General features: G+C 45.9%; 5 protein-coding genes and 1 long non-coding RNA gene across 16 annotated transcripts in view; 2 read left to right on the forward strand and 4 right to left on the reverse strand.

Annotated features, from left to right (window-relative positions):
• Nucleotides 1–15,701: 15,701 nt before the first annotated feature.
• LOC122733728 (speedy protein E4A-like) lies at nt 15,702–45,409 on the reverse strand. Of its 5 annotated transcripts, XM_043974395.1 has the most exons (7): nt 45,252–45,320; nt 26,016–26,085; nt 21,887–21,958; nt 17,955–18,134; nt 17,460–17,518; nt 16,976–17,061; nt 15,708–16,087 (listed from the first exon to the last, which is right to left on the reverse strand). In XM_043974395.1, the coding sequence occupies exons 3-7, from the start codon at nt 21,909–21,911 to the stop codon at nt 15,865–15,867; spliced, it is 573 nt and encodes a 190-aa protein (XP_043830330.1). In that variant the 5' UTR covers nt 21,912–21,958; nt 26,016–26,085; nt 45,252–45,320; the 3' UTR covers nt 15,708–15,864. The 5 variants fall into 5 exon arrangements, with proteins under 5 accessions (XP_043830328.1, XP_043830329.1, XP_043830327.1 ...); XM_043974392.1 differs by lacking the exon at nt 26,016–26,085 and having other exon boundaries at nt 15,705–16,087; nt 45,252–45,409; XM_043974396.1 differs by lacking the exons at nt 26,016–26,085; nt 45,252–45,320 and adding an exon at nt 22,195–22,265.
• A 7,034-nt stretch (nt 45,410–52,443) lies between these two features.
• Nucleotides 52,444–66,238, forward strand: APEX2 (apurinic/apyrimidinic endodeoxyribonuclease 2). The gene is made up of 6 exons (XM_043974855.1): nt 52,444–52,617; nt 53,664–53,747; nt 56,844–57,024; nt 62,489–62,635; nt 63,791–63,860; nt 65,149–66,238. Exons 1-6 carry the CDS (start codon nt 52,503–52,505, stop codon nt 66,001–66,003), a joined length of 1,452 nt encoding a protein of 483 aa, XP_043830790.1. The 5' UTR covers nt 52,444–52,502; the 3' UTR covers nt 66,004–66,238.
• Nucleotides 66,239–69,802: 3,564 nt separating this feature from the next.
• On the reverse strand, nt 69,803–86,159 carry ALAS2 (5'-aminolevulinate synthase 2). Its single transcript, XM_043974854.1, has 11 exons — nt 86,124–86,159; nt 82,673–82,848; nt 82,233–82,355; nt 80,529–80,651; nt 79,515–79,740; nt 77,816–78,000; nt 77,042–77,221; nt 75,512–75,676; nt 73,754–74,022; nt 72,649–72,811; nt 69,803–70,210 (listed from the first exon to the last, which is right to left on the reverse strand). Exons 2-11 carry the CDS (start codon nt 82,839–82,841, stop codon nt 70,047–70,049), a joined length of 1,767 nt encoding a protein of 588 aa, XP_043830789.1. The 5' UTR covers nt 82,842–82,848; nt 86,124–86,159; the 3' UTR covers nt 69,803–70,046.
• Nucleotides 86,160–94,259: 8,100 nt separating this feature from the next.
• On the forward strand, nt 94,260–117,130 carry LOC122733420 (zinc finger protein 34-like). Of its 7 annotated transcripts, none has more exons than XM_043973799.1 (9): nt 97,595–98,159; nt 99,771–99,865; nt 102,365–102,607; nt 104,540–104,620; nt 105,217–105,485; nt 110,506–110,567; nt 111,809–111,938; nt 114,108–114,221; nt 115,704–117,130. In XM_043973799.1, the coding sequence occupies exons 5-9, from the start codon at nt 105,407–105,409 to the stop codon at nt 116,474–116,476; spliced, it is 1,158 nt and encodes a 385-aa protein (XP_043829734.1). In that variant the 5' UTR covers nt 97,595–98,159; nt 99,771–99,865; nt 102,365–102,607; nt 104,540–104,620; nt 105,217–105,406; the 3' UTR covers nt 116,477–117,130. The 7 variants fall into 7 exon arrangements, with proteins under 7 accessions (XP_043829735.1, XP_043829732.1, XP_043829734.1 ...); XM_043973795.1 differs by lacking the exon at nt 97,595–98,159 and adding an exon at nt 100,450–100,539 and having other exon boundaries at nt 99,603–99,865; nt 101,390–102,607; XM_043973800.1 differs by lacking the exons at nt 97,595–98,159; nt 99,771–99,865 and adding an exon at nt 94,260–94,320.
• A 6,138-nt stretch (nt 117,131–123,268) lies between these two features.
• Nucleotides 123,269–135,123, reverse strand: LOC122733421. The gene is made up of 3 exons (XR_006353841.1): nt 134,598–135,123; nt 128,057–128,176; nt 123,269–124,745 (listed from the first exon to the last, which is right to left on the reverse strand). It is a non-coding gene; the product is annotated as an uncharacterized LOC122733421 (long non-coding RNA).
• Nucleotides 135,124–140,512: 5,389 nt separating this feature from the next.
• The window catches only part of LOC122733418 (zinc finger protein 501-like), a 17,056-nt gene continuing 16,210 nt past the window's right edge, over nt 140,513–141,358 (reverse strand). Inside the window, exon 3 of the mRNA XM_043973791.1 lies at nt 140,513–141,358. This exon is cut by the window's right edge and continues 1,690 nt beyond it. The gene's annotated coding sequence lies outside the window, so the exon portion shown is untranslated.

Genomic DNA, 141,358 nt, shown 5'->3' on the forward strand with positions numbered 1-141,358 from the left:
AGTGTCGGAACAAAATAATACTAGGTTTCCTCCGATTGGGCAGCCCCTGAGGTGGGATATGGGAAAGGACTGCCCGGCCCTCGGTCCTTTCTGAGCCACTCCGCGGCCTGTAGGGGCCGGAATAGGAAGCCCCCGCCTTCTGTAGCGAATGACAGGACCTGCACAAACCACTGCGGCTAGAGAAGCCAAAGCCTTCAGTTGATCTGGCGCTAGGGCAACTGCCACGCCCTTGTTACGTGCCATCATGCCTTTATTCCCCAAGTACTACGCAAGGGGGCGGGGCCGGCTCCTCCCCAAGCTGAATTCTGGCCTAGAGGGTTTTTTTGTTTTTGTTTTTGTTTTTGTTTTTGTTTTTTGCGGGGCAATGGGGGTTAAGTGGCTTGCCCGGGGTCACACCGCTAGTAAGTGTCAAGTGTCTGAGGCTGGATTTGAACTCAGGTCCTCCTGAATCCAGGGCCGGTGCTCTATCCACTGTGCCACCTAGCTGCCCCCCTAGCATCGAGTTCTAAGTAAAAGAGGTGCCCATGCAGACTCTTTCTACTTCCTCTACCCATCCCTGGTCACATTTAACGCTCAGATATATTTATATAAATACATCCATATATCCATATCCATATATCTGCATATATGTGTGTATCTCTGGAATATGCTACCTTTTCTCCTCTGACAGTAGCCGCACCCTTGTGCACCCAGCTGAGGGGCTGTGGGACAAATTAGCCTATGGGAAGATATACAAGCTATGTATGTTGGACATTAGCTACCGACAAGCATCTGCCTATATGTAGGAAAATAGCCTGTCTGCAAATGGGCTGCATAATCTACAAAATGGCAGATGGTGACTCTATCCAAGGCTACAAGTTTAATTCTGCACCAAAAACCATGATAGTCCAACAAAAATGATTTATGAAGTGTAACATGCCTCATTTGAAAATATATTAGCTATAAATTGTGCAAACCCTTTGACCCAGTAATACCACTACTAGGTCTGTATCCCAAAGAGATCAAAAAAAAAAAAAGGGAAAAGCACCCACATGTACAAAAATATATCTAGCAGCTCTCTTTGTGGTGGCAAAGAATTGGAAATTGAAGGGCTGCCCATCAATTGGGCAATGCTGAACAAGTTGTGGTATGTGAATGCAATGGAATACTTTTAAGTGCTTTAAGAAAGGATGAGCAGGCAGATTTCAGAAAAACCTGGAAAGACTTACATGAACTGATGCTGAGTGAAGTGAGCAGAACCAGGAGAACATTGTTGTAACAGCAACAATGTGTGATGATCAGCTGTGATAGACTTAGCTCTTCTCAGCAATACGATGATCCAAGACAATTACAAAAGAACTCATGATGGAAAATGCTCGCCACATCCAGGAAAAGAAGTGTTGGGGTCTGAATGCAGATCAAAGCATACTATTTTTAATTTTTTTTACTTTTTTTTTTGTTTTTTCGTGTTTTTAAAATTTTGTTATGTTTCTTTCACAACATGATTTATGTGTAAATATGTTTTAAATTATTTCACATGTATAACCTGTATACATGTGCTTGCCATCTTGGGGAAGAGAGAGGGGAGGGAAGGTTTGAGAAAAATTTGGAACTCAAAATCTTTCAAAAATTAAATGTTGAAAATTATCTTTACATGTATTGGAAAAAATAAAATACTATTAACTTTTTTGTTTTTTGGTGGTTTTTTTGCTGGGCAATGGGGGTTAAGTGACTTGCCCAGGGTCACACAGCTAGTAAGTGTCAAGTGTCTGAGGCCGGATTTGAACTCAGGTACTCCTGAATTCAGGGCCGGTGCTTTACCACTGCGCCATCTAGCTGCCCCACTATTAACTTTTTTAAATAGGGAAACCTAAAAAAAAAAGAAAATATATTAGCCAGTGAGTTATAGAAAGATGAAATTCATGAAAAATGTAAGTTAGTTCAAGCAAAGCAAGGCCGAATCAGGAATGCGATTGATGGACAAATCCATGTTTTTTAAACTTGGAGAGAGACAGAAAGGGATGAGCAGAGAGTTGGCCCTATAGAGTTGGGGCAGACAGAGACATAAAGAAGACAGAGACTGAGGGTGAGACATTGAGCAAAAGAAGATGGTGGAGGGGCAACTAGGTGGCACAGTGGATAGAGCACCGGCCCTGGAGTCAGGAGTACCTGAGTTCAAATCCGGCCTCAGACACTTAACACTTACTAGCTGTGTGACGCTGGGCAAGTCACTTAACCCCAATTGCCTCACTAAAAACAAAACAAAACAAAAAAAACCCAAAAAAACAACAACAAAAAAGAAGATGGTGGGAAAGAGTGGGGAGAGATCAGGGAGGAGGAACACAGGGGTAAGGAATACAAGAGGAGGAAGGCAGACAGAGGACAGGCACAAAGAAAGAGGGGAGACTGAGGGAAGGAGGCCAAAGGGGAATGGAGAGAAAATAAAAAGAAAAGGAAGTGTGTGGGACAATTATGGATTTGAGTCAGATTAAACTCTGAGGATGGAGTCTGAAAGATACCTAGCTCCCCCCCCCCCACCGAATAGCTAGCCTCTCGTTTTGCCTAAAAGTTAATTGCTTGTCAAATTCTCACTGTCTCCTTTAAGTTTTATTGTTGAGATAATGGACTTGGGACAGTTCTGTAAACTTTGGGGATGGGGTCTGGGAGATATCCAGTCCCCCAGTAAGTTTTATTACTGGTCACAGTTCTACCAATTAGCACTATTTACTTTACTTCTGCTTAGTTCCCACATGCCAGCTACACCTTGGTTTACAGCCTGTAATAAAAATCGTGTCTCCGAATAGTCGGCTTACCCCCCTCACATGTCAGAATCCCAGTCCCTGTCATGGATTAATTGCAGTCAGGTAAGGAAATGATTTCTGCCTCCCTCTTTCTTTGACATTCCTCAGACTTATACCCCTTCCCCTTCTCCCCTTTGTTCTTGGACATGTCTCCATACATGGATCACGAGCTGGGCACGCACCTTGGGTGAGACAGGATTGGATGTTAGATTGTGAGCTCATCCACCCTAGGTGTACATGGGGACAGTCCTTTTCAAGATTACTATAAAAACCTAGAGGATTGGGCCTATCTTTGCAAGACTTCAAGGTGTAATTGGGTTTTTCCCGTCCTCATGAGGATGTAATAAATCTGTCTCTGCTTGACTTGGTGGTCTCCTCGAGTTATCTGGGTAAACTGAGTCAGTTTGTCCCAAACAGAAGGAACAAGGAGAACAACGAAGCCTGGGTTTACAGCAATGCTTATAGGCAGAAGGAGACAACTGGTGGCTTAGTGGATAGAGTACTGGGCCTGGAGGCAGGAAGACCCAAGTTTGAATCTGGCCTCAGACACTTCCTAGCTGTGTGACCCTGGGCAAGTCACTTCACCTCTTATTGCCTAACAAAATGTATCCACTGGAGACAGAAATGGCAAACTACTCCAGTATCTTTACCAAGAAAACCCCATGCACAGCTGGTCATGAAGAGTCAGATGGCACTGATCAACTGAAGAACAACAAAAAAATATATAGGCAGAAATCCTTGCAGAAAAGTTAGAGTCATAATGAGCTAGACAGGTTTGGAGGGAGGCAGTGCAGAAGGCTGGAGGTCAGAGGAAGATGATGGTAGAGCCTTGCAGCAGCTGGAGGAGACAGGAAAGAGAGAGGGAATGCTAGGAAGGGCAGAGGATGGGAGGAGAGAACTCCATGAGAAGGGGAAAGGAATGATTAGGAAGAGCAAGAGAGGAAGCCATTTGGGGAATGAAGGCCAAAGATGAGGAAAGAAAGCTGGGAAGAAGTGTATCTAGGTTGTGAGCTACAGAGAGAAAGGAGGGCATCGGACAGTGACAACTGGGTGGCAGGAAGATGGGGGCAGTAGCACAGACATGGAAGGACCTGCTAGAAATGGGAGAAGGCAATGAGCTCTGGGTGCTCGACCTGAAGAGGGGAGAAATAGTGAGTTAGAGCAGAGGGGGAATCTAATGGAGGAGGGAAAGGAGCTAGAGCAGGAGAGGGGTGGGAGCATTGGGCAAGAAAACAGAAGTGAGAGGGGGCAGGAAATGACCTGGAGAAAGGAGGGGAGCAGGAACGGGGTAGGCAGTGAGTTGGAAGGGGACAAACAGGCATTGGGAGTAAGAAAGGAAAGGGTGGGCATAGCAGTGGGAAAGAGCAGCCCTAAGAGCTCAGGTGGCACAGTGGATAGAGCACCGGCCCTGGAGTCAAGAGGTCCTGAGTTCAAATCCAGCCTCAGACACTTAACACTTACTAGCTGTATGACCCTGGGCAAGTCACTTAACCCCAATTGCCTCAAAAAAAGAGCTCAGAGCAGTCCCAGAGCCAAGTGTTACAAGTTCAGTGAGGGGGCAGCTAGGTGGTGCAGTGGATGAAGCACTGGCCCTGCATTCAGGAAGACCTGAGTTCAAATCCAACCTCACTTGACACTTACTAGCTGTGTGACCCTGGAAAAGTCACTTAACCCCAATTGCCTCACACACACACACACACACACACACACACACATACATACACATAGAATGGGATAGAGAGGAGAGGAGGTGAGAATGGGATAAAAGGGGGAGGAAGAGTGGAAAGTGAGCTTGAGAGGGGACCTGAGAGGACCAGTGGAGCAGGGGTCCTAGAACTTTAAAATCTTCATCCATTTTGACAAGTGTATTTCAATAGAATAGGTTTCCATGGTAATCCTCTGTATTTTCTGGAATGCATTTAACTGCACTCTTCTCAGTAGGGGTTCCAGAGTTCAGCCAGAATGCCCAAAGGCTCCTGGTCTCAAAACAAGAACTAGAGAGAGGGGGAAAGCTAAAGCTTGGGGGGAGGGGGCAGAGGAGGGGCTCCAGGAACTCGAAAAAGATGAATGGGGAGGATGGGCAAGCAGGGAGTAGGGGGGGGGTGACCAAGAGAGAGGAGAAAGAGGAGGAGGAAGAGGAATGTAAGGAGGTAGAGAAGGCTTGCAGGGAGAGGATATTGAGCAACAAAGGGGAGGTATGAGATGGAGAGACTCAGGGAGCCTGAAGTGGGAAGAACTGGGACTTGAGCAGGAAAGGGAAGGTGGCAGGGGGCTGAGTCAGAGAAGCTAGGAGGGAGGGGGAAGGAGGGAGGGAGAAGGAAGAGTGAGCTAAGATGGCAAAGGGGGGGGGGATTAGATAAATCACCATTTATTAAGCACCTATTGTTTACCAGGCACTGTTAACTGCCAAAATACAAAATGGTGAAGACAGTGCCTACCCTCAAGGGGCTTACAATCAAATATATGCATATATTTACAAAGCAAGCTATAGACAGGACATGTAGGAAACAATTAACAGAGGGAAGACCCTGAAATTAGGAAGGGATGGGGAAGTCTTCCTGGAGAAGGTGGGATTTTAGTAGAGACTTAAATGAAGCCAAGGAGGTCAGTAATAAGTGCAGAGGAGGTGGAACATTCTGGACAGCCAGAGAGAATGCTCAGAAGAGAGAAATGGAGGGTCATGTGCTTGGAACAGTCAAGAGCTAAGTGTTACTGGCTCAGAGTGATGTAGGAGGCAAAAAAGGGGTTAACAGAAAAACCTAAGACCCAAGCTCTCATTTAGATCTGAGCTCCAGGAGGGGCTATAACTTACAGGCCCCAGTTCTGAAAGGGATTCAGACCCCAGTTAATGGATAACTTAAGACTTGGGTCTTCATTAATACAAGCCAGGGCCTAGGTTCTCATTACCCACATTAATCAGCACCCAGAACAAGAACATAAAGAGGCAGGTCAGAGAGATCTTAACTATAACAATGATACACAGACAGGGCATAGAAATCTAACTGGAGACAAATGATTAATGAAGATATTTTGAAACTAAGCATGGGAATCAAAAAGAGACATGCACAGAAAAGGCCAAATTTGTCCCCAGATTCACCTTATAACATGTAAACCCTAAAAACACACCTCCACAGAAAAAAGTACCCACCTTGGGGGTTGGCTTAGGACCCCAGGAATTCCAAATTAGGATAGACCCTCCCCTGTACCTCCCTAAGGTGGGGATTATTATAATGAGACTGCTAATCAATTAATCCATACTATAAATATAACTATCTTTTCTTTCCCTATTTGATTCCCACTTTTCTGGGTCTCTCCCTGTGTTCACTCACAGTATTGCAATAAATCTTGGGAAACTGAGTCTTGTAATTCTTTTGGGATGACTAATGACCCTAATTGCATCCCACATCATTTGGTGCCCAACATGGGGCTTCAAGTCCCAGACTCAAACTTTTTCCTTGTTTTTGTGAAAGCAGTGGGGTGAGATCTTGCTGATGTAAATTGTTCTCCTTTGGGAGACTAGCTGGCTCACCAAACAGAGCAGGGAGTGGGGTATTTTCTCATTGGTCCCAGATCAAGAGATTCGCCCCAAGGGATTTCCCTTTGATCAAGCAGTTGGTTAAGGGATCTCCCAGCAAAACTCAGAAATAGCAGTTTTTGCTGTTAATTAATTCACACCCATGTGGACGGACTCAGGTGTGGTGTCAGTAATCTCCAGGAGGTTATGAATGGGTCAGGAAGTTAGCGTAGTTTGGGGTAAATTTTGACAAATTGGGACAAGTCCGATTGTACTGACCTTAAAAAGAAAATGGGTGGTGTTTTATTGCAATACTGTCTAGCCACAGCAACCTCCTCATTCGGCTCTTGGGTTCCCCGGGAGAGAGTATACATTGTGGTTTTCGACTCCGTTGCCTCAGAAACCTCATTCACATTGGGTCTGAAGTAGGATTTTTCTTGGTGTGGTCTTAGCCTAACCCACTTTAAAGGGACAAGGACAGAAAGCGTTCTGCATGACCCCTCGGGGGTTATCCTTACAAATTTGGAAAAGGAGAAAAAATTGGATGCAGCCAAAAAGAAACAAATGACTGCAAGAGAAAGGAGAATTAAGGGAATAGACCTCGTGATTAGCCCCTACCATATCTTAGAGTGGGCTGGTCAGGAAGAAGTAATATCTTATGGCTTTTTGTTTGCTTGTCATACACAGCTGCTTGTTGTCTTGTGCATTTATGTCTGTCAAATATTGTAACTGTGTTGTAAAATCTGTGGGGAATTTTTGGTTGTACCTCTATAGCTTTTCAGAGAGATGGTCAGGCTCTGAAAGTAGGGGGAAGGGAAGTCTCTGACTTTTGGATATCTTTACAGGTGTGTGTCTACTTAAAAGTTTGATTTTGGAAATGGGATATAACTTCTTTGCTAGGCATTCATAGTCTTAGATGAACATTGTAAAAGCTGGTTTGAAAATGCTGCTACTTTGAAATCTTTTGTAGTGGAATGGTTAAAAATCAGGAACTAGGGGCAGCTAGGTGGCGCAGTGGATAAAGCACCGGCCCTGGAATCAGGAGGACCTGAATTCAAATCCGACCTCAGATACTTGACACTTACTAGCTGTGTGACCCTTGGCAAGTCACTTAACCCTCCTTGCCTGCAAAAAATAAATCAGGAACTATTTGTAATGTGTAAAGGTTTCAAAGAAAAATGAACTCTAGCGAAGCGTGACTTGTGGCTATACTGCTTCTCTTTCTCTCCCTCCCTCCCTTTCAGGTGCTGGCTGTGCAGCAATGGAGCTGTAGGTGGGTGGGAAATGTTTAGAAAAAATTTTAGAAAGTGTCCAGAGTATTTTAAATAATTGGTAAAAGCAAATAGAAAGTCGTGCCATGTTAAAGCTGAAGGGAAAAAGGGGCGGGGGGGGGCGGGGAATGTACTGGCAGTTTAAGAGCTTGTCACAATTTAGGTGTGGGTTACTTTAAGTGCTCACCTGCAATTTCAAGGTCTGTGAATTCTGGAAGAAACCAAAGAGTAATTGAGTTTGATTGGAAAACTAAAATGCTGTTGGAATACTGCTAAGTTTTAAAATTACTTTTAAATTCGTGCAAGTATGCGTGTTAAAATTGGAGGAAACAAGGCAATTGATGGTCTTAACAAAAAAAAAAAAACAGATACAGTTGTTGTTTCCTCTAAGAGACAGAGGAAAGCACTGGTATTAAGCTGGTAAATGATTACACAGAAAAAGGCCTTCTAGACCTCTTTTGATTTGTAAACTTGCCAGAAAAGAGCTTGTTACGAGAAATGGTTTCACTGAGGATTTATAAGGTTGCTTATTGTATAGAAGTAATTTCTAATGATTGATCTTTACACCAGGATAAAGCTTAAACCTGAGAAGAAGGAAGGAAAAGCTAAGCAACATATGTGTATGTCCTGGTAAATCTTTTTTGCTCATTGAAACTTCATGAGAGTAGAGGTTTGCTATTTAAGATAAAATATTTTGGGGCAGCTAGGTGGCGCAGTGGATAAAGCACCGACCCTGGATTCAGGAGGACCTGAGTTCAAATATGGCCTCAGACACTTGACACTTACTAGCTGTGTGACCCTGGGTAAGTCACTTAACCCCAACTGCCTCACCCCCCAAAAAACAAAACAAAACAAAAAATATTTTGGGACAGTAATTTGTAATATTGTTTTGAGTTTTGAATTCAGGTATAATTTTTGGATGGATAAGCCAGTAATCCAAGTACTGGAGAGAATGCCAAAAATAAATGCCACAAGAGGGAATGTGCTGCTTACAAGTGGAGGTATCTGGGAAAAAGCCAAGATGATTTCAGATTCAATCTGAGGTAGGCTCCTTCTGGCTCATTGTGTTCCTGCTGAACAGGAAAAGTTTCACCATCTGGTTATCCCTGAATCTAGTTAGTACTGCATGACTGGTGGTCACTTGTAACTTTTACCTGAAATCAAACAGAGCTAAGGATGTCTTATCATGCCCCTTCTTTTTCTTTTATAGCAAATTTCTATAATCAGAGAGAGTAGTCAGTAGAAGAAATGAGCACAATGCAAATATGTAAGATCTTATTGTTTTCAGTTTAAATGTATGGTCATTTGATATGCCAAACAAATAGGTATATTAATACTCAGGTTTGCCATCTGCTTGCTAATGTTTATATGGTATTATGATAAGGTAGAAGGATGGGGGGCAGAAGAAGGGAGATGGCAAGATGCAGCTGCAGCTGCAGGAGGAAATTAGAAAAAGGAGGAAGCAGGAGGCAGTGTACTAGGAAAGGGAGGAGAGGGGGCAGAAGGGAGATGGGCCAGGCAGGGAACTCGAGAGGAGTACAGTGAGCTGCTAGGAAGGGAAGAAAGGCTTGGAAGAGGAGAGAGAGAAAAAGGAATGGTGGGACAGGATGGAAGAAGGAGCCAGACAGGAAGAGATATGAGGGGGAGAACAGCAGCGACAACTGGTAGGAGATGGGAAAGGGAATAGCAGGAGGGAGATAAGACAGGCAGGTATAAAAAAGGGAAGCAAGGAGAAACTGAGGAGAATAGCAGGAGGGAAGGGGAGATAGCATGAGCTGGTTGGAAGGGAGGAGAAGAGGAGTCAGAAGCTGAGGGGGGGGCAACAGGAGGAGGATGGAAGGGGAATAGCAAGATGGAGGTAGATGGGAAGGGTAGATACCAGGAGCACAGAGATCAAAGGCAGAGGGTACAGGAGCTAAATGGCAGGGGGAAAAAGGGAGTCAGAAGGTGGAGGAGGCAGCAGGAGGGGATGGGAGAGCAGACATGGGAAGGAAAAAAGGAGAAAGAAGGGAGGGGGGATGCAGCAGGAGGGAGATGGGAGGGGGAATGCAGTAAGAGGGAGATGGGAGGGGGAATGCAGTAAGAGGGAGATGGGAGGGGGAATGCAGTAAGAGGGAGATGGGAGGGGGATGCAGCAGGAGGGAAATGGGAGGGGGATGAAGCAGGAAGAAGATGGGAGGGGGAATGCAGTAAGAGGGAGATGGGAGGGGGGATGCAGCAGGAGGGAGATGGGAGGGGGATGAAGCAGGAGGAAGATGGGAGGGGGAATGCAGTAAGAGGGAGATGGGAGGGGGGATGCAGTAAGAGGGAGATGGGAGGGGGGATGCAGCAGGAGGGAGATGGGAGGGGGATGAAGCAGGAGGAAGATGGGAGGGGGAATGCAGTAAGAGGGAGATGGGAGGGGGATGCAGCAGGAGGGAGATGGGAGGGGGAATGCAGTAAGAGGGAGATGGGAGGGGGGATGTAGCAGGAGGGAGATGGGAGGGGGATGAAGCAGGAAGGAGATGGGAGACTGCATACCAAGAGAGGGGAGATCAGAGGGGGAGGTCACTGGAGATGGATGGGAGAGGGAGAAAAGGGGGCACGGGCTGGGGGGGGGGGAAGGTGGGTATCAGGAGAGCATAGATGGAAGAAGGGAAAAGGCAACAAAAGGGAGGAGATAGCTGGGAGATGAGAGGGATAGAGGAGAGATGGGAAGGGGAGGAGTGAGCTCCCTCCAGGAGGGCCTATGACCGAGAGAAGGGAAGACGGAGGGGGCAAAGGGGGAGGGAGCAGGCACATGCAGAGAAAGGCCACTGGTGAGGCAGAAGAAGCTAGGTGGGGAGAGGGAGATGGGAAAGGGGGAGGAGGGTATTTAGTTGTGGTGAAGAAGTGAATGAGAGAGACTGGGAGAGGCCTGAGCCCAAGGTGGAAAGAGACTGAATGAGAAAGAGGGAAAGAGACAGAGAGAGGGCAGAACTCAGGATCCCGGAGGGCAGGACATGGGGGCCTGTTGTCACCTCTCTATTCAAGCTTTGGCAGAACAGAACTCGTCCCGCCCCCTCACTGACAGGTAGACGTCCATGCTGGTGTGGCCATGCATGCCACGCATTCACCTGCAGAGGGCCAGGAGATTTGGAGGCCTGGACCAACCTGTTCAATGGCTTCTGCCAAGGTCTTCCCAAGGTTGGCCCTCACAACTGGCCCCTAGTCAGCTGGCTTTTCCATTAACCCTCTGTGCTCCATTTCCCCCTGACTCTGAGACATTCACATACTGGGGTAAGACAGTGGCTCCATTCCTGGGGAATCTTGTGGCTGAGGCCTCTTATTTCTTTGCAATTCCCCTCCTGGCAAACAGACCATCTCCTCCACTGACCTCTTCTGGGTCCTGGGCCTGGATTGGGGGGAATCTCTTCTTGGGGTAGACTTAGATGATAAATAAAAAACTAGGGAGGTCCGCAATGTCTGGATGAGGCGAAGTGGAAACCATAACCCCTCTTTTCTTATAAATCAGGACAAGAGGGGAAGCTAGATGGCGCAGTGGATAAAGCACCAGCCCTGGAGTCAGAAGGACCTGAGTTCAAATCCGACCTCAGACACTTGACACACACTAGCTGTGTGACCCTGGGCAAGTCACTTAACCCCAATTGCCCTAAAAAAAGGAAATAAATCAGGACAAGAACCCCTCCTGGCTCTCCTCTTTGTGATCCCAGGCACTTTGCTAAGCTCTAGGCATACAAAGAAAGGCCCAAGTGCAGAAAGGCTCTCTTCCAGATCACTAGAAGCTCCTTCACACATCTCCTGGCTCCCTCCTCACCTTCTCAGAGCTCTCCTTCCTCCCCCAGGACCCCACACCTTCCAGTTTCTGCCTCATTTTGTTCTCTTAGCCCCTGCATTTTTATACCCAACCAGGAATTCTTCTACAACCTCCTCTTCTCTAGGCTGAAGAATCTTTTCCCCAGGATCTCTGCTTGGTTACTTTCCCTATAAAGGTTAAAAGGATGAGAAGGAAAGTTCCTGCTGATTTCCTTCATCCACAGGAGAGAAGCTGTTACAGGAAGCATCGTAACAGAAAGAGCAGATGATGTCCTTTGCTGTTTTTACAGTCTGACCTTCACCAAGTGAAGTGAAATTCCTGGCATCATCATCACATTTTGAAGTCCTGATAGACCTATGATTTCACTAGTACGAGTAGTCACTCCCCTAATACAGATAGCAATTTCTGGCCAGTGCCTTTTCTTTTCTTGCACTTTCCCTCCTTGTTTTTCTGTAATTCTTCCATAGGGAATCTGTTCCACCTCCCTTGACTTCAGGTCTCCCATCTCCAACTGCTTACTAAACATCTTAATTTAGATGTCTTGTAGAAGTCTTGAACTCAACACGTCCAAAACCTAATTCATCTTTCCTCCAAAGCATCCTAACTTCGCTATTACTATCTAGGATACCACCATCCTCCCAGTCTCCCAGGCTCTCAATCTAAGATTCATCATTCTCTCGCACTCCCTATAGCAAATCAATTGCCAAGTCCTGTTGATTCTGCCTCGGCAATGCCTCTTTATTTCCCCTGATAAAACCACCAACCTGCTACAGCTTCTCTTCTCCCCATCCTTAGACTACTGCAATGGTTCATCTTGCCAAGTCCAGTCCCCATTCTAATCCATCCTCCCCTCACCTATCATAGTGATCTTCCTAAAACCCAGTTCTGACCATGGTACTCCCCTATTCAGTCAACTCCAGGGGCTCTTTATAGCCTCCAGTGGCAAATATAAAATCTCATTTTGGCTTTTTATTTGATAGGGCAATGAGGGTTAAGTGACTTGCCCAGGGTCACACAGCTAATAAGTGTCAAGTGTCTGAGGCCACATTTGAACTCAGGTCCTCCTAAAACCAAGGCTAGTGCTTTTATCCACTGAGCTACCTAGCTGCCCCCTCACTTTGGCTTTTAAAGCCCTTCATGATCAGGTCTCTACCTACCTTTATAGTGTCCTTGCCTTTTTTTACTCCTCTCCACATACTTTGCCATCCAATAGCCCTGGCCTTCTGGCCGCCCATCTCCCTACTGCAAACCTTTTCACTGGCTGTTCCCCATACCTGGAGTGGCCTTCTCATTTCTGCTTCCTGCCTTCCCTGGCTTCCTTCAAATTTCAGTTAAAATCTCAACCACTAAAATAACCCTTTTGTGGTACTTAAATGTTAGTGGCTTCTCTGCAATTTAGCCTGTATAGATCTTATATGTACAAGGTTGTTTCCAAGTTTTCTCTCCCCATTAGACTATGAGCTCCTTGAAAGCAGAGACTATTTTTTATTCTTTGTATCCCTGACACTTAGCACAGTGCCTGATACATAGCATTTAATCAATGCTCATCGACCTGACTTGCTGGGCAGGGACCACTTTTTAGTTTCTTTCTTGTATATGTAGTGCAAAGTGTAATGCTGAGTTCAGAGTTGGTACTTGATAAGTGATAGAATAATGTGAAAGGAATCTCCACTGATTATACCAAGGGAGGGCTCAAATTGCTCTCTCTCATATGGAGAGACATGAATGACCTGGCAATCATTAAAATACCTTCACTAAATGGTTTTTTACAGAACTCGTGGTAATTAAACAAACAAGACCAGGGCCCTCCTTCCTGGGGGCTCACAAACTACCTTAGGAGAAAAGAGCAAGGACACAAAAAACAAGTGAAAAGTCATGCAAGGTAGCCATGAGAAGCCAGATAGTTGCCTGTCATGGGCATTGGAGAGGGAGTAGATGGGGTGGGCTGGAGAGATCTGGGGAGGCCATCAGGAGACTAAGGGGAGTGAGGCCCCCATCTGCCCAGTCAAGCAGGGCAGCCGATATGGGGGGGGGGCAGTGATGAGACAGGAGTCTGTTCCATTTTGACAGCTGTACGGGCTAATTTTCAGTCCCTGACATTGTCCTGCTCATTTCCTTTTCGCTAACCAATCCCTTTGGGAAGGCAGGCGATAATCCCAGGGCTGTTTTCTCCCCAGATTTCTCACCCTTGAGGCCCTGGAAAATTGTGCATGTGTTGACATGGCTGATTGCTACATATATCCTTCTTTCCAAAAAGGATTGAGTTGATGACTTCTTGCAAAGAGGGATGACTCCAGATTCCAGATTGGGTGAGTGGGGTCAGGGACCTGGAACTTGATTTCAAAACAGAGGAAGAAAAACTAATGAAGACCAGATCTATCAGATACAATATGAACTTGGGCAAATCCATTTTCTCACTCCAGGTTTCTCTGCCTAAAAAGCTTGAATTTCAGATATTTCTCTACCATCCTGTCTTCTTCCTTCCATTTCAACCTATCACACCCACTTTATCTTATCTCACACTCTCTTACATGTGCTGTCTGTGTAAAAAGCTTAATAACGCCATAAAAAGAGGGCAATAAAACAAAAAAATTGATGGAATCAAGCATTGTTTTAAAACATTGTATTAGGAAATGACTTCTGAAAAGAATGAATTTCATGATAAAACATAATAAAATTTAAACAAAAGGAAGCCTTATCAGAAATTTGACTGAAAGAATCAAGCAAACTTGTAGAAACAGAAAAAAGAATGGGTGATAGAGGCAAAAAGGGAAACTGAAAAGAAGAAAAAGGGGGTCATTAGATAAGGGGAGAGAGAGGTGAAAGGAAGGGCAGAGGAAGCCTGCTCAAAGGAGGCAGAAGCTGAAGATAGAAGGAAGCCAAGAGAAGAGAAAGAGGAAGAAAGAGGAGAGAAGCTGGAGAGTGAAAGCAGTAGGAGAGGCAAAGGGTGCGACAGCAGACTCATTTTGTATCAAGAGGATGGTGCAGCTCAGGGTAGACGTGTTGAGTGAGTTTCCCTTTTTAAAAAAATTCCCTTTTTTTGTTTTGGTGAGGCAATTGGGGTTAAGTGACTTGCCCAGGGTCACACAGTGAGTGTTAAGTGTCTGAGGCCAGATTTGAACTCAGGTCCTCCTGAATCCAGGGCTGGTATTTTATCCACTGTGCCACCTAGCTGCCCCCAGAGTGACTTTCCCATCATGAGTGCTGTAAGTCCTCCAGCCTCAGCATGTAACTGTGGAGAGCAGACATGCTACCTGAGACATGCTTGGGAGAGGCTGATGAGAGAGACCTCAGAGGTTGAAGTTGAAAGCCAGGGCAAGAGAGGCAAGTCCAAGATTTCAGGCGCCAATGGGAGATTTCCTAGAGGTGCGGGCATATGGAGAAGCCAGCACCCAACAGGATCTTTGACTTCCAGAGCCAGCAACCTTCGAGAGTGCTAAGAGTGCATTTCCCTGGTGAGCTCGGCTGCCCCTTTGTTGAGCTGTGATTTTTCTCTCCTAGCCAGTTGAAAAGCTCTTCTTCTCTAGTGTATCTTTCCTCTAATCTGGATCACTTTGAGATTTCTGTTTGTTTGCTTAGATAAATAAATGTGTTTGCTTGTTGTCCAGGACCATTTGTTATGTTACAAGTATTTGGTGGGAGGAAGCTATTACCTCCCCTTATTCTCTCCTGTTACAAAGGGCTCCGAGGTGACCAGGGAAAGTGGTACTGGGGCTGACCCCTAAAAGAGTAGTAATCCTAGACTGCCAATACTTGATGTGTGATAGATATAATTCTAGTGCAACACTGGCTGTAGATGGGAGAGTTACAGGGGTGAAAGCCCATTCATTCCTAGGTCTCCTGGATCCTGGCTGATCTTCACTTAACTATAATCTCCCTTTGGAGACATGGAATGATGGAATGCAATTTCCAAGATGAGGTCAGGGGTCTATTTATGGCAAAGGAAGGCCTGCCAATTTAGAGTAAATGGACCATCCATTTATTCAATCTGGAAATGATACTGCTTAGGCTTTTGTTACTTATCTATATGAAGAACTGGCCCTGGGGGCAGCTAGGTGGCACACTGGATAGAACACGGGCCCTGGAGTCAGGAGGACCTGAGTTCAAATCTAGCCTCAGACACATTACACTTACTAGCTGTGTGACCCTGGGCAAGTCGCTTAACCTCAATTGCCTCACCAAAAAAAAAAAGAACTGGCCCCCAAAAAGCAATTCTTTGGGGCAATGTATGTCAACACTGACATCACCTCAGGTTTATTGGCAGATATGTTCCACACCCCATTCCTGAAATGAACTTTATCTCTAGGTCGAAATGAGCTGATGCACTATTTGGACTTAAGAAATGTTTATTGATTCAAAGATGAAACATCTTTATGGGCTGGCAACATGCTCAAGCTCACATGGATCAATGAAAATTACTTTTTAGACAGTGTAAGTCCCTTGGTCTTGTATGAGTGCAGACTTTCTGAACAGGGAGCTTCTGGATGGCCTGTTGTCATCTCTTTATTCAACCTTTGGCAGGACAGAGTTTGTCCTGTCCTCATCACTGACCTCTTCACTGAGCTCCTGGCTCATCCAACCTTCCCAATCAATGGCCTTAAGAAATTCCATCTGCAACGGCCAGAATTTCTTGACACCTTCTTGGCACCAATTAGTTCCCAAAAGAGCAGGAAGGATGTACCATCTGTAGGATGGGTCCCCCGTGTCCAGCTGACAGGCACCATACCTGTCCAAGCAAAAGAAACGTGGAAAGAAAGGTCAGGCTCCAGGTTCTAACCCTGTCCTTCCCTCCCTCCCTCCACCATGTTCGCCCTTTATCATGGCCCCAAGTGCCCAGCTCAAAGCTGAACACCTCTGAGCCCTTGGTGACAGGAGAGAATGCCTTTCAGCCCTGAAGACCCAGGGTAGTGGGGCAGAGAGTCACAGAGAGAAGGTATCTTCTCTCTGTAACACCATCTCTCTTCCTCCCCACTGTGCAGACCAAATAAGGCTGGTGATGATAAGCTAAAGCCTTTCTAGTCTTTCCTGGGGAGAGAGCAGTTCTCTTCTGGGCTCTTTAAAAGGACCAGGCAGTGGAGCCTAGTGGAAAGAGTGCCAGCCTTGGAGTCAGCAATTCCTGCCTTGGACACACACTAGCTGAGGGCCCGTGATCAAATCAATGGAAACCCTTTATTGCCATGTCTAAGTGTGGGGCTGGGAAGGGCAGAGGAAGGTTGCCAGTCTGCACGGGGAGAGAGAATTCCCAAACTAGGAATGCCATACTCCCATGAAATCACAGGTCCACCCTCGAATGAAAAGGGGCAGCATGGGGTCTGGACAAACTAAGGTGGGCCCAAAGACCTGTATGCGAAAGGTCTCCAGACACAGGGCTGAGATATATCTCTACAGTTTGCTAAGTTCTGGGGGCACTAGACACAACAAATGCCACAAGCTCGAGGATCCAACGGGAAATGTGATGGTTTCACCCCAAGAGTACCTATCTTGGGCCCCTGGGATGTCAACTGGCTTTTGACATTGGAAGAATAAATATTAATCTTCCTCCCCCACTCCACCCTAAACACCACAATATAAAACCCCAAACCCCAAGCACCTAAATTCCATTAGAGGTACTCACAGTGCCAGTAAGAAATGAACCATGCTGTAAGACTGCTGAGGGAATCCCAGGCGGTCAAAGTATTCTACCAGCATATTCAAGAGAGTCTGCCCAAAGCAGAGGAAAAGAGGGTCAGGAGCATGGAAGACGTCCCCCAAAATGACAATTCCATGTGCCAGGATGATCAGGGAGGTCTACTGGGGGCACCAGGTAGGGGGAGGGAACACAAGAAGTTTGGGGAGAGTGATGGGAACGATTTCTAACCCCACACCAACAAAAATTCTCCAGTCCCTCCTCACCCCTCTGGGGGCCTCATGGAGCCCAGCCTTCTCTTGGCCACAGTGAACTTCAACTTGCCTTGAGACCTCCCTGACTCCATGTACATGCTCTAGCAGTGACTCTCCTTAGGAAGAGAGATGTCTGAAGGATGGCTCCAAGGGGCATCGATTTTCTTCCCTGCCTTCCATTTCCCCTACACTGGTTCAACCCTGGGAACTGCACTTACCTCATTGTTGGCATAGGATTTCACATCAGTCTTGAGGAATTCTTGAACGACTGGATCCTCTATGGAGGCAAAGGACAAGTTTCCCTTATGTCACTGGTGCTGAGAGATCTGTTTCCTGGCAGGTTGAACCCTAGACTCCTCCCCTCCACCTCACATTGGGGACAATCAAGGACCCTGGGGTCACCTCCTTTGATCCTCCTTGAAGGATCTGAAAAAGGAGCAGCCCAAGGGGTCCCCAGGGTCGTGTGGGCACTCCAGGGCAATTCTATCAGTAGAGAAGAAGAGGCCCTCTTCCAGGGGGGCACTGAGTAACCAGTAAGACATCCTTAGCCCTTTCACCTCTACAGCTGACTCCAGCCCTCTCCAGCACCGGGCACTCTACCCCTCCCTATTTCCATGGGACTATGAATCAGTTACCCAATAAACAGGGCTTCATTTGGTGACCTCTGGAGGTAAAACCCCACCCTAGGGGTCCCTGTTCCTCAAGCCACTCACCCAGAAGTTGAGAGAAGACTGCAAGGTCTTTGAAGCAGAAGGAAGCCACTCTTCTCCTCTTCATCTTAATCCGAGTATCCCCCACTTCAGTCACTGTCCATTCATATCTCCTTCTTTTCTTTCCCCGTCTTCCTTTGGAGTCAGACTCCTTCCTGTTCTCTTCGGCAGCATTACTGCTGTCTGGAGGAAGAGGTATTAGAAACCACAGGGTAAAACTCCGAGGACAGTATGCCTCCTCTACTGTGCCACAGGAGCCACAATCCAGGCTACCCCAGCCTACCCCCACCAACAGAGGGTCAGGGATCTCCCTGAATTCTCCTCTGCTGGGTAGAGATGTCCTGACCGTGAGGAGGCTCCAGGCTAAAGCAGGACTTCTCAACCCTGTTCCCGTCATGTAAACCCCCGGACAGACATGGGAAGCCACAGGAATGGTTCACAACTGAAGGAAAGGCTTGGCATCAACTAGAACTTAGGGAAAATAAAAGATACATTGCTTTTTCCACATGGACCCCCTAAATTCTATCCATGGACCCCAGGTTAAGAAGCTCTGGACTAAAGGAAATTCGGGGATAATTAATTCAGAGTCAAACATACTCCATTTTTGCCAGAACTGAAGTAAAAAAATATTTTATGAATCTCATCCTAAAGGCTAATGTTAGCCAATCAGGAGACTAAGGGGAGTGAGGCCCCCATCTGCCCAGTCAAACAGAGCAGCCAATCAGGACTCCATTTAAAACTCCCCCATAAAGGCTATAAAGAAATGGAATTAAGGACAGCATTTTACATTATTGACTCAAGTTTTCTTAATGCCTTTTGTATTTTAGAGCACAACCCTTTCCCCATATATCTGCTTTCTCCCTTTCCCCCTCATGAGGAATAAAAGTTTGGCAAAACTGACAAAACAACTATCTTTGACAGCAAATATAACACTGTACCCATAGCCTCCCCCCCCTCCCCGGCTCTTTATCCAGTGGAGGGATACTTGTTTCAACTGTTTGTTATCATTAATCTGAGCTCTGTTGCCATTTAATTTTTTAAAAATTTATAATTTATGGTCACCGTGGCAAATATTGTCCTCCTGGTTCTTATCTCTTATCTTGGAATCAGTTGGTTCAAGTTCATCTGAATTCTTCGTTGTCATCATTTCTTATCTGGATTTGTGATTTCTTTTGTGCTAGAAACTTTTGATAAGGATGCTTCTTTGAGCAATGCAGATCTTGTGTGTAAGCTCCGGTCTTAGAGAGTCGCCCAGGGTGGGGGAGCACTGAAGAGGTCGAATGCCTTGCCCAGTGTTCCACAGCCTGGTTCAGAGGAAGGTTTTGGCCCTTGGCCTTCCTGACTCTTTCTCTCCTGCCTTTCAAGAATCTTCTTACATTCACATCAAGCACATAAACGCCTACTGTGTCCCAGGCACTGCGCCAAGGTTCCTACACCACAATGTGTTCAGCCATTACCCAATTGATGGGGGCTCATCTTGCCTCTAGTTTTTTTTTTTTTTGCTCCCACATAAAACTATTGCTTTGGGTTTTTTTTTACTGGTCCTGTGATTTAACCAGTATGACCAGAAAAATGGTGATCTATGGATATTATTGTACTTCATGAAATTTGGCCATGTGAAGTAGAACCAGGAAAACAATGCACAGACCCACCCTGAAGAACTGCAATGCCCAAGCATGCAGAACAGATGATGGAAGCCACTCCCAGTCAAGGGCTATGCTTGGTCACTGTTTAACCACTGAACCAGAGATGTGTGTCTCCCTAAGCACACCATACGCACACACTAGACCAGTGTGGGTAAACTCAGCAGCCTGAACCAAATTCAGGTGTCAGTGGGAAATGTCTAACAAAACAAAATCATATAGAAAATATTCATTTGTGGTTTCCTAAGTTACCATGTACCTATTTGACACCACTAGTCTAGACGATCACCCAAATGAGAAATCAGGCCTTGATTGGGAGAGATTTCTGTGGTGTTAACTGCTCTCACTGAAACTTGAACGATCCTTGCCAGTTAGAGCCAGCTCAGGTTGGCCACTTCCAAGGCGGTCGACCAGTAGGAGCATCCACTCATTTTTTGTTTTGGTTTTGGGTTTTCTTTGAGAGAAACAGGGTCAACCAACAGTCCCGTTCTTGCCCTCCTTCCAGTCCCTTGGACTGATGGGACACTGGCTTTGGAATGTTACCAGAGGTTGTTAGATGTGGTCATTGTGTCAGCTGGGTTGGGTTTAACTTTGTCTTATTTATAAGAGAGCACTCAATGGGCAAGATACCTGCAAGTGTTTGTGGGATAAGAACCAAGAAAAGGCATCAAGAAAACTTGTTTTTAAAGTGGCCACAGCCTTAGTCTCTTTTCCTGAAAAAATGATAGTCTTCTGTCACTGGGCTCTAGGATCCATATTCCTTCCACACTCCTTGAATATGCTCTCTAGGGTCACTGTGTCTCAACTCCCTCAGAGACCAATTCTCTCCCCCAGTCTATCCCAAACAGTTTGGGATCCATTTATTCTACTCCCAACAGCTACTTTCACTACGCTCACAGACAACTTCTCTAGAATTCTGAGTGGGAACAGAAATCTGAAGCTGGAAGGACCCTCAAAGGCTGTGATGTCACAGCTAAGGGAACTGAGGCCTACATAGGGGAAGTGACTTGCTCAAGGTCACAGACAGTAATCATCAGAAGTAGGATTTATACCCAGGTCCTCCAACTCCAGAGCCAGAGTTCCATTCACCATATCAAACCCTTATTGAATGAAAACATTGAGAGACTGAATACTTCTCCTTCCCATAGTCATCCAGGGGGAATGGAAGCCAACTCAGAGATAAATGGGAAGGCCTAATGACTTGAGTCAGGGCAAAGGGGACACAAACTTAAAAATCAACAGCCACATGAAGCTGGATGTGATGGCCCATGCTCAGAGGCCCTGATGCTGCTGCTGCTGTGAAGGTTCACTGAGTTCAGGAGTTCTGAGCCATGGAAGGACTAAAGCCGAGCAGGGGCCTTCACATCAGCAAGGCCTGGGATGGGAGGGCCACCGGGCTGCCTAAATCAGAGGAGTGAAGCAACAGTGGCTGGAAAAGCTGAGCAGGTTAACATTGATCAGTATTCAGACCAGCCTGGGCGAGATGGAGAAACAAAGTCTCTTTCAAAAACCCCAAAATGAGAACCAATAGGAACCACCAGAGATGTGCTTGTAAGGTACACGGAGAAAGGCTTTTCCTCTAGTCTTTTGTAAATGAGACCTGGTTCCAGAAGCCACAGTGTTAGTGGAAACAGAGACACACAAGGCTGTATGGGAGCTTCAGAGCTGCATGTAATACAGGATGGCAGATCACGAAAATGATAATGGAATCATGATAATGACTCCAATACTGTACCACAAATTGATCTCTATTAGTGGAGGAGAGCGACTGTCCAACAATGACAACCTTCATGATATCAAGGGCAGAATCAGGTGAATAAGCTAAAGCCCAGGGTTTCACACCATCTCTTATGCTATCACTAGATCTCCAGTGTCTTTCAGTCCCTCTTCAGCATCCCCAAAATATCCCTGAAAAGGTCCATCCCTCTAAAGGACACACATTCAATCACACCCATGTGCTATCAAGAGGTTCCACTCAACCTCCGTTCAAGGGTTTGGACTATTCATGTGAAAGTTGTGTGGGTATCAGGCGCTCTCAGGTAGCCACCGAGAGGAAGCCTTGTAGAAACTGTTCATGGGTGGGCTACAGTCATTTCCCCCAAGTTCTTAAGGAAAAGGACCTCTTCCCTTCCCCAGCCTCCTTTTCTCTTAAGCTCCCTCACCCCTTCCTTTTTCTCTCCCCTTCCACCCACAACCCACCACCAGGGGCTACATTTTCACTCTTTTGAATCTCTCCCCAGTTAGGGGCTTTCCCAGGAGTCCCCTTGGCTCCTCTCACCTCTTTACCCTCACCTGATTTCCTTGGACCAGCTTCCATCTCTCTGGTCCTGGTGGTGTCTGGTAGGGAGAGCTGATTGATTCCCCCTGGGTGAGGGAATGAAATGAGGGTAACTCGTCAACTCTCCTGAGACCGCTGAGATCAGTGACTGCACCAACTAGGTGGTCATTGGGCTCTAACAAGCAAATCTTGTTCTTTGCCAAATCCCCCTCTCTAGCTCAACATTCCAAGCAACTGGCATAGCCAAGTGTCTGTGCTCCAATGACTCTAAAGATTCCAGAGCAGAAAACCCAAAGCTCCTGGAGACATCAGATACTTCTACCTGGAAAAGGGGGCCACAGTTAAAATATACCACGGGACTTCACAGGCCAGCCTTCTCCTGACCAGCAGAGGAAGACCCCTTCATGTTCAAATGCAGACAGAGTGTGCTGAAGAGGAGGAAGGGAAAAGAGAAGGAAAATGAACAGGAGGGCCTGGGGCTCATGATGCCCTCTCTCTTAACAGGAAGCCTTCGGCCCTCAACACCCAGACACACACACCCTATAGACACCACACTTCTATTAACGTGGCCTGAGATCACACCAGAGGTTCTGAGCTGCCAGCCCATACCATGGATACATTCTGAGCTTGCAACAGTCGTAAGAAAACCCTCAAATCTTTGACACAACCTGCAAGTGAGGCAGTTGGTTTCTCTTTTTAAACCCTAGTACAACACTTGACATGCAGTGCTATTGGGTTGCATCCAATTGGGTTTGGCTCATCACCCAGGCCTGTTGAGGTCTCTCTGTGTTCTCATTCGGTCACTTAATTTCTGCCTAGCCATCCCTCTCCGCTTTATTTACCACCTGCCAATCGCACAGCATGCCTTTCATGCCTTCCTGCATTGATTGAAAATGTCCAGCAGAGAAGGGCTGAGGACAGAGCCCTATAGCACAAGACTCAAAGCTAGCAGTTACACTACTGATCGACACCAGTCACTCAACCAGCTACCAAGCCAGCTGAAGTCTCCAGCACACATCTCTCTCTCCATCTTTTCTACAGGGCTGTCACAAGAGCCCCTGTTGAATGCCTCGTTGGAATCCAGATATGCTATGGCTACAGAGAGATAGTCTAGGTCACCCTGTTGGGGGAGAAAACAAGGAAAGGAAGTTAGTTGGGCATGAAAACAAAGGGGCTGAATTAGTTGACCTCTAGGACTCCTGGTAACTCCAGATTCTATGATTTCTGACTTATTCTTTTTTGTTGTTGTTTGTTTATTTTTTCGGGGCAATGAGGGTTAAGTGACTTGCCCAGGGTCACACAGCTAGTAATTGTCAAGTGTCTGAGGTCGGATTTGAACTCAGGTCCTCCTGAATCCAAGGCTGGTGCTTTATCCACTGTGCCACCTAGCTGCCCCCAATTTCTGACTTATTCTTAGTGAAACCATATGGGCTGGCTCTGAGTGTTAAACTCTCAGAAAACATACTTAAATTCTAGAATGTAAAAAAATTTATTATTTTTTTTGGTGAGGCAGTTGGGGTTAAGTGACTTGCCCAGGGTCACACGGCTAGTGTCAAGTGTCTGAGGCTGAATTTGAACTTAGGTCCTCCTGACTCCAGGGCCGGTGCTTTAGCCACTGCACCACCTAGCTGCCCCTAAATTCTAGAATTTTGCAGAAGATGGAAATGAAACTAACCCTATTACAGTCTGTGGAATCTTTTTCCCTTCTTGGGAAGTCGGTATTGCATTTTCTTGTTTCCAGTCCTTGAAGGGCTCTTTCTTACAGTGGTTCAGTGACTGGACACAGTGGGATGCTGCTTATGGACACTGTATGCCAAGATGCTGAACTCTCTCACACTACCCCACCAGACTGAGTAAGTTCTACTCAAGTTTTTAGCTCTTTGCCTTCAAGGGCTTAGGGCTAGTCAGTCATTGCCACATTTCCAATCTCCCTGGAGTGGCATGTCACAGTTGGCAAGATTCTGAAAAGGTTCATGGATCAGGCCTAATAGCCTCATTTGCCTGGGCTAATGTCCAAAGCCACCTACACCCCAAATGTGGTGGGCTCCCTTACCCACGGGACTACCTTTCGTCCTGTTTGAGATGAAGCATTACCTCAGCAGAAGCAAGTGGAGAATGTTGAGCTCCTGAAATGACACTAGGGAGGTTCATGGCTTTTCTCTCAGCCTCCCTCATTCTGAGAGGGAATTGTTTTAGTTTGTGCCCTAGCATGATGACCATGCCCAGTGTCTATTGTTTATAATGAGAAGCTGATACCCGTAGCAGTTGAGGAAATGACAATTGACAAGCAAAGCACTATACTGAAGAGATGCCACCCAATGGGCTACACTGCAGCACTAAGGTGCCCAAGGTTACCAGGAAATAGCGTCTGAGGGGGCTGAATAGCGTTTGAATCTGCCGACTCAAGTTTCTCCTCATCAACTTCAAGTTTGTGTCCAATTGGATTTAGAGGTGCTGAAAGTCTAACTCCCATGAATACTCCCTGGAACAGACATATTTCCTCCCCTGGAGCAAGTAAAGAGCTTCAGAGCACCTGCCAGTCACCCTCGAGGCTTGTTCATCGCAGACACTGGCAGAGACTACTTGCTATTCTTCTGAAAGTCGCCTAACCCTAGTGATAACTTCCAATGAGGAGCAGTTTTGGCTGAGGGAGCTGGATGCAGGGAGCCATGGCTCCCTGTCCTTTACAGTGTCCTTTTAGAAGGCTAAGTGCTTAAAAAGTCTACCTGGCTGCAAACACAGATGTTACTGAATACCTCTAACAGGGGTCTGAGCACATTACTGCAATACTCAAGAAGAGAGGCTTGCACTATTGTCTCTGGGTTAACATCCTAACTCGGATGTCTGCTTGGCTTTGGAAGCCCGATTAGCTCTGGCCTACCCCTTTCAAGCTTTCTTCCTTGTTTCTCTCCTTTGTTCACTCTGTGTTCAAGCCTGTCCTACTTGCTGCTTTCTCCACAGGACACTTCACCTCCTGTCTTTGGATTTTCAAAATGTTAGAAAACCAGGCCACAGGAATCCTAGAGCCGACGCCCAGGTTGTTTTTGTTTTACTCTAAAAGCCTTTTCACTTAATGGGATCAGAATTACCCGTTAACTTGAATGATCGTCTCCAAGAATTTTTCACCAGAGATCTGAAAAGTACACCCTACTTTTCTCATGTAGTTTTTGTGCTAACCACTTTTAGGTGGCACATCAATCACCAAGCATTTCTTAGATGCCAATGTGCCCCGGCACAGCAGTAAGTGCTAGGGGTCCAAATGCAAATGCCTTCAAGGAGTTTAAGCTCCAGGGAATCCTTAAACTGGGAGACAGATTTCAGGGGCCTGTGACGTTTTTTAAATTTTTGATAAAAGATGTCCTGGAGGAAGAGAGTTCTAGAAAGGGTTTTGAAAAAGGTAAGGAATATAAATTGTCTTTGGCCAAGAGGAGTTAGATTCAGGTGAACTACCATAGCCAGAGGAGCCCTCAAGAGGTCCTATTTGGTTCCTGGTCACCTCCTATATCCAGAAAAAACCAAGGTGCTGCTGGAGCTGTCTCAGGAATACTTTAGGTATATACATGTATCTGTGAAGCTTTTTTGTATATTCCTTTTTTTTTCTCGGGGCAATGAGGGTTAAGTGACTTGCCCAGGGTCACACAGCTAGTAAGTGTCAAGTGTCTGAGGCCACATTTGAACTCTGGTCCTCCTGAATCCAGGGCTGGTGCTTTATCCACTGTGCCACCTAGCTGCCCCCTCAGGAATACTTTAGGGTAAAAATGTTTACCTGCAGACAAACAGCAGTTCTGAGCTGAGCTAGAGCCCCAACCCATTCTTCAGCTCACCATAACACTTGTTTAATCTCACAGATAGCCACTCTTCTTGATCCGGCTCTAATATGCCAAGAACTAAACTATTTCTAGACTGGTCCATTAAATTTTATATATATATATATATATATATATATATATATTTTTTTTTTTTTAAAGCAAGAAAATCTATACTAGAGATTCCTGATTTCACAGATCATCCTTGACTTCTGGCCTAAAAAGAAAATCCTGTAGTGGAATGAAGCCAGTGATTGGTGATACGCATTCACTTCAGTGTCCAATATCTAATGAAGACCATGACTTCTCATAAAGTACACCATATCAGAAACTATACCTGAAAGAAACTTTGTCCTTGGGATCTGTGTTCCAACAGGTATTCTTCTCCAACCGATTAGATCCTTCACCTATTAATGAGAAGAGCCATTTCCTGCGAGATAAGTCACTTGGACTAAAGCAACGATACTACTCCTTTTTTTTTTTTTTTTTTTGCGGGGCAATGTGGGTTAAATGACTTGCCCAGGGTCACACAGCTAGTAAGTGTCAAGTGTCTGAGGCTGGATTTGAACTCAGGTCCTCCTGAATCCAGGGCTGGTGCTTTATCCACTGCGCCACCTAGCTGCCCCGATACTACTTTTAATTCTGTTTTTAAGCAAAGCTTAGATAACTAACCTGGGAAAGTATTATAGGAAGGGGAAAAAGAGGAAGGGTGTATAGAGCAGGAAGAAAGATCTGCAGTTCCCAAGTATTACCGAAAAAACCTGAAAGCACACATTCTGCCACTGACCCACAGGGAACCAGAAAGGCTGAGGAAATGGGGGGTGGGGGAAGGGAAGGCGGAAAGCGGTGGGGGGGGGGGGAGCCATGGCAAGGAGGAAAAGAAAAAGAGAATGGGGAAAGAGGAGGAAGAAGGGGAGGGGTGGGAGAGGAATGAGGAGGGAGAGGCAAGGAGAGGAGGGGGGAGGGGCAAAGGGGAGGGATGAGGTAGGAGAGGGGAGGGGGAAGAGTGAGAAGTAGGAATGGGAGGGGCGTTATGGAAAGGGAGGAGCAGAGGGGAGGGGAAGGGCAGAGGGAGGAGCGATGAGGTAGGGGAGGGGGAGGGAAGAGGAGCAGAGAGGGAGGGGGAGGCACAGAAATGGAGGGAGGGGGGCAGCTAGGTGGCGCAGTGGATAAAGCACGAGGACCTAAGTTCAAATGCGGTCTCAGACACTTGACACTTACTTGACCCTGGGCAAGTCACTTGACCTTCATTGCCCCACCAAAAAAAGAAAAAGAAAAGAAAAGTAAAAAGAAAAAAAAAGAAATAGGGGGAAGAGGAACAAGCACGGAGTGAAGAGGGGGAAGCCCTTTACAAGACTTCAGGAAACAAGCATACATCAAGGGGAGTGGGCTGCAGGTCGTCAGGCCGAGTGCCTCAGACTCCAGCTCAAGTACTAGGGAACCATTAACAAGAAAGGGAACTGGCCTTTCTCCAGAGCCAAGTGTGTGCCACGCACTGTGCTAAGCATTTTTTCCAAGTATCGTCCCATTATTATTCATTATACTCACTACCATGAGGATGAAGATAAGATTCTTACCCCCATTTTAAGTAAAGGAAGCTCAAGCAAATCAAATAGAGCTGAGGGGCCTTGCTTAAGGTCACCCAGCTAGGAAGCATCTGAAGCTGGATTTTAATTTGGAGCCTGCCGGTGCTCTGTGTACTACGGTATCACCTAATTTCCTCTCACAGCCTCAGATTCCCTTCTGCAAGATTGGCTAAGCCTTGCATTTGTGGCTTGGGAGTGGCCTGGTGGTGCAGTGGGTAGCACACCAAAGCCTAAACCCGGACTCCAAACCCAACCTCACAGCCTCACTCGGAGCCCCTGCCATTCCCGGTCTGGAAAACGAGGATAACGCCAGCCCCCACCCACCCCACCCCGGGCAGCTGCACAATGGAAATGAGATGCTCGTAGAGCGCCTCCAAACCGCAAAGCCACACGAGCGCTCCCAAGGGAGATGGCGGGGGCTGAGCAAAAACACTTAAAAATTTCGGAGGGCAACGCTAGGGACCCAGGCCCCACCCGCTATCCACCTCCCCGCCCAGGCCCCTGCCTGGTACCCAGCCAATGCCCATAAGCAGTTGCTTTCTTGGGCCGACTCCAGCGCCACCTCCCTCCCTCTCGGCCCATTTACCAGGATCTCGATGCCTCCTCTGTCTGAGGTGCTGAGTCCGATGAAGGCCCACAGGTGACCTTCGGTCAGCTGCAGCTGGGCTGAAGCTGAGGCGGAGGGCCTTTGGAAAAGGCAATTGCCCGAAAGGATGCCTGGGTACCAAATTAGGCGAGGGCCCGACTCGAAGCAGGAGAGCGCGAGGCACGCTACCACAAGGTGCAGCTCCTTGTGCGAGTGCTAAAGGAGCAGCACTGAGACTGCGCACTGAGTCACAGGGGGCGGAGCCTCGTGTTCCCGCTCAAACAGGAGCATGTGACACGATCCAGGGAGGTGGGGGATGGGCCAGAGCCTGGCGCTGCTACCAGCCTCACAAGCAAATGGGACTTAGGGAAAAAGGGAAGGGAGGAGGCAGGGCGCCTGGCTGTGGTGCCCTGGCCCGAAATAAGCCACGCTACCGACACTTTATTAGTCTCTAGTGAAGAAATCAGGAGAAGGAGTCGCCTCCCTTCCCCTCCCCCCCTCCCCACCCAGCCACCTTTCCCGCTCAAAGTCAGTAGGCATGCTCAGTAGTGTGCTGAATGGGCTTGCTGGGGACAGCTTTCCCCTGGTAAAGAAGCAAGGCTCTCATGCCCTTCTTTTGAGCAGGAGTGGAAGCGTGGAAGGGGGGAGGCATCTCCAGGTTCTTCCTGCCCAAAGTGAGGCATGCATGAATGCATGCATGCACGTAAGTTTGCATTCATGCAAACAAGTATGCATTCATGCAAGCAAGCAAGCAACTACTGGAGAGAGCCTGCCTGCCATGGGGCGGATGGGAAAAAGATGTGCCCCCTCCCCCCTCCATTCTGGGAAAAGTGTTAGGGGTTGTGGTGGGGGAGGGGCAGGACAAGGCAGGCAAGTGCAGTGGTGGGGGCAGGGTCCAGATTTGGGAAAAATATTACCACTGAGATCTTTGTGATAGGTAATTACTGCCAAATAACCATCAAAAATGGGGGCAGCTAGGTGGCGCAGTGGATAAAGCAACGGACCTGGATTCATGAGGATCTGAGTTCAAATTCACCCTCAAATACTTGACATTTATTAGCAGTGTGATCCTGGACAAGTCAATTAACCCTAACTTCCCCGCCAAAAAAAAAAAAATACAAACAAAAAACCCAAATAACTGTCAAAATGCAGGGTTCCCAGAGTTTAACATCTAAGTTTTCTGAGGCATAAGCACAGGCTCAGAGGCCAGAAATGTAACTTTGAACCCCAACTGGGACCCTAACCAAGCTTCTGGAGTTTCCCTTTAGAAAGACAAAGTCATGCTTTTTGGATCATGGGCTTCCCAAGGGAGAAAGGACCTCTCACACATTAAGCAAGGGAAGGAGCCACAGTTGTAAGGAGACATCTCCCTGGAGATCATGACTAAGGTTCCTCCCAGCAGATCCACTTCCCTGGTTTCAAGTCAATGGCCAAGGTTCCCTAATAAATGCTGCTAAAACCTGCTAGTGCTAAGACTTGATCCACATTTGTAAAGCCAAGAACTTATTTTCTTAGCAGCTTAGGGATGGAAGTTGAAACAAATAGTGACCACAAATCCAGAATGTAAAATAAAAATAAAAAGGTCTTTCATACTTCCATCCTACTATATTAACTAAGAGATATTTGAGTATTGCAACAACATGATTTTATACATATATATGTGTATACATATGGGTATGTAAATGTGCATATATATACATGTACACACATACACATATGCATGCATGTATAGTATATGAATAAGATAATTATGAGACACCAAAATTCTGGGTATATTAAATCAATTTTATCAATCACAATCAATAAGAGATTGACCAAAATGGCTCCTTAACCCCTCTACACCCAAGGAGGCTGCATGGCTACTCCTTTAGGTTTTTATGCCTTTCAGACAAAAGACAGTCCATTAAACAGCAATGAGATCTAATTGGTTAACTAACTGGAGGTGTGTTTTATTAAAATAAAGGAGTAGGGGCAGCTAGGTGGTGCAGTGGATAAAGCACGGGCTCTGGATTCAGGAGGATCTGAGTTCAAATCCGGCCTCAGACACTTGACACTTACTAGCTGTGTGACCCTGGGCAAGTCATTTAACCCCAATTGCCTCACAAAAAAACAAACAAAAAAAACCCAAAATAAAATAAAGGAGTGAGTATCATTTGGATTCAAAGAATGTAAACACCACCCAAACTGATCAGAGCACGGTAGATTCCACCTGTGTGGGGTCTTGAACAAGAGAGTCCAAATCTCATCATTAAAGAAGGTAAAGGCTAAAGTAAGGCATCAGTAAGAAGGGGGAAGATTTTAATCTCCCCAAGCTATTGGCCATCGATAATCATTTTTCACATATAAGAGCATTACAGTTTGCCTCCCACAGTTATAGAAACATGCTATTAAAGGAAGAAGGAGGAACATGGTTATAACAATATCAAGGCTGTCCCTTCTAGGACACAGGCTGGCCTAAATTTATCAGAATAAAGCTTCCTTAACTCTGTTTGAGTTCAGGTAAGAGTCATAGTTAACTTTATTTTGGAACAGCCAATCATGCCAGAAAAGTACACATGACAGCCAGACTCAGGATTGACAAGGTGGGAAATTTTCCTGTTCAGAAAGGAAATAGTACAAAGGGGAAAGTGAGTCAAGGGGATACTGCAACGTCCTTTATAAGCCTATCTTCTCATCCTTTAAAGATACAGACATTCACCTGTAGCAGTCTCAGACAGAACTCCCTTTGAGCAGCTCATAACATTGCCTTTCAATGAAGGTTATTATTGACTTAATAAGAATTCAGACAATTATCAAAACTTGGAACAATACCAAATTATAGTTCCAAGAAACATAACCTAAAATAGCAAGTTTCACTAATGACAGCTAGGTACAGTTCTTGTTATAATCTATTATCATTATTATTCTACTAAAGTTAACAATAAAAGTAATCATGTAATAAGCAGATCTTGTCTTACACTTCCTTTCAAGTTCAAAGACATCCTGAAGCAAAAATCTATCATTAGAATTTAAGAAAATAACAACATTCATACAGTGAAGTCAACATGATAATTCACTCAAAACTCAGAAAACCACTGACCACTGTCACTTTCCAGGCTAACAGATATCTATATCTGAAGGTATTGCATATTAACTGCTAGGCATAAATCAAATCTTTAAATCTGGGTCCAGTTAAGACTAAGTTGGCTTAAAGGTGTAACTTCAGCACATACTATTAAAGGAGAAATTTTATAACTTTTATAATCAGTAGCCAACAATTCATTATATATTTTTTTAAATCACTTCATATAAAACAAACTTGCAAGCTCCCTAACTTTGGCTCTGAAACATCCTAGTTTCTCATTAAAACACTGCATTATTTAATAATTCCACAATCATCTTTCACCAACTACTTTTCCAGGCTTATAAGATTTTATGACCTTACCCAAACAGAAGGTCCTGAGAAACATGATAAATCCTCAAAGAATTTCACAAATAAAGAGAAATTACAAGGTCTCTTGTAACTTTCCTAAGTTGTTACTATTCTTTATTTTAAAGCAAAATATATCCAATTGGTGCAAACAAGTTCAAATGTTATGGAGCTAATAACAACAGAGCTATAAGAAGATCAAATTAGAAACCCATAATTCATCTGAAAGTTTGAAGATTTTTCAGTTTTTACATACCACTTGCTCCATTTTTATCTGAACTCTGTGCCTAATACGGATAAGGTTATCTATAAGCTGAAGAAAGAATCCATGAAAGCCTGACTTGTAAAATGAGTCCTTCTGTTTCAATATTATCAGATAGAGATTTCAAAATTGGGGGAAAACAAGATTAAAAACTTTCTTTACAGTTATTAATGCAATTTTATATGTAAAATCCTTAATCCAAGTTTGAGAATTTATTACTTAAAACATAACCAAAGTGGGGCAGCTATGTGGTGCAGTGGATAGAGCACCGGCCCTGGAGTCAGGAGGACCTGAGTTCAAATCTGGCCTCAGACACTTGACACTAGCTTTGTGACCCTGGGCAAGTCACTTAACCCGAATTGCCTCACTAAAAAAATTTAAAAAAAAAAGAAAGGAGTAAACTCACCACCAATGAGGAGGAAATTAAGACAACTATTAGGAACTTTTTTGCCCAATTATATGCCAATAAATTTGACAATCTAAATGAAATAGATGAATATATATACAAAAATATAAATCATCCAGATTAGCAGGAGAAATAAACTATTTAAATAACTCGATTTTAGAAAAAGAAGTTGAATAAGTCATCAATGAACTTCCTAAATAAAAGTCCCCAGGACCAGATGGATTCACAAGTGAATTATACTGGAAGCAGCTAGGTGGCACAGTGGCTAAAGCACTGACCCTGGATTCAGGAGGACCCAAGTTCAAAACCGGCCTCAGACACTTGACACTTACTAGCTGTGTGACCCTAGGCAAGTCACTTAACCCTAATTGCCTTGCAAAAAAAATTTTTTAAGTGAATTCTACCAAACATTTAAAGAACAATTAACCCCAATACTATATAAATTATTTGAAAAAATAAGTGGAGTCCTACCAAATTCCTTTTATGAGACAAATATGGTGCTGATACCCAAACCAGGAAGAGCCAAAACAGAGAAAGAATTATAGACCAATCTTGCTAATGAATATTGATGCAAAAATGTTAAATAAAATACTAGCAAAAAGATTACAGAAATATATCACAAGGATCATACAATATGACTAGGTGGGATTTATACCAGGAATGCAGGGCTGGTTCAATATTAGGAAAACTATCAGCATAATTTATCACATCAATAACAAAAGCAGCAGAAATCATATGATTATCTCAATAGATGCAGAAAAGGCCTTTGACAAAATACAGCACACATTCCTATTAAAAAACACTAGAGAGAATAGGAATAAAAGGAGCTTACCTTAAAATGCTATGCACTATTTATCTAAAACCATCAGCAAGTATTATCTGTAATGGGGATAAGCTAGAAGCCTTCCCAATACAATCAGGGGTGAAGCAAGGATGCCCATTATCACCTCTATTATTTCATATTGTACTAGAAATGTTAGCTATAGCAATAAGAGAAGAAAAATAAATTAAAAGAATTAGAATAGGTAATGAGGAAACAAAACTATCATTCTTTGCAGATGATATGATGTTATACTTAGAAAATCCTAGAGAATCAACTAAAAAGCTAGCTGAAATTATTAACAACTTTAGCAAAGTTGAAGGATACAAAACAAACCCACATAAATCATCAGCATTTCTATATATTACCAACAAAATAACTGTGGCCAATATAAAATACTTGGGAGTCTACCTCCCAAGACAAATGCAGGAACTATGTAACCAGAACTACAGAACACTTTTCACATTAAAAAATCTAAATAATTGGAAAAATATTAATTGCTCATGGTTGGCTGAGCCAATATAACAAAAATGACAATCCGACCTAAGTTCATTTATTTATTTACTTGCTCATTTATTGATTTGTTTGTTTATTTATTTAGTGCTATACCAATCAAACAATCAAAAAATATTTTATAGATCTAGAAAAATAATAACAAAATTCATATGGAAAAACAAAATTTCAAGGATATCATGGGAATCAATAAAAAAATACAAAAGAAGGTGATCTAACAATACCAGATCTCAAACTGTATTATAAAGCAGTAATTGTCAAAACAATTTGGTAATGGCTAAAAAATAGAGAGGTGGATCAGTGAAACAGAATAGGTACAAATTACACTATAGTAAATGACTATAGTGATCTAGTATATGATAAACCCAAAGATCCAAGCTTTTCGAACAAAAACTCATTATTTCACAAAAACTACTGGGAAAACTGGAAAACAGTATGGCAGAAACTAGGTATATATCAACATTTCACACCATATACTAAAATAAGGTCAAAATGGATGTAAGATTTACACATAAAGGATGATACCATAAGCAAATTAAGAGAGTATGGAATTGTTTATCTGTCAGATTTATGGGCAGAGGAAGAATTTAGGACCAAAGAAGATATAGAAAGTAAAACAAAATGTAAAAGAGATCATTTTGGTTGTATAAAATTTAAAAGTTTTTGCACAAACAAAACTCATGTAACCAAGATTACAAGGGAAGCAGAAAACTGGGAAAGAATTTTTGAAACAAAAATCTCTTATAAAGGCTTCATTTCTCAAATATAGAGAGAACTGAGTCGAATTTATAAAAATACAAGTCATTCCCCAACTGATAAATGGTCAAAGGATATGAACAGGCAGTTTTAAGACAAAGAAATCAAAGCTATCTAAAATCATAGGAAAAAATGCTCTAGATCACTATTGATCAGAGAAATGCAAATTAAAACAACTCTGAGGTATCACCTCACACCTATCACACTGGCAAATATAACAAAAGGGAAAAATATTGGAGGTTGGAGGGGATGTGGGAAAGCGGGGATGCTAAGCCACTGTTGGTGGAGTTGTGAAAAGATCCAACCATTCTAGAGAGCAATTTGGAACTATGCCCAAAGGTCTATAGAACTGTGCTTACTGTTTGATCCAGCAATACCATTGCTAGGGTTTATATCCCAAAGACATCCCAAAAAAGAGAAAAAGACCTATTTGTACAAAAATATTTCTAGCAGCAATTTTTGTGGTGGTTAAGAATTGAAAATCAAAGGAATGCCCATCAATTGGGGAATGGCTAAACAAGCTGTGGTATATGATGGTGATGGAATATTATTATGCTATAAGAAATGACAAGCAGGGAAACTAGGTGGTACAGTGGACAAAGCACCAGTTACCTGGATTCAGGAGGACCTGAGTTCAAATATGGCCTCAGACACTTGACACTTACTAGCTGTATGACTCTGGGAAAATCACTTAACCCTCATTGCCACACAAAAAAATAATAATAGAAATAATAAGCAGAATTATTTCAGAAAGGCCCAGAAAGACTGGTATGAATTGATGTATGATGAAATGATCAGAACCAGGAGAACGTTGCGCACAGTGATAGCAATATTGTTTGATGAAGAGCTATGAATGACATTTTACTAGCTGTGTGACCTGGGCATGTCACTTAACCCTTATTGCCTCGCAAAAAAACAAAACAAAACAAAACAAAACAAAAAACCTTGAGATTTTAGCTTGGAGAAGAAAATACTCATGCGGGAGCATATGAGCTATTTTCAAGTATTTTAAGGTTTGTAATAGGGATTAGTTTTGCCCTTTTTTGGCTCCAAAAGGGAAAAGAAAATAATAGTGGGCCTAAGTTGCAATAAGGAATATTTAATCTCGATGCAATTTTTTCTTTCTTTCTTTTTTTTTTTGGCAGGGCAATGAGGGTCAAGTGACTTGCCCAGGGTCACACAGCTAACAAGTGTCAAGTGTCTGAGGCCGGATTTGAACTCAAGTCCTCCTGAATCCAAGGACAGTGCTTTATCCACTGCACCACCTAGCTACCCTGATGCAATTTTTTCTTAACAAGTGTACCTATTTAAAGGGATATTGAGGGCAGCTAGGTGGTACAGTGGATAAAGCACTGGCCCTGGATTCAGGAGGATTTGAGTTCAAATCTGACCTCAGACAATTGACACACACTAGCTGTGTGACCCTGGGCAAGTCACTTAACCCTCATTGCCCCACAAAAAAACAAAACAAAACAAAACAAAACAAAAGGCTATTGGGCTGTCTTGGGAGGTAGTGAGATACCTCTCAATAGAAGTCTGCAGGCAAAGGCTGGATGGCCACTTCTCAGGTATGTATCAGACTAAATGGGCAACAAGATCCATTCTTTTTTTTTTTCAGGGCAATGGGGGTCAAGTGACTTGCCCAGGGTCACACAGCTAGTAAGTGTCAAGTGTCTGAGGCCGGATTTGAACTCAGGTACTCCTGAATCCAGGGCCGGTGCTTTATCCACTGCGTCACCTAGCTGCCCCCTTAACAAGGTCCATTCTAACTCTAAAATTGTGTGATTCTATGACAAATCTTGGCAACAGTTTAGATAAGTAGATGAGGAACAAGAGTAAAAATAATCAAATACTTTCAGTATCAAGTATGAAATTGTTCATACTACTAAATGGTTATTCTTTAAAAAGGTATAATAACCTATGATTATGTAATGATATTTGTCAAACACCAAGTAATATACATAATTATAATAATAAATTTATATAAGTAATTTACTAAATAATTTATATTTTGCTTCACTATTTCATAAAAATAAAATATTAACATATTACTCTAAAAAAATTAGAATTGGGCAGATGGAAGCTAATGATGCTATGAGATACAAAAAATCAGTCAAACAGAATCAAAAGATTGAAAAAATAGAAGAAAATGTGAAATACCTCATTGGAAAGACCATATTCCAGGAAATTATCAAGGAGAACTGCCTTGATATCCTAGAAACAGAGGATAAAAGTCAATGAAAGAATCCACTGATCACCTCCTGAAAGAAACCCCAAAAGGAAAACTCCAAGGAATATTGTAGCCAAATTCCAGAACTATCAGGTGAAGGATAAAATACTGCAAACAAAAAGAAACAATTTAAATATCATGGAGCCACAGGATTACACAGAACGTGGCAGCTTCAATATTAAAGTATTAGAGGGCTTGGAAGATGATATTCTCGAAGGCAAAGGAGCTTGGATTGCAACCAAGAATCAACTACCCAGCAAAATTGAGCATTATCTTTCGGGGGAAAGATGGACATTCAGTGATGTAGGGGACTTTCAAATTTTCCTGATGAAAAGACTAGAACTGAACAGAAAATTTGATCTTCAAATACAGGACTCAAGAGAAGTATAAAAAGGGAAAAAATGTTAAAGGTTAAATTGTTTATATCCCTACACAGGAAGAAAATACTTATAACTCTGAGAACTATGTCTGAGATAAAAGGAGTATACATAGACTCTATAGGTTTAAATTGACTTTGGTGTGATGATATAAAGAAAAATAAGGGGTGAAAAAAGGAGTATACAGGGAGAAGAGGAAAGGGGAAGTAGAATGGGGTTAATTACATCATATGGGGGGCAGCTAGGTGGTAGAGTATATAAAGCACCTGCCCTGGATTCAGGAGGACCTGAGTTCAAATCTGGATTCAGACACTCGATACTTACCAGCTGTGTGACTCTGGGCAAATCACTTAACCCTCATTGCCCAGCAAAAAAAAAATATACATCATATGAAGAGGTACACAAAACCTATTACAAGAGAGGGAAAGAAGGGAGGGGTGAGCATTGTTTCGACCTTACTCTCATCATATTTGGTTCAAAGAGAAAATAACATATACATTCATTTAGATAAAGAAACTTAGCTTATCCTTTAGGGAAGTAAAAGGGGAAAGGGAGGGCACTGATAAAAGGGAAGCAGGGGAGTAAAGGGGAAAGAATAGGGAGGGAGGGCTGATAAAAGGAGGGCAGACTGAGGGAGGCAGTGGTCAGAAGCAAAACAGTGGTAAGGAGGAATAGGGTAAAAGAAGAAAAAAAAGTACAAAGGGGAAAATAGGATGGAAGGTAATACACAGTAATCATAACTGTGAATGTGAATGGGATGAACTCTCCCATAAAACGGAAGCGAATAGCAGAGTAAATTAAAAACCAGAATCCTACTTTATGTTGTTTACAAGAAACACATTTGAAGCTGAGAGATATACACAGAGTAAAGGTAAAAGGTTGGAGCAGAATATATTATGCTTCAGCTGAAGTAAAAAAAAAAAAAAAAGCAGGGGTAGTAGTCCTTATCGTGGACAAAGCAAAAGCAGATCTAATTTAAAGAGATAAGGAATGAAACTACATCTTGTCAAAAGGTACCATGAAGTAATATCAATATTAAACATATATGTACCAAGTGGTATAGCATCCAAATCCTTAGAGAAGTTAAATGAGTTACAAGAAGAAATGAACAGCAAAACTATACTAGTGGGGTATCTTAACTTTCCCCTCTCAGAACTAGATAAATATAACCACAAAATAAATAAGAAAAAAGTTAAATAGGTGAATAGAATTTTAGAAATCTTAGATATGATAGACCTCTGTAGAAAACTGAATGGGGATAGAAAGGAATATACCTTTTTCTCAGCAGTACATGGCATATACACAAAAATTGACCATGTATCAGGACATAAAAACCTCATGGTCAAATGTAGAAAGGAGAAATAGTAAATGAATCCTTTTCAGATCATGATGCAATAAAAATTACATGTAATAAAGAGCCATGCAAAGATAGACTGAAAATTAATTGGAAACTAACTAATCTCATCCAAAATAATGAGTAAGTCAAACAACAAATGATAGAAACAATCAATAACTTCATCCAAGAGAATAACAACAACGAGACAACATACTAGAACAGCCAAAGCAGTTCTTAGGGATAAAATAGAGAAAGAGGAGATCAATGAATTGGGCATGCACCTAAAAATGCTAGAAAAAGAAAAAATTAAAAATCCCCAATTAAATACTAAATTAGAAATTCTGATAAATCAGAGGAGAAATTAATAAAATTGAAAGTAAGAAAACTATAGAATAAATAAAACTAAGAGCTGGTTTTATGAAAAAATCAATAAAATAGATAAACCTTGGTTAATTTAATTTAAAAAAAGAAAGAAGAAAACCAATTTGCCAATATGAAAAATGAAAGGGGTGAATTCACCACCAATGAAGTAGAAACTAAAGCAATAATTAGGAGCTATTTTGCCCAACTGTATGCCAATAAATTTGACAATCTAAGGGAAATGGATGAATATTTACAAAAATATAAATTGCCCATATTAACAGAACAGGAAATAAAAGACCTGAATAGCCTCATTTTAGAAAAAGAATTGATCGAGTCATCAATGAATTCCCTAAGAAAAAAAATCTCCAGGGCCATATGGGTTTACAAGTGAATTCTACCAAACATTTAAAGAACAATTAATTCAAATACTATATAAATTATTTGGAAAAATAGGTGAAGAAGATTACTTTTATGACACAAATATGGTGTTGATACCTAAACCAGACAAAGCCAAAACAAAGAAAGAAAAGTATAGACCAATTTCCCTAATAAATATCGATGCAAAAATTTTAAAATATTAGCAAGGAGATAACAACAATTTATCGCCAGGATAATACACTATAACCATGTGAGGTTTATACCAGGATTGCAGGGCTGATTCAACATTAGGAAAACTATTAACATAATTGACCAAATCAGTAACAAAATTAACCAAAGTCATATGATTATCTCAATAGATGCAGAGAAAGCTTTTGACATAATACAGGACTCATTCCTATTAAAAACACTAGAGATCATAGGAATAAGTGGAGCTTTCCTTAAAATAATAAGCAGTATCTACCTAAAATCATCAGCAAACATTATATGTAATGGGGATAAGTTAGAGGCATTCCCAATAAGATCAGGGGTGAAACATGGATGTCCATTATCAACTCTGTTATTTAATGTTGTATTAGAAATGTTAGCTTTAGCAATAAGAGAAGAAAAAGGAATTAGAATAGGCAAGGAGGAAACAAAACTATCACTCTTTGCAGATGATATGATGGTATACTTAGAGAATCCTAGAGAATCAACTCAAAAACTACTTGAAACAATTAACTTTAGCAAAGTTGCATGATATAAAATAAATCCACATAAATCACTGGCATTTCTATACATGATCAACAAAGCTCAGCAGCAAGAGATAGAAAGAGAAATTCCATTTAAAGTAATGGTAGACAAAATAAAATATTTGGGAGTCTACCTGCCAAGACAAATCCAGGAACTCTATGAACACCATTACAAAACACTTTTCACACAAATAAAATCATATCTAAATAATTGGAAAAATATCGATTTCTCAGGGGTAGGCCCAGCAAATATAATAAAAATAACAATTCTACCTAAATTAATTTACTTATTCAGTGCCATACCCATCAGACTACCTAAAAATTATTTTATGGAGCTAGAGAAAATAATAACAAAATTCATCTGGAAGAACAAAAGGTCAAGAATACCAAGGGAACTAATGAAAAAATGCACAGGAAAGTGGGCTAGCCATAGCAAATCTGAAGCTCTACTATTAAGTGGTAGTCATCCAAACTATTTAGTGCTGGCTAAGAAATAGAGTGGAGGATCAATGGAATAGGTTAGGAACAGGAGACACAGTAGTAAATGACTATAGTAATCTACTGTTTGATAAACCCAAAGCCTCTAGCTTCTGGGATAAGGACTCACTATTTGACAAAAACTGCTGGGAAAACTGGAAGATAGTATGGCAGAAACTAGGCATAGACCAATATCTTATACCTTAAACCAAAATAAGGTCAAAATGGGTATATGAGTTAGACATAAAGGGTGATACCATAGGTAAATTAGGAGAGGAAGGAAAAGCTATCTATTGCCATATGAAAAAATGCTCTAAATCACTATTGATTAGAGAAATGCAAATTAAAACAACTCTGAGGTACCACCTGACACCTATCAGATTGGCTAATATGACAAAAAAGGAAAATGATAAATATTGGAGAAGCTGTGGAAAAATTGGAACACTAATGCATTGTTGGTGGACTTGTGAACTGATCCAACCATTCTGGAGAACAATTTGGAACTATGCCCAAAGAGCTATGGAGCTGTGACCCAGTAATATCACTAGTAGGTCTGTATCCCAAAGAGATCATAAAAAAGGGAAGAGGACCTACATGTACACAAATATTTACAGCAGCTCTCTTTGTGGTGGCAAAGAATTGGAAATTGAGGTTATGCCCATCAATTAGAGAATGGCTGAACAAATTGTAGTATATGAATGTATACTATTGTGCAATAAGAAATAATCAACAGGGTGGCAGCTAGGTGGCGCAGTGGATAGAGCACTAGCCCTGGATTCAGGAGGACCTGAGTTCAAATCCGGCCTCAGACACTTGACACTTACTAGTTGTGTGACCCTGGGCAAGTCACTTAACCCCCATTGACCCGCAAAAAAAAAAAGAAAAGAAAAGAAAAAAGAAATGATGAACAGGCAGGAAAGCCTTAAGTGGACTGATGCTGAGTGAAGTGAACAGTTGTATACAGTAACAACAACATTGTATGATGATCAACTGTTATAGCCTTAGCTCTTCTCAGAAATACAATGATCCAAGACAATTCCAAGGTACTCATGATGGAAAATGCTCTCCACATGCAGAAAAAGAATTGTGGAATCTGAATGCAGATTGAACCATACTGTTTCAACTTTTTCTTCTTTTTTTAAGGTTTTCCCTTTTGTTCTGATTCTTCTTTCACAGCCTGACTAATGCAGAAATATGTTTACTGTGATTGTACTTATATAACCTATATCAGAGTGCTTTCTGTCTTGGGGAGGGAAGGGAGAGAGGGAGAAAAATTTTGACTTTGAAATCTTATAAAACAAATGTTGAAAACTATCTTTACATGTAACTGGAAAATAATAAAACACTTTTATGATTTAAAAAATACAGTTGGCAAAATGGGGGGAAAATCCACTGAAGAAATCAACTCCTTCAAAGGTAAAACTGGCCAAATGGAAAAGGAAGTGCAAAAGATTACTGGAGAAAATAATGCCTTAAAAATTAGAATTGGGCAAATGGAAGCTAATGATGCTATGAGATACCAAGAATCAGTCAAACAGAATCAAAAGATTGAAAAAATAGAAGAAAATGTGAAATACTTCTTCAGAAAGACAACTGACCTAGAAAATAGATCCAGGAGAGATAATTTAAGAATTATTGGACTACCTGAAAGCCATGATAAAAAAAAAGAGTCTAGATACCATATTCCAGGAAATTATCAAGGAGAACTGCCTTGATATCCTAGAAACAGAGGATAAAAGTCAATGAAAGAATCCACTGATCACCTCCTGAAAGAGACCCCAAAAGGAAAACTCCAAGGAATATTGTAGCCAAATTCCAGAATTATCAGGTGAAGGATAAAATACTGCAAACAGTCAGAAAGAAACAATTTAAATATCATGGAGCCACAGGATTGCACAGAACCTGGCAGCTTCAATATTAAAGTATTGGAGGGCTTGGAAGATGATATTCTAGAAGGCAAAGGAGCTTGGATTGCAACCAAGAATCAGCTACCCAGCAAAATTGAGCATTATCCTTCAGGGGGAAAGATGGAAATTCAATGAAGTAGGGGACTTTCAAGCATTCCTGATGAAAAGACTAGAACTTAACAGAAAAACTGATCTTCAAATACTTGTAAGTGACTTGCTCAGGGTCACACAGCCAGTAAATGTCAAGCATCTGAGGCCACATTTGAACTCAGGTCCTCCTGAATCCAGGGACAGTGCTCTATCCACTGTGCCACCTAGCTATTCAGAGTAACATGGTCATTCAAATTAACTATGAAGGACTTAAGGAAAATGATGTCTACCTCCAAAGAAAGAACTGATCTGTGGAAGTATATATTGTATGGTTCCATATATACATATGTGTATCTATGTATAAAATGTTGGATTTTCTAATGGAAAGTTGGTTGGAAGGGTGGAAGGCAACTTGAAACTCAAAATGTAACAAAAAAGTAATATAATATAAAAAGAAAGAAAAAAATTAAATAGCCCTCCATAATTTCTGTTATTTTTTCTATACCAAAAAGAATAAATATTAATGAAATAAAACTCAGAGATCATGAGAAATCTCAAAACTTATTCTAACAAGCATTCTTGCAAATAGTGTTCACCAATTTACAAGCATCTAAGTTCCTCATTTTCTCATCTCAATGGAATAAAAAAACCTCCTTTCCATAAATCCCAAACTAGTATTTGTCATTATCCTCTCATGGTACCTGACATTTATACAGTGTCTGTGGAAAGAGATTCCAACTTTAACTTTCCCCTCATTTTCCTTTCATCTTAACTTGCTCAAACTTTCTCTTGCTTGGTTTTCCCTATGCACTTTGATTAAAGACCTACTAAGTTTAAAATAGCATCTCTCCTTTTACACTCTGATTCAACCCTTCAGTTATCTTCACTACTTTCTTAGTCCCTCTCCTCTTTATTTTCCAATCATGCCCCAGTGTCATACTCCACTCAATCTCTCCTTTGCAAATTTAGCACAAACTTTCTTATATAATACCAATTAATTGCAAAAAGTTTACTTTTTGTGGGGGGACAGGGGTTCTTAAGAATATGGTCTATTCCTATTGTTGTCATTCACAGAAGAAAACGTGGTAAAGTAAATTGTCCTAAAATGAAATTTTGCTATATTCAACTTATTTCCTGATTGAAACAAGACTTTCCAAGGTGGAGAAAAAAGTTAGTAATAGGTGATTCTTAAGCACCGAACTGCAGATTGCAAGCCTGTCCCCAATTTTTTTTCTACTTTAAAGCTTTCTTAGCATTTTTACACATTGAAATCATCTTCTTTCCTTACGCTAAACCAATGATCTATCACTTTCAGAGACAGAAGAGCGTTAAAAAAAGATCTAAGTGCTGTCTGCATGTAACTTAGTCCTGGGGGTTGCAAATCTAAAAAAATCCTCTAGGAAATTTCAATGCTTACAAAAACAATAAAACCATAATTTGGAAATGTACAGTAAAGATACCACGTTTCAGTTACAGATTTAGTCTCTAATTCATTTATGATTCCCTAAAATTCTCCAAACCAGATTTCCTTTTTTTCTTGTCTGTCATTATCTCTGTGATCATGACCTAGACAGATTCAAAAAGACAAAGATGGGGCTCTCTCTTTTGAAAGCTCTGAAACACTTGGTAGTTTTTCTTGCCCATTTCAATACCTTATTTCCTACTAAAAGTCTACTCAAAGGGTTACTGGAAGTCTCTGGTTTTTGAGAAGGGGAATTTAGTATCAGAATTATAGTAATTAAAGATATTACATAGAGCTGATTTAGAGATGAAGCTTCATCAATTAGCCTCAACTTATGCAAGATGTCAATTTTAATATTTTTCCCAGAGACGAAGATATTTGGTCCCAGAAGTTATCCTGTCCAAACATTATCCTCAGACACTTGACACTTACTAGCTGTGTGACCCTGGGCAAGTCACTTAACCCTCATTGCCCTGCAAAAAAAAAAAAAAGACTCTGGGGGCAGCTAGGTGGCACAGTGGATAAAGCACCAGCCCTGGATTCAGGAGGACCTGAGTTCAAATCTGGCCTCAGACACTTGAAACTTACTAGCTGTGTGACCCTGGGCAAGTCACTTAATCCTCATTGCCCTGCCAAAAAACAAACAAACATTTTCACAAAGGTTTTTAACTGGGTCTTAAACAATTTAGACTCCTTGGAAGAAATCTTTTTCCAATTAGCCAGAAGACAACCCAAAGCAGCATCTTGAAAAAGAAATGAACTGACCAGATCCCATATTTTGGAATATTTGTTTAAACTGGGAATAACTGGACCAAAACCTGAAGGATCCAAAAGCGAAGTTATTTTGAAACCAGATTTTTCCGAGATCAGAATCACTGAATCCAGTTGACTGAACCCTTCAAACTATTTTTTTAATGTCAGTCCAAAGAAAAGCTTTGTTTTTGGTAGCTGCAACAACCCTGCAAATAACTGAGAGTCAGTCATCAGAAAGAATGAGATCCCCAGGTGATTTCTGACCTATCTTCCCTATGACATATTCTTAAATTCCAATATCAAAAGCAAAATCACACCTAAAAGGGCAACTGGTTAAGCCACTGCCTGTGTACAGGAAGACGGAGCTACTGAACCAGATCAGAGCCACTTCCCAGTGGTCAAACCAGGAAGCAAGATGCCAATAATTCCTTAACAAGGCCACATCCAGCCAAAGTGATCAAACTAGAACCACACATCTAGCTCAAGTACCTGAGACTCAGAAGCAGAGGTTAACACCTAAGTTTTGAAGCATATGCACAGGTTCAGAGGCCAGAAAAGTAACTCTGAACCCCGACTGAGACCCCAACCAAGCTTCTGGAGTTTCCCTTTAGAAAGACAGTCATGCTTTTTGGATCATGGCCTTCCCAAGGGAGAAAGGACCTTTCACACATTAAGCAAGGGAAGGAGCCACAGATGTACTGGGATCAGCTTAAGGGAACTACTTTCCAAGGTTAGGGTGACGCGGTTTACTCTTCCAGGTGACATCGAGGAGGGGGTTAACAGCGTGGGTAGGACCTGTTGGCTCTGAGTCACCCCGAAATGGTCCCATCCCCTGGGACACCCTTCAGTCAGCCTCAACACGAGATGGCCATGAACCCCAAATGAAAAAGACCAATAAAGGGAAATCCAAAGTTCTTAGGCCACTCCCTCCCTCTGGCCCTCAATGGACGCACGAGGGGGGGGGGCGCCTCGAAATGCTCCCTTCCCCTCCCCCAACCCTGACCTGCCTTCCTGCCCAAAGTGAGGCCCGCGGGCCTCCCTGCCCTCCTGCCCTGCCCACCGGCCCGAGCGGGGGCTCCCTGCCCACCTGCCCGGGCGGGGGCCCCCCTGCCCCCCTGCCCGCCATCTTGCCTCGGGGGAGAGGCGCTGGAAAAGGACTTGCCCCGCGGCTCGCTGGGAGCAGAGTTAGTTGGAGAGGGGAGAGTGGCCGAAGCGAAGGCAGCGGGCGGAGGACGGCGTCCCTCCGGCAGGGGAGGAGGCCGACCATTGGTACCTGCTGCCATGGCAACGGGAGGGGGTGTGTTGCTAGGTTCCGTGGGGCACGCATGCGCATGAGTCCGCCCCCCCGCCCCCCCCCCCGCCGCCTCGGGCCTGGCAGGTGTAGGGTGGGGGTAGGCCCGGTGGGCTTCCCTGGGGCAACTTTCCCCTGGCTCCATCCGAGTGCCGGGCAGGAGCCCGCCGGGCCCCATGCAGAGTGGGGGTGTCAGGGCGGAGAGTCGCAGGGGCGAGGGCTGTGTGGGGTGGAGAGCAGGGGACCCGCGTAAGAGATGTTGGGGAAAGGAGTGGCAGCGTTTGCCGGTGGATGGGTGGGTCGGAGATAGGGAGTGAGGGAGGATGGGAGATGGATACCCAGGTTGCGATCCTGGATAACTTGGGAGGCTGGGGGGGCGGGGGGGGGGGAGGACAGGAACAGGGAAGTTCAGGGTTCCGTGGCTTTGGGGGAGAAGAGAACCAGTTCTGTTTGGGACGTGCTCACAAGGCATCCAGTTGAAAATATCTAATAGGTAGTTGGTGATGCAGAACCAGAGGAGAGAGGCTAGGGCAAGTCACATCAGCACAGAAAAAAGAAAAGGAGGCCCAGAAAAAACTGTGGGGGACTCCAAGGCCACCCACTACACCATGCTGCCTGTTAGTGCTGACTCTCTGTGACTCCATTTGGGATTTTCTTGCCAAAGATACTGGGGTGATTGGCCATTTCCTTCTCCAGCTCATTTTACAGATGGGGAAACTGAGGCAAACAGGGTTAAGTGACTTGCCCAGGGCCACACAACTAGTGAATGACTGAGGTAAAATTTGAACTCACCATGATAAGTTTTCCTGACTCCAGGCCTGTCACTCTGTGCACTATGGCGCCACCTAGCTGTCCTTAATGCTTCCCTATTAGCACCCAAATAATCAACTATTCTTTCCTTTAAAAAAAAAAACAACACCTTTTGGGGCAGCTAGGTGGCGCAGTGGATAGAGCACGGGCCCTGGATTCAGGAGGACCTGAGTTCAAGTCCACCTCAGACACTTAACACTTACAGGTTGTGTGACCCTGGGCAAGTCACTTAACCCCAATTGCCTCACACACAAAAAAAAAACCCAACACCTTTTACAGGACTTGTTACTGGACAGGCACATTAAAACAACAACAAAAACAAAAACCACCTTTTTGGTTTTTATATTCTGTTTTCCCTCCATAAAACTAGAATAATTTAATAGCTATCCCTGAGGGTAAATATTACCTTGTCCCCTTTACTCCTAGACATTCAGGTCTGGCCCAGGATAAATAAACAAGATCTTTACCATAAGTGCTCATCAAATTTTCTGTCAGTCAATAAGTTTTTAGTAAGCACCTATTACCTGCCATGCACTGTGCTAATCACAGAGGATACACAGAAAGGCTCTCAAGGAGCTCACAATCTAGTGGGGGAAACAACATGCAAAAACCTACATCTAAACAAGCTCTGCATGGGATAAGCAAGAAATAATCAGCCTTGGGCACTGGAAAGAAGAAGGGTTGGAGAAGGTTTCCAGGAGAAAGCAGGATTTTAACAGGGGCTTGAAAGAAGAGAAGCCAGGAGGAGGAAGATGAGGAGGGATTGCATTATTCCAGGCCTGGGAGACAGCCAGAGAAAGTGCCCAGAGCTGAAAGATGGAGGGTCTTGTTCACAGAACAGCCAGGAGGCTGGTGTCACTGGATCGAAGAAGATAGTGAGGTGTCAGAAACCTGGGAAGAAAGGAGGGGGCTTTGAACATCACAGGATTTTACATTTGTTCGTAGAAGGGATTAGGGGGGCACTGGAATGGGGGTGGGGAAGGAGAGCAAAAAAATGGGGGGGTTCTAATGACAAGAGCAATCTCCCTTTCTACCCATCCCCTTGGACAGAGAAAAGAAGACTAATACATTTTGAACCTATGGTGGTGTTTACTGATAAAAGGTACTGTGGGAGAGGCTTGAGATATAAAGAGATCAGCCTCTGCTTTCAAGGAACTTCAAAGGCTAGGTTTTTAGGGGTGGGGTGGATCATAAGAAACCTTAAAGAAAGGACATCTGGGCAGACACGAGGGTTTTGTAATCAATAGTGAACAGAAACCGAGTGTCTGCCCGGATCTTGAATGACTCTGGAGAGAACAAGAACTAGTGCATAGATATGAACACCAAGATCCTGTGAACAGAGAGAGAATATATATATTTTTTTAAATTTTTGTGGGGCAATGAGGGTTAAGTGACTTGCCCAAGGTCACACAGCTAGTGTCAAGTGTCTGAGGCTGGATTTGAACTCAGGTCCTCCCGAATCCAAGGCCAGCACTTTATCCACTGAGCCACCTAGCTGCCCCGAGAATATTTTTGATATATGTTTTCAAATCCTCAAAGAAATCAAAGCCATGACTTGAGGAATAAAGCATCTTTAATTGAGATAACAGGGTAGTGGCAAATACAATTGACTGAGAGTTAACTGAACTCCATCTAGTTTTATTCCCAAGCCAAACTTAATCTTCTGAAACATAATCTTGTTGGTCTCTCTGTTCTGTTACCCCCATAGAAACCCTGTCTCCAGTTGCCATCTTTGGGTATTCCTAGAACTTGCTATGGTGTTAGCATGAGTTATAACTCTTCTGCCCTGATTAAAGATCTTCATTTTGTTCTATTGATTGTTTTATTCATTTTCAGGTTGACAGTGGTAAACCTGCCACCCTGGGGGATATCCAGTGGATTTCCAACCAAAGAAACCGATTTTGTCTAGTTTTAGGGGAAGGTAGGGGAAAACCCCAAATGGGGTCACAAAGAGTCAGACACGACTGAAAAATGACTGAATATTCTATTACAGCTCAGTTGATATTTAATGACTTACAGGACTTGAGGGGATAGCCGGATCACAGGAAATAAAGAAACTATTGTTTAATTGGAAAATATGTATATTTTGGACTGAAAAATTAGCGTCTAAAGAGATTTCTCACAGTCTCTATACGTCATGTGAAGAATTGGGATCTTAAAATGGTTTGCACAAGTTTCCTGGAGAAATAATTTGCTTTTTCCTTTGTAATAACTGTTATAACTTGAAAATAAATGTATTTGATGCTAATGTGATTATACAAAAGAACGTGAATATCTTTTATATGTTAGCTGTTGTTACTAATGATTAAATCATTTCATATTGACCTTTTTATTGCAATTCCTCCCCCAAGGACTAAAAAACTGAACCATTATACTTTTATCAATAGTGATATATAGAATATGAAATTCCCTTACAAACTCAATGCAGCAAATAACTGTGGCCACTGACTTGATTTTGTATTTCAAAAGTTATGGGGGGCAGCTAGGTGGCGCAGTGGATAAAGCACTGACCCTGGATTCAGGAGTACCTGAGTTCAAATCCGGCCTCAGACACTTGACACTTACTAGCTGTGTGACCCTGGGCAAATCACTTAACCCTCTGCCCTGCAAAAAAACAAAAACAAAAGTTATGGAATATCCTGTCATTATATTATCAATAAAACTGTGCATAAAATAATGTAACTGATGTCCTGAAATTATGTTTTGGAAGAAATATTACTGGACACAGTATCAGCCATTCTAGAAACTACCGTGTCTAGACACCTCCTTGTGAGAAATGGTCCTGGGTTCTCAGAGGAATGAAAACCAAGAAATAGTAGATAGGTGTTAGGGATATTGCCATTGTTCAACCACTCTTTGACAAGGTAACTGAGGCTGGGAGTGGAACAAATACCCAAGACCCCTGGGCCTCAGGGATGGAGTCAAGGCCTTTTAGAAATCATTCAGAGGTTAACAGAGCTCGGGTGTTCATGGTTTGGACTGAAACCATCCCAAGGAAAGTATGGATTTTCAAGGCTTGACTTCCCAAAAGCTCACACTGGATCAGAGCCAGACCTTAGGTTGTCATTCTTGGGTATTCCTTCCTATTCCTTTAAACACAACCAAGCTGAGGGACTGGCTTTGGTCAAGGGCATTTAAGAAGAAATGTTCTCAGACAAAACAATAGTAATTCTAGGAGCCCTTGGGTTCAAATGGTTTCCTGCTAGAAGTGATCTTGGATTCTCAGAGGAATAAACATATAGAAGGGTGGCTGTCAGAACTAGAATCAGTGTTCAGACATTGTTCCAAGACACAGGTTGTGAGTAAACAATCCCCCTGTACCGACCCCTCGGACTAGAATTAAGGCATTAGAGACTATAGTTTCCAGTTTTTGAAATATGGTGATGAAATTAAGTACAGGAGTAGGTATTGTAGTGAAGAGGGAAATATAGAGTGGCCTTTAGCCACTGGGATAAAGGAATTTCAGAAGTGGAACAAATGCCGGTGACAGTAAGCAAGTTTAAGACTATAGCCATCCCATGGGGAGCAGGAGAGTGCATCATGGGAACTGAGTAGCCAAGGTACTGGGAAGCCAGGGTATCCTGCTGGAGCATTTACAGATATGTTGAAGTTCCCTTGTACGAGGGCAAGAGATGAGGTGGAGTAGAAGACTGTCAGCCAGACACTAAATGCTGGAGGGAGGGAGAATATAAACATTTTAAATAGGAAAGAGAACACAGCAAAATATTTCTAAAACATTGATTATGACTAAGTGAGATATACAGATTGAAGTATGATTTTTTTTGTTAGTTCCTCTTTCTGAAGTTTTGTTTTTATCTGTTTTCTTTTACAACCTGGCTAATGTGGAAATGTTTGCATGACTCCTCATGTATAGCTTATATTCAATTGCTTGAGTTCTTGGGGGGGGGAGGGAGTGAGAAAGGAAGAGAATTTGGAACACAAAGGTTTTTTTTTTTTGTTTTTTTTTTGTTTTTTTTTAGTGAGGCAATTGGGGTTAAGTGACTTGCCCAGGGTCACACAGCTAGTAAGTGTCAAGTGTCTGAGGCCGGATTTGGACTCAGGTACTCCTGACTCCAGGGCCACCTAGCTGCCCCCTTGGACGTCAATTTTAAAAAAAACTTTGGGGCAGCTAGATGGCGCAGTGGATAGAGCACCGGCCCTGGAGTCAGGAGTACCTGAGTCCAAATCTGGCCTCAGACACTTGACACTTACTAGCTGTGTGACCCTGGGCAAGTCACTTAACCCCAATTGTCCCGCAAACAAAAAAAATTTGACGTCCAAATTTGTATTTTACATGTAATTTGGGAAAAATAAGATTCTAAATAAATTACTGAGATAACCCAGGGATAGAAAGATGGTTCAGCATTAGGAAAACCATAACCATAATAAATCATTTTGCTGTTGAGTCATGTCTGACTCTTTGTGACCCTATTTGGGGTTTTCTTGGCAAAGATAACTGGAGTGGTTGGCCATTTCCTTCTCTAGTGTACTCCCATTTTACTGATGAGGAAATTGAGGCAAACAGGGCTAAGAGATTTAAATGCCCACAGTCAAATAGCTAGGAAGAATTCGAGGCTGCATCTGAATAAAGGAAGACGATTCTCCCTGACTCCAGATCCAGGGCTCTATACCCTGCAGTGCTAACCAGCTGCCCCAATGAATCTTTTGGGGGGGCAGAGCAATGAGGGTTAAGTGACTTGCCCAGGGTCACACAGCTAGTTAAGTGTCAAGTGTCTGAGTCCAGATTTGAACTCAGATCCTCTTAAATCCAAGGCTGGTGCTTTATCCACTGCGCCACCTAGCTGCTCCTGCCCCAATGAATCTTAGGGAAAGACAAAAACTAAGTAAAACAATGCTGCAAGAGCCATCCACACTGCTCATTTGTTTGCAAACTATAGCCCAGGAATGGAATGGCCTTTCATATCAAAAGTACAGATCAAATCATTATTTGCAGGCAAGCAGCAAGCATTTCTTAAACACCTACTATGTGCCAGGCACTTGGGATACTAAAATGTCACAGTCATTCTTAAGGAGGGAGACAACATATATGATTATGTACAGAGTAAATGAATAGTACATATCAAACTAATAATAGTAATAGTAAATAGTAAACTGATAATAGCTAACATTTAGTTAGCACTTTGAAGTTTGTAAAGTGCTTTGCATCTATTTGTTGTTTATTGTTTGTCCTTGAAGAGAACTATGACGTCACCCCGATTTTCAGTGAATTGGATTTAAGTGAGGCAGGGCTGTGCAAGGTCATCAACCTCATTCTGTCCTCCAGAGTCATCTGGGTCCAGTGTGGCAAGATATACATCAGGATGACTGGAGATGGCCCGATGTTTGAGGCAATTGTGGTTAAGTGACTTGCCCAAAGTCACACAGGTAGTACTGTCAAATGTGAGGCCAAATTTGAACTCAAGTCCTCCCGACTCCAGGGCCAGGGCTCTATCCACTGCAGCACCACCTTGCTGCCCTTACATTTAATCCTCACAGCAACCCCTTAGAGGTAGGTGCTATGATTACCCCCAGTTTACAGATAAGGAAACTGAAACTAAGAGAACCTGGACTTGCCTAGTATCACACAGCTAGTAGGTGTCTGAGGCTGGATTTGAATTCAGGTCTTCCTGACTGCCAATTCCAGCATTCTGCACTGTATCACCTAGTAGATTGGGGCCACATGTTCAGAAAGGCTTCGTGTCCTTTAGATGCTGAGCTGAATTTGACAGATGGTATTCAATGAGAGACACCTGAGGAGGGAATGTATTGGGGGTGTGAGCACGAGATGGGAAATTGAGTACCCTGAGCATGTGGCTGCCTCTCACCTGGTCTCACTTTCCCTATCTGTAAAACAAGGATTTGAACTAGATGAATGGTCCCTAAGACACCTTCCAGGGGTAACAGTCCATGAACCTTTGAAATCTGGACACAAATGAGATCATGTTTTGTAAACCTGAAAGAGCCATAAAACGGGCGACTAATATCTGTAAGTTCCTTCTACATTCTGAGCCTCAGTTTCCCCCCATGTTAAAAGAAGCTGTTGGGCTCCATGGGCTCTGAGGTCTAGAAGAAAGAGAGCAAACCAGAGCTGACGACGCCCCACCCCTGCCCCTGCCCCGCCCCTCTTCCCCCCCGCCCGCCTGAGGCTCGCCTCAGCGCGTGACTGCGCCTGCGCCTGCGCCTGCGCGCGGCTGTCAATCGGGCTCTCCGCCTAACGGCCGGCCCCGCCCCGCCCTGCAACCAGCGCGAGGCGGGCGGAGAAAGCGCGCCGGCCCGGCATCATGCGGCTGGTGAGCTGGAACATCAATGGGATCCGGCGATCGCCCGAGGCCCTGAGGCGCCTGCTCGACTCTCTGGGGGCCGATGTGACCTGCCTGCAGGAGACCCGAGTCACTCGTGAGAACCGAGGCGTGCCCTTCCTCCCAGCCCCACACCCCGCCCCGCCCGATCAGAGCTCCCCCCCCCGACAATCCCCGCCCGATCTGAGCCCCCTCGGACAATCCCAGCCCCGCCCCCAGAAGACCCCCACCCCAGCCCCGTTCGATCTGAACCCCACCCCCTGGACAATCCCCGCCCGATCTGAGCCCCCTCCGACAACCCCAGCGCCGCCCCCAGAAGACCTCAACCCCAGCCCCGTTCGATCTGAGCCCCTCTCACGAGGCCAGCCCCGCCTCCAGAAGACCCCCGCCCCCGCCCCGTCTGATCTGAGCCCCACCACGAGGCCAGCCCCGCCCGATCTGAGTCCCCCAATCCCAGCCCCCCCAGAAGACCCCGCCCGATCTGAGCCCCCCCATCCCAGCCCCTCCCCCAGAAGACCCCCCGCCGGACCTGAGCCCCCCCCCCCAAGACAAGTTTACCTCCTTTGGGCCCCTCCCCGAAGAGACCCTTGCCCCCCGCCGCCCAGAACAGGACTCCCCCTTTCTAGGCCTCCCCCTGTCCCCAAGTATCATCTTCTCCCCAAAAACCACCTTACCCCAAGTGACACTTTCTTGTAGCACTGCCCCCAGGACCTCCTTGTCCCCCTAAAATCATCCTCCCCCTCCCTGAGATCTGACCCCGCCCCATAGAGGATCCCTCTATCCCTCTCTGACCCTACCTCCAAGGACACCCCCTTGTAGCCCTTCCCCTGTCCCCGAAGGTCACTTCCTCCCCCCAACACCCCCTACACCAACACCCCCCTCCCAAGTTATCCCCAGAAGACCCCAGCTGACCCATTTAGCTCTCCAATAGAGCCCCCTCCCAGGATTACCTCCACCCTCCAAAGAACTCCTCTCTCTCCCCAACTCCCCCAATGCTGACCCTATTCCACAAGATTATGCTTCCCCGGGGCTGTTCCTGCAGCCACCTTGTGGGCAGCAGGGCCATGGCCCTGGAAGCCAGGCCACAGTGGTATGCCCAATCACCCCCCCCCCCAACCTGGATGTTCCTTCTCTGGCCCCCAGGGGACCTGCTGGAAGAGCCCCTGGCCATTGTGGAAGGATACAATTCCTACTTTAGCTTCAGCCGAGGTCGCAGTGGCTACTCAGGTGTGTGTGTATCTACCTGTGTATATGTGTACTGTACACTGTACACACATGTGTGCAGTGGCTGGGGAGGGGGATCTGGGAGCTGGGCAGGCCTGGACGAAGATATTGGACTTTTCAGAGCCTTGCTTTCCCACTCCAACTGGGTTTAGCAAGACTTGTACTGCGTACTGCCTATCCAGAGTTTTTATGAGCAAGTCGCAGGAGCTGTGTTCATAGTTATTGCTACTATTATTACAAGTGTCACATTTTTAGAGAAGTTTAAACATTAGAGGGAAAGAAAATGTCAAATTGGGGGAATAACCAGAAATCTTAAGTTGAATTTTTCTGATCTGAATGACACAAGTGACCCTGAATAAGTCATTTCTCTTCAAGTTGATGAAAAATTAGGAACTTTGGACTGAATTTTTTTTTTAAGGTCCCTTTCCACTTTTGCTATTATGTGATCCAAACCCTTGCCCTTTCTAGGGCTAACTTTCCCAATCTGTAGAATGAGACGGTTGGATGAGATGGTCTTGAAGTTCTTCTCTACTCTTTACAATCTGTGCCACTAAGGCCTCAGTTTTCTCCTCTGAAATGAAGGGGGTGGAACTAGATGGTCTCCAAGACCCTTGGTTACATTAGCTGTAGAAACACCCCCGAAACATTCCCATTGGTATGTTTAGATAATAACAGCTAGCTCTTTACAGGTAGAATTTCATTTGTTCCTCACAACCACCCTGGGAAGTAGCTGCTATTTATTATTATCCCCACTTTACAGATAGGGAAACTGAGGCACAGAGCGGTTCAGGGACTGTCTAGGGCTGGATTTGAACTTGGGTCTTCCTTAGTTGAAGTCCAGCCCTCTAGCTACTTCACCTCCTAGCTCAGCTACTTACATTTGGGAGAAGCTTCTTCCTTTCTCTGGACCTGAGTTTCCCCTGGGATGAAATGAAGGGGTTAGATCAGATGGTTGCTAAGGGCCCTTCCCATTCTCCATCCTCTAATCCCATTAACAGAATTCGAGTCTTTGTAAGCATCCCCTAAGAGGTTCTGTTCATGTGTACTGGAGCTCTCAATATTTGCTGTATCAGAAATTAAAATTCGTTTTGACCTCAGGGACTCCCTGGAGTCTCCAGATGATGCTTCGAGAAGCTCTGGTATAGAGAGCAGCTAGGTGGCACCGCAGTGGATAAAGCACCGGCCCTGGATTCAAGAGGACCTGAGTTCAAATCTGACCTCAGGGGCAGCTAGATAGCACAGTGGATAAAGCACCAGCCCTGGATTCAGGAGTACCTGAGTTCAAATCCGGCCTCGGACACTTGACACTTACTAGCTGTGTGACCCTGGGCAAGTCACTTAACCCCCATTGCCCCACAAAAAAAAAAACAAAAAACAAATCTGACCTCAGACACTTGACACTAGCTGTGTGACCCTGGGCAAGTCACTTAACCCTCATTGCCCCACAAAAAAAAAAAAAGAGGAAGGAAGGAAAGAAAAGCAAAGCAAAACTCTGGTATAAACTATGTGATCCTGGTCAAGGCTTGTCCCCCCTCTGAACTTCACCTTACCCATCTATAAAATGGGGTTAATGGAGGTATTTGTGGTCTGCCTTAAAGCACTAGAGAACGGTTCGGAATGGAGCAATTGTGCACACTGTTTGTTCTGGCAATTCTTTCTTGTTTAGAAAGGACTTTCTTTGGCACAGTCCTGTAATGAAGGTGTGTGGAGTGGCAAGGAGGGAGGGCAGGCCAAGAGGAGTGGAAAGAAGGCAGAAGATAGGGATTTTAATACTGGCTTTGTATCAGGGTTTACTGTTGTGAGACCTTGGCCAAGTCCTTTCCCTTCCTCTAGAGCAGGGCCTAAACTTTTTTCCACTCGTGACCCTTTTCACCCAAGAAATTTTTCTGCCAGTCTGGATATATAGGTATATAAAATGGGTATACATAACCTTTTTTTTTTTTTTGGTAAGGCAGTTGGGGTTGTGACTTGCCCAGGGTCACACAGCTAGTTAAGTGTCAAGTGTCTGAGGTTGGATTTGAACTCAGGTCCTCCTGAATCCAAGGCCGGTGCTTTATCCACTGCGCTACCTAGCTGCCCTATACATAACGTTTTACTGTTGCCCAGTTTTTCGCCACCCCCACATTCAGTTATGTGACCCCATATGGAGTCGCGACCCACCGTGTGAGAAGCCATACTCTAGACCAGAATTTCCCATTCCATAAAACAACAATAAAACAATGAAATCTGAGAAATTATAATGACTGAACTTTGCCCCAAGAAAAACCCTGGCTTCCCTCCCTTCCTCCCACAGCTGCAGAAGGCAGCAAAGTCCTGGAAGACTTCCCTGTATGCTGCTTGGTTTTGCCTCCTCACTTCTTCCTCTTAGAATCTCAGCCTTCCTTCAAGACTCAGTTCAAATGCTGCTTGCTGCAGGAAGCTCTCCTGATGTCCCTAGATGCTAAGGAAGGGGACAAGCATTTATTAAGCACCTACTCTATACCAAGCACCAAACTAAGGGCTTTACAAATATTATCTACTTTGGTTCTCACAAGTACCTTGGGAGGAAGCTGCTATTCTTGTCTCCATTTGACAAATGACTAAACTGAGGGAAACAGGTGAAGTGACTTGCTGGGGGTCATACAGCTAGTAAGTGTCTGGCAGCAGGATTTGAACTCAGATCTTCCTGACTCCAGTCCTAGCACTCTATGTCACCACTGCTACACCTAGCATTTTCCCTTCTAAAGAAGGCTTCTACTCTGTATGTAGCTTGTATGTTATTAATTATTGACATCATGTCTCTGTCCCACTGAAATGTAAAATTCTTGAGGGCAGGGGCTATTTCTGCCTTTCTCCCTAGCCCTTAGCACCATTACCTGGGTGCACAGTAAGGACTTCATGTCCGTTGATTCATTGGCTGCCCCTCGCACCCTCTTCCTGAGTACTCCTGCTCCCCCTTTTCTGTGTGTCCGTCTCTCTCTTCCCCCACTGAAAGGCCAAAGTGCTGAGCCTGGAGCTGATGACTTCCAGACTGAGAGTGTGGGGGTCCTTAGTCTCTTTTTAGCCTTCATTCTGTGACTCATCCTCTCTGGGTCTGTTCATTGTTTCCCACCCCACCAGGTGTGGCCACCTTCTGTAAAAATAATGCCACTCCAAGTGCAGCAGAAGAAGGCCTGACCAGCCTGCTGACCAATCACCAGGGTGCTGTGGGCTCCTACGGGAACACGGAGGAGTTCACTGAAGATGAGTTGCGGGCTCTGGACAGCGAAGGCCGGGCAGTCCTCACTCAGCACCAGATACGGTAAACATTGGCGCATTTGTCCTGACCTGCAGCTGAGGCCTCTTTTGCTTATACCTACCGTGATGGCATTGTGGTCCATCCTAGATAAGACAGACTGCTGCCTCCTGGATTAAGTGGGCTGCTGTAGGGGCAAGGGGATTGAAACATTTGACAACTGGCCCCAGTGAATAAAAAGACAAAGTCCCAATTTCACTACTTGGATGCATCTGTGCCTCCAGCATGTGGGCCTTCCTTTCACCTGTGCAGATTGTGGCCTATCCTGGACCCCTTTTGCCCTGGAGCTCCTCTCCTTTCTGCTCGGAAGGTCCATCCACTAAACAGTGTGGAGAAAAGCCAGGGGAGCATGCCAGTTTGCCAGTGGGTATTGCTCTTTCCTGGGCACACATCTCTCTAATGATATCCCATACTCCACTTCTGAGCAGTTCTGGGCTGGGATTTTTAAAACATAGTTTTCTTTATATTCAAATGAAATTTTAAAAACTATTGATTGATGTATTTTGTTTTTCCATTATAGTAATTTCTTTCCCTTGATTTATTATTTATTTTTAGCTTCATTTAAAAAAAAAAATTTGACTTTAGAATTCTCTCCCTCCCACTCTTCCACCACCCCTTGAGAAGGCAAGAAATGTGTAAGGGGGCTTGTCTCTACTCAATCCACTAGTGTTGATCATGAAACATGAGAAGAAATAGTCCTTGCATTCGAGGGGTATGTAGTCAAACATGGAGAGTCTAGTGAGTCTACTTGTTCCCAGCCAGGAATAGCATAATGACCAACATTTGAACCTGCCTATCACAAACTTAGGTGTGCCAAGTTATATACCCAAATACAGAATGATTGATGTGGCTCCGAGCTAGGCTGGAATTGATTTGGAAACGTTTTCTGGAAGTTGTAAATTTTAAGAAAGAGAAGGCCAGAAATGTGCTATCAATTATACATGTGAAATCATGCAAAACATTTCCATATTAGCCATTTGGGGCGGGGGGGGGGGGAAGCAAGGAAAATAAAGTGAAAAAACTATGCTTTGGTCTTCAATCTGCACTCAGATGCCATCAGTTTTCTCTTTGCAGATGGAGAGCATTTTGCTTCATTAAATCCTTCAGAACTGTCTTAGATCATTGTATTGATCAGAAAAACTAAGTCATTCACAGTTGACATTCCTACAATATTGTTGTTATTCTGTAAATTGTTCTTCTGGGTCTGCTCACTTCATACAAGTTTTCCCAAGTTTTTTTTCTGAAACCATCCCCCTTATCATTTCTTATAGCACAGTAGTACTACATCAGAATCATATACCACAACTTATTCAGCCACTCCTCAATTGATTGGCATCCCTTCAATTTCCAGTTCTTTGCCACTACACAAAAAGCTGCTATAAATATTTTTGTATGTAGAAGTCCTTTTCTTCTTTTCTTTGATCTCTTTGGGATATAGCCCTTGTAGCGGTATTGCTGGGTCAATACGTATGCACAGTTTTATAACCCTTTAGGCATAGTTCCAAATTGTTTTCCAGAATGGTTGACTCAGTATACAACTCTATCAAGAGTGCATTAGTGTGGGGCAGCTAGGTGGCACAGTGGATAAAACATCAACCCTGGATTCAGGAGTACCTGAGTTCAAATCTGTCCTCAGACACTTGACACTTACTAGCTGTGTGACCCTGGGCAAGTCACTTAACTCTCATTGCCCTGCCAAAAAAAAAAGAATGCATTAGTGTCTGGGTTTTTCCACATCCTCTCCAGCACTTATCATTTTCCTTTTCTGTCATGTTAGTCAATCTCGTGTGAGGTGATACCTCAGAGCTGTTTTAATTTGCAATTCTCTAACCAGTAGTGGTTTAAAGCATTTTTCATATGACTACAGATACTTTTGATTTTTTCTTCTGAAAACTGCCTGTTCATAGCCTTTGACCGTTTATCAGTTAGGGAATGAAATCCATTTTCTATATATTTGAGTAATGGGGCCTTTATCAAAGAAACTTGCTGTAATTTTTTTCCAGTTCCCTGCTTTCCTTCTAATCTTGGCTGTGTTGATTCTGTTTGTGCAAACCCTTTTTGTTTGTCTGGTTTTTGCTGGGCAATGGGGGTTAAGTGACTTGCCCAGGGTCACACAGCTAGTAAGTTTCAAGTGTCTGAGGACAGATTTGAACTCAGGTCCTTCTGAATCCAGGGTCGGTGCTTTATCCACTATGCCACCTAGCTGCCCCTTGTACAACCCCTTTTTAATTTAATGTAATCAAAACTATCCATTTTACATCCCAAAGTACTCTCTATCTCTTGTTTGGTCATAAATTTCTCCTTTATCCATAGATCTGACAGGTAAAATTTTCCATGCTCCCTCAATTTGCTTATGGTATCTCCCTTTTTGTTTAAATTAAGTACCTATTTTGACCTTATCTTAGTCTACCGTGTGAGATATTGGTATATGCTTTCTTTCTGCCAAACTGCTTTCCAGTTTACGGAGCAGTTTTTGTCAAATAGTGAGTTCTAGTCCTAAAAACTTAGATCTTTTGGTTTATCAAATATTAGATTACTATGGTCATTTATTACTGCATCACTGTAATTTCTTGTTGCTTCTTCCCCATCCAGTAATTCCCTTCCCCAGTCAAATTCTGCTCCTTAACAAATAAAAATAGTCGAGCAATGACAATAGATAAAGTGACTATGTGACATGTGCCCCCACCTCTTTGCCAAGAGCAAGGAGGCATGTTTCATTATCTGCTCTCTGGGACGAAGATGGTTATTATGATCACTCAGTGTGATTTCCCTCTAGTGAATTTCTCATTTCTGTTGTCATTATTATATATAGCATACATATCAGTTATTGCATATGTCACCTGCTCCGTCAGTGCATACTTACCCTCTTCCTCCAACCTGGTTGTTATTTCTTTCTGATAGTCTGTGACAGTGTTCCACTCCAGTCCAGCTCTTCCCCAGGTACACTGTGTCTACTTCTTGCTGTAGCTACGGGGCAGACCCACAGCCTTCCAGAGCAGTGTGCCTGTAATTGGCATAAAATTGTTAGTTTATTTTTATTCTGGCTTCTCTTTCTTTAGCCTCTATCCCTTCACTTGCCATTTTCCTTATTTTATGGGTTTCTCCATATTTGGTATTTCTTATTTGGAGCATGGTATTCTGCACTGGACTGTGTCTGGAAGGGCCCGTCAATTGGGGAATGGCTGAACAAATTGTGGGATGAGATTATGATGGAACACTATTGTGCTATAAGAAGTGATGAGCAGGATGCTCTCAGAAAAACCTGGAAAGATTTATATGAGCTGAAGCAAAGTAAAATCTATTGTATACAAAGTGTCTCAGCAATATCGTAAGATATTGTGAATGACTTAGCTTTTTTCATCAGTACAATGATCCAAGACAACTCTGAAGGATTTCTGAAAAATGTGATCCAACTCCAGAGAAAGAACTGATGGTATCTGAATACAGATTGAAGCATTAAAAAAAAGAGAATAGCTTGCACTTTGAGGTTTGCAAAGTGCTTCACAAATATTATCTCATTTGATCCTTGGAGGAACCCTGGGAAGGTAGGTTCTATTATGACCTTCATTTTACAGTTTGGGAAACTGAGGCAGACAGAAGTAAAGTGTCTTGCCCAGGGTCACACAGCTAGGAAGTATTTGAACTCAGGTCTTTCTGATTCCAGGCCCAGCACTCTGTGTACTACCCCATCTAGCTGTCCAATGACACATGCTCCAGGGGACACATGTATTATCTCCCCATATTAAAATGCAAATATCCTCTTTATTTAGTCCCTTATGATTTCTTGCTCATAATTACCTTTTTGTTTTACTTGACTCCTATAGTTTTACTTCAAAGATTTGATATGACTCTGGTCTTTGCATAAGGAATGCTTGGAAGTCCTCTGTTTAACTAAAAGGAGCATCTAATTGGCACAGTGGATAGAGTACCAGGCCTGGAGTCAGGAAGACTCATCTTCCTGGTTCAAATCTGGCCTGAGACACTTATTAACTGTGTGACCCTGGGCAAGTCACTTCATTCTGTTTGCCCTAATTCTTCATCTGTAATATGAGCTGGAGAAGGAAATGGCAAACCACTCTAGTATCTTTGCCAAGAAATACCCAAATGGGGTCAGAAAGAGTCTGACACAATGAAAAATGAATGAACATTAATAAGAACATTTCACTAAAGATTCATTCCCATTTCCCATTCCTCACCCCACATCCCTCCATAGTCTTACTAGGTATGTAATTCTTGTTTTTAAACCTACATATTTTTGCCTTCTGGAATATTATATTCCAAGATCTCCATTCCTTTACATTGGTGGCTGTTAAGTCATATATGATCCTAACTGTCACTCCTTGGTACATGAATTTGTTCTTTATGGCTGCTTGCAGTTATTTTTTTCTTTGACCTGGAAGCTCTAGATTTTGGCTATGACGTTCCTGGGAATTTTCATTTGGGAGTTTCTTCCAAGATATGATCGGTAATTTCTTCCTATTTCTACTTTGCCCTTTGGTTCTAAAAGATCTGGGCAATTTTTCTTTTAAGATTTCTTGAAATATGATGTCTAGGTTCTTATTTTGTTCATGGCTTTCAGGTAGTCAAGTGATTCTTAACTTATCTCTCTTCGAGTTGTTTTTTTAAAAAATATTTTGTTTTTCCATTTACATGTAAAAACAATTTTTACTGAGGGCAGCTAAGTGGCGCAGTAGATAAAGCACTGGCCCTGGATTCAGGAGGACCTGAGTTCAAAGCTGGCCTCAGACACTTGAAACTTACTAGCTGTATGACCCTGGGCAAGTCACTTAACCCTCATTGCCCCGCAGAAAAAAAAACAAACAATTTTTACCATTCGTTTAAAAAAAATTTTGAGTTCCAAATTCTCTCCCTCATTGAGAAGGTAAACGATTTTATATAGATTATACATGTACAGTCATGCAAAACATTTCCATATTAGTCATGTTGTGAAAGAAAACACAGACAAAAAAAGTAAAGTAAAAAAGGTATACTACATTCAGACTCCATCAGTTCTTTCTCTGGAGATGAATAGCATTTTTCATCATAAGTCCTTCAGAATTGTCTTAGATTACTGTATTGATCAGAAAAGCTAAGTCATTCACAATTCTTCATTGAACAATATATACAGTGTTCTCCTGATTCTTCTCCCTTGTCACTTTGCATCAGTTCATGTAAGTCTTTCCAGGTTTTTCTTAGAAGTATCCTGCTCATCATTTCTTATAGCACAATAGTATTCCATCACAATGAAATACCACAACTACGAACGAGACTAAGAATTGGCAGAGATCTACTGGGTCAGGATCTCTTTCGAAAGTTTGAAAAGGAGGGACAGGACCTATTTGAGGCCAAGTCAGGGAGACAGCTATGGAGAAAGAACCCTTCACTAGGTTAGTGTGTACAAAGTATTTGGTGAATTTCAAGTGCTAGCCTTATTATTATTGTTAACATTATTCTTATTACTCTTTGGTAGCACTTCAGATGGTCATGAAAAGACCTTGACGATAATGAACGTCTACTGCCCCCATGCAGACCCTGACAAGCCAGAACGGTTGACCTACAAGCTGCGTTTCTACCGACTCCTGCAACTTCGAGCTGAAGCCCTCCTGCGGGCAGGCAGGTGTGTACCAACTCAACAGCAAAAGGGAGTTGAATGCCTCAGGCTATCGATATGGCTCTCTTCCTTAGTCCCCTGGTAACCTTGGGGAAATTCTTCATTTCCTCATTTACAAAGTCAGGGTTAGGAGATACACTCGATGGTTGCTGAGGTCTCTTTCAAAGCAAAACTCTGATCCTATGAGGAACCGTGGCCAAGTAGCTGCCAGGCCACTGCTGTCCCACCTTCCTAGTTGGGGGTCCTCTACTCAGTAGCTACTCGTGGGCAGCCCTCCCCCCAAGTAAGAAAAGGCCCACATCACAAGCTTGTCCATTCATTCCAGGAAGCTTTTTAAAGTGCTCCACACTGGGGGAGACTCACTGCCAATAAGCAGTGGCCCCACTGGGGGCAGCACCGACCCTGGATTCAGGAGGACCTGAGTTCAAATCTGGCCTCAGACACTTGACACTTACTAGCTGTGTGACCCTGGGCAAGTCACTTAACCCCCATTGCCCTGCCTAGTAAAAAAAAAGAAAAAAAAACAGTGGCCCCTCATCAACATCAGAATCTGGGAATGAGACAGAGATAGGCAGCTGAAATACACAGTATTATATGTATCAGAGAGCTGAGAGCCAAGGGGGAGGATGCTTTCCAGCTGGGGAGGGCAGTGAGTGACTGCGGTTGGGTTTCACAGGAAGGCATCAGAGGGCCAGGAAGTGGCCTAAACAGGCGTGGAGTGCCCAAGGAAGCCTGAGTCACCTGCTTTGGCCAGAACACTTTCTTCACAACATTGGTGGGAGTGGGAACTGTTTATACCGCAATTGTCAGAGGGGTGGGGGGCATGAAGAAAGTGGGAACTATTGTTCTCCTCAGTTGTCACCCTTGAGGGGAAAGGCCTTCGGATCATCAGGGGCTCCTCAGAAACCATTTAGTCTCCTTCTGTGGGGGGAGGTAGGGTGAGGAGCCTTTGCCCTTGTGCCACAGAAGGAAGAAGAGGAGGAGGAGGGAGAGGAAGACTTTGCCCACAGTCATATAGCTGATAATTGGCAGAGCCTAGCCTCTACCCCATGCCTCCTAACTTCCATCTCAGGACTCTTTCCCCTGCCCCACCCACGGCTGCCTCCTTTCCACAGTCTCGGACCATCTGGCATGGCTGATGGGCACCTTCTTCTTTCCCAGCCATGTGATCATTCTGGGTGATGTGAACACATCTCACCGGCCTCTGGACCATTGTGACCCTGCTGATCTGGTGAGGATTGCCTTTCCGATAAGCTTGCTGCCTTAGCATCCATTTCTTCCTCTCTACTGTGTTGATCATGGAAGGGTAGAATTAGAGCTGGGAGGTCATCCACGTAGGCTGAGGGGTGATGTGACCCAGCTAAGAAGAGACATAGCCAGGATTGAAACCCTGTTCCTTTGCCTTCTAGTGAACCGTCAAGGGAGCTTTGTGGTCTCCAAGGCCCCTTCTAGCTCTAAGGTCCTTTCTGAGGCTCAGCTCCCCTTTCTGTACTATCATCGCTAACATGTCTTCCAGCTGTGACCCACCGTGTTCCTATGAACTTAAAACGATTTTCATGCAAAAACACTTGCCACATAGAATCAGTATTTATCGATGCAAGTATTGTAGAGGGAAAATATCTTGGCCCTCTTTGGGTCATGGTGCACCCAGTTAAGGAAACAGGTTCTGGAGGTTGGGTGCCCTGGAGAGTAGGGAGCTCAACATTCTTGGCTTGCAGGATGGCCTGAGCAAAGGTGCCATGCAGCAGACAGTGAAGTTTGCCTGACATAGAGGCTCTTTCTATATAAGAATCATGGGAGAGGAAGCTGGAGACCTGGGTAGAGACCAGATTATAGAGGGCCTTGCATTCATAGAGCGCTAGACTCCCAGGGACAGAAAGGACCCCAGAAGCCATTGAGGCTACCCCTTGCTCCTTGGTGTAGCATTTCATTCACGTTCATTTGTTCAAGCACCAGTGGATAAGGGGCCTACAATGTGCAGTGCTCCATTGTCAGTGCTTAGGGGGCAGGGATTCAAAGATGATATAATAAACATGTTCTCAGGATCACAGACCATGCCATGTTGAGGCTCTTGGAATCAAAAAGCTTCCCCTAGAAATTCAAAAGAAGGTCAGGTGAGCCAGGGATTGCTTCCTGGGTAAGGCTGAAGACTAGAAACATCCGTAGCCTGCTGTACACAACCTCTGGGTACTGGAGCGGGAACATTGTTCTTATTTTACAAAGGAGGAAAGCAGGCCCCAGAGAGAGGAAGGGGCTTGCTCAAAGTCACACATGGTAGTGAGTGTCAGAGCAAGGGCCTGTGAGTCTGAAGGCCCACCTTGAACTGGGACCTCCCCTCTCTGTGCCTCATCTTCCTCCTTTGTAAAAAAAGGAATTGGACTGGCGGCTGCTGACGTCCAGTGATCCCCAAGCCTCCTGTGGGTCTTTTCCCCCCTTTTCCAAATAAAGGGCTGGTGCTTAGTGCTTTCTCAGGGTCTTGTGGGCACTGACATTGTCTGGCTCTCCATTGCCCACCCCAGGCATGCTTTGAAGAGAACCCCGGGCGCCAGTGGCTCACAGAGTTCCTGTGGCAGCCTGACAGGGACAGCGGGCTGTTTGTTGACAGTTTCCGCCACTTCCACCCAACCAAAGCCGGTGCCTTCACCTGCTGGTCGACTGCTACAGGAGCCCGCCTCACCAACTACGGCACCCGGCTCGACTATATCCTTGGTGACAGAGCCCTGGTGCTCGGGGAGTTTGAGGACTCCTTCCTCATGCCTGACGTGGAAGGCTCCGACCACTGCCCCGTGGGGGCCACCCTGAGGGCTGAGCTCATCCCCGCAGCCCGATGTCCCCCACTGTGTACCCGCTACCTGCCCGAGTTTGCTGGGCGGCAGCAGAAACTCTCACGCTTCCTGGTCAAACTAGACACAGACCCTCAGGAGCCCACCTCAGCCCAGTCCCGAGAAGAAAAGAACAGCGGGGTGCTGCCCAAGAACCGGGCCAAGGGAGCCTGTGGGGACCCAGTCCGAGGCCAGCAGAGCCTCCTTAGGTTTTTCCAGGCAGGCCGTCCCCCTGAAAAGCCCCCCGTCACCAAAGCCCAGGAGCCTGAGACTGAGCCAGCCAGCCAGGACCCCAGGGCAGAGGCACTGCTACCCCCTGAGCCAGGCAAGGGCCGGGCAGCATTTTGGAAGGCTGTTCTGAAAGGCCCCCCTCGTCCTCCCCTGTGCAAGGGCCACGGGGAGCCCTGTGTGCTGCGCACAGTGAGGAAAGCCGGGCCCAACTTCGGCCGGCACTTCTATGTCTGTTCACGGCCTATAGGCCACACGAGCAACCCTGCTGCTCGCTGTGACTTCTTTCTCTGGGTCCCTGGGAAGACCCCAGCTGCTCATTAAGGGCCTGCCTGCTGCCGGGCTGCTCCTCTTTCCTGCTCCCTTGGGGGGGTGGGGGTGCTCTTAGGCTATGGAGGTTGTTGTCTTGCAGTGGCTATTTGCAAAGGCCCAAGTAGATGCCCCAGAGCAGGTACTAATGGGACTAAAAGAGGCTCAGGGAAAAGAATGAAGCTGCTGCTAACCTGTGGAGTGTGTTTAACTTTTTGAAAAAGATCCCATTCAATTTCACATTAATAAAGTTTGGATCCCTGAGCTGTTGAAGCACATTTGGGGGGGGGGGTTCCTGAAGCCCCCTCACTTGTATTCCTTACATGGGGGAGGTTGGCAGCTGCCTAACTCTGGGCTCTCAGGTAGAGAGTGTGTATACTGTGAAAATGACATAATCCCATAGTCCCCTTAGGGTGGACCCTGGGACCTGAGGGCTGTTCAGGGCTCTGATTGTAGACTTGTCATCAGATCTGAAGTCAGAATGGCCTTTACACAGCATCGAGGCCGCCTCTTTGATTTCTCAGGGAAAGGCCTGGCCTACGTCGGGCTACGGCTCCTGATGACAAAGCCAAGACTTTGACAAAATGGAGGCTTGCTGTTGCCTTACCGTCTCTCTGATGCTAATATGTTAGAGGTGTTCTTGTGTGACTGACTAAGGAGCAGGGAGCCCTGAGAGCGGTCAGCATGTGGGGCTTTAGAGGGTACTTGCAGGGGAAATGGCTGTAATTTGGGGTCCACCCCTGCCAGAGACCAGAATGCCATATCGGGGATTGCCCTGAAGCCAGAATGCCAACCAGTGATTGCCAGTAGAGGCTAAGTATGCTGGTCAGGCTGGTATGCAAAGTGGGCCAGTTAGGAAGTTAGGCCAAGTTTTGCCAAGTTTTCTTCTTGGACCTCTGAAGAGGGCCCAGGAAAGGGCAAGCTGACTGAGCATAACTGCCCCTTGCCACCAGCAGGGGGCTCTGCCCTCGTGAGCTGGCAGCTGGGAGCCTTCCACACGCTTCCTTTCTTAAGCCAGTGGGCAAGTCTGCCATCTTCTGTGTCTCCTAAGTCCAGACTAGCTGAGGGCTGAGCCCAAGAGCAGCCATGGTGATGCTCATGTTGAGCTTGAGATGCCCATTAGGCCATCGCAAGGGGAATATCCACCATTGTCTTTACTGGGCATCAGCATCCCCCGTGAAATGAGGCCGTCGGAGGAGATGGGCTTCTAAGGGCCCCAGCTTTCCCTACTTTCAGGGTGCCTATGGTGGGCGCTGGGGAATCCCTCCAAGAGCTTACAGTTTGTTGGAGGTTGAAGCTTGTACAAAAGTAGGGAGAAGGGAATGTGAGGAGGGAATAGCACTCACTGGAGGCTCAAGAAAGGCTTCAGGAGGGGGCAGCTAGGTGGTACAGTGGATAGAGCACCGGCCCTGGAGTCAGGAGTACCTGAGTTCAAATCTGGCCTCAGACACTTAACACTTACTAGCTGTGTGACCGTGGGCAAGTCACTTAACCCCCATTGCCTCACTAAAAAAAATTTAAAAAAAAAAAAGAAAGGTTTCAGGAGGTGGCGTTGGACCCAAACCTTAAAGCAAATGAAAGATTCTGAGAGGGGTGAGATGGCTGGTGCAGTGTGTGTGTGTGCATGTGTGTACACGCACTGTGTGTGTGTGTACACGCACTGTGTGTGTGTGTGTACATATGCATGTGTGTCTGTGCACACCTGTGTGCGCGTGTGTGTGCATGCTCCCAGAGAATGCCCCATGCAAAGGCATAGAGGCGGAAGCAACCACACTGGGGTCCCTATTGAAAGGCAGAGATAAGAAAAGAGGCTGGAAAGGTAGCTGGCAACCAGATTGTGAGTGGCCTGAAATAGCCAGTGAGAGGTTCAGGTTATCCTCCTGGTGCCACTGAGAGTTTGAGTGGAGGAGTGATGTGGGCAGATGTATTGGTGAGGGGAGAGGCCAAAGGCAAGCTAATACACTACAGCCCCCAAGGAGGCCCAAAGTCCCATATGTACAAAGATATTTGTAGTAACAAAGAACTAAAAGGAAAATGCATGTCCTCAACCAGAGAATGGCCAAACACACTGTGGTATAGGAGTGTGACAAGCATGTTTCTCGATGGGATTCAGAGGAACTTGGGAAGTCAGTTTCCATGGTGACTATGGAATGTTTTGATACACTGGACTGGGGACACTGATAATTCACTGAGTGTTCAGGTATCCAGAGGACTTGGTGACAGCCATGTAGGCCTCCTCCCTGTCTGCAGAGATCATGTGATGGGCAGCAGGTGTGGAGGGAGAGGTGTGTTTTTATACACCATCTATGTGTTGGTTTTGCTTGGTTGGAATTCTTATATTGGCTACCCTCCACTCAAGAGTCCTTTAGATAGAGAACAAGGAGTGTCATTAGGAAGTGACAGTGATGTGTCTGAAAGATCATGGACAAAACCTTTTTTAAAGGAAGGCTTTTACAGCAGCCCAAGTGAGAGGTTGTGAATGCAGAGGAGGCAACTCTTGTGAGAGCATGTAGGGAGGGAGGGTGAGGGAGAAGGGAAGGAGAACTTCCAGGTTGTGAACTGGCCGAGGCCTCAACAGAAATAGGAAGGCTGTGGCAGGGGGTGGGGGAAGGGAGATAGGGTTCTGTTTGGGACCTAGTGAGTTTGAGATGTCTGTGAGACATCCAGGTGGAGGGACTGAGAAAGTAATTGGTGACACGGGTGTAGGCTTCTGGACTGGGGCTAGAACCAGAGACTGGGCGTCACCTACATGGAAGTGATATTTGAACCCAAAGGATCTGATGAGATCACCAAGAGAGCATGGGAAGAGAAGGGGCCCAAGACATCTCCACTTGATGGTTGGGAGCAGGATGTGAGCCAGCAGAGGAGACTGAGATGGTCCAGGCAGAGCCAGAGAGGGAGGGGAGGAAGATCAGTTGTTGGAATGAAGACTGAGAAAGGTTGTGGTTCCCTTTGAGAGGCAGACAGCCATCTCTTAGCATGTTGACACTTGAGAGCTGTGGGGGTGTTCCTACTTGTTTTCTTGGCCACGTGCTTCACAGTCTTATCCATGTGGATGTTCTCACCATTGTCTTCTCGTCCTCTCCAATTCTTGGTAAACTCTAGCCTTGTTCCAGTGTGTTGGGGGCCCTTCTCTAGGTCTTTAGCTTGTCACTGTGGCACTCAGCCTGCTGATCTCCTGGTCTGGCCATAGGAACAGCTCATCTAACTTGGAGGTACCTTGACCCCCCCATTTCTTGAGTTTCTAACATAAGTCATCATTGGTAACGTGCTGTGGCCTACTTAAGCCTGTCTTGGGTCTCTCTCACTTTGGGGTATAGTTGGGCAGTAAGGTGGGCATGGAGTCGGGAATACTCCTTTTCCTGAGTTCAAATCTGGCCTCAGATACTTGCTAGTTGTGTGAACCTGGACAAGTCACTTCATCCTGTTTGCCTCAGTTTCCTCATCTGTCAAATGAGTTGGAGAAGGCAATGGCAAACCACTGAAGTGTCTTTGCAAGAAACCCCCAAATGGGGTCATAGAGAATCAGTCATGACTGAAATGATTCAGCCACAAGATCTGATTTCCAATAGGCCCAATTCTAGAATCTCCCTGGCTGGGCTTCAGTTTTAGACTCATTAGCTCTCTAAGCTTCCTTTCCACTCTGGCCTTCTGTCTCTTCAACAGGAGGCCCGGGACAGGCTTAGGAATCCAGCCACGTCTGAATGTCACCTTGGTCCCACCTGGGCCATTTGGTGCTACTTCCCGGATCCTGTATGGGCCTCTCCATATCCTTTCCCGGCCCCCTTGCCCATTAAGTAAATAGACGTCTGGCTGTGGGATGCACTTTATTATCTATGAACTATCCAATGTGAACATCAATTCTTACATGGCTGTCAGGGAGGCCCACTGCAAATCTTAAAGCATTAGAGAAATTAACGTGATGAGGATGAGAGAGCGAGGTGGGGCCAAGAATGGGGCGCTTGCTGCGTGAGAACCAATGCCAAAGCCAGACGTCCCCTGGCAGGGACAGGGAGGCTGGAGCTAGCCTGTAGCTTCCCCCTCCCCCTCCAAAGCCATCAGGCAAACACGGTGACATACTGAGGGCCCATGTTTCCAAAGTAGGAGCGTTCCCACTCACTCATGAGGTCAAAGTGCACAGGGCGATGGCAGAAGTTGCAGGCGGCAGAGGAGACATCCTGGAGGGGCAAGCCCACTTCAGTCCAGGCCTCAAGCAGTTTCTCTGGGGAAGACAGCAGGGAGACCCTCAGTTCGAAGTCTGTGGACCCATGTCACAGCAGGAGGGGAGCTGAGCCAACCCCAAGTCCCCCAGGCCCATGCCAGCAGTGATGGGCCTGGGATCTGGCCTGTTCCCCTTCCAACCTGAGCTGGTTTGCTTCTCCTTAGGCAGTCTGCTGGCCCCCTTACCCCCCATCCAGGGGCTCATCATACTGGTGCTGGCCTCTTCCTAGCTCACCACTCTCAAACTTGAGCAATTGACTAACCTCAGTTTCTTCCAGAAGCAGGGGTTATAGGTGCATGCCCTCATTTTTACAGATGAGGACACAGGCTTAGAGTAGGGAAATGACTTTAAGGTCATGGTGTCAGGACTGGAAAGAGCCTTGGGAAGCGTTTCCCACTCAAATTTTACAGAGAGCCAAACTGAGGTTCAGAGAGGCTGTTGCCCAGGCTCCACAAGTTGACAGAGCTGGATTTCAACCCAGGGCTGGGGCTCTTTTAAAAAAAAATCATGGGGGCAACTAGGTGGCTCAGTGGATAAAGCACTGGCCCTGGATTCAGGAGGGCCCAAGTTCAAATCCAGCCTCAGACACTTGACACGTACTAGCTGTGTGACCCTGGGCAAGTCACTTAACCCTCATTGCCTCACCAAAAAAAATCATTCAGTATTATTTTTTGCAATTGTCAAGTATCTGGTTCCTCCCTCCCTCCTCCTCCTCCATCTCACTGAACAAAGGAAAACAAGTCACATGAGCACAGTCAAGCTAAACAGGTTCCCATGTTGGGCAGGGCCCATGCTATTAGCCATCCCACCAGTGTCTGCAGTGCGCCAGGCTAGCCGAGGGGTGAGCCAGGCTGTATGACCTCTGGACTCAGGGCCCAGTTCTGCCCTTGACTTCTGGTGGGACCCTCATCTAGGCCCTTCTCTCCAAACCTCAGTTTCCCCCTCTGTAAAATGAGGGCTTAGAGCAGACCACCTCTAAACTCCTTTCTGTTCTGACAGTCTATGATGCCAAGAAGCTTCCTCTCTGGGAATGGTACCTGATGGTCTCTCCTGTGCCTCATTGTGGAAGTGGCCTGGCCCTACCGTTCTAGTGAAAGGGATTGTGGGGTGGGAATTGTTTGGCCAAAGTGACACCCACCCAGATGAAATCACAGACCCTGGGTCTCCAAGGTCCCTTCCCCATCAACCCATCATGACACTCTCTCTTGGCTGCCATCGATCCTTTGGTCTGGAATATGCCACTATCCCCCACGACTGATCTCCCTCTGTTAAGATCCTGCCTTGGCCCCTCTCTCTGTGCCTTCCTCTTGTCCTTCTCTATGTCCTGCCACCTCTTTAATAACACATCACGTCACATAATCAGGATGTCTTCAAGGTCTTAAAGCTTAGAACTGTACTAAGACTTCTGGGCCCCCCAGGATGGTGCTTTAGCCAAGCACGTTCCTCTGTGAGGCAGGTACTGCACATCCTTATCCTTGTTTAATGGAGGAGGAAACTGAGGCTGAGAGGTCACAGAGCTAGCGTCTGAAGCAGGGTTTGGAACTGGGCCTAGTGACTCAGTGGCCAGCCCCCTTTTCATCATGCTCTTCTCCTTTCTCCCTGACCCTTCCACCTCTTGGCCCACATCCTTCTCACTGGCTTTGTCTGTGCCCGGCTCTCATTCCTCCTGGATTTCAATTTCAGCTCTTCCACATACTAACTGTGGGCCCCTGGACATCCTCAGTTTCCTTGTCTGTAAAAGGGGCACCTCACAGAGTTGTTGGGAGGACAGTGCTTGGCCAGTCCAAAAGTACAACATATGTGAGTTGGTATTTTTATACTGAAGGGCAAGTGATCGGGCCAACCCTGCAGAGGGGCCAGGGCAGAAACTTAGGGCATGGATGTTAGTTCTTAATCTGGGAAATGAGAGTGCTGGGTTTGAGCCAGACCTCCGAAAGCCCTGGCAGCTTTAAATCTGTTGGCCTCTTGCTGTCTCTGTCTCCCTCTCCTCCCTCCCTCTTTCTCTCTCTCTTCCTCTCCCCTCTCTCTCCCCTCCCTTCCTCCATCCCCCTTCTCCTCTCTCCCCCTCCTTCCTGTCTCTCTCCCTCTCTTCCACACCCCATCTCTCACTGTCTGTCTCCCTCTCCTCCCCCCGCCCCCGCTTTCTCTCTTCCTCTCCCTCTCCCCTCCCACTCTGTCAGCCTTGTAAATGTGAGCTGTTGGGCATTTGTTTACACTGTCCCCCTCCCCTGGCTCTCATCCCCTAGTTACCCTTCAGTATCTAGAGAGTCTATCAGAATCTGGATGGGTCAGGTGTCTTCTCTCCAGGCCCCAAATTCTTCTTTGAGACCCCAATTAAAGAGAAGAGAACTCAGGCCCACAGGGGACATGTCAGGACCAAGACAGAAGTAGGCAGGGAAGCTGAAAAGCCAGAAAGCCTGGCTGGGGAGTGAACTTACCCACAAAGTAGTCCATCATCTGGGGCGTGTGGTGAGGAGAGGGTGCCAGCCTCAGCAGCTCCTCACCCCTGGGCACTGTGGGATAGTTGATGGCCTGCACATAGATGTTGTGCTTGGAGATCAAGACGTCACAGATTTGACTGTTGAGGGCAGCGTCCCCAACCTGAGACCACAGGAGAGGACAGAAGGATGCTCAGTCCCCCTTGTCCCTTCTGTCCTCCTGGAGCAGGCACCCCCTCTCTAACAGCCTCAAGAAGTGGTCATCCAGCTTTTCTTGGAGACCTTCAGGGACAGGGAACTCACTACCTCCCAAGGTAGCTCATTCTACATTGTGCCCCTGCAAATGTTGCCTACTGCTCCAATGCTACCCTCTTGAGTCAATTAGTTCTAAGCCTTTTTCCATAGGATGGGCCCCCAGATAGTTTGACAGTGACAATTGTGTCAGTTGTGTCAGTGAAGTCTGCCTCCCTATAACTTCTCCCTGTTTGTCTTGGTGCTGCCCACTCACTCCTTACAGAGGAAGAAACAAAGTTCCAAAGGTGGGAAGTGATTTGCCCAAGCTTAGCCCAGGAGTTTATCGGCTGAGCTGGGAAGAGTTCGGGAATCCCAATGCTCTGGCCCAGGCCTCTCTCAGTTGTACCAGGGCTGCCTCCTTCAACTCATTTGGTAACTAGTCATGACTATGTCAATGTGAATTTTGTTCTCCTTTCCCTTACCCCTTTGCTCAGTCCTTCTTGCTCTTCCTCGTGGATTTAATCAATATTTTTATTGTCATTATTTCATTCATTACTTTTACTCATTCATTTAGTCCTGCCTTAATTTCCTCACTCATTTTCTCATTCAATCATTTGTTGAACTCATTCACTCACTAGATGGAATGACTCTCTCAGTCAGCAGATATTTTTGGAGCACCCCTGACCCTTGCCCAGGCTCTGGAAGAGTTACAAGGATAAGTAAGATTGGGTATGTCGTGTCCACGGCCCCTTTTTGTGCCTTGGACCCTCAGGCAGCTCAGAAGAGAGAAGGCCCTTAGAGGTGCAGGGTGTGTTGGGGAGGGGCAGGGGCTTGGGGAGGCAAGGGAAGGGTCAGTGGGGCCTTCCCTCACCCGGATAGGGATGATGTGACTGGGGCAGGCAATGACGGGAAGACCCTTGTCCATGAGCAGTTGGCGCATGTGGCGGACGTTGCGTTGGTGAGCACGTCGCAGGGCTCGGCCCTCCTCACCCTTGAGGATGCGCACAGAGGTCAAAGCCCCAGCCAGCACCATAGGGGGCAGGGAGGTGGTAAAAATGAAGCCGGCGGCATAGGAACGCACGGTGTCCACCAAGTCACGGGTACTGGCGATGTAGCCCCCCACACAGCCAAAGGCTTTTCCTGAGAAAGAGAGAGTGTGGGGAAGAAGTCCATCCTCTGCCTGGAAGGGTGAGAGCCTAGCGAGGCCATGCTCCACCTCCAAGGCTCACTCCGGCTCAAAACTGGCTCCCATCACACCCCACTTGCTATTTATTTTTTTATTTTTTATTTTTATTTTTTTATGGGGCAATGGGGATTAAATGACTTGCCCAGGGTCACACATCTAGCAAGTGTCAAGTGTCTGAGGCCGGATTTGAACTCAGGTACTCCTGAATCCAGGGCCGGTGCTTTATCCACTGCGCCACCTAGCTGCCCCCCCCCACTTGCTATTTAGCTGTCTGGGTTTGGCCAAATGGCAAAAATGAAGGTCTCTTGGATGAATGAGAGTTGAGAAAGAGGCAAGAGGGGAAAGAGAAGAGAGGAAGGAAGATGAGATGTGAAGGAATTTGGAGAGGGCAAGAGATGGGGCAAGAGGAAGATGAAGGGTCAGTGGTCTTCAGAAAGGTGGGAAGGAATCAGCACCTCTTTAGCCTCTTGTATGAATGGTGTTTCCTGAGCCCCAGGCAGGGGCCTGGGACTTGTGATAAGCACATGTCTAGGGATGATTAGGTGCCCCGGCCCCTGAGAGTCCATTGCCTGTATCTGCCCTGGCCGATTGGACCAAGGAGAGAAGGGTGTGGCCCAGCCAGCTGTTTGATGAGCCATGAGCCCTTCCCACTACCATGGGGCCCCAGATGGAGGTGTGGGGGAAGCCGGGAGGGAAACAGCTGAATGGGGTGCAATCCCTCTCACACCCTTCCTTCCTTGGCTAGCCCTTCAAAGCTTACATCAGGCTTCCTGCTGCCTCTAGCAAGCCCTCCCTCGTTTGGAGAGGCCATATGCAAGACTCTTGTTCTACCAGGAGAGTCACAGGCAAGGAATGGAAGAAATCTCTCCCTTGGGTACTAACCATGACTGTCCCCCAAGACCTCAGAATCCCAGTGAAATTCTGGCTCCTCTTGGAATTCTACTTTTCCAGTGAAATCTCTTAAATTAAATGTCTGTGCCCCCAAGCATCCCTCTAGATCCCCAGCCGAACCCATTGAATTCCCAGCAAAAGAAGCCATGTGAATTGCTAGCTGGGTTCTCTGAATCTTTAGCTCAGTCCTCTGATCTTTAGCTAAACCTGACCAAATTTGGAAGTCAGAGGCCCTGGGTGCCTACTTGCCACTTGCTTCCTACATTCTCTCCTTTGGGCCTCAATGTCCTCATCCAGAAGATGAGGGAGTTGGTCTAGATGCCCTTCCAGGTCCTTTCCAGCTTCTACCAAAACCTAATGAATCCCCAGCTAAACCATCTCCACCATCTCTTGGGCAACCAGAAATGGGAGTTGGGGGGAGATGGGGGAAGATGAACCGATCCCCTCATTAGCTGTGAGTTTCTCAGTAAGCCTTGGGGCAAGAGGCAGGAATGGCCACAGAATCCCCCGGTCTGTCCCTGGGTCTCCCCTTCTCCCTCTAAAGCAGCTCACCCAGAGTCCCAGAGACGATGTCAATCTTGTGCATAACACCATCACGTTCGCCGATTCCAGCGCCCCTTGCACCATACAGGCCAACAGCATGGACTTCATCCACAAAAGTCAGGGCCCCGTACTTGTGGGCTACATCACACATCTCCTCCAGGGGGCAGATAGCACCTATGAGAGAGCCAGGAAGATGGATGAGGCACTCAGAGAGAATGGGAAACGGAGATCAGGACCCAGAACGAGGAATGGGCTCAGAGAGACAGAGAAATACACAGGGATGAAGAGGGAGGGAGGGAGGGAAAGAAGACCAGCCCCCCTCTCAGTCCCAGATTAGATTCCTCCCCCAAATGCCCCTTCATTCTGTGATCTAGGGACGGGACCCCAAGCTCTGCTTGCTGGTTTTCATCCCTGGCTGATCAGGTCTAGGGAGAATAGAAAGTAGTCAAATGGTTAGAGTTTGTTTGGCTTTTCTCTGTATCCCGAGCACTTAGCACAATGCCTAGCACATGCTAAGTAGCCAACTGAAATGAGAGTAGTTAGGCAACGGGATGGGGAGTTCACATATTGTCCCTGTTAGAGATTTCCCAGGCAGTGACGGGATGATATGGCCTCTTAGCAGCCCAGTCCAACACACACTGATGAACTGCCTGCTCTGTGCTCTCCATGGGATCTACAGAGAGAAACGGTCCCGTCTTCTCCATTTTGCTGAGTGCATCTAACACGTGAACAGAACAATATGCCAGGAGGGCATCAGGAAAGGTTTCCTGTAGGAGGTGGCACAGGAGCTAGAGAAAGCTAGGAGTACCAAGAGGCAGAGGTTATGAGTGAGCATGTTCTGACATAGAGAACTATACCCCATGAATCAAATATACAAGAACCCAAGTCATTCCCCAATTGAGAAATGGTCATAGGATATGAACAGGCAGTTTTCAGATGAGGAAATTAAAACTACAGCCATATGAAAAAATGCTCTCAATCGTTGCTGATTAGCAAAATGCAAATTAAAGCAACTCTGAGGTACCACCTCACATCTATCCAATTGGCTAATATGAGAAATATACCCCTGCCAAGTGTGCCGAGAACCAAGGAAGTCCATCTGGCTGGAAGAGAGAGTGTATGAAGAAGTGATATGCAGGAGGCCTAAAAATGGAGCCTGGATCAGACTGTGAAGGGCCCTAAGTGCTGGACTGAGGAGTTCGTCTTTTGTCCTAGGGACAATAGGGAGTCACTGAAGCTTCTTGGGCAGGGAAATGACATGGTTGGGTTTTTGTGCTTTCTGGATTGGAGTGATGAGATAGTGGGATGGGTAAGAAATGTGTGTATTGGAGAAATATGGCAGTGGGGTGGTTTGGGCATCCTTCCCTTGGAGTAATAAGGAAGTGGGCTGGTTAAGACATTGTTGGAAAAATAAGACAGTAGGACATTCAGAATGTTGTCTCTGTTGCTGAGATAAGGTAGTGAGAGGTTAGGTTATGTCTCTATTAGAGAAATAAGGCAGTGTGATTGTAGACCTCCCCTTCCGTGTCCCGCTCTCACCATCCATGGAGTGGACTGTCTCAAAGGCAACGATCTTGGGAGTCAGGGGGTCGGCTTTGCTCAGGAGTTCCTCCAGATGTTCAGGGTCATTGTGGCGGAAGACAAACTTGGGGACCCCACTGTTGCGGATGCCCTGGATCATTGAGGCATGATTGCCTGCGTCTGAGTAGATCTCGCATCCTGCAGTCAGATGAGAACAACCTTTCAGCCCTCCAATCCCTGACCAGGGCTAGGAAAGAGCTGAGCAGCTGCGAGGGCCCTACTCGAAGGCCTCTTCTTCCAGGAAGTCTTTATAGACTTCCAAACCATTAGCGCTAAGAAGGTGCTTAGGGGTCAATCAGTCTGAGCCTCCCATTTTACAGAAGAAACCGGCTGGGAGAGGGGCCAAGTCATTGAGAGAGTAAATAGCAGAGTGTGAATGAGAACCTCCTTTTCCCGCCTACCCGCCAGTCCAAGTCTCTCTATCCACTGCACTGTGGCTGCTTCTCCTTGGTGACAGGTTTAGTCAATGTAAATTCGCTCATTCATTTACTACCCAGTCACTCATTCAGCAAACCTGGCTTAGACACCCACTATGTGCCAGGCTTTGCTCGAAGTCCTAGGATTATGGAGACAAAACAAAACAGTCTCTGCCCTCAAGAAGCTTACAATACAGACATTCCTTCACTCGTTCCTTCATTTATCCTTTATTTTGACCAACACTTGCTCCCCCTGTGCAAGACCATGGCACTGACGTGGTCCTGAACAGTCTGTGCCAGCTTTCCAGGGGCTCACCTGGCAGGGTCCTCGCAAGGGTGAACAGGGTCGAGTCATTGGCCACAAAGCAGGAGGAGAAGAGGAGGGCGGCATCCTTGTTGTGAAGGTCAGCCAGTTCTCGCTCCAGGGCCACGTGGAACTGGCTTGTCCCGGAGATGTTCCGTGTCCCACCAGCCCCAACTCCCAGCTGCTTCAGGGTATCCCTACGGAAGAAACAAGAGCGCCAAGCTATCCCACGGGTGGAGCCAAGACTCCTTGGGGAAGAGGCTCTGCCTGGGGGGCACAGCCAAGACAAGCCAGAGGACCAGTCAGGAAGGGACTTTTCCAAGGTCACACAGACGGTAGGCAGCAGAACTAGTACTTGAACCCCACTCCTCAACACTAAGTCCATTCCTTTCAACAGTGACTGAGGCCAGAGCTAGGCCCAAGCTGGTCGCTCCCTGGCTCCGCCCATGACATTGGAATGGTCTCTAAGATTCTTTAGCTCCTGGACATGAAAGTCCTTTGGCTCTGGCTTTGGGCCTGTCCTGTGGGGCTGCCATTCTCTGCTGATGGGCTCACAGGTCGCCAGAGAGAGGGGCTTGCCCCATAGAAAGTGGCCCAGCCTCTTGGCCCCAAGCTCAGATGCCAAAGCTCCCGGAGTCCCGAGGTCCCAAGATCCGGGGCCTACTGGCCTTCCCTTCTGACCTGGAGCTCTCCTCTGGTTCTCAGTGCATTTCTGGCATCTCGCACGGGATGTCCAGAAAACATCTTAGATGCAACATGTCCGACACCAGAGTCTTGTCTTTCCCTGAACCCTGCCTTCCCTAGTGCCATGGAGGGCAGCAGCATCCCCCTGGTCCCTCAGGCTTCCACCTTAGGAGTCACCCTGGGCCCCTCCCTCTCTCACCGCCCCACCCCCAGCATATCCAAGCTCTTGCCAAGGCCTGTGATTTCACCTTTGTGAAGTCTCCAATACGCCCCCTTCTCTCCTCTGACGCTGCTATCCTCCTGATACAGGCCCTTGTCTCCTCATGCCCGGACTATTACAATAGCTTCTGGGGGCTCTGCCTGTCTCATCTCTCCCCCTTCCAATCCATCTTCCATTCAGCCACTACAATGACTTTCCTAACACAAAGGTCTGATGTCTTTCACTCCTCTACTCAACAAACTCCTTGAGGATCAGAGACAGAATCCTGTCTTGGGCATAAACTGCCCCCTCCTCCCTCTCCAGGCTTCTGATCGGGTGACACTGGCCTCCTCCCTCCGCCTCCTGACTGGGTATCTTTGGTGCTTGGAATTCTTTGCCTCCTGGCAGTTAAAACTCCACGTTGGGGGGGGGCAGCTAGGTGGATTCCGGAGGACCCAAGTTCAAATCCAGCCTCAGACACTTAACACTTACTAGCTGTGTGACCCTGGGCAAGTCACTTAACCCCAACTGCCTCACCAAAAAAAAAAAAAACACAAAAAAAACCCTCCACCTTGTGCAGGAAATCTTTCCCAATCCCTCTTCCCTCTCTTTATTCTGTCCATCTTGTATATAACTCAATTGTACCTAGTTATCTGTGTGCTAGCTCCCATGAGGTCGTGAATTCCTTGAGAACAGAAACTGTCTTTTGCGTTTCTTTGTGTCCCTAGGACTTAACATCGGGCATGGGAGACAGTAGGTACTTAATCAGTGCCTATTGACTGACTTTTCCTGTTCAAATACTAACTTCTTGGTCCCCTCTGCACTCACTGTGTGGCTTGTAGCACGCTGGGGTGGCGGCTCATGCCCAGATAGTCGTTGCTGCACCAGATGGACACCTCCTTGGCGGCCAGGCTTCCCCCTTCCGAGAAGTCCTGGGCCAAGGGGTAGGCATCAGCCCTGCGGTTGACAGTCTTGAACACACGGTAGGTGTGGTCTCTCTTCTTCTCTTCGATCTTGCCACTGAAGAAGGCATCATAGCCAAAGGCATGGCTGCCTGGGGAGATACGGGGAAGGTGAGGGTTTGTCCCCACGATCCAGTATTCAGGAAGCCTCGCTCACCTCCCAGCTGCTTAGCCCTTTGAGATGCCCCCCACACCCTGCCCAGCTCTCTGGGGAGGCAAGAGCTCTCTTGCCGTGGGGCCACAGCCTCCCTGGCCAGACTCCTGCCACGCTCCTCACTTCCCTCTTTCTATCAATCTCTTCTTTCTCTTCTCACCTTCTCTCTTTTACTGCACTTTTTTGTATTCTCTCTCTCCTCTCTGCATCCATTCGTGTCTGTCTCTCACTCTCCACCCACTGTGTCTCTCCCATTTCCTCTTCTCTGTCATCATCTCAAATTCTCTCTTCCCCTCTCAGTCTGTTTTTTTCCTCTCTTAGTCGGCTCTGTCTGGCTTCCTTTCTCCCTTCTTCCCCCTCTTTCTTTGTCTGTCTATCTCAAGTCTACCTCATCTCTCTCTTCCCCATCCTTCCCTCTTCTGACTCAGTTTCCCTCCCTCTTTGTCTTTCCCCTTTCTCAATTTCTCTCCCTCTCTGTTCCCCCCAAATTCCCTACCACCTTCCTTTCTCTCTATCCACCTCTGCCCATCTTCTGCCTCACACCAGGTCCCATCTCTCACTACTCCTGGGCAGGGAGCAGCCCCTGAGGGCTCCGCCAGCACAATGAGTGGTCCAGGGGAATCCTGGGGGCTCTATGTGTCTTCCTGGGGTGCTGCCTCTTCCCTGTGAAGCCATTCTAGGTGCCCTCTCCTCCCCCACCTCTCCCTCCACTTGTGAACAACCTACCAGGCATGTTGTCCTGGATGAGGTGGGTGATCTTCTTCTCAACGGTCAGTTTCTGCCCTCGGGAGCCCCAGAGTTGCTTCCTCAGGCTAGATTGAATCTCCTGGACTAGGCAACTAATTGGAACTAGGGATGAAAGATGATAAAAAAAAGAGTGGACCCTGCTCTAAGCCAAAGCTGATTTACCAAAAAGTAAATCAATACATTTAAGAAAAAACAAGTCTAGTTCAAACACAAAAGTACAAATTGGGCGGGGGTGAGCTCTATTAGGAGTTTAGAGAATATCTGGGTTCAAGTGTTGTCCCCACCATCCATTGCTGTGTGACTTGTGGCAGTCTGAAGAACCTCTCTGAGCCTCTTCTCTCTGAAGAGTAAGAGGGTTGGATTCCATGATCAGCATGGTCTCCTGGTTTTCAGGTGAAGGAGAGTCTCAGGTTGGCTCAGTAACTTGCCCAGGATCCCACACCTGGTGAGTATCTGAGGTCGACTTAGGCCCAGATTCTTCTGAGCCCAAATCCAGGGCTCTCTCCAGTAGGCCGCACTGCCCCTTTGGACGATTGGCAGTAACATAACCTTGGAATGCCTTCTATTCTTATTCAATACCATTATGCCCTCTCAGCCACTGGCTTCCTGCCTGACATTGGCTGAGCTTCAGGCAGGACACTAACTCCTTTTTTCACTGCCGTCTCCTCATAAAGGAAGGGGATTGGGCTAGATGGATCTCCAACCCCCTCATCTTCCTCTCCCTACCTGTTGGATCCTCAGCAAGTCACACACCCCCACCTCGTCAGCCTCGGTTTTTCCTATTAAGTGAAGGGCTCAGACTAGATGCCCTCTAAGGACTTGGGTACAGCCATTCCAGAATCTGAAGTCCTCTCCCCTTCTCTGGGCCTCAGTTTCCTCTTATACAATAAAGGAATTGGGTTAAGTGGTCTCTAGGTTCCTTGCCAAGTTCTTGTTAGATGGGACTTTGGGACAAATCATCAGCACCCAGCATCAGGGTGGGCTCCCCTGGAGGGGAGGGAGCTAGCAAATTAGACGCTGGACAGCTATTTGCGAGACCACCTAGGCCAGCCCAGAGAAGGAAAGTGAGGCCCCAGGAGAGGAAGGAACCTGGCCGAGGTCACACAGGAAGTCAACAGCAGAACAGGGCCTAGAAGTGGGGCCATTGGGATGGGCTGCTCTGGGAAGCAGGGAGTACTTGGCGCTGGAGAGATTGAAGCTAGATAGTGTGTCACTGCCCCCCATTCTATGATCTGACAAGGCTCAACTCTGAGGTCCTGTCAGCTCTGAATTCTAGGATTCCCAAGTCTTGAAGTTTTCAAGTATTATAATAGTATCAGCACTGGCTGCTACTGAACCTGAGATTTATGCACATTATTTCTATTTGAGCCTCTACTCAGGTCCGCACAGTGGATGCTACAGTAATTGTCAGCATCCCTTTGTGCACCTGAAGCTCAAGAGGCTGCCGCCTGGCAATGAGTCTCTGAGGCAGGATTCGAACCCAGGTCCTCCTGACTCCACAGCCAGTGCTCTAGCCACTGGGCTCGACTGTTTCTCCAAGGCAGCATCCCCCTCGTAGCTATTATGGGTTTCTCTGGTTCTTTGTTTGTGAGCTGGGGATTCTGGGGCTCTTCTGGTGGTCTCTGATTCTGCCACGCTAGGCTGCAAGGAGCCTCTGGTGAGCCAATGTGAGGTGATTCTCACCTGCTTTGAATGTCTGGACATCTTCCTGGATCTCAGGCGCAGCCTTCAGCACAATCTTGCTCTTCCCAGCCTGGAGCTCAGATTCCATGAAGGGGCACTGGCCCTTGGCCAAGGAAGGTGACCCTGCCCCAAAACAACATGGATGACTCCTGCCCGGGCCCCAGGGAAAGCAACTCTGAGGAGGGGCCTGCTGCCTTGGGGACGTGAGGAAAGGGAGGTAGGCTGTGTCTATTGGGGCTCAGGATGAGCCTCAGCACAAGCCACTTACCCAGAGAGGCAGAGTGCCAGCAGCAGCAGCAGCAGCCGCTGCCTTCTCTTTTCTGGCCTCATTCTTCCCTCCCACACTGGTGTGCAACACCTCCTTCCCCTTTCAACTCAGTCCTGTAAGCTCCCAGGGATTCAGTAGGAAGGGTTGGTGGAAGACCCTCCTCCCTTCTTACCATAAGCCTGAACCTTTGCCTCCTTGCTGGCTGGGCTGGATGTGGCCAGGCCCTGGGCCACCATGACGGGGCACCGACGGGCACTGAGCAACAGCTGAGGCCTTGTTTTCTTCAGGAATGTGGCCCTGTCCCAGGCCATGGCTGGGCAACGCTGTAGGAAGGAAGCCATCTTGGGCCTGCAAGAGACAAAGTTGTAGGGCCAGAACGTTCCTTGGCATACCATCTTCCCACTTCTGTCTGCATAAATCTAGTAACGGAGAACTGACTCCCTTCCATGCAGTTGTCTCAGGTTAAAAGAATTATGCCTCAATTTGAGGGAAGGCAGTTTGGGGGTCTGGACTCTCGTTTTTGTTCACGTGACCTTGGCCAAGTCCCTTGCCCTCTCTGTGTTTTAGCTCTTCCTTCTGTAGAACAATGGGATCTTTTGGAGTCTAGGATCCCTAGGGACCCTGCTGGCCCTGAGAGTTTATTCTGTTCCCAGTGGAAAACCTGGGTGAACACAACCAATGTGGAAATTGGTTTTTCGTGACTGCACGTGATGTATAACCTATATCAGAAAGTGGGGAAAGGAGGAAAAGAATTGAAAATTCAAAGTGTTTAAAAGACAAATGTTCTAAATCACTTCTACATGAAACTGGAAAATAGAAAATAATATTCAAGAGCCTAAACGAAAGAAAAAGGACAAGCCTGTTGACTTTGGGCAAAGCCCCTCCCCTCTGTCTTGGAGCTGCTGGCAGAGTGGATAGAGTGCTGGGCCTTGAGCTGGGAAGCCCTGAATTCAAATCTACCTAAAATCTAGCTGTGGGACTGAGACGAGTCATTTAACCTCTGTTTGCCCCAGTTTCTTCAACTGTAATAACACCACCACCTACCTGGGGTTGTTGTGAGGGTCAGAGAGATTTGGTTTTTTTAAAAAGTGCTTAGCACAGTGCCTAGAACATAGTAGGTGCTATGGAAATGCTTATTCCCTTCCCCCTCCCCCCTCTCTGAGCCTTAGTTTCCCTTTCTACAAAATGAGGGGGTTGTTTATCAGGGCTGCCCTTCATCCATCCCTGTTCTCCCCAGCAGTTGGGCGGGGGGGGGGGGGCTAGGAGACAAGTCTTACCCCTTTCAGAATCAGGAGGGAGGGGGAGACAGACAGAGGGTGAGAGCAGAAGGACAGAAAGTGATAGTCACGGACAGAAAGAGGGCAGAGAGGGGAGGTCGAGGAAAAGCCAACTAGAGAGAGACAAAGGGAAGAGAGAAGGGCAAAGTATGCAGGAGAACGAGAAAAACGAGAGCAATACAGAGAGGGAAAAGAGAGACAGCAAGGTGCAGGCGAGCAACCGAAGCTGAGTGGAGCAAAGACAAAGGGATCGGGAGGACAGGGAGTCAGAAACTCTAGAGCTATTTCACCCCCTCCCTGAATCTTCTGGGTCTACAACCCCGCAAAGTTCTCTGGGGAAAGAGACCTCCACACCTCGGAATCCTGGGCCCCGTCTGGAAGGGGCAGATAATTCTTTCTCTGGGGCTTATCTTCCTGCCCAGGGTCAGCCAGCTGTGTCGCCCCCACCCATGCCCAGGCCTAGGAGAAGGGGGAGGCCCAGACCCTTCAGGCTTTTTGGACAACAAATCAGGTGTGATCAAAAACATTTCTTTTTGGAAGAGGACTCTGAGATCATTGCGTCCAACCCTGTGTCTTACAGAGGGGGAAACTGAGGGCCGGAGGGAGGGAGTGATTTGCCTAAGGTCAGGCCAAGCTGGTGACCAGAGCAAGGACTTAAACCCAGACCAAGGGTGAAGAGTTATTATTCCTCAGCATGAGTCCCCCTCCCAAACGCATTTGCCCCCTAGCAAGGGCTCAAGCCTAAGGCATGAAGTTCTTAATGGTGTGGCTTCAGGGGGTCAGAATGGCAGACCAATACCTTCTAAACTTCCATCCCCTCCCCCTAAGACCCCCAAGAAACCACCAGACTCCCTCTTTGCAAGAATCAGGTCCTGGAGGGGAAGTGGTCAGTTCATGGCAAGATTGGGAAGTCTTAGGCTCCCCTGCCTCTCGCATCCTCCACTGGCAGTCATAGACTCTTGGGGTCCTACAGTCTTCGAATCTTAGCTTAGGCCCTTGTCTTAGAACCTTGGCAGCCTGTCCTAGACTCTTGGATTCATCTAACTCTCGAATTACAGAACATTCAAGTCTTCCAATCTTTGGAGGGCTAGCATGGGGAAGAGGTGCTGGCTTGATTCTCTGTAGCCTCAAAGGGCAACACCAGGACTTAGGAAGAGAGAGTTCAGAGACGCTGGTTTAGACCAGAAGTCAGGAAAAGCTTCCTCCCAGTTGGAGCTGTCCCAGAGTGAGAAGGGCTATCCCTGGAGGTCCTGAAGCAAAAATCTTGTGGCCCTTGTGGCTTCTGAGAGTCTTCCAGCTCTCAGAGGATGTCAGAGCTGGAAGGGACTTCAGAAGACCAGCATATCTCCCAGAGGCCCCAGGGTGCAGTGAATTGAGCATTCAGATCCTTCCCATGTCACTGAGTAAGTCACTAATAACCTGGTTGAGCCTCAGTTTCCTCATCTGTGGCACCAGGGGGTTGGACTTGCTGACTTCTAAGGTCACACCTCTTCCAGCTCTAAATCTATGACCCCAGGAAGTCCAAAGAAGGAAACTGAGGCCCAAAGAGGGCAAAGGGACTCCAATTCACAGAACATCCCCTTACGTTGGAGGAAACAGGCTTAGAGACCAGAGACAACTTGCCCAAGGTCCCAGCCACACAACTGAGGCCTCCCCACTTCTGACCCAGTGCTCTTTCCACAGCACCACAGTGCGGCCCTTCCAGTCTCCCCAGCATGGCCCAGGCCCCCAACGGCCCCCCATGTCCCCCATGACTTAAGCCCTCCCATCTCTTCTCCAGCTGGTCTCCTCAATCCCTTTTCTACCCCCTCCCCAAATAAAACCCCAGGGTTATCTGGGCAATGGGAGAAGAGGGAAGGAGGAATGGGAAGAATGGGGGAAGGCAGAAGGAATGAATGAGAAAGAGATGAGAGAAAGAGGAAAAGACAGCTGAGAAGGAGAGACGGAGAAAGGAGTGAGGGGGAGACAAAAGTGTGGAAGACAAATGAGACAGGTGAGTGAGAGATCGTCAGAGACATGACAGAGTAGAGCTAGAGATGAACGAGGGAGAAATGAGCAGAGAGAGGGAGAGAGAGAATCTCATTCCCTTCTAACAGTCTGTGGATGAGAGATGGAGCCAGAGAGAGGGGAGACAGGAAAACGGACAGGCAGGAGACTCGGGAGACAGTGTTAGAAAGACAGCACCAGAGAGAGAGGAGCTGGGAGAGGGAGACCTGAGATGGAGAGGAACAGGTGTATACACACACACACACACACACACACACACACACACACACACACACACACACACACACACACACACGAATAGTGGCAGGCGGGGCTGGAGGCCAAGAGCCTGGGTCCTACCTGTTGCCCTGCACTGAGGACGAACGGTGAAGCCCTGGTGGCTGAGCGCCCTAATTTATCCCCAGCCCCGCCCCATGGCCGCCCGCCCATTGGCCCCCGAGTTCCACGAGCTCTGCTAGAAGATAACATTGAAATTGGCTGATGTGGCTCCCCCTGCCCCGCCCCCCGCGGCCCCTCTCCTCCGCCTCGGACCCTGTGTCTCTGTCCCTGTTGGGGGGGGGGTTCCTCTTTCTGACTCTCTCTGCTTGCTGTTCTTCCTCTTCTCTCTCTTACTCTCCCATTTCCCGGACTCTGACTGTCGCCACCCATTTCTGACCCCTCCCTCGTCTCCCTCTGCCTCACTTTGTCCCGCTGTCTCTGTTCTCCGCACGCTCCATCTCACTTCGTATTCCTCTGTCCCCCACCATCCCGCACCAGCCATTCTCCCACGTGCTCCCTCTCCCCTCTTTTCCCCTCAGCCCTTTGTGTGTCCTCCTTTCTCTCTCCTCTCCATCTTCATCACTCCATGTCTGTCTGTGTCTCTCTGTCTCCCTCCCCCTCACTCCCTCTTTCTTTCTCTCTCCTCCAACTCCATTTCTCATATTCTGAACTTTTTCCCTTGGGTATTTTTAATGTCTCATTGCCCTTTTCTTTCTTTTCTACATATTTTTTTATCTCTACCGCTAAATACTGACTCCACCCCCTGCCCCCTATTAGAAGCTCTCCCTTGGAACAAATCAATTCACACGTTCAGCAGCCTATTTTTCTAGGCTTACAGCACAATATTCCCCTTCCTCCACAGCCTGTTCCCTAACCAATCTCCTCCCTCCATGCCTTTGCCTAGGCTGTCTCCCCTGCCTGAAATGCCCTTTCTCCTGGATGCCACCTCTAAGATTCCTAGCTTCCTTCAAGGGGAAGGCTCCTGGGAAGCCTTCCCTTAGGAGCTGTGTTTTTCTGGCCCTTCAGTTATCATATATAGTCTTTTCTGTTTCCATTCCTCCCACCAAGGGATCAAGGACTTTTCATTTCTCTCTGCATCCCCAACACCTAGCCCAGTGCCAGTCACATAGTAGGCACTTAATAGATTCTTGTTGAATTGGATTGTAGCTGTTTTTCAACGTTTTCCCAGTTCCCATGAGATTGTCCAAGTAAACCAAGCCTTCTACATAGTTCATGTGACCCGCTGCTCTTTCCTAGAGCCCCTTTACAGTGGCAGAGGGTCCCCTGATATCCCTTAGAGATTACACTCACATTTCCACAATCCCACCCACCTTCTCTTATCTTCCTCTGCCATGGAAATCTGGCGGTCCCCACCAGCCCACCAACTCTGACACCAACGGAGCACTCAGATATGCTGTGCACCAGAGAGCATTATCACCATTTCAGCGTGTCTTTCATGATCTCCTAGGCAAGCATGATGCCTCCTACCCCCAGCTGAGAGTACGAAGGGAACCTAGGGGACATCTGGTGCCGTGTTGATCCTAGTGAGGCGGACCCTGTCAACCTCCCCAGGTAGCTCAGCCTGCTTTCCGTATATTCTGCTGCTTTTTCTTTTTTTAATAGTGTCTTTTTCCAATCTTAATAGTATTTTTTCCAGTTACATGTAGAGATAATTTTCAACATTTGTTTTTATAAGATTTCTAGTTTCAAATTTTTCTCCCTCCCCAAGACAGTAAGCAATCTGCTAGAGGTTATATATGTACAAATCTCATTAAACATATTGCTGCATTAGTTATGTTGTGAAAGAAGAATCAGAAAAGAGAAAAACTTCAAAAAAGAAAAACAATAAAAGTAGAAACTATGGGTTCAATCTGCATTCAGAATCCACAGTTCTTTTTTCTGCATGTGGAGAGCATTTTCCATCATGAGTCCCTTGGAATTGTCTTGGATCATTGTATTACTGACAAGAGCCAAGTCTATCACAGTTGATCATCTTACAAAATTGCTGTTACTTTGTACACAGTACATTTCCCTTTGCATCAGCTCATCTAAGTCTTTCCAGGTTTTTCTGAGAGCATCCTGCTATCATTTCTTATAGCACAATAGTGTTTCATCATAATCTCATCCCACAATTTGTTCAGCTGTTCCCCAATTAATAGGCATCTCCTCAGTTTTGAATCCTTTGCCACCAGAAAAGGGCTTACAGTGCTTTTTCTCGTTGGGACATTTTTCCTTCTGACAAGCCTAAATTTGTCCCTTTATAACTTCCACTCACAGCTCCTGGTTCTGTCCTGAGGTCAAGCAGAACATGGCTTCTGCCACTTCCCATTAATGGCTCTTTAGATATTTGAAAACAGTGACCAAGCCCCCTCCCAGTCTTCACCAGGCTAAGCCTATCTTCCCCACCACCTCCTTCAACCAATCCTCCTAAATCCTGCTTTTGAGGCCCCCTCCTCTGATGCTTCCCATCTGATCAATGCCCTTCCCAAAAGGTGGGCCAGATAGAACACAGAGTGGCAGACATGGTCTAAGTGTCTCTGCTTCCCAGACTCTGTCTGTCTGCAGCTCCCTCCATCTCCCTCTGTCTCAGATTTAGGCCTCTCTATTGCCTCTCTCTCTGCCTCTCTTTCTCTGCCTCAGTCTTTGATGTTCCTCCCTTACTGTCCTTCTGTTTCTCCATCCACATGCCTCTATCTCCTCTCTCTCTGCCTCTCTTTCACCCCATGGCACAGTGGCAAGCTCTGGAGTCAGAGAAGCTGCCGTCACATCCTGCCCCTGACATTCTTTGTGTGACTGTGTAAAAGGCTAACCTCTGGGGCCTCAGATTCCTCAGCTGTCAGAGAAAGGGAATGAGTCGGGGGGGGGGGGGGGGTTCCTTCAACCTCCAGAGCTGGGAGAATTCCCTTGGCCCTCCTTCCTGGGCATCCCATTGTCTCCTCTTCATCTCCATTGCTTGTCTCCCTCTGTCTCCCCCACACGTGTGGCTCCTTTCTGGCCTGTGATAAGACCCGGGGCCAAAAAGATTTCTGGTCCTCAAGAAGCTCAGTCTGATGGAGGGGGCGACATGCAGACAATGATGCAGGGATGTATGGAGAAACACATGTATGTATGTGTGAGCGTGTATGTTTACATATGCTTTTCAGTCACGTGTGTGCATATACAGGCTGGGCCAAATGGCATGATGTTTTAATAACTTTTTGAAACGTATTTTTTCTTTATTTTTCACCACTTAGGAGATTTCATTTCTCACACATCATGTAAATTCATTTCCTATATAACTATGGTTTTGTAAATTAAAAACAAAAAATCAAAGAGCTCTTAAAGACTGAACCTCCTTGGTGACTTTTGGCCCACCCTGTATACAGCAAATGGGGGGCAGTCTCAGAGGGCAGGCACTAGCATCAAGGGTGACTGGCAGAAAGTGGATTTTAGCTAAGGCTTGAGGGTAGAGGTGAGACAAGAGAGCAGCCACAGCATGGGGGACAGCCAGTCATAAAGTACGGAGTCAGGAGAGGATGTGTCTCGTGTGAGGAAAAGCAAGACCAGTTTCACTAGATGATTGAATAGGTAGAAGGAAGTCAAGTTGAAAAAGACTGGTGAGTGAAGAAGGTGCTAGGTTATACAAGATCTTAAAAACCAAGAAAAAATAAGGATTTTACATTTGATCCTGGAGGTAAGAGGGAGACATTGTAATTGACTGAGTGACGGACGAGTCAGAGGAGAGAAGGGGGCGTATCTGAGCGATTTGGGGAATATAGAGTTGACAGGACTTGACAACAGACTGAATCTGAGGGGTGGGATGGCTGATGAGTTCCATTAGACATGTTGAGTTTAAAGATGTTTGAGATGGGGGCAGCTAGGTGGTACAATGGATAAAGCACCGGCCCTGGATTCAGGAGGACCTGAGATCAAATCAAGTCTCAGACACTTGATACTTCCTAGCTGTGTGACCCTGGGCAAGTCACTTAACACTCATTGCCTCCCCCCCCCAAAAAAAAAGATGTTTGAGACGTCCACAAAGCAGTTGAAGATGTGAGACTAGAGGTCAGGACTGTATAAACAGAGCTGAAAATCATGTCTATGCAGATGATTATTGAATTCATGAAAATTGATGAGATTACCAAGGAAAATCATATAAGGAGAAAAGAGGACCCAGAACAGAGCCTTAAGGGCCACGTGTGGTTAGTGGGCAGAAGCAGAGGCCACTGAAGTCAGTGAAGGAGACTGAGGAGGGTGAGTCAGAAAGGTGATCCCTGCATCTTCACCCCTCTTTCCCTTCACTTTCTCGCTCTATTTCTCTGTCTTCGCTTTTCTCCTTTTCTGTCTCTTGTATGTCTCTTTCTTCTCCCAGTCTTCCCCTTGTTTCCCCCTGTTACTGTCTCAATTTCCTTTTCTCTTTGCTTCCCCCTTTATCCCGGCTGTCTCCCCCTTTTCACTTTATCTCTATCTTTCTCTCTTACTTTCACTCTGTCTCATCCCCTTCCTCTGTCTCCCCTCCTCCCATATTCCACTCTGTCATCTTCTACCTCTCTCTCATTTCCTTTTCTTCCTGCAGCTTTTCCTTTAGCCTCTGACCCACATGAGAATTAATCCTTTTTCATAGAAAAGAGTCATTTACCAAGGGAAAGCCGAGCATTTGAAAGCCAAGGTAGCTACTTCAATATCTGAAGGGCCTCGGTGGGGAGGGCGATAGCCTTGCCCCAGAGAGCAGAATTAAGAGCAAAAGGGGGAGAATTTCCCAAGAGGCAATTTAGGCTTGACGTCAGGAAAAGCCTTTGAGCTCCCTTCTGGCCCTTTGATTCTGGGGTTAATCAGTCTCCAAGCTCTTTTTACTACTTCCAGGTAGCCTGAGATGGGGGACTTGCCAGAGAAACTCAGCTTCTCAGGAGATGATTTGGAAAGGTCGTGGGACCTGGAGTTTCAATGGATTTTGGAAATCATCTAAGTCCAACCCCATACAGAATATTGTGGGAAACTGAGTCCCAAAAGGGGGAAATGACATGTCCAAGGTTATATGGGCAGTAAGGGGCAGAGACAGGATTTGAACCCAGCACTTCTGACTCCATCCAAGGACACTTTCCTTCCTGCTCCCACAAAAGACTAGTGAGGAATGGGGGCACGAGGTTGCAGGAAGAACATCTCAACTCCTAGGAAGACAGTGGCAGCTGTTCCCAAGGGCCGGGATCTGGCGCATTCCCGTCCCCCAGTCCTCTCCTATTTCTTCTCAAGTCAGAACAAGGAGAGGATCAGCCATCACACCACCGAGGTGGAAAAGTCCTCCCAGCTGCCTAGAAAGGCATAGGAAGTACGCGCAGGGAGCTCTGCGGCTCTCTCCACCCACTTCCGGTCTCAATTTTGTTGCTCGGCGGTAACCTAGCGCCCCCTGCTGGACCCTTCTACTGTGAGCCTCCTGGTGGTTGGTGCTGAGCCCAGAAAGGGGCAGCTCTGCCTGGAGAGAGAGATGTTTAGAGATCATCGAGGTCAACTCCTTTGTTTAAAATGATGTATATATTTTCTTGCTACCTTCTGCTTCCATTTCCTGTGTCTCTGCCAGAGGTCCAGAACTGAGAACCTAAAATAGAAACGTTCAGCAAAACCAATCAACCCCAAAGTCTGACTTTATATGCCGTGTTCCATACCAGTGGGCCCCCACCTCTTTAAAAGAGTTGGGGAGCCGGAAGTGGTTTCTCATATCTCTTCTCTGGGGCCAAGCCTAGTCATTATAAATTCAATTGCTTTCCAATCCTCTCATTTTACAGATGAAAAAGGAGGCTTAGAGTGAGTGAGTGACTTGTCCAAGGAAGTGACCAAGCTGGCCTTCAGCCATGGGAGCCTGAGTTCAAGTCCGTCCTCTGACCCACACTAGCTATATGATGCTGAGCACATCACTTAACAGTCGTTACTCCAGGTCTAGACATTGCAGAGCTTCCTCAAAGAGAGTTTCCTTTACCCATGAAACCTTGATTCTGTTCAAACAAAATTATAGGACAGGAAGAATGCTTAGAAAGCATCAATTCTACCATCTTAAGGTCAGGGGAAGCTAGGTGGCACAGCGGATAGAGCAACAGCCCTGGATTCAGGGGGACCTGAGTTCAAATCTGGCCTCAGACACTTGACACTTACCAGCTGTGTGACCCTGGGCAAGTCACTTAGCCCCCATTGCCCCGAAAAAAAAAACAATCTTAAGGTCATAGGTTTGGAGTTGGAAGGGACTTTAGAACCCAAATGAGGCATAGTATTGAGAGTGCTATATAGTAGGGAGAGTGAATTCAGCCTCAGAGGCTTACTGGCTGTATGACCCTGGGCAAGTAACTTCACCTCTGTCTACCTCAGTTTCATCCTTTGTAAAAAAGGAATCATAACAGCCCCTCCCTCTCAGGGTTGCTGTGGGGATCAAATGTGATAATAACTGTAAAGTACTTAGCACATTGCCTGAAGTGTTGGAAAAAATCTAATTTTTCCATATTATCTTTCTATTTTTCCAGAACTTTTTGTCAAAAAGTATAGACATGGGGGCAGCTAGGTAGCGCAGTGGATAGAGCACTGGCCCTGGATTCAGGAGTACCTGAGTTCAAATCCAGCCTCAGACACTTGACACTAGCTGTGTGACCCTGGGCAAGTCACTTAACCCCCACTGCCCCGCAAAAAAAAAAAAAAAAAGTATAGCCATCCTACCACTGGGGATCTTTGTGCTTACTGATTACTAGATTTTAAGTGTTAGGTATCTAGATTTGCTTCTGTATGGTATAACTGATATCTCTAATTTTTTTTTTGGTTTTTTGGTGAGGCAATTGGGGTTAAGTGACTTGCCCAGGGTCACACAGCTAGTAAGTGTTAAGTGTCTGAGGCCGGATTTGAACTCAGGTCCTCCTGAATCCAGGGCCAGTGCTCTATCCACTGCGCCACCTCGCTGCCTCTATCTCTAAATTTTTTAACCAGTACCAAATTGGTTTTTTTGTTTGGTTGGTTTGTCTTGTTGTTGTTGTTGTTGTTGTTGTTGTTTGGTGGGGCAGTGAGAGTTAAGTGACTTGCCCAGGGTCACAGACCTAGGAAGTGTCAAGTGTCTGAGGCTGGATTTGAACTCGGGTCCTCCTGAATCCAGGGTCAGTGCTTTATCCACTGTGCCACCTAGCTGCCCTAAATTGTTTTTAATAATTATTGTTTTTTAGTATAGTTTGAGATGTGGCACTAATAGGCCTCCTTTATTTCCATTTCTTTTCATAATTTCTCTTGAGATTCTTGACTTATTTTTCCTCCATATTAATTTTGTTATTTTAGTTCTAGAAAATTCTATTCTTGGGTACTTTGATATGGTACTGAACAAGTGAATTAATTTAGGTGGTTAGTTGGTTGTTCTGTCCTTCATGCTTGAAGAGGCCCAAAATGACATCATGATATTGTGGTCGAGGTACAGTGTGTCCAACTGTGGCTGATCAGACCAATACAAGGTAGGAAGGCTCCACCACAGGTTGGGCACAAATAGTTCCTAAATGCTTGTTTCCTTGTTCTCTCCCCAGTAACTCCAGCCCCATCATTTGAGAGGTGAGAAGATCAAGGTAGGCAGAAGTCGCTGTCAGAGGTAGGATCTGGGGACTCTCCTTCCAAAGCTGGAACTCTTCATGTCACAGAGAAGTCCAAGAGCTACAAGAGCCCAACTGTGACCCTAAAGAGATTCCCCTCCCTATGAAGCTACAATTCAAGCACCTACTGTGTGCCAGGTCCTGAGGATACAGCGAAATCCCTGACCTCTCCAGAGTGACCATTCTACTGGGAGACACCAAGTGTATACAGATAAGTAGATAGCAGGTCTCTCCAAAGAAATGCAGCTGCGTGCAAAGTCAGCTGTGGGTGGGGCACAGGAAAGGCCTCTTGGCCTGTAACACTCAAACTGGTCCTTCAGGGGAGACGGAGCTTCGAAGAGGAGGAGGTGAAGAGGGAATGGGGGGGGCAGCCTGAGTAAAGATAGAGCATCAGGAAGCAGAATGTTGCATGTTCAGTCATTTTCAGGTATGTCCAAGTCTCTGTGACCCCGTTTGGGGTTTTCTTGGCAGATAGTGGAGTGTTTTGCCATGTCCTTCTCCAGTTCATTTACAGATGAGGAAACTGAGGCAGGCAGGATGAAATGATTTGCCCAGGGTCACCCAGCTAGGAAGTGTCTGAGGTCAGACTGGAACTCAAGAAGAGAAGTCTTTCTGACTCCAGGCTCAGTGCTCTATGCCGCCACCTAGCTGCCCAGAATGTTGCATATGGGAAACAACAAAAAAGGTCATCTTGACTGGTATAAAAATAATGGTTCCCCTTTCTATAGACCTTTAAGGTTTGCAAAGTGCTTTACAATTATTATCACACTGAGTCTCTACAGCAACCCTGCGAGGGTTTGACACATGAGGAAACTGAGGCAGACAGCAGTGAAGTGACTTACCCAGGGTCACACAGCTAGTGTCAGAGGCAAAATTTAAAGCCCTTCCAATAGTGGCTCCAGTTCACCTACTGTCTCCACAGAACACAGAGTTCTTGGTTAGATTGGCTAGAGCCACAACTGGAAGGGCTTTAAATGCCAAACTTGATCCTAGAATCCATGGGGGACCACAGAAGATCCTTGAGCATAGGAATAACTAGATGAAGATCTCCAGAGAGTGGAACTCCCTACCCCCCACCAAGCACCCCAATTTACTTTTGGACAACATTAAGTGTCAGGAGGTTTTCTTTCATCAAATTTAATAATGATTTCATCCTTCAAAAGGCAGGGAAGGGCTGCTATTCTGATGCTCCTCAACAAGAATAGGAAAGTCTGGCAGGGAGGGGACCAGTTCACAGAGGATTGGGGATAGACAAGAGGAAAGTGGGGCACAGGCAGACATGCCCCCTAAATTTGGGGAGGCTTCAAAGAAAAGAGGTGTAGGATCCCATGCTCTAAAATTCTCAAGGGAAAGTCAACTCTGGGGGGGAGAGGAAAAGTCTGGTGTGTTGGGCTGTGCTGGCTTGTGATGTGATTGTTGGACTCTGTTGCATTATGCTATGCTGTGTTGTCTTGTTTTGTTTTATTGTGCTGGGTTGTACTGTACAGGGCTATGTTTTGTTGTGCTGAGTTATGTGATTCTGTGTTGTGTTGTGCCGGGTTGGGTTATGATGTGATTGTTGTGTTGTGCTTATTGTGCTAAGTTGTGAAGTGCTGGGTTGTGTTGTGCTGGGTTGTGATGTGATTGTTAGGCTTTGTTGCATTATGCTACGCTGTGTTGTTTTATATTGTTTTGTATTATTGTGCTGGGTTGTATTGTGCAGTGCTAGCTTGTGTTGTGCTTATTTTGCTAAGTTGTGAAGTGCTGTGTTGTGTTGTGCTGGGTTGTGATGTGATTGTTAAGCTCTGTTGCATTATGCTATGCTGTGTTGCCTTGTTTTATGTTGTTTTGTTTTATTGTGCTGGGTTATATTGTGCAGTGCTATGTTGTGTTGTGCTGGGTTGTGATGTGATTGTTAGACTCTGTTGCATTATGCCATGCTGTGTTGCCTTGTTTTATGTTGTTTTGTTTTATTGTGCTGGGTTGTATTGTGCAGTGCTAGCTTGTGTTGTGCTTATTTTGCTAAGTTGTGAAGTGCTGTGTTGTGTTGTGCTGGGTTGTGATGTGATTGTTAAGCTCTGTTGCATTATGCTATGCTGTGTTGCCTTGTTTTATGTTGTTTTGTTTTATTGTGCTGGGTTATATTGTGCAGTGCTATGTTGTGTTGTGCTGGGTTGTGATGTGATTGTTAGGCTCTGTTGCATTATGCCATGCTGTGTTGCCTTGTTTTATGTTGTTTTGTTTTATTGTGCTGGGTTGTATTGTGCAGTGCTAGCTTGTGTTGTGCTTATTTTGCCAAGTTGGGAAGTGCTGTGTTGTGCTGGGTTGTGATGTGATTGTTGGACTCTGTTGCATTATGCTATGCTGTGTTGTCTTGTTTTGTTTTATTGTGCTGGGTTATATTGTGCAGTGCTATGTTTTGTTGTGCTGGGTTGTGTTGTGCTTATTTTGCTAAGTTGGGAAGTGCTGTATTGTGTTGTGCTGGGTTGCATTGTTCTGTGATGTGTTGTGCTTTGTTATGGTGGTTGAATTATGTTGTGTTATGATGTGCTTGATATACTCTGTTGTGATGTGAAGTGCTGTGTTTTGTTCTGGGTTGTGTTGTTATGTTGGGTTATGATGGAATTGTTGTGTTGTATTGTGCTGTGATGGTTGTTTTGTGAAGTACTGTGTCGTATTCTGTGTTGGATTGTGCTGGGTTAAATTGGGTTGTGTTATGATGTGCTTGTTGCACTGTGTTGTGATGTGAAGTGCTTATTTTGTTGTGCTAGATTTCATTGTTTTGTGTTGGGTTGTACTTTGTTGGTACTGTGCTGTGTTGGGTTATGATGTGATTGTTGTGCTGTGTTGTGCTGGTTGCATTGTGAAGTACTGTGATGTATTATTCTCTGTGGGCTTGTGCTTTGTTGTGCTGGGTTAAACTGTGTTGATGTGCTTGTTGTACTATGTTGTGCTGTGTTTTCTTGTGCTGGCCTTGTTCTGTGTGGGATTGTGCTGGGTTATGCTTTGTTGTATTTAACTGTTGTGCAGTACTGTGTTGCATTGTTCTGTATTGTATTATGCTTTGTTGTGCTGAGTTGTGCTGTTTGCATTCTATTGTGCTCTGCTGGGTTGTGTCATGCTGAGTGGTGCTGTGCTAGGTTGTGTTCTGTACTATACTCTACTATGCTGTTCTTTGTTGTGCTGTGCTATTTTGTGCTCTGTTGTATTGCATTATATTGTGATGTCCTTATTGTGTTGTGCTATTTTGTGTGTTGCCATGTTTTGCTGGATTGTGTTGTGTTGTTTTGTGCTGTGTTGTGCTTTGTCGTGTTTAGCTGTCTTATATTGTGCTATTTTCTGCTGTGTTGTGCTTTGTCGTGTTTAGCTGTCTTGTATTGTGCTATTTTGTGCTGTGTTGTGTTGTGCTATGTTATGCTTTATTTTATTTAGCTGTGCTTTGCTGGGTTGTATCATGCCGTGTTATAATGTGCTGAGTTGTGTTTTGCTATTTTGTGCTGTGCTGTCTTGTATTTTGTTGTGTCTAGCTGTGTTATGCTATGTTGTATTATGCTGTTCTGTACTGTGTTATCTTGGGTTGGGTTGTACTGTGCTGTGTTGTTGTGTTATTCTGTGCTATCTCGTACTGTGCTGTCTTATGCTTTCTTGTGTTTAGCTGTGATGTGTTGTCCTTTGTTGTACTGAGTTGTGTTGTGCTTTATTGTGTTCTCCTGGATTGTGCTTTGTTATGTTGTGCTATTTTGTATTGTGTTATGTTGTATTTAGTTGTGCTTTGCTATGCTAGGTTGTGATGTGCTTGTTATGCTGGGTTGTGTTTTGCTATCTTGTGCTGTGCTGTCTTGTACTTTGTTGTATTTAGCTTTGTTTGTGTTGTACAGTGGTGTGCTGTGCTGTGTTGTTTTGTTGTGCTATTCTGTACTGTGTTATCTTGGGTTGTGCTGTGATGTGTTGTGCTCTTTTGTTGTGTGTTTTGTGCTTTTTGTGCTGGGCTGTGTTGTACTTTGTTGTGCTGTGCTGTTTTATTGTGCTTGTTGTACCGTGTTGTTCTGTGTTGTGTTGTACAGTGCTGTTTTATTGTACTGTGTCATGCTGTGCTTTGCTGTATTGTGTTATGTTGTGCTATGCTGCATTGTTTTGGGTTGTGCTGGGTTGTGCTTTGTTGAGTTGTTCTGTGCTATACTTTATTGTATTTTGCTTGGTTGTCTCATGCTGGGTTGTGCTTTGTTGTGCTGTTTGTGTTGTTCTATGTTGTGCTGGATTGTCTTGTCTTGTGCTGTTGTACTGTGCTGCGTTTTGCTGTGTTGTTCACTTGTTTGTTTTTAGCACTATTCGAGTACGAAGAAGGGACAGTCAAGAAATAAATCCATTGCTTGGGGCAGCCAGGTCCAAAGTAAGGAATGACAGGAAGGTCAGAGGTCAGCTCAACAGTTCTTTTTCTTCTACTTCATCTAGCTATAAAAGACAAACTCCAAATGGTGACAAGAGAGCTCTAGCCTCCAGGAGCTGCACCCCCACACGGTGCTTCCCCTTTGTGCCAGGTGTCAGTCATCCTGGGCAGGTATTTGATGATCACCCCCCCTCCCAGAGACAAAAGACCAGGGTCCTCCCAAGGGGTCACTAGTAGCAGCCCTTGGGAGGAAATGCACCTGCTGGGCTAGCTCCAGTGATCAAATGAACAATAATTCATTAGTCACAATCAGTAGTTCATTCTATTCCACAGTACATAGACAGCGGCTCTTATTAAATAACAAAAATATTAGTGACACCAAAAAAAAGGGGTTGGTGCCATTAAATACCATAGATATTTTGAAAGGGCTATTTCCTTCACCTCTTTTAAAAGTGCTTTTTGTGTTTCTTGTTGTATATATCAGAGCAGCTGCACATGATAGACTCTCTAGATCAGTAAAGAGACATATGGTGGGAGTCTCTGCCCCACCATTCTGTACTGAGAAGAGGGCAGGGTCTAGAAAGGTCAGAGCCTGCTGTGAGGGCAAGCACTGAAAACACTGGGGTCTCTGATCGGCATCTTGCTTTGAAATTTTTAAAGACGGCAGAGGACGTCCAAAGTGCTCCAGTCCTAGAAAAGAACATGCTATCCCAACTTTTGAAAAGGGCAGATAATGAATGGAGTCCTTAAATTAGAGGCCAGTGACCTTGACTTTGATTCCTGAAAGATATTTAGAATATATTAAAGGGGTGGTCAGTAAACACACAGAAAAGGGGATGGAGCACAAAGAGCCAGCAAGAGAATGCTGACCGAAGAGTAGGTCATGTGTGTGTATGGAGGCTAGGGAGCATATGAAACAAACATGAAGGTAGAGAGCCCTCAGATTGTGGAGGACCGGGAACTTTACTCTGATAGTAGGGAGCCACGGAAGGTTTTGGTTTTTTTTAAGAGGAGTGAGTGACATGAGCAAGTCTATGTATAAGGAAGATTATTCAGGGTGTTCAGGATACCTAGATTAGAGGGACCATTCAGTGGAAGCAGGCAGCCCATTAGGTTATTCCAATAATCTAAGCAAGTAGTACAATGATGGTAAGTAAATTGTTATTCAAGAAATCCTCAGAGGGAGCAGCAAGGTGGTGAAGTAGATAAAGCACCAGCCCTGGATTCAGGAGGACCCGAGTTCAAATACGATTCACACACCTGACACTTACTAGCTGTGTGACCTTGGGCAAGTCACTTAACCCTCACTGCCCTGCCAAGAAAGAGAGGGGGGAGGGAGGGAGAGAGAAAGGGAGAAAGAGAAAGAAAGAAAGAAAGAAAGAAAGAAAGAAAGAAAGAAAGAAAGAAAGAAAGAAAGAAAGAAGGAAAGAAAGAAAGAAAGAAAGAAAGAAAGAAAGAAAGAAAGAAAGAAAGAAAGAAAGAAAGAAAGAAAGAAAGAAGGGAGGGAGGGAGGGAGGGAGGGAGGGAGGGAGGGAGGGAGGGAAGGAAGGAAGGAAGGAAGGAAGGAAGGAAGGAAGGAAGGAAGGAAGGAAGGAAGGAAGGAAGGAAGGAAGGAAGGAAGGAAGGAAGGAAGGAAGGAAGGAAGGAAGAAAGAAAGATCCTCAGAAGAACTAGAACATTATGTTGGTGTCGGCTTGTGACCCTGGCTGTGGCCATTACAAGGCTAGGCTCGGTGCTGAATATGTTTTCAGGTGAACTGTCCGTCTTCTGTTTCTGTCTCAGCCCAGTGTCCTCTGCGTGAAAGCTGGAGCCTTGGAGATTCCTCAGCCTGCCCCGTCTGCTCCTCACCCTACATGTGGAGCCATGGGATTGTATTGGTAGTTCAAGGATGTGACCACGTAGCTCACAAGGGAGGGATGGGGGCCCTGTGTGGGAGTGGGATGTTGGAGAATTATGGGAACACGGTCTGATTGGGTAAGTCCTCATACTCCTAGGTCCTTTTGCTCTCTTACTTTGTAATGAGTGAGAACAGAAGAAGAGAGGGAAGAGAGCATTAGTCCATTTGGCCCATGGTTCGATCTGCGACAGGGATAGATTTTTGAGAACATTGAGCTGAATCCTCAAGGGATCACACAGTTTCAAAGCAAGGAGGTACCCTACGGACCACTAAGTCACAAAGGATTTCACTGATTTAGAGCTGGGAGGGACCTAATCTAGCCCAATTTTACAGGCTAGAGTGCTGAGTGACTTGTGTGTGGTCTTACTGCCACCTAGTGAAGGGAAGGCACTTGCCCAAGGACACCTAGTATGTCTGTGATTGGACTTGAACCCAGGTTTCTTCATGCCAAATCCCCAGATGGCTGAGAATATGTAGGGGACTCATAATAGGACCTTCCTGGTGACTCAGGATGAGTGTTGGTAAGGCCTCCAAACCCCAAATCATTTCACTTGCTCTCCAAAGGGCACTGGTGTAGAGCTGAGAATAACTGGCAGCATCTCAAGAGGGCTTGAAGGCACATCATTAATCCTCTCCTCTGCTTTAAGCAGCCAGGTAGGGCCCCTTCTCCCACCACTCTTCTGTGCCCCCCAAATGGGTAATGGGCTAGGAAGCTACCAAATGGCGCCCAATCCTACACCCAGCACTGGACAACATTGCTGTGCTGTGGTCCACAGGGTCACAGAGTTGGGTGTGACTGAAAAACCAATGTCATTCATATTTTGGAACAGTTAGATGGCACAGTGGATGGACTCCCAGGCCTGGAATCAGGAAGACTCATCTTCCTGAGTTCAAATCTGGCCTCAGATACTTCCTAGCTAGCTGCATGATCCTGGGCAAGTCACTTCACCCTGTGTGCCTCAGTTTCTTTATCTGTCAAATGAGCTGGAGAAGGAAATATAAACCACTCCAGTATCTTTGCCAAAAAAATCCCAAATGGGGTCATGAAGACTCAACAACAGCAATTGAGAAAACTAAACAACATGTGTACAAAAAAGGCCAAAAGAGAACAGCCCAGAGAAAATACTTGGCTTTCTTCTCTGAAAATGAGGTGGAATTGACCTAGCTAATCTCCAAGGTCATCTTCTAGTTCTAAAAATTCCACCGTTTTCCATTCAATGGGCTCTTCTCCCATTCCTAGCCTGATTTACTTGCCTTTAGTTGGCCAAAGATATAGATAGTTATGACGCAAATTCTGCTGTCAAAGAACTTCCAACCCCATCTCATGGAAGAGCAAGTACCCAAATATTATCATTTGGATCCAAGGGAAAGATGCTCTTTAGCTCCAAGATTCAGAGTGAGGGTTGGAAATTGACATTAGCACCATATGGTGAACGTCTGCCTAAGGGGTTTGGACTTTGTCTTCTGAGCAGTAGGGAGCCACTGACGTTTTCTTTTGAATCAGGAAGGACATCACCACTTCAGGAATGGGAGACAAACAACAACAGCTCTATCCAGAATGAAAAAAGGTCCCACCACACTCTGCCCTGTCTGCCCTCTGTCAGAACATATTTAGAGTATTGTGTTCAGTTCCAGGAAGAACACTGAGGAATTGGGGACAGTCCAGGGGAGGGTGAAGGGCCTCAACCCAAGGCCAGGTGAGGATCTACTGAAGGAAATGGCCATGTTTTAGCCTGGAGAGGAGAAGATTCAAGGGGAATGTGAGTGCCCTTAAAATAACTGAAGACGGGGGCAGCTAGGTGGCACAGCGTATAGAGCATTGGCCCTGGAGTCAGGAGGACCTGAGTTCAAATCCAGCCTCAGACACTTAACACTTACTAGCTGTGTGACCCTGGGCAAGTCACTTAACCCCAGTTGCCTAAAAACAAAAGAAAACAAAATAACTGAAGTCAACTATTAGAAGAGGAATTGGACTTTTCCTCATTGATCCCATAGGGCTGAACCAGCATCAGTGGGTGGAAGGTGAAGAGGGGCACCTTTGGACTTGGGGTCAGGATAAACTTTCTACCAATGAGCACCATCCCAAAGGAATGGGCTTCTTTGAGAGGTGTCAGGCAAGTGAAGACTGGGCATACCATATGGACAAGGAACTCTGGTTCTAGTATGAGTCAGACTAGATGGAAGCTGAGGTCTTTCATGTGCCTTGGACCTCCCCAGCTCCAAATTCTGCTTCTCTTCTACTCAACTTCTGCTTGGGTGGGCCTGGTCGAGGCTCTGGGGTGGCAGGTGGAGAGGAAAGGGAGAAGAAATCCTAAGTGATTCAGCAGGAGCCTGGCTGACTCAGGAGGGGAGAGAAATGAGAGAAATCTGGCCGCCTATCGGGTTCCCTCCCTCACCTTTCTAAGCCAGGTTTCTTTCTTCCTCCCTTTCCTCCCCATCCTCTCTTTGTACCTGGTCCCTCTTCCATCCCTTCCAACAGGTCACACGCTTTCTTATATTCTCTACCTTCTCTCCACTTCTTCGCCTCCCCCCAGCCCGCCCCCGTTGCCATGCAACGCGCGCAGCCAACCCCGATGGCCGGTGGCCGGCGGACCTCTGGGCTGCCTAGAGCAGCAGGCGGATGCGCAGCTGCAGCAGTGGCTGCGGCTGCGAGGGCCCAGCCCCGGGCCTGCCCACAGGCCCTTCCGCACAAGCAGTCGCCCTCCAGAGCGGGCGAGAGTGAGTGAGTGCTGTCCCTGAGGGGCTGTGGGGGATTGTGGGGGGGGAGGTATGGAATCCGAGCTTGGGGCTCGCCTGGTCTGCAGTTAAGGCCCCTGTTCGCCTCTGTGGAGCCCCCTTCTGGAGACAATTGGCCCCTGCGCCTGCGCCATCTCCAGCTCCCCTCCACCCCAACCACTATTGTTTTTGCGCCTGCGCATACTCTTCCCTTGGGTCCAGCTCAGCACCTGGGTCAGCGCCATCTCCCTAGGGCCCACCCCACTGCCTTCTCACTGCTTAAACCCTAGCCTGTAGATAAATTCCTACCCTTAAAGGCCCTAACTCAGTTGCCACATGCTCCAGGAAGCCGGCCCAGATTTCCTGAACCTCCCCTGAAGCTATAAATTCATAGGATCTCCAAGCAAAAAAGGGTGCTTAAAGATTTTGTACATTAATCACCCCTCTCTTATACAGAACGGGAAAGGAAGGGCCAAAGATGGAAAAGAACTCACTTAAGGTCACAACAGCTGCAAAGTCAGCTATAGACTTTTCATCTTAGAATCTTGGAAGCACTATAATATAAATAATACGGGCCAAAGTCTTCATTGTATCAAGAGGAGAACTGAGTCCCAGAGAAGGGAATGGGCCTGCCCAAGGCCACATAGTTGGAGCTTGGAGCCTGAACTAGAATTCTCTTTGCTGCTTCCCTCCCCACCACTACCCTCAGCCTTATCCTTCCAGGGCCTAGATTTTAGTCTTCTTTGTGTCTCCCACAGAACCCTCCATGTACTGCAAGCTAAATAAAGTGAATGAAATCCTCTAATGCCCTGAGTAAAGTCATCAATTACCAAATATCTATTAAGCACCTATTCTGTGCCAAACCCTGGGTGGGGGGGGGGCAGGAGTGAATAAGACCTTACTTTTGGAATGACTAGTTAGTAGGACAGATAATAATGCACAAAGTTAATTCAACAGGCATTTGGGGGGTGGCAATGAGGGTGAAGTGACTTGCCCAAGGTCACACAGCTAGTAAGTGTCAAGTGTCTGAGGCCAGATTTGAACTCAGGTCCTCCTGAATCCAGGGCCGGTGCTCTATCCACTGTGCCACCTAGCTGCCCCTCTGCAGGTATTTATTTAGGCCTTTATTGGTCACTGGGGTCATGTGTGTAAAAGAGAAATGAGTAAGACCCATTCTTTTTTCCTGGAGAGCTCACAGGCTAAAAATAAGATAAAATGTTCAGTTTAAAAAGCATTTATCCAGCACTACTGTTTGCAGAGCACTAGCAAGGTGCTCTAATTGTAGTAAGCCAAGAGCAGAATACAGCAGGACTATGACCTTAATTCTGGACTCCCTTAATACAATTGGGGACTGAGCTAGTTCCACCATCTCTCTCCTAATCTGCCATTTGCATCATTGTCAGAATGATCTTCTTGCCCATACCTACATAGCCTCCAGTGGGAGGGAGGGTTCTGGGAGGATTCAAAGAGACTAAAACCCAGGCCCTGGAGGGATAAAGGCAGCCAAGAGAATTCTACTTCTGGCTCTGGCCTCCAACTGTGTGGCTTTGGGCAAGTCCCTTCCCCTCTCCAGTCACAGCATTCTTCAGCGGGGCCCTACAGTCTGGTGCCATTCTTTTTTATAGCATCATCTCATCTTATGCTCCTTTATGTGTTGTGTGCTCCAGACACGCCAGTCAACTTCACCATCCTCCATGTTCTCCTAACTCCATGACTACTCACACTCTTCCCTATATCTGAAATAGTACAGTTCCCTATAACCTTTTTCCCCACTGAATTCCTATCAGTCCTTTAAGGCCCAACTCAAATGCTTCCTCCTCCTACAGGAAGTTTTCATTCATTCCCCTGATCAGTAATGATCCTTCCCCTCAAACCTCTCATAGAATATTTATTTCAGTTATTTGTTTCACTGAAGATTGTGGTCTTATCCCCCTACTAGGTGGAAAGCTCCTTACCAGCAGGAACTGTCTTATCGACACTGTCTTTCCCGGGTGCTCCTCTACTAGGCTCCTGATAAGTTGTTGGTTTTTTTTTTTTTTTGAGGATTTTTTTTTAGCATGCAACTTTGCCGAAGCTATTTATTGTTCAGTTAGTATCTTTGCTGATTGCCTAGGACTTTCCAACTAAAGCATCATATCATCAAACAATAGGCATCAAAGGATTTACCTATCTTCATGCCTTTTATTTCTTTCTCTTGTCTTATTACTATTGCTAATATTTCCAGAACTATATCAAATAATAGCAAGGAGAGTGGGCATCCTTGCTTCACTCCCATATTTATTACCTATTGCATATGATGCTTGCTTTTGGTTTTAGATAGATGCTTCTTATGGTATTAAAAATGTTTTTATGCCTATACTTTGTAGGGTTTTTAGCATAAAAATGTACTTTTTCAAAGGCTTTTTCTGTATCTATTGAGATGATCATGTAACTTTGGATGTTTTGCTTTTTAACATGATTATGCTGATTATTTATAAAATTAAAATATTTATAATATTTATAAAACAATATTTATAAAATTTAAATTGCTTCCAAAATTATTTTCAACAAGGATTATGAATCATCTTTAATCCAATAAATGGTTTTTGAAAATAATTTTTGCTTTTCATATTACAGGTCTGATATCCTCAAGTCACTACAGACCAACCCAGCTCTGAACTGTTATCCTCCTTGGCACTTAGCTTCTCTAGAACTTGAATATCTGTTTCCCAAATAGTGTTTGAGCCTTGCTTCATACAACAGATGTGTTTGTGAAAAGCTGTGCCAAGTTGGGTTTTTCTAAGTGGAGCCCAATTTCCAGTGCACCATGGGACCTCAACATTTAAAGAAACCCTGCAGTGAATCATTGGATAAAGGGAAGAATTGCCTCCTACAGCATGGACCTGGTGAGTGGGTTTGTGTATACTGAATTTTCTTCAGTTGTGCCATGATAGATGTGGTAGAAGCAGGTGCTTCCATGGTGAGTGCTATGATCTGGGGCACAGAATGGTGCTTCCTAAGCCTTTACCTTTTCTCCCAAGCCTCTGAGTGATGAATGTTTCTGAAATGACCTCAAGAAACTGAGAGCAGATGCCTGTCACTGGTTATCTTTATATCTCCAGTGTCTAACATGTAGTGGGCATTTCATAAGTAGACAGAGATAGAGAACTGGCCTGAAAGCTAGGAAGACCTGAGCTCCCCTGGTGATGGGGAGCTCTCTAGCAAGAGCCATGGAGAAAACATCCTGAGCTTCAGGACAACAGTAGTAGTAGTAGTAGTAGTAGTAGTAGTAGTAGTAGTAGTAGTAGTAGTAGTAGTAGTAATAGTGGTGGTGGTGGTGGTGGTGGTGGAGGTGGTAGAGGTAGTAGTAGTAGCAGCTCTTTTGCATTTGAGGTGAGCAGCCATAGAAGCCAGTGCCACTTCCACCATATTGTTGCCTTGTGCTCAGCCTACTGGTTCTTCTCCCAGGGGCAGGAGACAGACTGGCAGCTCACGCTCCCCTTTTCCCTGTGTGTCAAGGACAAAGGCCCTTTTCCTAACCATCATCTCTCTCCCCCTCAGCCCTACCCTTTCACAGTCCAGAAACTCCTCTGCTCTCTTTCTTTGTTAACAAACTCCCTTTCACTATTAGTCTCACATTCTTTCCAGCTTATGGCAAAAGCAGAAACCTAGTGGTCTCCAGAAGACACTGCATCCTTGGCTACATTCTCAATACACTAGGGACCATGAAAAGTAGGTAACTTGGTGGTATGGTGTACGGTGGCTAGAGTGCTGGGCCTGAAGTCAGGAAGACCTGAGTTCAAATCCAGCCTCAGACACTTACTAGCTCTGTGACCCTGGAAAAAGTCATCTAACCTCTGTTTGCCTGTTTCTCCATCTGTAAAATGGAGATACGGATAGCACATATCTCCCAGAGTCGTTGTGCTTGGCTACTCTGATTATTGTTGTTGTTATATTCCTTGCTCCTCTGGCACCATCATCCAGCAGCCCTCCTTTGAAGTTCATTCCATCCAACCGTCTCACTCAGTACCAATTCTAGTCATCGTCGACTGGCTTCCAGCCCATCTTCCCTTTGTTCTCATGGCGTTCGGAGCCTATCTCACATTCTGCCCTCATACCCTGGCACTACAATATACTCAATACTCTGGCTTCCCAGTTCATCAACTGCCCCTGTCAGTGAGTCAGTCAGTTAACAAGCATTTATTAAGTACCTACTAAATGCTAAGCCTGGGAGCCCAAATCTTACTTGACCATAAAAAATTGAGGGCTTCTGCAGTACATTCCCTCTGGTCCCTTCCTTGACACCCCAACACCCCTTTCTATCACCCCCATTCTCTCCTCTTCTGCTCTGATATCTGAGGAAGAGGCGGTCCTTCTTTCTCTACTTCTGCTCCGATTCCATCTCCTTTCGTTTCCTCTCAGAACTTTCCCCTTGGATTGTACCAGTTCTCTCATCTTCAATCTTCCTTCCTCACTAGCTCTTTCCCTTTAGCTTATGATATTTCTGAGTCTCCTCCATTCTTAAAAACCTTTCCTTTCTCCTGCCAAACCCTTCACCCACCATCATTCATAGCCAAACTCCTAGAAAGCATTGTCTCGACTCGTTGCCTCCATTTCCTCACCTCTTGGGTTTCAACCTCTTTCAACCTGGCATCTGACCCTACCAAGATTACTGGTGATCTCTTAGTTGCTAAAACTAATAGTCCTTATTCAGTCCTCATTTTCCTTGACCTCTCTGTGGCTTTAGCCACTAGCCCCCACCCTAGCTTCCTGGATGCCTTTTCCTCCCTTGATGCCTATGTTGATGCTCTCTTCTGGTTTTTTCCTACTGGTATGAGCATTCTTTTGGAAGTCTCCTTTACTGGGTCATCATCTGTCTCGACTTCTAAACTAGACCTTTTCCCTTCACCTTCCTCCGCATTCTCTCTCCATTTCCCTCTCTCCTCTGTCTCCCTCCTGCTCTCTCTCACCCCCTCTCTTTCTCTCTCCATTTACCTCTCTCCCTCCTGCTCCCTCCCCCCTCTCTTTCTCTCTCCATTTCCCTCTCTCCTCTCTCCTCTCTCTCCCTCACTTCTCTCTATCATTTCATTATTATCTCTATGAAGAGATTCCCAGATCTATAAATTCAGCCTTGATCACTCTTCTAAGTTACCATCCCACAGCGACCACAACAAAAGCTCATCATCTCCACCTGTGTGTCCTATTAGATATTCCAAGCTCAGCAAGTCCCATGTGGAACTCATCATCTCCCCCCACCCCCAAATTGCCCCCCTTAACCTTCCCTGCCTTCCAATCACTCAAAGTCCCTCCCCTATGTCTTGTGGATTCTGCCGCCACAATAGCACAAGATCTCATTAGATCATGTGTCCGCTCTTTTTTCTTTCCAATCATCCTTATGCACATTGCTGCCAAAATAATCTTCCCATCCTTCCCTTTATCAGAGTGTGGGATGTAGCCTATGCTATCTCACTTGTGGTCAGTGTCCTGTCCATGATCAATGGCTCCCTATTGTTTAAAGGGTAATCTACAAACCTTTCAGTCTAGTATTTAAATCCCTTTACAATCCAACTCCGCCCCCCTTTACCTTTCCAGATCTAATTCAGATTATGTTATACACTCTGCATTTCAACCAAACCAGCCACCATGTCATCTCCCATCTCCATACCTTTGCACAGGCTGTCCCTCCTGTCTGGAATGCCCTCCCCCCAAACCCCCTTAGGATCCCTAGCTTCCTTCAGGGCTCACCTCATGTGCTGCCTCTTCTGACTCCTCTCCCCCAGTTGGAGGTACTTCCTCCTTTCTCAAATGATCCTATATTTCCTTATGGGGTGTACTCCCCAGTAGAGAGTAAGCTTCTTTGGGGCTTACACCCTAGAACAGCACCTGGCACCTAATAGGTGTTTCATAAATGTTTGTTGAATTGAGTTAGTTATTGAGAAGATACAAAAATAAAGAAAACAGGGAGCTTATAATGTCGTATGGCCCCAGAGCGATGCAAATAACCCAAATTAGAGGAGAGGCAGCGTGGTGTGGTGGCGAGAGGGACAGCCTTAGCATCCAGGGAGCAGCCAGCCCCGCTGCACAGGCCTCTCTGAGCTCTCTCTACAGCACATGGGGGGCGGTTGGTCTTTTTCTCAATTTGTATCATCTCTCTTGTTTTTACACATCCTTCATCTCCAAATCCATTGCTCCCCTTCCCCTCCCTTGAAAGCTATCTCTTGTAACAAAAGATGAACATAAAAAAGGAAAGATCTAGCAAAACTGACCATCACATCAGCTGAGTCTGACAGTGTATGCAGCTCTCTGTCCCCAGAGCCCCCACATCAGCAAAGAAGGAAGGAAGGGAGGTGCATGTTCTGATCCCTGGGGTCAAGCTTGGTCATCAGAACTGCACATAGCTCTCAACAGGCCAAATGACAGGGTATCTCCGAGGAGGGCCTGGAAGGGATGGGAGAACAGAGCCAGAGGAGAATAGCTTGTCCCACAGTCCCCAAAACCAATGGTGGGATTGACTTTATTATTCCTAGAGCAAGTATAAGAAAGAGGTAAATAGAGTAAAAGTACGAGCCTGCTGAAACAGGAGGGCAGATGGCCTGGGCAGGCCTTGGTGAATGGCTGCACAGCATGTGACACATGACTGAGGACCAGCTAGACAAAGAGATGGCACAGTACATAAAAGTGCTGAGCCTGCAGTCGGGAAGGCCTGAGTTCAATGCCTGTATGACCCTGGGCCACTCACTTCCCCTGCCTGCCTCACTTTACTCTTCTATAAAAAGGGGATGATGGGGGCGGCTAGGTGGCGCAGTGGATAAAGCACCGGCCCTGGATTCAGGAGGACCTGAGTTCAAATCCGGCCTCAGACACTTGACACTTACTAGCTGTGTGACCCTGGGCAAGTCACTTAACCCCCACTGCCCTGCAAAAAAAACCCAAAAAACAAAAAAACAAAATAAAATGGGGATGATAAGAGCACCTACCTCACCTGGTTGTTGTGAAAATGGAAGGAAATGCCATGTGTAAACGCTTGCTTTGCAGACCTTAAGGGCCTGGCTAAGGGCATGACTGTTGTTGCTGCCATTACTGTGATTGGGCCAATTAGTGGCCACATAGTGGCAGCCATCAGGACAGCTCAGCAGGAAGACAACGTCTGTTCCCCCTCCCCAAGCCAGTCTCAGACTCAGTCTCTTCCCCCATACAGGTGACAGTCTAATGGGGGCTAAGACAGCAACACAAACATATTACCTAATATTACATGATAAAAGGAGCATTATGTTAGGATTGAAGGGATAAGGTTAGGCCCCTGCTGGTGAATCCAGGCAGACTTCTGGGAGGAGTGCTATGAGATCTAATTGTGCTTCAAAGGATGGGAAGGAAGTCATTAGTAAAGAAGGGGATACTGAGATGAACAGTTGGGCAAAGGCCAGAACATGGGAGAATGAAGAGCTTGTAGGAATAGAGTGTGATAGGATGTAACAAAGGAAAAGGCTACAAAGCTATTGTAATATACCATATTTTAGAGGACCTGCAATGCTGTTAGTGTTAGAAAGAGAGGAGTATGGGGGGGCAGCTAGGTGGCACTGCAGTGGATAGAGCACCGGCCCTGGATTCAGGAGGACCTGAGTTCAAATCCGGCCTCAGACACTTGACACTTACTAGCTATGTGACCCTGGGCAAGTCACTTAACCCTCAATGCCCCACAAAAAATTTCAGAAAGAAAGAGGAGTATGGCCTTTACTCACTGGGTAGTAAGGAGCCACTGAAATACTTGAGTAGAAGAGTGACAGGTTTCCCCCTATTAATTGCATGTAAGGAGGTAAAGGGATGGAATGGGGGGCTGAAAGTCAGGGAAGGCAATTTCTGCTCTCTTTGGGAGGAGAAGCACCAAGAGAGGTGTGGTCTTCTCACTGTACCTTTCTCTTTGCCTAGCTCCACCTGCACCCCAACTTCTGAAAGGCAACAGAAGAAGCCAGGTGGTAGACGGTTCCCAGGTAAGCTGGGGTTCTTTTGGCCTTCCCTCGGGCCATTCCACCTCCCTTGCTCCCACCCCCTGACTCGGTGTATTCCATTTTAGCATTTTACTTGAACTCAATTTCCCTAGTGTACCTTTTTCTTTTCTTGACCCCCATCACTCTATCTTGTATTATGCTTATCTTTATACCTGTGGAACGTCAGACCCTCGAGGGCAGTAACATTTATCATCCCCCAGGGGAAGTCTCCTCCAATACCTGGGACATACAAGGTCCTAAATAAATGTTTGTTGAACCATTGCCTTTAACCCTCAAAATGCACCTGTGAAGAGGGCCACAGGGCAGGGATTGTTAGTCTTACTTTAGTTATTTCTGCACCAACAGCGGTACCCAAAGAGGATTGGGGTGTGTGATTCAGCAAGTTCGTAAAAGAGGAAGAGAAGAGTGTAGGTCTAAGAGAATCCAAGAAACTCCTTTGTTTTACAGAAGAGGAAACTGAGACTCAGGGCAGGCAAGGGACTTGTCATCAAGGGCATAAAATGAGGACCAGAACCCTATTGTTCTGACTCTTAGCATCACAGAATCTAAGGGATGGAAAGAAAAATTAACCTAGAATTCTTTATATTTTGGGGGCAGCTAGGTGATGCAGTGGATAGAGCACTGGCCCTGGAGTCAGGAGGACCTGAGTTCAAATCCGACCTCAGACACTTGACACTTACTAGCTGTGTGACCCTGGGCAAGTCATTTAACCCTCATTGCCCTACTGCACCCCCCAAAAAAGAATTCTTTATATTTTAAAGCTTCACAAAGCTTTTCCTTCAGAAAATCCCCTTGAGGTAGGTCATTCAAATATTATTATCCCCAATTTACAGATGAGGAAAGTAAGGCTTAGAAAGATAAAGGTAGTTGCCCAAGAACACACAGCAAGTGTCAGATCCAAATCTCTTGGCTCCAAGTCATTCTACCATCCTGCCCCCTTAGAGAATATCTGTTCTATCATTTGATACAGAAAGAAACTGAGGTCTGGGCTTGGGACAGGGGCTTTCCTGGGTTCACAGCTAGTGCTAGAATAAGGAATAGGAAGAATATGCCTCTCCTGGCTCCTGGCCAAGTTCTCTTTCCTCTGTATCATTCTCCTCTCACTTTATCTCCTTCCCTATGCCCATCCATAGACTCTGAGTTTGCCACCTCTGCCTGACCCCTCTGCTGCCTCACGCCACCCACCCCTGAACAACACTGGGAAATTGTCCTTGTTGTTTTAGGAAACATCAATGACCTTTGAAGATGTGGCTATTTACTTTACATGGGAAGAATGGAGGAAACTGGACCTTGCTCAGAGGGCCTTGTATAGGGAAGTGATGCTGGAGAATTATGGGAATGTAGCCTCACTAGGTAAGAACTCAAACCCTGTAAAACACCGGCCCTGGATTCAGGAGGATTTAAGTTCAAATCCAGCCTCAGACACTTGACACTTACTAGCTGTGTGACCCTGGGCAAGTCACTTAACCCCCATTGCCCTGAAAAAAAAAGGAACTCACATCCTGATAAGCCAGATCACAGGAATGGGAGCAGTGAACCATATGGTCCTCTGGTGGCCAGAGGCCTAGGCTTGTGGTCCTTGTGTCCTTCATGTCTCTAACCTTCTAGAGGACTAGTGTCCATGAATTTATTTCAGTCGTTCACGGCGCCCCAGGTCTCTATTGGACTTATTATCATGAGGGTCTGAAGTATTCATCAACTAGACATTCAAATGTCTTGGGTAGGGGCATTTCCAGGAATAGACTGTTCCTTTCAGCTCCCCCTCAACCACCATCTCATACAAAGAGGTGGCCCTTCTCTTTCCCAAGGCAAACCCCTCCACTTGTACAGACAAGCAATCCCATTCCTTCCCGTCTCCTCCAACATGTTGCCCCTTCTATTGTCCTTACTCTCTCATTTAGCTTCACTCTCTCCCTGGCTACATCTGCTTCCATGATACCCACACACGTCTCCCCTATCCTCAAAAAACCCCACTCATCTGTACATCCCCACTGGCGACTATCCCATATCTCTTGTCACCTTTGTGGCTAATTTCCTTGAGAAAACTGCCTACAATTGGCGCCTCCACTTCTTCCTCCTTCCTCCCTTCTATTCTTTTTTTTGTTTTTAGTGAGGCAATTGGGCTTAAGTGACTTGCCCAGGGTCACACAGCTAGTAAGTGTCAAGTGTCTGAGGCCGGATTTGAACTCAGGTCCTCCTGAATCCAGGGCCGGTGCTTTATCCACTGTGCCACCTTGCTGCTCCCCCCATCTCTGACACCCTGGTGCCCCCGCCCTGGTACAGACCTTTTTCTCCTCATGCCTCAATTATTACAATAGCCTGCTGGTGGGTCTGCCTACATCAAGTCTCTCCCCACTCCAGTACATCCTCCATTCAGCTACCAAGGTGATTGTCTTAAAGCACAGGTATGACCACGTCATTCACTCCCCTACTCAATTAACTCTTGTGGCTCCCTAGTGCCTCCAGGATCCAATATAAAATGCTCTGTTTGGCATTCAAAGCCCTTTGTAACCTGAGCCCCTCCTCCCTTTTCAGTCTTCTTCCACCTCATTCCCCTCCATGTACTCTCTGATCCATGACTCTGGCCTCCTGGCAGTTCTTTGCATACAACCTTCTAACCTCACCCTACCCTGTGCCTTTTCATTGGCAGTAAAACCGGCCATGCCTAGAGTGCTCTCCTTCCTCATTTCTACGTCCTGGCCACCTTCCAGTCTCAGCTAAAATCCTACCCTTTGCAAGAAGCCTTTCCCAGTGCCCTCTAATCCCAGCACCTTCCCTCTGACACTGCCCTGAATTTCTCTAGTCTAGAGCTTGCTTTGCCCATATTTGCCTGCATATTGTTTCCTGGAGAGACTGTGAACTCCTCGAGGACTGGGACTGTCTTTTGCCTTTCTTTGCATCCCCAGAACTTAGCACAGGGCCTGCAACATAGTAAGTGCTTTGTAAATGCTTGTTAATTTGCCTTTACTCACTGGAAGCATGGACTTCCTCACCCAAAGAACCCCCTAGAGGACACCCAGTCCACCCTCCCCAGACTAGACACTAGATGCCCAGGGCCCCTGTACACATGTTTTGCTTTTGTTTTTTTTCTGGGGCAACGAGGGTTAAGTGACTTGCCCAGGGTCACACAGCTAGTAAGTGTAAAGTGTCTCAGGCTGGATTTGAATTCAGGTCCTCCTGAATCCAGGGCTAGTGCTCTATCCACTGCGCCACCTAGCTGCCCCTTGTATACATGCTTTTGCCTCCTGAGAGTTGCCTACCTTTTCCCTGGCAGGAGGACGGCAGATAACTAATTGTCCTTCTATTCCCAGATCATCAGCTCCCTGACTCTCAGTTGCTGGAAACAAGTTTGGGAGGTTCGTGCCCATCCCTCTTGACCTGGCCTAAGATGGAATTTATGGGTATTTTCCTTCTTTCACAGGATTCTCCCAGCCTTGCCCCAGGGACTGGGCCTATGCTCTAGCTAGACTACTCTGTATTCCCAATTCAAATCACCTGTCTGCCTTCTTTCCCCTTGGGCAGGGTTTACAGGACCCAAGCCTTACTTGATCTCACAGCTGGAAAGAGGACAGATGCTGTGGACTCTGGATCTACAGGGGATGGAGACCACTGAGGCCAGGAGAGGCACTTGGCCAGGTGAGCAAGGAAGCTAGAACCAACAGCAGGTGCAAATGAGGGCCCCCTTTATCTCTGCCTCTACTTACTATCCTTCCCCCTCTCATCTCAGAGATCTTCACCTCCGTCCCCTTAGTCTCTTTTTCCCTTTTCTTCTTCCTTGTCATCTCCTCTGACTTGGTCATTCTCACCAAATCTGGGCTCTGGCACTTACTACCCATGTGGCCTTGGGCAAATCACTGAACCTCTTGGACTTCACTTTTCTCACCAGTAAAAGGAGAGGGTTGGACAGGATGACCTCTGAGGTCTCTTCCAGTTTTAAAGCCTGTTGTTGGCCAAGTCATAGCTCCTGCTGTGTGTGTGTGACTGTAAAGAATTCATTGTTATTTGAGGGTTTTTTTAAGTGAGGCAATTGGGGTTAAGTGACTTGCCCAGGGTCACACAGCTAGTAAGTGTTAAGTGTCTGAGGCTGGATTTGAACTCAGGTACTCCTGACTCCAGGGCTGGTGTTCTATCCACTGCGCCACCTAGCTACCCCTTTATTTGAGGTTTTTATGACCCCATCTTTTTGCTAGAATTTAAAAACAAACCTCACCATGCACTGGCCTGGGGCTCCGAAAACCGCATGGTGCTCCACCCACTGGTTGTAGCTGTTGCCATGGCACTGGCATCTCACGGCATCACCTCTCGCTGATACCTACATGGGCCTGGCAAAATTATAATGACTGGAAGCCTAGTGAGGGCAGTCATGTGACTGTCAGAGCGGCCAGCCAATTGGCTGGGGGCCGTGTGTGGTCAGCCTGGGGTCTGCTGGGAAGAAGGGAGGTTTTTTTGCCATTCTAACTGGAAGCTGTAAGGCGACAGGACACTGCTGTGTGTTCTCAGCTGATTCCTAGGCGGTGGTGTTGTTCAGGTTGTATAATTTCCCTTTCCCCATTTTATTTCCTTTCCCTTAATCCTACTGATCCTGTTTGTGGTTTTTTTTTTTTTAAGTTCGTTCTTGTTAAATAAATCCTGCTCTGTTTTGAGGGAGGCTGCCTGTCTCCTTCCTTGCCCCAATATTGCAGCGAGCCGCTTAGCTAACATTCCCCAGTTAAAAATTGGTCCACAGGGGCGGCTAGGTGGCGCTGCAGTGGATAAAGCACTGGCCCTGAATTCAGGAGGACCTGAGTTCAAATCTGGCCTCAGACACTTGACACTTACTAGCTGTGTGACCCTGGGCAAGTCACTTAACCCCCATTGCCCCGCAAAAAAAAAAAAAAAAATTGGTCCACACATGACCTTGGGCAAGTCACTGAACCTATCTGATCCCCTGTATCCTCAGCTGTAAAATGGGAATCCTCATCACTGATGACTGCTATGTAGTGCTCATTTTTGAGCTCACCATTCCTCCCCCCTTTCCCATGTAAGTTGGGAAAGCCATGTACTTCTACTTCCTCCTTGCCTCTTATGCACTCCCGCCCAGGAATCTCGATGACATATAGTCCTCTTCTGTCATTTCAGATGGCAGGATCAAGAGCAAAGAATCTATGCCAAAGTCAGGCCTTCCTGAAGATGTGATTTCCCAGAGACAATTATTTATAGCAAAACAACAGGACAACTTGAGAAGGGCCACGTCCAGGCATGTGGCTGCTTCTCCTAGGCCGAGCTCCACAGGCAGATGTCCACAAGAAAATAGTGTCTGGGAAAAGAGAGCTCAAGAAACAGACCCCGACAGAGAGGAGGGCCCAAGTGGGGAGAAACTCAGGAACTGCAATCTTAGGCAAAAGTCAGAGCTTCCCAGGAATCAGACTGCCCCTCGAGGAGAGAAGTCCTATGAATGTGATGAATGTGGGAAAGCCTTTCGGTGGAAGTCACTGCTCATCCTCCACCTGCGAATTCACAGTGGAGAGAAGCCTTACATGTGTAATGAATGCGGAAAGGCCTTCAGTCGGAGTTCTGACCTGACCAACCATAAGAGAATTCATAAAGGAGAGAAGCCTTACGAATGTCACGTGTGTGGGAAAACTTTCACATGGAGCTCAAATCTCATTAACCACAAGAGAATACACAGTGGAGAGAGGCCTTACCAATGTAATCTATGTGGGAAATCTTTCACTCAAGGCTCAATCCTAATAAAACACCACAGGATTCACAGTGGAGAGAAGCCCTTTGAATGTAATGAGTGTGGGAAAACCTTCAGTCAGAAAGGGAACCTTCTCAATCATCAGAAAATTCACACCAGAAAAATCATTGTTGTGAACCCTATGCACATAATAAACATGGGAAATCTGTGAGTTGAGCTAGTAGTTTTGTTCCCTTTGGGGTTAGGACACTGACAAACAGACCCAATAAAAGAGTCCTCTGATGGGTGTTATGACACAAATCCAGGGCAAACACCTTCCAGACCAAGAAGTATCTGTAAATCTCTTTTTATATCTCTTGGCCTAGGAAGTATCTCAGTTAGTTTATTCTGATAAACTCCCTTCCCTTCTTCAAATAGGATACTTGATTGGAACTCTCTATGCCTTTCTCCCAGACTTCCTCTTTCACACTCAGCCCCAGAGCTAATTAGGTCTCAGGCCAAAGTGATGGGTCTGAACACATCATGTATGTCTTGGAAAGCCTGGTTTTCCTCCAAAATGTCGCTTAACTAGCCCACCTTTGTTTAGGAAGATCCATCAAGGAAGGGAAAAAATGAAAGGTTTTCTACTTGTTATTTAACATTCAAACCTGTAAGCCCCTTCCCAGGCCTTAGTGTCCTCATCTGTAAATGGAGATAACAGTATTTCCTCTAGTTGCCTTACCGGGCTGTGCTTAGGAAGGTGCTTTGCAAACCTTAATGTGATAGAGAAACAGGAGGAGCGAAGTTGTTTGTCTTTTGTAAAAGTTTTCTTCATTAAATTGTATTTTTTTCCATTAGTCTCCTTCCCACCCACCCCTACCACTGGGGAAAAAAGAACAAAATTGTAACCAATATGCATAGTCAAACAAAACATACCAGTAATTGTACCAAACTGGCTTCTGTCTCATTCTGCATCCTGAACTCGTCACATCTCCGGAGGTGGGTGGCCTGCTTCATCCTGGGTCCTCTGAAATATTGCTTGGTTATTGTGTTGAGCAGAGTTCCTGAGCCTTTCAAAGTTGTTTTTACAGTATTGTTATTATATTCATTGTCCTCTTGGTTCTGCTCACTTGCCTCTATATCAGTTCATCAGGTCTTCCTAGGTTTCTCCAAAACCATCCTTTGCCATTTCCTACAGCATAACAATAGTACAGCATTAATTAGAGATCATTTAGTTCAAAGCCCTAATTTTTCAGATGTGAAAATGGAGGCCCTTGGAAGAGAAGTGACTTGCCCAGGAACACTAGGGAGCCACTGAACTGATTAGACCAGGAAAAGGAAAAGGTCACATTGATGCATGAGGAAGAGAAGTCCCTGTTTTTTCATTCACAGAGTATTACTTGGCTGCCTCCTGCTGGGTCCTGCTGGGGTACAGCCAGAAATCAGATAGGGTCTCTCTCCTCAGTGAGCTCACAGTCTGGGGGTGGGGAGAGGACATGCTACAGACAAAGGTGTGCCTGCCCTCTACCTGAGTGAGGAATCCCTCACCTTGTGCAGATCCCTTTAATCTGGAGCCCACAGCTGCTCTACAGGTGTATGCCTAGCAAAAAAAAAAAAAGGCCCATTCCCAGAAACCCCAGTTGGCTCACTCCTTCCAAAGCAGGAGTATGGTGACTCTTTCTGCATTCCCCCATTGCTTAGTATGAGAGAGGCCCACTAATGAAGGAGTCAAAGAGGATGCCTCATCTCATTCCTGGCTACTCTCTCCTCTTTTTTTCTTTTTTTTTGTGAGGCAATGGGGGTTAAGTGACTTGCCCAGGGTCACACAGCTAGTAAGTGTTAAGTGTCTGAGGCCAGATTTGAACTCAGGTCCTCCTGGATCCAGGGCCGGTGCCCTATCCACTGTGCCACCTAGCTGCCCCTTCTCTCCTCCTTTAGTGCAACCCACTTCCCCAGACAGAATGGCATCGGTAAAGCACCACTTATTCAGCCTTCTCCTAATTCACAGGCACCCTCTCAGATTCTAATTCTCTGCCATTATAAAAAGAGCACCCGTCACCGTTTTTGTACGCACGGGTTCGTTTTCTCTTGTAGTCTTTGGAATATAAGTCTAGTGGTGGTATCGCTGGGTCAATAAAGGGCCACGATTTAGTAACTGTTGTAGTGGAGAGTGTTGGACCTGGAGTCAGGAGAGATCTGAGTTCGAATCTAGTCTTGAAGGCTTACTAGTTGTATGACCCTGGGCAAGTCACTCAGCCTCAGTTTCCTCAGCAATAACACAGGGACGATGGCACCTACTACACAGGGTGGTTGTGAGGATAGTTTGCAAAGTGCTTTTCAAACCCTCAAGCCCAAGTAATCCTAGCTAGGATTGTTATTTGAGGGAACAGGCTCTAAATCGCTTTCCAGAATGGCTGGACCAGTCCACAGCTCACCAGCAGCGCGTCAGTACGCAACGTCCCCTCCGTAAATGGACGGCCAGGGCGGGGGGAGCGAGGACGCACCACCGAGATGCTAGGTCGCCCAACTGCCTAGAGCGGCACCAGGGGGGACCCTATGAAGGAAGAGAAGCCGGCTCGGCGCGGAGGGCTGGGAGCACTTCCGGTGGGTGGCGCCGCAGCCTTCCCGAGGCTGGGGGGAGTGTGAGCGTGGGAAGGCGGGGGCAGCTTCCATCCCTCCCCGCCTCGCCCTTCCCAGGGCTCTGAGTGGGGTGGGGTGACCGAAGTCGCTACTCGGAGCCCTCCGACCCTCGCCGGAGTCGGGGGTCTGGCTCGGGCTCCCCTCTCCCTCCCCATCCTTCCTTCCGGTCCCTTCCGGTCCCTTCCGGCGCCCCGTAGCAGCTCCCAGCCGCGCCTGCGCAGATGCGCTCTGCTCCAGCTCGCGGGGCCTTCCCCGGCGCTGGCCTAGCGAGTGCTTAGGGTCCCTCGGGGAGGGAGCCGGGCCACAGTGCCCCCAGAGCCGCAGTGCCCCCAGAGCCGCAGCGCCAGCAGGCGCACGGAAGGCTAGGCATGTGTGGGGGCGGCCCGCGCCTTGGGTGCTTCACCAATGATCCTTGCCCCAAGGCTTGCCTATCCTGCCCCCCCTGTTTCTAAGTCGGGAAGCCAGTGGCTTTCGCGCGCGGCCTCTAAATAGAGCCATCCGACTTGGCTCGCGTGGCTCTGGGCAGCCGTCTGTCCGCCCGTCATGGGCCTCCATGGCCACTCAGGCGAGTGATCGGGTTGGCAGAGATGCTGGTTCGGACGGTCAGCAGGCCCTTAGAAAGGAGCTGGGTCCGAGGGGACACAGCAGCTGGTGGAGGAAGCTAAAAGGGTTAACCTGGAAATTAAGGAAACAATCTGTATAGGAGAAATAAGGTCTTTAATCGGGGCAGAGGAGCTATAGCTCGCGGTATCACAAAGCTCGGAAGGTAGGAATACCCAAAGATGGGAACAGAGAACAGGGTTTTTATGGGGTAACAGAACAAAAAAGGGAACCAAACTGCTAAGCTAGGTATAGACGCTACTAACTCTAAATAGAAACTACTTAATGTAGATGGACCCTTTTTACATAATAACATCGAGTCCAGGGAGTAAGGTGGGGAAACATTGGGAGGGGATAAATTGCTTGGGGAGAAGTGGGGGAGGTCCATAAATCTATCAAGAGTGTGGAAATGACAAAGACAGTAAGCCCCAGGCAATTCATCTGCCTGGGTAGGGGGACTGAGTGGGGAATCAGTCAGTTTTCAGTAAATTTGTAGTTCTCAACAGATACCCTAAGACTTGAGCCAGAAGGGTTAACAGAGAAACTAAGACCTGAGTAACCAGAGGGTTACAATCAACAGAAGCCTAGGGAAGGGAACCGAGGCCCATTAACCACTAATATTCCTAAATGACAGTGATGTAGGAGGCAAAAAAGGGGTTAACAGAAAAACCTAAGACCCAAGCTCTAATTCAGATATGGATATATTCAGATATATATGGATGACTTAAGATTTGGGAAACAGGTCAAGGCCTAGGTTTTCCTGTGCCCACATTAATCAGTACCCTTAACAAGAATATAAAGAGGCAGGTCATATAACAGTGATACACTGACAGGCTATAGAAATTCAAACTAGAAAGAAATGATAAATGAAGATTTTTGAAACTAGCCATGGGAATCAGAAAGTGACATGCGCAGAAAAGGCTAAAAGTGTCCCCAGATTGACCTTATGATGTGTAAACCCTAAAAACACACCTCCACAGAAGAAGGTACCTGTCTCCAGGGTTGGCTTAGGACCCCAGGAACTCCAAATTAGTATAAGCCCTTCACTGTACCTCCCTAAGATGGAGATTATTACAATGAGACTGATAATCAATTTATCTATACTATAAATATAACTGTCTTTCCTTTCCTTATTCGAGAGATAATGATGTGAGAGACAATAAAACTTGGGAAACTGAGTCATTGAGTCCTGTAATTCTTTTGGGATGACTCACAATCAATTTGACCCTAAATTCCATCACACATCAACAGGACACCTAGAAACCAGATCTAAGTAGAGAGATACAGCTCTGACAAGTCTAAGCATGTCTTTAGGGACATTCAAAGAAAGACCAAATGTGAGAAACTAAGGTTTGTGTTCTTATCAACAGTACAGTCTAGATGGCTCGGTGGTTAAAGCACCGGCCCTGGATTCAGGAGTACCTGAGTTCAAATCCGGCCTCAGACACTTAATACTTACTAGCTGTGTGACCCTGGGCAAGTCACTTAACCCCCATTGCCTGAAGAAAAAAAACAAAACAAAACAGTACAGTAACCAAGAGGGTTCAAGTCCATATCAACCCTCACCTTCAACAGAGACAGAAACTAGGGACCATTAACCATTAATATGATGTGTGTGGGGGGGTTAATTGATCAGATTGATTGTGGGGCATCCCAAAGAATTATAAGACTCAGTGACTCAGTTTCCTAAGTTTTATTGCAATACTGTGAGTGACCACAAGGAGACCACCAGGGAGGTGTCTTGAACAGGGGGATGAAAATGAAAAGTAAGAAAAAGTGGTTTATCTCCTCATTATCTTGCTCTTATCCTTGTGGGAGGTTCATGGGAGGTCTTATCCTGATTTAGACTTCTTGGGGTCCTAAGACAACCCACAAGGTGGGTACCTTTCCCTGGAGGTGTGTTGTTAGGATTTACACATCATAAGGTAACCCTAAGGACGCATTTGGTCTTCTCTGCGCATGTTCCTAAACACATGCTTAAATTTGTCAAACCCAGAGGGTCTCTCTGTTGATGGTATCTCCTGAGATCTGGTTTCTAGGTGTCCCATCATCTGGGAATATTAATGGCTATTAATGGTCAATGGTCTCTGTTGATGCTAAGGGTTGATAGGGACAAACCCTACTGGTTACTGTAAGAACACAAACCTTATTTTCTCTGTTAACCCTTTTAGGTATTATTAATAGCTACTATTGATATAGGTTATCTGTTAACCCTTTTAGGATCTCCATCAAATAGAAAGACCCAATGTGTCCTTAGGTTCACCTTATGACACACCCCTAGGAAAAAAGGTCCCCACCTCGGGGGATGTCTTAGGACCCCAGAAGTCCAAATTAGGATATGAACCTCCCTAAGGAGGAGATTAAGATAATGAGATCGGGGCAGCTAGATGGCGAAGTGAATAGAGCACCGGCCCTGGAATCAGGAGTACCTGGGTTCAAATCGGGCCTCAGACACTTAACACTTACTAGCTGTGTGACCCTGGGCAAGTCACTTAACCCCAATTGCCTCACTAAAAAAAAAAAAAAGATAATGAGATCACGGATTTTTTTCACTATAAATAAACCACTTCCTCTCCCTATTCGAGACACCTTTGGGTGCTTCTCCCTGTGGTCATCATGATGTGGGAGGCAAAAAGGGGTTAACAGAAAAACCTAAGACCCCAGCCCTAATTCAGATATGAGCTCTAAAAGGGATTCAGACCCCTCTTAATGGATAACTTACAAGTCAGGATGCTAAGTTCTCTCACCCACAGTAATCAGTACCCATGACAGGAACAGAGGGAGCTAGGCCATGAAGGCCTAAGAATATAACAGTGATAAAATTGGCAGGCTTTAGAAACTCAAACTAGGAATAAATGATAAATGAAGATGTTTTGAAACTAAGCATGGGAATCAAAAAGTGACATGCTGGAGCTCGAAGCTGCTCTCCAGATGTGTGCCTAGCAAAAAAAAAAAAAAAAAAAAAGGCCCATTCCCAGAAACCCCAGTTGGCTCACTCCTCCCAAAGCAGGAGTATGGTGGCTCTTTCTGCATTCCCCCATTGCTTAGTGTGAGAGAGGCCTACTAATGAAGGAGTCAAAGAGAATGCCTCATCTCATTCCCAGCTCCTCTCTCCTCCTGTGTCAAGTGTCTGAGGTTGGATTTGAACTCAGGTCCTCCCGAACCCAGGACCACTGCTTTATCCACTGCACCACCTAGCTGCCCCCCTTGTCCTTAACTCTTTTTTTTTTTTTTTTGCAGGGCAACTGGGATTAAGTGATCTGCCCAGGGTCACACAGCTAGTAAGTGTCAAGTGTCTGAGGCCAAATTTGAACTCAGGTACTCCTGAATCCAGGGCTGATACTTTATCCACTGCGCCACCTAGCTGCCCTTGTCCTTAACTCTTTATGTAAAAGGGTGGCATCCCCATTTCTTGCTGGTCCCTGCAAGGAGCAGGGAAACTACCACGGTTATGCTGTGCCCTCCACTTACCCACTATACTCTAGAAGTCATGTCAGAGTGACAAGAGTATCAGCAAGAGCCTATGATCCCCCCCCCCCAAGCCCCTCCTTTCATTGAATTGATGCCTTTGTACTTGCCTGGTGCCTGGGGCCTGGCTTCCACCTTAAGGCAAAAAAAAACCCCTTCCAGTTCTAACATTCTATCAGGTTGTTTTTTTTTTTAATTTAAAATTTTTTTTCCAATTACATGTTGTCAAACTTTGTTTCCATACCTACCCTCCTTTGAAAAACAAAAACAAAAACAGATCAGAGAACTGCTAGGGAAAAACATAGTACCAGTTTATTTGTCCCAAGAATAAGCAAGCATGAATCATGGGGAGACCCCTTCCAAAGGACCTCTTTCTTTTTTTGTGGGGCAATGAGGGTTAAGTGACTTGCCCAGAGTCACACAGCTAATAAGTGTCAAGTGTCAGAGACCTGAAGACTCCCTCTTTCTAAGGGTATATAAGGTTTCTTTGCTCACTGGTTACAGGGTGTTATCAGTTTCATTAGCATGATACAAATCAACCCCAAAGCGAATACCATAACAAGAATGGCTGTGATGCAAAGCAGTTTTTACAATTTCAGTTATAACAAGTATAGAGGAAATACAGAAACACTATGATAAGATTATATAATTCCATAAAGGGTTTGGCAAGGAAGAGGAAGTCTTAATTACTATCCTGGGGAAAGAAGTCACCAGACTAGCTAGCTGGGCATTTTGCTCCTATTAATCCAGAGTTTCATAAAATACTTTTGGATAATAAGGCAGCTCCATCAAATGGGGGGGAGGCATACATTCTTATTAACAATGTAAAGATATTTTTTTCCGTTCCAAATTTTTCTCCCCCCCTCCCTTACCTCCCCCCTCCCGAGGCCAGCAAGCACTTTGATATAGGTTATCCACTATCATCTAACATTATATCTTTCTGCATTTGGTCCCTTCCGGGGAAAAATCAGGGGTTTGGGCCAGATATTGTCTAAAGGGTCCTTGTAACTGTTCTGGGCCTCAGTCTCTTCCTTCTAATGAGGGGGCTGTGGTTGATGTCTCCTCCGGTCCCTATTGGATATTCTGTGATCCTAAGCCCTCAGTTTCCCCATGTGTACGATGGGTAACTCAGACTCTGCGCGCCGCCCCCCCCCCCTCTCTAGGCGCTGATGGTCCAGGAAATTGACCTCCCCCACCTCCTAACACCAGGCCCTTCTATTCCATTCAAGCAGCGGTTATCAGACGCCAATTCTAGGCCAGGAAACCACCAAGATGTGAGAGACCTCCGGGTGTCCTAGAGCAGCTGCGAAAGCGCCCACGCAGCCTTCTGAGAGGGGAGGAGGAAACGGAAGTAGGTGTCAGACCTGGGGGAGGCTGAGCTGGAGAGCCCCGAGCACTTCCGGCAGGTCCTGCTGAGGGCTGCTCTAGAGAATGAGTCCATATTGGCCGGGACGGGGGGAGTTGCAGCTCTGAAGCATCGGGCGGGGCCTGGAACTAGCTCCGGGTCAAAGGGGAGGGAGAACCAGCTGGGCCCAGCAGAGCGCATGTGCCCTACCAGCGGCCCGGTTTACCCTTCTGCTGGGCAACCTCGCCATACATCCCCTCCCCTTGCTCATCCTTCTCTCTCCATTGCCTTCTCCCTCGTTCTCCGTTCCAATTTTTGCCTTTGTCTCTCAGAGGGTGTCGTCTCCTCGGCAAGATACAGTGAAAGAAACTTTGCATTTGGAGCCAGGGGTCCCAGGTTCCAATCCAGACTGTGCCCCCAACTGGGCCAAGCCAGCAGCTGAAAGATGCTGCTGATAAGGAGATTGGATTAACTTTCTCCTCAATCGGGTTCAGATCCCACCCACATAGGGAAGCCCACTGTGTTCTACTCAGGTTTGGGTGAGGATAAATTCTTCCATTAGTTTGCCCAGCCCCTCATTAGAATAGTGCCAGCTCTTATTTTAATATTCATTCTCTCATTACTTGTTAACCAGAATCATTGCCACCTTCAGCAACACCCATTCTTCCAAGGGCACGTAAGGATTCAGTGGGTTCCATGACTGTTTGGGCATTGCAGGTGGTCACTGGCGCCTTTTATTAATGATATGCTAGCATGATTAATACAATGATTAATTACCCAGAAATTATGTCTCCTGAATTTTTTAAATGTCACATAAGTTTATCACCTTAATGACAAATATCAAGAGTATTAAGGCCCTATAGAGGATAAATATCACAATTATCCTAATAATAGTCTTATGAATTCCTAAGTACCCCAAACACACCCCACCACCATTTCCCCATAACAGAATAATACATCTCACTTTAGAGGAAACCACATTATAATTTAGTTTTAGGACAAAATCAAATTGAAGTCCAGATTTACAGTCACAAAATCTCAATTTTCCCAGGGGCCTAGCTGCCAGAACCCTAAACTACAGGGCTCATTGCTTTCAGTTAGCTCAGCTCCAATGATTTATGGGAATTGTCTCACATTCTCATTCCCTTTTGGGGGCCACGAGGCTCTCCTAAAATATGGACATTGCAAACATAATGATATTATGAATAGATGTTTCCCCACACAAAGATTGGAGCACGTCTTTCTACTAGGACAGAATCTTAGTACACTAAACTCAAATAATCCCATGCTGCAAAGTTATTACTATAGTTTCTACTTGGTAAATGCTGGAATATGATTGAATATTGCCAGTCTCAAATTGCTAACAGGCATCTATCTCTCTAAAAACTTTCCCATTGCATTCTTATCTCAATGAAGTAAAAAAAAATGTTTTTTAAATAAACAACCTCCTCAAACCTTTCTTTTTTTTTTAGTGAGGCAATTGGGGTTAAGTGACTTGCCCAGGGTCACACAGCTAGTAAGTGTGAAGTGTCTGAGGCCGTATTTGAACTCAGGTACTCCTGAATCCAGGGCTGGTGCTCTATCCACTGCACCACCTGGCTGCCCCAAACCTCTCTAAACTTGAAAGCCTTGACTTTTTTTTTCCTGGGGCAATGAAGGTTAAGTGACTTGCCCAGGGTCACACAGCTAGTAAGTGTTAGGTGTCTGAGACTGGATTTGAACTCAGGTCCTCCTGAATCCAGGGCTGGTGCTTTATCCACTGCGCCACCTAGCTGCTCCCCAAACCCTTGACTTTCAAACACTCCATTCACACTGTGATGGTTCAAAGGGATTCCAACTTTCTTTGAATTTCCACTCAGACGTGCTTAAACCTTCCCCCTTTTCTTTTACATTGGACTTTGAGTTAAGCCTTACAAATGTCAAAACTGTCCCTTTTGTTATAGTGGGAAAATGGGTACGGGTTGGGGTTGGGGTTCTTGGGAATTCCTCTTTAAAGAATTACACCCTCTTGCACACAAAACTTAGTTAGAACAAGGTGATAGTTTATTTAGGGCCAAGGGAAGGGAAGGGTGGTGGGGAGGGAAACCATGAAAGAAATCCTTAGACTTTTCATGGGGAGATTTGGCATAAAGCACATGGCTCAGAGGTACCAAATCTCCTCGAACAGGAGACCAGAAGGTACTTTTATAGAGGACTGATGGGGGTGGACCATCTGCCCGTGAAAAGTTCCTTTAGTGAGAGAGGACCATCCCCCACTGGTGGTAGCTGGGGGAATTGGGTGAGCAGTGAAGGACCATCCCCCACTGGTAGTGACTAAAGGAATTGGGTGAGGGGTGGCTATGGATCCCTCTTCAGGACACAAAGGCCGCAGCCACACCCAAACTTATCTCCCCAGGATAAGGGAGACCAGAATGAAGGGTAGGAATCCCAAGCTAGCTCAGTCCGATTTGGTTCCTCTAGGCGTTATCTGTCCTCTGGTTTAGTTTCTCAAGGAGAAGATTCCTCAGTGTGCCCCAGAGAAATTCTGGGGTGCTCTGCGCCCCATGACACTTTCCTGTGCCCCCCAATTCCATAGTATACATTATCTTTGCATTGCTCTTTATTTCCATCTCATCTTCATGTTCCAATCATATCCCAGTCTCACACTCCACTGAATCTCTCCTGTACACATTTTCTTATACTGTACCAATTCATTGCAAAACTTTTGCATTTATAATTGTATAGTCCAACTCAATTTTTTTTTTAGAGAGGCAATTGGGGTTAAGTGACTTGCCCAGGGTCACACAGCTACTTAAGTGTTAAGTGTCTGAGGCCAAATTTGAACTCAGGTCCTCCTGAATCCAGGGCCGGTGCTTTATCCACTGCGCCACTTAGCCGCCCCTCAATTTTTTTTAGGTGACTTTGCTTCTAATTTATCTAAACAATTCAGTTCTGTTGAAACATCCACAGGAAAAAAATGCAGAGGTAAGGTAAAAGATGTATCTAAGATTACATTTTCACCTGATAGGGCAAACATTTTTTGTCTTTGCTACTGAATTTAAAATGTCTTAATTGCTATTTTCATATAATGTTAGCCCTAGAAAGCTGCACACCTCTTCCTCTCCTCACCAACAAAAACAATCCACTAATATATTTGAGCATTTACAAAATTATTCAAACCATGATTTGGAAATGTTAAGGGCTGTTACAGGGAATTGCCCTGTTTTTCAGAAACACCATCCTCAAAGCCCTCAGCAGGCCCTGAATGTGTCAAGGACGAAGCCCCCCCCCCCCCAGCTGAGATTCTTTGTTGTGTGTCCTTGGGAGGCAAGACAGGCACCAGCTGGTCTGTTCCAGGCTGGGATACTGCTTGTGCAGCTGGAGCCTTCTGCAGATAAGGGGACCCTCCTGTCTTCCTAGTTTAGTAGTTCCCAAGGGGAAAGAATACTTGACCCTACTCCTCACCTCACAAGTGGTTCTGATGTCCTAGGCCTCACTGTTCCCCTCCCATGTTATACAACTTCCTGGTATCCCTCCCTCCCTTTGTCCTGCTATTATAAAAGTGTAAACTTCGGTAAAAACTTTGAGCCTGTTGGGTTCCCATGCATATTCATTTCTCTTGGAATAAACCTGGTTTTCCCATAAGTCTCATGATGTTGCAATTTCCTTTTGACAAAAATCTGCAGTAGGGATTACATTTCAGTTGCAAAATTAGTCTAATTAATTGACAATACCACAAATTACTGCAGACTGGGGAAAAGAATTTCTTTTCTTTCTTACCTGTCTTCTTCTCTGCTACTTCAAACTGGCCAGGGTTGAGAAGACCTAGAAGAGGACTGTCTTGCAGTTTTTCCTTCTCTCTCCTGAAAGTCTGATGAGACGCTCAGTGGAAATAAGTCCCTGTTTATTAAGAAGGAGAGGTGAGCATCGGAATTGTAGCACATCACAGAGAGCTCTTTTAGTCATATTGTTGTTGTTTAGCCTCTGTCAAGTCCAACTCTTCATGACCCAATGAACCTTATTGTCCATGAGGTTTTCTTGGCAAAGAAATTGGAGTGGTTTGACATTTTCTTCTCCAGTGAACTAAGGCAAACAGCATTAAGTGACTTGCCCAGGGTCACACAACTAATAAGTATCTAAGGCCACATGTGAACTCAGGTCTTCCTGATTCCAGGTCCAGTCAGCCGATGAGCCATCTAGGTGCCCACTTTTATGTATAAGATTTTAATTTTTTAAACATGACCATCTTCTATGATGCAGGCCACTTACGAGAAGCTAATACCAAATGAAGGCATCAGCATAAGCTTCACCACCATTCCAAGCTCCCTAAACTTGCTCTAGTTTATTGCTTTCCCACCCTTTTCTTGGGACAAGTTAGGGAAGTGTATTGTGTCAAGAGTTGAGACCAGGACCCCAGCTCCCCATCTGCATAAGGGTGTGGAGCTTTCTGATGATCAACACTTATAGACACATCTGTAGAGAAGGGAACCTAAACAATTGGTGGAGAGCCTGTTTTTCCATTTTAGGGCAGACTTTTTGATTCTCAGAATCTATCCAAATGTGTCCATAAGATATTTCATAAAGGTATTCGTTTTCTTTAGCCAATCTAAACCCACATGTTGTTCAAATCAAAGGATTCTTCTCAGGGCCAAGGATATCTAGACTCTCACATTAATCCTGTCCAAACATTTTCACAAATTTTAAAACTTAGCTTTAGATAATCTGAAAGGAATCTTCCAATTCTCCAGGAGACAACCCATGGGGGGGGGTGTCTTTAAAAGAAACAGACTGACTAGATTCCATACGTTAAAGTAAAATTTTTTACCAGGAATATTTAAACCAGAATCTGAGGGACCCAAAAGAAGAATTATTTTGAAACCAAATTAATAAACCAAATTCCAACTCACTGAAACCAACTTGCTGAAACCAATTAACAGAAGCCCCTCAAAATAAATTATGTCAGTCCGAAGCTTTGTTGGTGGTTGTGGCAACAACATTGTAAAATAAATAACTGAGACAGTAAACAGAAAGAATGAGCTCCCCAGATGACTTTGGACCCATCCTCAATATGACAAAGAGGTATATGCCGATGGGCGTTCTGCCCAGGGTCACTTAACCAGTGAGGAACCAGAACCAGACCAGAAAGGGGATCTCTGAATATCCAACTTCAGTGCTTTATACCACAGCAGAGCCATCCAACCAGGACCACCTAACAGTGGGCAGCACCACAGCACCAGACCCCTTTGGGGTTGAACCAGAGACAATGGCCACAACACAGACGAGTCTCTTGCTTCTGTGTCTGCAGAAAAAGGAGGCAAACAGGGCACAAGGTTTGTTAAAATTGTCCTACTTGGGGCAGCTAGGTGGTGCACTGGATAGAGCACTGACCCTGGATTCAGGAGGACCTGAGTTCAAACCCAGCCTCAGACACTTGGCATTTACTTGCTGTGTGACCTTGGGCAAGTCACTTAAACCTCATTGCCCCCACCCAAAAAAAAAATTGTCCTGCTTGTTAAAATCTAGTTTTTCTGTCCAGCTCTTGCTTTACATATCTGAACCGCAGTGCCTCGCTCATCTGTATGTCCACCTTGTTCTGGTGGCTACCAGACTAACCACCCCCTCCAGTTTCAAGAGACTCATTATTCAAATGCAAGAGACAAAACAACACCTAGCAGTACCCAGAACACACACAGAAGGTAGAGATGTACCTGCCCTTTTGTGATCTGGATGACTCAGCTGGGTTTTCCCCCTTCAAATCTCCCAGGTAAATATAAGCATGTACACAGAGGAGAACTTCTGAAGGGGAAGGCCCAGTCTTTTCAAACTTCCTGCTTAGCCTTTCATGGCCACCAAATCTGTTATGTGAGAAATAGCTCCTCTCTGAGTTCATGCAGTCCTTAACACATGCCAAAATAGAGCGATGACAGTGCAGAAACTATAAAAGGAAAAACCGAGCTTTTATCATGCTTAAGGACAGGTTTGATCTCAGACCAAAAAATAAAGCTGAACCCAGGTTAGGATTCAAATCAAGTCTCTTATAGACAAAATTAAGTCAGTGACAGAGACAGAATTCGTTCACATGACACGATCTTGTATATTCCTCTTAGACCATAAAAACTAAAGACATTCATAATCCCAAGGTTCCTTCAACATCTTAAAAGTTGAACAAATTTAAAATTTAGTCAAACTGAGTCAAAATCTCATACACACTCAAATTGAGTGTGTGTATGCATGCATGTGTGGGTGTGTGTTTATGTGCTTATGTGGTTTTTTTTTGTTTTGTTTTTTTAAGTGAGGCAATTGGGGTTAAGTGACTTGCCCAGGGTCACACAGCTAGTAAGTGTCAAGTGTCTGAGGCCAGATTTGAACTCAGGTCCTCCTGACTCCAGGGCCCGTGCTCTATCCACTGCGCCACCTAGCTGCCCCTACCCATGCTGTTTTTAATGGAACAGGTGTTAAATGTGTGCTCACATTAAACCACAAGCTGGCTTTCTGTAGCCTCCCTGGTTGCCATATAGTTAATACACAGGCCCTTGTTCTCTGGGGGCTCCAGGACAGCCCTTCAGATACTGTTAACCAAGTCCTGACAAAATATAAACTAGAAATACAAAAATAGAAATGACAAGCAGGATGACTTCCGAAAGGCCTGGAAAGACATGTATGAACTGATGCATAGTGAAGTGAGCAGAACCAAGAGACAGAACCAAGACAATCCCAGATGAACCATACTATCCACCTCCAAAGAAAGAACTGATATTGATGGAACAGACTGAAGCAGGCTATTTTCTACTTTCTTTCATTTTGTTTTTCTTTTAATCAAGTTTGCTTGTACAAGACAACAAACATGGTCATGTTTTACATAACCATACAAGTCTAACCCATATCTGATTGTTTGCTGCCTCAGGGAGGGAAAGAGGGATAAAAATTGGAACCCAAAACTATAAAGCAAAATGTTTCCTCTTTAAAAATAAATAAATAAAAACAACCAAAAAGAGATTTAAAAAAAGAAATATAAAAATATAAAGTGCATAGAAACCCAGACAACAGGACTTGGACCTACCTCCTTGAAATTTTCAGGAAAGAACTTTCCGGGCCTGTCAGAAAGTATGCAATAAGTAGTGTGTCGGCAAATCTTGTTCAAAATTGTAGTGTTTAAAAAGGACATTGTGATGAAAGGGTTATCAAATCTGTCTCCAACAGGTCTGGAGTGGGTGGAGTCAAAGCAGGCCTGGCTTGGGCAGATGCTCACTCAGCTGGCCCTGGGCAAGGGGCCAACACTAGCTAACCTTGGGCAAATCTCATCACTTAGATTAAGGAGATGGACTTAATTTTCTTGAATGTCCCTACTTCTTATTTAGTTTTTGTGGGGCCATGGGGGTTAAGTGACTTGCCCAGGGTCACACAGCTAGTGTCAAGTGTCTGAGGCCAGATTTGAACTCAGGTCCTCCTGAATACAGGGCTGGTACTTTATCCACTGGGCCACCTAGCTGCCCCCACCTATTCCTTCTTTCTTTCTTTCTTTCTTTCTTATTTATTCATTCATTCATTCATTCATTTATTTATCTTTATTTATTTGTTTGTTTGTTTGTTTGTTTGTTTATTTATTTATTTTTGGTGAGGCGACTGGGGTTAAGTGACTTGCCCAGGGTCACACAGCTAGTAAGTGTTAAGTGTCTGAGGCTGGATTTGAACTCAGATCCTGCTGAATCCAGGACCAGTACTCTATCCACTGCGCCACCTCGCTGCCCCATTACTTTTTTTAATTGTTTCGTTTTAAAATTTTGAGCTTGATGAATACCCCCTCCAAAAGAAGCCCTCTACCCCAAGCCATTTCTATGTATAGCCCTTCTAGTTCTGTCTAGTTCTGATCATAAGTCATTTCCTCTCTCCAGGCCTCAGTTTTCCCTTTGTCTGATAAAAGGATTGGACACATTACTGGAGGTCTAGCCATTCTATCAGCTCCCATGAGTGCAGTCAGTGTGTTTGTGCAGACAACTAGCAGATCTATTTATCAGTAGGAGGGAAGGGGGTCCATGGGTTTAGAATGTTGTGAAAGATGCTGGCTGGTCTTGCTTAACTCTTTTTTTTTGTTTTTTGTTTTGTTTTGTGGGATGAGGGTTAAGTGACTTGCCCAGGGTCACACAGCTAGTGAGTGTCAAGTGTCTGAGGCTGGATTTGAACACAGGTCCTCCTGAATCCAGGACCGGTGCTTTATCCACTGCACCACCAAGCTGCCCCCTTGCTTAGCTCTTTTTATGCTTACAAAGTACAGTTCAAAGGGGAAGACTATAAAAAGGATTAAGAAAACTTTTAAAAATAAAGTTCTTTACTAAAAAAAATACAGCCTCCTCTGCCTGGCACTTCGGGCTCCTCAGGGTCTGATCCACCCTGTCTGTCCTGGGTGATTAAACGCCATTATTGGTCAGGTACTCTGCTAGAGACAGCTGGTCTTAAGTCATTCTCTTTCCCCCAAACCCTGTCTTCCCTTCCCTATTACTGTCTAGGGCAACACTCTCCTCCCAGTCCCTCAGGCCCTCACCTAGGTGTCATCCTGAATTCTTCTCACTCTCTTTCACCCCCAACCCCTATCCAAGCTGTGGCCAAGGCCTGTTAATCTCATCTTTGCAGTATCTCTCTTCTAACACTGAACCCACCCTGGTGCAGGCCCTCTTCACCACATACCTAGACTACCTACCTCCTTTCTTCATTCAGCCACCAAAGTGACCTTCTTATAGTACAGATAGGACTGTATCACTCTACTACTCAAGAAACTCCAGTGGTTCCCTATTGCCACCAGGAGTGAAAATAAAATGCTCACTGTTTGATGTTCAAAGCCTCTTTCTCCCTTTCCAGTGTACAACCCAACACATACTCTCTGATCCAGCGACTCTGGCCTCCTGGCTGTCCCATTAATAAGAAACTATAGCTCTTGGCTCTGGCTGGACCCCAGGCCTGGAACACTCTTCCTACTGTCTCCTTCCTGCCTCCCCTGGTTTCCTTTTACGTCCCAGTTAAAATGCCTCCTTCTAAAGGAAGCCTTTCTTTATTTCAGCGCCTTTCCTCTCTTTATTTTTCCTGTATTTAGCTTGTTTGTACATAGTTGTTTGATTGTTGTCTCCCCTGCTAAATTGTAAGCTCGTTTCAGACAGGGATTGTTTTGTGCCCTAGTGCTTAGGACGATGTCTACCATACAGTAGGCTCTAAATAAATGTTTGCTGGCTGAGTGGCCGACTGTTCCAATTGTTCTAGGTCCCACTTCCATGTATTTTCACAGACTCTCCCTTGCATGTGGAATGCATTTCCTCCTCATTTCCACTTCTTGGGTCCTGGGCACGAAGGGTGGCACAGTACATTGAATGGTGGGCATTAGGTCAGGGAAACCTGAGTTCAAATCCGATTTCAGGCACAGACTAGCTGTATAACCCTAGACAAGCCTCTTAGTTTCCTTGCCCATAAAATGAGAATGATAATAGCATCTGCCTCCCAGGGTTGCTGTGAGGATCAAATTAGGTAAAACACATGTTAGCTGCAATTACTACTACTGCTGCTACTACTACCACCACCACCATTCAAGCTTCAACTCACTTGCCACTTCCTACGGGAAGCCTTTCCTGATTCCTTTAGTTGTTAGTATTTTCTCCCTTTTCAAACTGTTTTGCATTTAATTGTTTACATGGTGTGTGTCTCCCCTTCAACAGCATATAAACTCCTTCAGAAAAGATATTTGTTCCCATTTTGTCTCCTTTGTCTGATTTGTAGTGAGTGCCTAAGCAGCAGTTGCTGAATTCAGAAGAGTGAGGCAGTGTGTATTCTGGCTTTGGAACCAGAATCAATGAGATCTCGTTTGTAAAGTGCTCAGCACAGTGGCAGGCCGTGGAGGTGCTTAACCAAGGCCTGCTCCCTTGCACTTGTTATCTCCAGAAGTGGCTTGGACAAGCTGTCTGCTCAGGACAGTCCCAACTCTGCATTCCACGTATCTCATGTGATCATCATTAGCTATTTGAAATACTGGGGAGGTCTGGGTAGGGAGAACTTACCATAGCATCCCCATGGGAGGAGCTAAGGCATTCGGGCCAGCCTCAGCTAATCCTAGGGGAAAGGTCCCTATCCTTACTGATCCAGGATGTCCCCAGATCTCAGAGGAAGCATTGATGCTCTGGGGGAGGGACGGGCACCCGGAAGTAGAAGAACAGAGGGAGGTGATGGGCTCAGAGGAAAGGCAAGAAAAGGGGACATGGGTGGAGATAATGGAATCCTTTGCTTTCTGGAGCCCCCCCCCCCCGCCCCGCCTTCCAGGCAGTTCCCCAAAGCAGTGAATTACCTGTGAATGACGTAGAGGGAAGAAAGCAGCAGCAGCAGGATGCACACCCTGACTGCAATCGTGTAAATTAAAAAAACAAAACACTAAAGGGTTCTGGGTAGCAGATACTGAGTCACCCCTCCTCTTAGTGGAGAGATGGGGGTCTGTGGGTGCAGAATGCTGCAGACAAGGCCAGACTAGGCTGCGTGGTCGGTCTGGCTGGGGAGGAACGGATACAGCTGTAGAGTAAGACCTAGAAGCATCAAGGAAAAGGGGAGCCTGGAGGCAGGCTTGGATGAGGCGCCCACCTCTGACTGGCCATGGGCCGTTACAGGTCCTCTGGGCCTCAGTTTGCCCATTTGTACATAAGAGGCGGGGTGGGAGGGGGCCAGGCGAGGGGAGGAGGGGGAAGCTGGTGGCCTCTGGGATTTTTGAGGGGGCGGGCCTGCAGGGAAGCGGAAGCTTGGAGGGAGCCAATGCCGCCCCGGGGTCGGCCCGAGTCGCCGGAAGTCTCGCCTGCTAGCCCTGCCCCATCTCCCGACCCGAGGAGAGAAGCGCCAGCGTGGCCACACCGGACCCGCGTAGGAGACAGAGGCGGTTCTCTAGCCCCGGGCCAATCGTAGATCCAGAGGGAAGATGCGTCTGCGCAGCCGCGAAGGCCCGCCCCTGCGCAGCCGCGCCAGCGCGCACCATCGAGAGGCACGCTCCTCCCGGCGAGCCTAGAGCGGCCCGACCGGAAGTGCCCCTCCCTCTCCCGCCGGAAGGACGTGGCGCCGCTGTCTTGTCCTCTCTGGGGGCTGCCACTGAACTTTGAGCGAGTGTCCGTAAACCAGCTAGGCAATGTGGTTCTTCGCCAGCCCTGGGCCGGCACCTCGGAGCCGCCCTGCCTGCTCCTCCTGCCCCCACTCGTTCCCAGTGCCTCGCTGGGCTCACTTCCTGCTCTCCTCAAACTCCTGCCTCTCTCACGGGCTGTTTTCCCATCTGTAAAATGACAGGATAACACTAGGTGGGGCTCCTCTGGAAGCCTCGGGCTGTAGGCCAACTTACCCGGCTCTTTGATGGGACAAGGTCTCTGGGCCTCCGGAAAGTGAACAAGTTCGATTGGGTGGACTCGGGGACACGCCGCGTCACCGAGCGTCAAAGCTGGGAAGGACCCTGGCGTTCATCTCCTCATCTCAGATTAAAGCCCCAGGCCCAGAAGGGAGAATTCTCGAGTCACACTTAAAGATTCTTGGGGGCAGCTGGGTGGCGCAGTGGAGGACTCCTGAGTTCAAATCCAGCCTCAGACACTTGACATTTACTAGCTGTGTGACCCTGGGCAAGTCACTTAACCCCCATTGCCCTGCCAAAAAATAAAAAGGAAAAATAAACAAATAAATAGAATTCTAGATTCTCGAGTAGCAGGGTGTCAAAAGGGGATTGTCCAAACCCTTCATTTTACAGAGGGGAAACTGAGCCCAGAGACCTGAAGCACCTTGGCCCAAAGTCACATAAATGAGTGACGAAGCCAGAGCTTCACACTCCAAACCAACATTCTTTCCACGACCACAGTGAGTGCGATCCGTTTCGAATGATCTTTTTAAATGTCACAAAGTTTCTCGTGGTTATAATGGTTGCTTGTACTGTATACTGAATAAAACCCCTGAGGTTAAATCTCACCGTGCCACCTGTGTGACCTTGCTTGGGCAAATCACGTGCTCCTGGGGCCTCAGTTTCCTCACCTGCGAAGTGGTGGGGTCTGTGCTGATAATAATACTAGCTGACATTTGCAAAGCACTTCTTACAACTCACAATAACCCTGAGAAGGAAAGTCACTATCCCAGGGTCACACAGTTAGGTCTGAGGTAGAACTTGAGCTTAGGTCTTTCTGACTCCAAGTCCAGGACTCTTATGAACCACACTCCCTTAGTTGCCTAAAGAGTCTTAGGTTAATAAACTGGCAGTACTTGGTGCAGATATTAAAAAAAAAAAAGCTCAAGCTAACATTTATACACTATGTGTCAGGGAGGGCGCTAAGTACTTTACAATTATCTCATTTGTTCCTCACAACAGCCCTGGGAGGTAGGTGTTATCATGATCCCCAGGATACTGAGGTAGATTGATGTAGTCACTCACCCAAGGTCACACAGCTAGGGAGCATCTGGAGCAGAATTTGAACTCCAGTCTTCCTGACTCCAGGCCTTGACCTAGCTGGATTCAAAGATTCTTTGCAACAACTTCACAGGCCCCAGAGGTTAGGAACCACCAAGTCGCACTTGCCTAACCACCATAAAGGCTGTCTCCATGAAGTGTTCCTTGATTTCTCCCCTCTAGTCATAATGAACAGATTCTTTCTGTGCAATCTCCACATTTTTGCATCTACCTCCCAATGTGTCATAGTGTAATTCACAGACTCGTATGTTTGGCAAGAGAAGAGCCCTTCAAGGCCAACGAGTTCAACTCTTTCATTTCACAGATGAGGACATTGAAGCCAACCAAACTAAGTATCTTGCCCATGATCACAGAGGTAGTAAGTGTCAGAGACAGGTGAGATTTGAACCCAAATCCTCCAAATCCAAATTCAACCCTCAGAGAAGGCTCACTGGCTCTGGAGTCAGGTTCAAACTCCATCCCTGATACTTGCTACCTGTGTGACTTTGGCTGGACACTTAACCTCCTTAGGTCTCCTTTTCCTTAACTGTGAAATGAAGGTCCCAAAGCTAGTAAGTGTGTGAAGTTGAAGTAGACCTCTGATCTTCCTGATTCTAGATCAAGTACTCTAACCACTGTGCCACCTAGCTACCTCTAAGGAACTATATGATAGGAAGAGAAGATGACTCACATGGTACAGATGAGTAGACAGTGTTCAGTTGGTACCCTTTGATGTCAGTATGTTAGGTGGTTCCCAAGGTGGCAAATTTATGGGAGGACATGGACAAGAATTACACAAGACAAATAGGCATGGATGAGTTGTGACCTTTATCACTGGAGTTGTAGCGGGATGCGGGAGCCCAAGAAACAAGAGACCCCAACAGCTACGAAATCTTTAAACTTTAGACAACAAAACTCAAGAGTCCAGAAGTGAAAAACAGCTCTGCCTCCTACCTCAGGAATCCACATTCCTGAGGGGACCAAGATATGGATGGGTACTGCATATCTTACTGATATGATAGCCCATTATTCAAACTCCAGGTACCCCCTCCCACTTGTTTTGTAATCTTACTCAGGTCTTTTCTTACTCAGGGAGACAGCCTCCATCATGACTCTGTCTCCTGGCCATATATTCCTCTCTCCTAATACATCGTTTTATTTTACAAGATTCACTGTGAGCTTCTAACTATTTGGGTGAGCTAGCCCTCCCAAAGGACAGGTGGAAACCCGCCCCCCCCCCCCCAACAAAAGGCACTTTCACATTGGTGGGATCCCAGATCCATTGGGTATTTGAATTTATATATATATATATATATATATATATATATATATATATATATATAATTTTTTTTTTTTTGGTGAGGCAATTGGGGTTGAGTGAGTGACTTGCCCAGGGTCACACAGCTAGTAAGTGTTAAGTGCCTGAGGCCACATTTGAACTCAGGTCCTCCTGACTCCAGGGCTGGTGCTCTATCCACTTTGCCACCTAGCTGCCCCTGGTATTTGAATTTATAAAGGTGAGCTTTGATTAAGTGAGATCAGCTTGACAGTTAAGTGTAGATGGACCTGGAGTGGAATCGGGTGAGGGCTGAGGCAGGCTGACCCTCCAGCAGCTACTCCAGTAGTGGGGGGGAGGGCATGAGGGCCTTGCACCAGCAGGTGAGGAGTGAAGGTTAACCTGTAGTCTGTAAGCTTGGATGCCAGGGAGGATGGTGATACCCGACACAGGGAAATTTGGAAGAGGGCAGGATTTGGCAGGAAAGATACCGAGTTCAGTTGAGTTTCCGATGTCCAAGGGACATCTATTTTGGGTTGTCTTATAGGCAGTTGGAAACATGAGTCTGGAGGTATAGGAGAGACATTAGGGTTGGACAAGTAGCTCAGAGAATTTTCACTATAAAGGTGATAATGAAATCCTTAGAGCTTATGAGATTACCAAGTCAACTAGTAGAGGGGAAAGGACTGTCTTTTCCTCTCTATTTTTATTCCCAGCTTGGTGTAGTCCTTGGGACATAGCATAAGCCCTTAATAAGTGGACCTATTGCAAGTTCCTGTTTTACCTGTGCCTTTGTATCTCTAATTGGGCACATGATAAATGCTGGATTTCCTTAGAGAGGCTCCGCTGTCCGTCTAGAGCAAGAAGATTTGAACCCGGGTCTCTGGACTCTTGGTCCAGGACTCCTTTGCCTGGTCCCCTCTCAGGAGGGTAAGAGTGAAGTGGATTGTACCAGCAGTAGCTATATTTTGGAGTGGCAAAGCTAGTATTTTCCTTGAGGAGGAAACTGAGGCTGTTATTCACTTGTGTCTGACTCTTTGTGACCCCTTTTGGGGTTTTCTCAGCAAAGATACTGGAGTGGTTTGCTAATTCCAGCTCATTTTACAGATGAAATAACTGAAGCAAACAGGGTCAAGTGATTTTCCCAGGGTCAGACAACTAGTGTCAGAGGCTGGATTTGAACTCAGGTCCTTCTGACTCCAGGCCCTGTGCTCTGCCTACTTCAGGGCCATGCAGCTGCCCCAAGGGGCAGTAGGAATAAAGAACAGTGTGATAGATCTAGAACCCATGACTGCCTCTCCTATAGTGAATGGCTGGGAGACCTGGGGCCAGTCCCTTCCCCTCTCTGAGCTTCCTCAATTCGCTCCTTGGTTAAAAAAAGGGGGGTGGGGGCGGGAATGGAGTGGGACTCAAGGGTGTCCATGGTGCCTTCCTATTCTCCACCTAAGATTCCGTTTTCATGGTTCCCAAGCCAAGAGCTCTGGACCCCTTGGGGAATTGGGGGGGGGGAAGCAGGTGAGAGGGCCCTGGGAAGGGGTCCGGCACAGCAAGAACAGCCTCACCTATCAGGCCTACAAGGCCTCATTTAGCAGAAGCATCCGGAGGGTCCTAGAGGGTATTTCCAGTATGCAGCTCTAGGATGCCTTGGAGGACCAGCCGCCAGCCCATCTCAGTGGTCTTGGGAGTTCCTCAGGAGCAGCTGTGCCTAAGATCAAGTAGTCCATCCAACCCAACCCCTTGTGGTCCAACTGAGGAAACTGGATGCCCCACCAGCAGGGCAAAAGTCCCAGCTCCCCTAAGGGTCAAATCCCCTCCCTCCCAGACCTGCTCCCCCATAATAGATGTTTGTTGATTGATATGCTATTACATGGTATAACTTATATTGGATTGAGTTCTTAAGGGGGGAGGGAGGGAAGAGGAAGAGAATTTGGAACACAAAGTTTTAAAAAATCGACATGACAATTTCTTTATACATGTAACTTGGGGAAAATTTTAAATAAAGAAAGAATATGCACCAGGATTGATTTGCTATTGCTGCCAAGGAGCAAGCCAGGAATGGCCAGAAGTGTAACAGAAAGAGCTCCTTGCCCTTTTTAGACAAGTTACTATACTTCCCTGAGGCAACGGCGAGGCCTTGGTGTAAAGCTTGCAAAATATTTGACATGTTATCTCATTAGTGGCTCACAACCAAGCCTATGAGATAGGTAGGAAACTGAGACTCAGAGAGGTTGTCTTACCAAAGGTCGCACAGCTCACAAGTGGCTGACACAAGATTTCTCTCAATCTACCCTTTATGTCTTGAACAAGCTGCCTGTATTATAAGCCTCTTAAGTGTCAGAGAAATGGAGACTGTTGTTATTAGCCTCTCATTTCAAGGATGGTACTCTGCAGAGAGAAGTTAGGGAACTCTATTCACCCATTCACCCACTGACAAACAGAGAACAGGCTTTTGAGTTAAGCATGTTAACCAAGTCACTGAGCACAGCTAATCCAGAAAAAGATTCCGAGGAATCTGAGAATACCAGGAATGTGAGAACTCAACAGTTTTTATTGAGCATTCTTTTCTTATACAGTTAAGAGACACACAGAAAGGTTACAAAGACGTTGGTCCAGCACCCAGGGAGCTTTTCTAGGTCTCCCAAGGCTCAGATGCCAACTCATCTCTAAACTGGGAGGCCATGCTTGCTTCATACTTCTCCCACCCATTGGAACTTCAACTACACAAACATTCCTCATGCCATTTTTCCTGACCCTCTTCTACTGATGCATGACCCTCCCATACCTTAGTAGGTTAAATGAGCTCCTATAGTCACTTATTCACTCACTCACACACGCACACCCACACACACCCATTCCTTAGTGGCTAAAACTGAGGTCATCATGTATTACAGTTCCCTGTTATATGCCGTATCTCCCCGCTATCATGTAAGTGCCACATCCTATTTTAGAATCTCTCGTGTCTAGAACTGTTCAGTAAATGTTAGATGGTTAACAAATGTTTCTTTATTGAATGGATTCTAATACAATAGGATCATAGGCTTAGCGGCCGTCAAATCTAACACCCTCATTTTGTAGATGAGGAAACTGAGGCTGACAGGAGTGAAATGCCTTGCCCAGGACCACACAGCTAGTAAGTCATGATTTCAAGTTGTCTTCCCGACTCCAAATGTAAAAAAGCCACATATCTGATGGAATAACTCACAATGTATATTTGTGTGGAGAGCTGGAAGACCTTCTCGAACATCCTGACTGTGACCTTGGGTAAACTGATTAATCTCTTAGTCCTTTAGGCAACCCTCTAAGATTTAGTAAATTGCAGAGGTGTTATTCTGTTTCAGCAGAAGGAGTTTACTCACCTGGGAGTTCCCTATACCAC

The sequence above is a fragment of the Dromiciops gliroides genome, chromosome X, assembly GCF_019393635.1.
Source record: "Dromiciops gliroides isolate mDroGli1 chromosome X, mDroGli1.pri, whole genome shotgun sequence".
NCBI classification, from domain to species: domain Eukaryota; kingdom Metazoa; phylum Chordata; class Mammalia; order Microbiotheria; family Microbiotheriidae; genus Dromiciops; species Dromiciops gliroides.

Bases quoted from the DNA above. Each gene is read 5' to 3' on its own strand.
- LOC122733728 (XM_043974392.1), bottom strand. From the start codon at position 45,387: ATGGTCGGCCTCCTCCCCTGCCGGAGGGACGCCGTCCTCCGCCCGCTG. The intron at 17,519-17,954 runs GTGAGTGGCTTG...TTGCCTCCATAG, and splicing joins AGTCTTCTCTCAACTTCTGG to AGGATCCAGTCGTTCAAGAA. The intron at 16,088-16,975 runs GTGAGTACCTCT...TTGCTTGGACAG, and splicing joins GTTCATTTCTTACTGGCACT to GTATGGTGCCTGTCAGCTGG.
- ALAS2 (XM_043974854.1), bottom strand. From the start codon at position 82,841: ATGGCTTCCTTCCTACAGCGTTGCCCAGCCATGGCCTGGGACAGGGCC. The intron at 75,677-77,041 runs GTGAGAGCGGGA...GCTCTCTCATAG, and splicing joins GACAGTCCACTCCATGGATG to GTGCTATCTGCCCCCTGGAG. The intron at 70,211-72,648 runs GTAAGTTCACTC...TGTCTTCCCCAG, and splicing joins GATGATGGACTACTTTGTGG to AGAAACTGCTTGAGGCCTGG.
- APEX2 (XM_043974855.1), top strand. From the start codon at position 52,503: ATGCGGCTGGTGAGCTGGAACATCAATGGGATCCGGCGATCGCCCGAG. The intron at 57,025-62,488 runs GTAAACATTGGC...ACTCTTTGGTAG, and splicing joins CTCACTCAGCACCAGATACG to CACTTCAGATGGTCATGAAA. The intron at 63,861-65,148 runs GTGAGGATTGCC...TGCCCACCCCAG, and splicing joins ATTGTGACCCTGCTGATCTG to GCATGCTTTGAAGAGAACCC.
- LOC122733420 (XM_043973800.1), top strand. From the start codon at position 105,407: ATGGGACCTCAACATTTAAAGAAACCCTGCAGTGAATCATTGGATAAA. The intron at 111,939-114,107 runs GTAAGAACTCAA...CCCCTTGGGCAG, and splicing joins TGGGAATGTAGCCTCACTAG to GGTTTACAGGACCCAAGCCT. The intron at 114,222-115,703 runs GTGAGCAAGGAA...CTGTCATTTCAG, and splicing joins CAGGAGAGGCACTTGGCCAG to ATGGCAGGATCAAGAGCAAA.